The 122,368-nt window shown below is 45.8% G+C and overlaps 2 protein-coding genes across 3 annotated transcripts; one reads left to right on the forward strand and one right to left on the reverse strand.

Moving 5' to 3' along the window:
* The first annotated feature begins 17,400 nt into the window (after positions 1–17,400).
* ADAM19 (ADAM metallopeptidase domain 19) lies at positions 17,401–98,979 on the forward strand. 2 transcript variants are annotated; one of them, XM_023617322.2, is made up of 23 exons: positions 17,401–17,653; positions 20,343–20,428; positions 24,805–24,875; positions 48,379–48,457; positions 54,083–54,159; positions 62,865–63,057; positions 63,726–63,791; positions 68,325–68,396; positions 71,979–72,145; positions 74,037–74,121; positions 74,811–74,950; positions 76,886–77,063; positions 79,535–79,624; positions 82,173–82,368; positions 83,618–83,726; positions 85,048–85,252; positions 86,019–86,096; positions 86,209–86,317; positions 87,355–87,499; positions 88,296–88,380; positions 88,698–88,922; positions 94,402–94,554; positions 95,376–98,979. In XM_023617322.2, exons 1-23 carry the CDS (start codon positions 17,587–17,589, stop codon positions 95,427–95,429), a joined length of 2,730 nt encoding a protein of 909 aa, XP_023473090.1. In that variant the 5' UTR covers positions 17,401–17,586; the 3' UTR covers positions 95,430–98,979. The 2 variants fall into 2 exon arrangements, with proteins under 2 accessions (XP_023473090.1, XP_023473092.1); XM_023617324.2 differs by lacking the exons at positions 17,401–17,653; positions 20,343–20,428; positions 24,805–24,875 and adding an exon at positions 40,399–40,448.
* Positions 98,980–100,751: 1,772 nt separating this feature from the next.
* NIPAL4 (NIPA like domain containing 4) lies at positions 100,752–114,887 on the reverse strand. The gene is made up of 6 exons (XM_001503537.6): positions 114,505–114,887; positions 110,991–111,230; positions 107,699–107,755; positions 106,444–106,534; positions 103,948–104,108; positions 100,752–103,085 (listed from the first exon to the last, which is right to left on the reverse strand). Exons 1-6 carry the CDS (start codon positions 114,539–114,541, stop codon positions 102,457–102,459), a joined length of 1,215 nt encoding a protein of 404 aa, XP_001503587.4. The 5' UTR covers positions 114,542–114,887; the 3' UTR covers positions 100,752–102,456.
* Between the last annotated feature and the right edge of the window lie 7,481 nt (positions 114,888–122,368).

The raw sequence follows: 122,368 nt of genomic DNA on the forward strand, positions 1-122,368 counted from the left end.
CTTTTTTAAACCCAGGTCTCTATTCAGAGAGAAAAACTACCTTGCGCATTTGCGATGGAATCTTCCAGCCATCAAAGAAAACCCTCTCACTTCCAGTTTCTGAATCATGATTCCTGGATACCACTGAAATTATTCATGGTCTGTAAAAGAGGAATTGCAGCTGTGGGGAAGGACTCTGGCCCAGGAAGTAGTATGAATCATTCCAATGTAGTGTACTGGGCACCCACCCACCCAACTCTACTCTGCCTTCAGCATCCACTCCCACTGCCAGCTCTGGTGATTTATCTAACACACAGTCTTCATAAGTTGAAGTTGGTTGCTAACAGCAATTGTTTGCATCTGTACAACTCTTTGTAGTTTGCAAGGCATTTGAATAATTTATCGATTCATTCAGTAAATACTTACTTGTAATAATAGTAATATTATGGGCCCACCATGGGACAAGCGTTATGCCAGACATAGAAGCTATAGTGATAATCAAGAGTTGTACAGTCCGGTCACTACCGTCATGGAGTTAGTGGTCTAGGGAAGTTTGTTTGTTTGTTTTTAACACAATTCAGTGAAATTCAGTTTGAATTGTGATGTAAAAGGCATTTCTTATTGAGGATCATGGTCAAAAACAGGAAGACACACTGATTTTGTGGAGGCTATTGTACAAGATTTCTCAAACTGTCCTCCTCACAGTCACTTGAGAGTTCATGGAGTCTAATGCAGGAGACAGAAAATATTATCACCATTCTTGCTTGTAATAGTATTCACCAGGCATTGTATATTTTGGGGGAAACAAAGGTGATCAAACGCATCTGTCCTTGCCTTCAATCCTTCTGGAGCTGCCATCATCCTTAGGAGGAAGGTTCAACACCTTAGCCTGATACAAAAGCCACTTCCGGATGACCTGGTCTCCATCTGTGTCTCTGGCTCCCTTTACCACTGTTGTTTGTACCTCTCCCTCTCTCCTCTCCAGATGCCCTCCTGACCCCAGCTGTCCGGAAATGCCTCACCTTCGATGATCACTTCCTTCATGCCTTTGCCCTGCTCCTCCATGCAGTGTTGACTGCTTCTTGTTTTGTCTTTCACTGTCCCCTTTCTCATCCGCCTTCTTCTTCTGATTGTGACACCACCTTTGTTTGGAAACATTCCCCTCAACTCTCCATAGGGTGGGCTTTTTCTTTCTGTTTTAAAGATTGGTACCTGAGCTAACATCTGTTGCCAATCTTTTCCTTCTCCTCCTCCTCCTCCTCCTTCTTCCTCTTCCTGCTCCTCTTCTTCTCCTTCTTCTTCTTCTTCTTCTTCTTCTCCTCCTCCTCCTCCCCAAGGCCCTCCCCCCCCAATACATAGTTGTATATTCTAGCTGTAGGTCCTCCTGGCTGTGCAGTGTGGGACACCGCCTCAGCATGTCCTGATGAGCAGTGCCATGTCTGCACCCAGGATCCAAACCGGCGAAACCCCGGGCTGGAGAAGCAGACTGCGCAAACTTAACCACTCAGCCATGGGGCTGGCCCCAGGGTGGGCTCTTGATGCTGGCCTAGAACCCCACATTCTGGCGATTGCAACTGATGCAAGGATGGTATTAACCCCAGTGAGAAAACAATCACAGTCCACAAGACTTTTGTGTTAAGATGGTTCTGGTTGGGTCTCTGAATGGTTGTGGACACACAATCTCTAACTCTATAGTGCCCTTATTTGTCTATTGCCTGTCTCCTTCTACCACGTTGTAAATTCCTTCAAGGCAGGGACAATTCTTTGACTGAAAAAATATGTGTATGAATTTGTGTGTGTATAAAAGTAATACTTTCTCTTTGTATGAAATTTGTAGGCAGTTTCTCTGTAGAAAAATAAAAAATGCACAAAAAGGTTGCTGAATATCTGTAATCCTCCCTAGGGACTCCCAAAGACATTTTAACAGTTTTTTTGCAATGCAGATACACACAAAACTCACATCTGACACTATTAGGATATAATTGAATGTATGATTTTCTAACTCATTTTTTCATTTAGTGACATATTGCGAAAACTTTACCATGTAATTAACTACTTTTCCACATGATTTTTTTTTTAAAGATTTTATTCTTTTTTTTTTCCTTTTTCTCCCCAAAGCCCCCTGGTACATAGTTGTATCTTCTTAGTTGTGGGTCCTTCTAGTTGTGGCATGTGGGACGCTACCTCAGTGTGGTTTGATGAGCAGTGCCATGTCCGCGCCCAGGATTTGAACCAACGAAACACTGGGCCACCTGCAGCGGAGCGTGCAAACTTAACCACTCGGCCACGGAGCCAGCCCCACCACATGATTTTTATTGGCCATCTATTATCCTGTCAAGTGGATAAAATGTACCATGATCTATTCATCAAAACTCTATTAGAAATTCAGGTGGTTTCTACTTCTCATTATTATAAAAAATGCTGTCTGATTTATGTTAAAAGTGACATTGCAAAGAATGGTCTTTTCATTACATGACGCTGGTAAATGAGATATCCATATGGCGAGTGTGTTAGTTATCTATTGATGTGTAACAATATTACCACAAAATTGCGCTTAACACAATGCACACTTTATTAAAGTTTCTGTAGATAAGAGTTTGGGCATGCTTAAGAGTCTCACAAAGCTCCAATCAATATGTTGACTGGGGCTGTAGTCTCAGCAGAGGTTCAGCTGGGGAAGAGTCTCACTCATGTGATTCTTGGCAGGATTCAATTCCTTGAAGGCTGCCAAACAGGGCCTCAGTTTTTTGCTGACTGTTGGCCTGAGGCCACCCTTACCTCCTTGCTGCATGCCTTTCTCCATGGAGAAGCTCACATCATGGCAGCTTGCTTCTTCAAAGCAAGAGAAAGAGGGAGAGAGAGAGAGACTCCTCCCAAGTCAGATGGTACAATTTTACGTAACATAATCATATACATATAGTCACATACATCCTATCACCTTTGCCATAGTCTGTTGGTTAGAAGCAAGTCACACTCGCAAGGAGGGGATCACACAAGAACACACACACCAGGGTGGAATCATGGGCACTGCCCTAGACTCTGCCTCAGTGAAGTTCCCAAACTTTCTTTCATTTTGAGGAAGATTAGCCCTGAGCTACCATCTGCTGCCAATCTTCCTCTTTTTGCTGAGGAAGACTGGCCCTGAGCTAACATCCGTGCCCATCTTCCTCTACATTTTTTTTTATATGTGGGACGCCTACCACCGCATGGCCTGCTGAGCCATGCCGTGTCCGCACCCGGGATCCGAACCAGCGAACCCTGGGCCGTAGAAGCAGAATGTGTGAACTTAACTGCTGTGCCACTAGGCCGGCCCCAGTCCCGCAAACTTTCTTGATACATGGCACCTTTAATGTCTCAGTAATTTTTCTATAGCACCTCTAGGCCAAAAGAGATACCTAATAATTCTGTTTATTAAGTAGTTAGATGCAAACAACTTAGTAAATTTTTATATCCTAACAACTTGGTAATCATTTGAAAAAATAACACACGTAAATTGAAAGAAAAAATAATAATCACATGAAGAAGTGTTCAACCTCTCTAATCATTAGGGAAATGAAAATTGAAAGCACAATTTGGTACTAACACACCCACCAGATGGCTAAAATTTTTTAATAAGGGACATTATAAAGTGTTATTAAAGATGTAAAGAAAACAGAACTCTTTTACAAAGCTGATAGGGGTGTAAATTGGTGGAATCGTTTTGTTAAACTGTTTAGCAATATGTGCTAAAGTGGATCACATACCGGGACCCAGCATTCTATGACTCAGCAAAGTCATTCCTAGCTATATACCCCAAAGAAATGCAGATATACGTTAACCAAAAGACTGTTCCCAACAGCACTGTTTATAATAGTCTCAGTCTGGAAACTACCCACATGTCTATAAATAGCAGAATAGGTAAATAACTTGTGGTACATTCCAATAATGGAATACTATACAGAATAAGCAATCTATCATTACATAAACAATATAGTGGAATCTCATAACGTTAAACAGAAGAAACCAGGACATCCCAACTCCCACCGCCCCCTAACTACATAATGTGTGATTCTACTTATATAAAGTACAAAAGGAGATAAAATTAATTATACTGTTAGAAGTCAGGCTAATAGTTACCCTTGATGGAAAGGAGATTTGTGACTAGAAAGGGGGCAAAAGGGGGCTTCTGGAGTACAGGCCATGTTCTCTTTCTTGATCTGGGTACCAATCTTGTGGGTGTGTTTAGGTTGTGAAAATAGTTGAGCTGTATACTTATGATATGTGCACTCAATACAAGTATGTATGTTGTACTTCAATGCAAAGTAGAAAAAATAAATAATGCTGCAGTGAACGCCCTTGTAGCTATATCTTTGCAGACATCCTTGTGGTGTTTTTTCTTTTGACTAAATTCCTAGAAGTGGAACTGTTAAATTGAATGGTTTGAACATTTTTATGGCTTTCAATATATCTTGCCCAGTTGTCAGGGACTGTTTTTGTTTATCTTTGTATCCTGTGCCTAGCACCATGCCACGCCTAGTAGATGTTTGCTGAACAGGCAAATGGATGAATAAATCAAGGCCTTCTTTCAGTTGCTTGAACGAATCAGGCCCTCTCAAGACTAAGAGCAGCTCCTGTTTGCTCTGCTCAGAACTCTCTTCGTCTGTTCTCCATACCACTGACTCTCAGCTTAAAAGACACTCAGCTGAGGTCCTTTCCCCACCATGCTGCCTAAAGCAGTGTTCCTTTCTTAGCTCTTTTTGTTTACAAATCCCAATGTATAATGATTCTATTTTATTTATTTGTGTAGTTGCTTGCCTATTCTATCCTCCCACTGGACTCTAGGTACCACAAAGGTAGGAATGATGTGCGTCTTGTCCACTGTTGTAATACCAGCATCTTGCACAGTGCCTAGGAGGGAGAAGGGCTTTATATTAGTGAGATGTTTTCAGCCACAAGTGACAAACTCCTAACTCAGACAGGCTTAAGCAAAAAAAGAAAATTTTGGGCTCATGTAATACAGAAGTTCAAGGGGTAGATTCACTTCAGACATGGCTGGATCCGTAGGTTTAAATAATATTATTTAGCTCCTTTCTCTCTCTTTCTATCTCTTGCCACTATTTGACTTTATTTTCAGATTCTTTCCTGACATGGTGGCAAAAGGACCACCCATAGTCCCAGATTTACATTGCTCACCATCTCAGAAGAAAAGGAAGCAACTTTTTGATATGGCTGTCAAGAGTCTTGGGGAGGATGCTCATTGGTGCCACTTAGGGCTACACACTCATCACTGAGCCAAGCACAGTGGGTATGGGGATGAAGTTCTACACCCAGGCGTGGTTCCTTGACTATGTCTGGGGGGGTGGAGGGGTGAGAGAGGAGGCTTCACCCCACACAAACCACAAGCGCAGATGTGAACAGGTGCAAAGCCACCTGGGGCTGATTTATTTGCCTAACTCCTGGTCTAACTTACCACTCAACCAGCTGCAGCGACTCAGCTCTCTCACTGGGTATATGCAACCATTAACCTAAAACCAGGCAGCTGAGACCTACAAGTAATTGAGCTATTTTTCCAGCTAAGTGGGACCAGCTGAAATTAAGTGCTTCCTTGAACCTTGATTGCCATTTTTAATCGGGCACTAGATTGGCATTCCCTGAATGCCTTTGCCCTTTGCAATTTATGTGGGGTTCAGGTGGAGGTCTGCCCCTTGTAACAAACATAGAGGTGGAGTTCATATATAGCATTTTCCTCCTTCCCAACCCTAGTCCTAAACTGGGTCTGTTTATACAATTTTCTTCATCTGTTTAAAGAGCACACCCCCCAGCCTTCCGTTCTACTTACCTCCTTCTCCTGCTTCAATCAGTTCAACCCAGAATTGACTGAGCTAAGTGACAAACAGAAATTTTCTCGTTGGTATGCGGAGGTACATCACATACATAAACTCATTGGCAACCTCAGTATTGACTGCCTTGCAGACTCATCACTTTAGACTTCTAATTTGGCTCCTTTTTCAGGGTTTGTCCATGACCTTGAAGAAGTCTGTTTTTCTTTTCTGGACCTTCGTAGCTCTAGCTATAAAATGAAATAATTACCATCTGCTGACCAAGATGGTTTCTGAAGTGCCACCCAGATCTCTGATCCCAGGAGTAACTTTCCCTCCTCCTTAGCAATCTGGTGATGAAAAAGGTACCATTGAGTGTGGGGTGGCTACAGGACCAGCCACATGATTTGCGGGTCCCCATTCAAAATGAAAATGTAGGTCCACTTGTTAAAAAATTATTAAGAATTTCAAGATAGCAACAGCAGATCATTAGGCCAAGTATGGAGCCCTTCTGAGAGCGTGGTCCTATGCAACTGCCCGGGTCACACTTCTGTGAAGTCAGCCCTGAGTGCCTGAACTAATCAGATAGGATAAACCAGCTATGCTCATGCCCCTTCTCAAAATTCTGCCTTATGTCTCCACTATCTTTTGCAGTGATAGCAAAATCAAATGCCTTTAAAATAAATAAGTGATGTGAGCTGGGGGTGGTGGTGACTGTGACAAAATGGAGAACAAATGTTCTATCTAAAAGGAGCAGCTAATACTGGTCTCCAGCCAATTGTCACGATGGGAGAATCTAGGCTTACTATTGCCTGTCTTTGTAATTTTTCAAAAGAAGACAAGATCAGGATTAAAAATAAGGAAATAAATCTCCTGATTTTTTGAGGAGAACTGTTGAGAAAAATTATCCCAAATTTGGAAGTGAGGCAAAAGGATGACTGCAATTCCTTTCAATGGCATCCAGACGCAGTGGTTCTCAAAATGTGTTCCCTAATCAACAGCATCAGCATCACCTGAGAACAAAGCATCAGCCTGTGTATATGTATATTTATGCTTATATATGCTCATATGTAAGTGAAATGAATGAAGGCAATGATACAAGGCACAGGAGGAGGAATTAGGATTATTTTGTTATTACAAGGTACTCACACAACCTGTGAAGTGGTGTAGTGGTATTTGAAAGTGGACTTGGATTAGCTGTAAATGCATATTGCAAACTCTAGGGAAACCAGTAAAAAAAGTAAAAAATAGGAGTATACCTGATATGCTAAGAAAAGAGAGAAAATGGAATGACATAAGACATTCAAATAAAACCACAAAAGGTAGAAAAAGAGTGGAAGACAAAAACAGGAAGAAAGAACAAAGGCAACAAATAGAAAACAGTAACAAATATAATAGATATTAATCTAACTATACCAATAATCGCTTTGAATGTCAATGATCTAAATGCACAAATTAAAAAAAGAGATTGTCAAAGTGGATCAAAAAACAAGACCCAATTATATGTTGTGTACAAGAAACTTGCTTTAAATATATGTATTAAAAATAAATAGATGGAGAAAAATACACCATGCTAACACTATTCAAAAGAAAGCAGGAGTAGCTATATTAGTTTCAGACAGAGCAGACCTCAAAGCAAGAAAATTTATCAGGGATGAAGAAGGGTATTATATAGTGATAAAGGGGTCAATATTCCAAGAAGACATAACAATCCTTAATGTGTTTGTGCCTAACAACAGAGCATCAAACTATGTGAGGCACAAACTGATAGAACTACGAAAGGAAATAGATGAATCCACTATCAAAGCTGGAGAATTCAACACACCTCTGTCACAAACAGACAGATCCAGCAGGCAGAAAATCAGTAAGGATATAATTGATCTCAACAACACCATCAATCAACTGGACATAATTGACTTCTATAGACTACTTCATCAAACAATAGCAGAATACACATTCTCCTCAAGATCACGTGGGACATTCACCACTATAGACCACATTCAGAGGCATAAAACACATCTTAACAAATTTATTTTTAAAATTTTTAAATTATTTTATTGAGGTCATGTTGGCTTATAACATTGCCTAAATTTCAGGTGTACGTTATTATATATCAGTTTCTATGTAGATTGCATTGTGTTCACCACCAATAGTCTAGTTTTTATCTGTCACCACACACATGTGCCCCTTTACCCCTTTCGCCCTCCTCCCATTCCATTCCCCTCTGGTAACCACAAATCTGTTCTCCTTATCAGTGTGTTTTTTTATCTTCCATATATGAGTGAAATTATACCATGTTTGGCTTTCTCTGTTGCGCTTATTTCACTTAGCATTATACCTTTAAGGTCCACCCGTTGTTGTCGCAAATGGCAGGATTTTGTCTTTTTTATGGCTGAGTACTATTCCACTGTGTGTGTGTGTGTGTGTGTGTGTGTGTGTGTGTGTTTCACATCTTCTTTATCCATTCATCCATTGATGGGCACTTGGGTTGCCTATCAATAATGCTGTGATGAACATAGGGATGCATAAATCTCTTTGAATTGTTGATTTCATGTTCTTTGGGTAAATATCCAGCAGTGGGATAGCTGGATCATATGGTATTTCTATTTTTAACTTTTTAAAAACTTTGCTGGGAAAGATTCGCCCTGAGGTAACATCTGTTGCTCATCTTCCTCTCTTTTCTTTTTTTCCTTCCCAAAGCCCCAGTACATAGTTGTATATTCTAATCATAAGTCCTTTTGGTTCTTCTATGTGAGGCACCACCACAGCATGGCTACTGACAGACAAGTGGTATGGTTTTGCACGTGGGGACTGAACCTAGGCCACTGAAGCAGAGTGTGCCAAACTTTAACTTCTAGGGCATTGGGGCTGGCTCTCTATTTTTAATTTTTTTAGAAATCTTCATACAGTTTTCCAAAGTGGCTGCACCAGTTTGCATTTCCACCAGCATATGAGGGTTCCCTTTTCTCCACATCCTCTACAAGATTTGTTATTTATTCTCTTCTTAATTATCACCATTCTGACAGGTGTAAGGTGATATCTCATTGTAGTTTTTATTTGCATTTCCTTAATAATTAGTGATGTTGAAAATCTTTTCATTTGTCTGTTGGCCATCTGCATGTCTTCTTTGGAAAAATGTCTGTTCTTATCCTCTGCCTATTTTTATCAGGTTACTTGTTTTGTTGTTGAGTTATATGAGTTCTTTATATATTTTGGAAATCAACTCTTTGTCAGGTATATGGTTTGCAAATATTTTCTCCCAGTTGGTGGGTTGTCTTTTCATTTTTTTAATGGTTTCCTTTGCCTTGTAGAAGCTTTTTAGTCTGATGTAGTTCCCATTTGTTTCTTTTTTCTTTTGTTTCCTTTGTCAGAGTAGACATGGTATTTGAAAAGATACTGCTAAGACCGATGTCAAAAAGTGTACTGCCTATATTTTCTTCTAGGAGTTTTATGGTTTCAGGTGTTACATTCAAATGTTTAATCTATTTTGAGTTAATTCTTGTGTATGGTGTAAGATGATGGTCTATTTTCATTTTTTTGCATGTAGCTGTCCAGTTTTCCCAATACCATTTATTGAAGAGACTTTCCTTTCTCTATTTTATGTTCTTGGCTCCTTTATTGAAGATTAGCTGTCCGTAGACATGTGGTTTTATTTCTGGGTTTTCAATTCTGTTCCATTGATCTTACACCTTAACAAATTTAAAAGAATAGAAATCATACAATGTCAACTTTCAGACCACAGTGGAATTAAACTAGAAATCAATAACAAAAAGATAACTGGAAAATTTCAAAATTATAGATTAAATAATACACTTACAAATAACCAAATGGATCAAAGAAGAAATCTAAAGAGAAATTAAAAAAATATTTTGAACTATGTGAAAATGAAAACAACTTAAATTTGTAAATATATAATGAAAGCAGTGCATAGAGGGAATTTATAGCATTGAATGTACATGTTAGAAAAGAAGAAAGATCTAAAATTAACCTAACCTTCCACCTTAGAAAACTGGAAAAAGAAGAGCAATTTAAATTCAAAGTAAGCAGAAGAAAATAAATAATAAAAATTAGAGCAGATATCAATGACATTGAAAACAAGAAATCAATAGAGAAAATCAATTAATACAAAAGCTGCTAGGTTGGAGACAAAGCCTGAATTCACACTGAAATGGGAGGAACTTCAGAGCACTGAAGCTTTCTCATTAAGATCAAGTATAAGGCAAGGATGTCCCCTTTCACTACTGCTTTTCAACATCATACTGGAAGTTCTAGCTAATGCAATAAGACAAGAAAAGGGAACAAAATATATACAGATTGGAGAGGAAGAAATAAAACTATATTCATAGATGACATGATCATCTATGTAAAAAATTTGAACGAATTGATAAAAAAAAATCCGTGGAACTAATAAGCAATTATAGCAAGGTTGCAGGATACAAGGTTAATATACAAAAGTCAATTGCTTTCCTATATATCAGCAATGAACAAGTAGAATTTGAAATTAAAAACACAATGCCATTTGCCTTAGCATCCCCATAAATGAAATACTTAGATAGAAATCTAGCAAAATATGTACAAGATCTATATGTATTTCTCATGGATTGGGGGGATTTTCTTTTCCTGTGGATTTTGGGGAGAGGAAAAAAGCAGAACTGAAGACTAAAATCTTGAACATAACCAAGAGACTTTTGGGTAAAAAACCCTCTTTAGGCTTTAATTCCTTCTATCAAAATGAATTCAGTAATCCTAACCTGGCTGCTTCGTGGAGTATTTGAAGAGCAGGAGAGTTGCTGGGGAACTACTCATTTATTAGAATGGCTAAAATCAAAAGAACTGACAATACCAAGTCCTGATGAGGATGCAGAGCAACTGGAGTTCTCATACTTTGCTGGTGGGAGTGCAGAATCGTACAGCCACTTTGGAAAATACTTTTTGCAGTTTCTTATGAAGTTAAACATATATTTAACCACAAGACCTAACAAGTCCACTTCTCATTATTTACCCTAGAAAAATGAAAACTTATTTTCACATAAAACTTGAATATTCATAGTGACTTTATTGATAATCATCAAAAACTGGAAACACCCAAATGTTCCTCAACTGGTGGATGGATAAACTAACTGTGGTACATCCACACAAGGGAATACTACTGAACAGTAAAAAGGAAGGAACTACTGGTACATTTGACAACATGAATGAATCTTAAATGCATTATGCTGGATGAAAGAAGCCAGACTCGAAAGGCTACATTCTGTGTGGTTCCATTTATATGACATTCTGGAAAAGACAACACCATAGAGACACAAAGGTGATCAGTGATTGCCATAATTGGGAGTGACAGAACAGGAGGGTAGTTTTTGGGGGTGTTCTTGATTGTGGCAGTGGTTATTCAATTGTACACATTCATCAAAACTCATAACTGTATATACTAAAAAAATGGAGAATGTTAATGTATATAAATTACTCCCAAATAAACCAGACTTTAAAAAAAAGAGCTAGTTGCTAGGAAAATGGTTTACAGAGTAAAGTTATCACAGGGCCAACATTATTCCCATAGTAAGGACCAATGAAGACAATTCTCCCACAAGCGTCTTGGAAGTTTACGCTAAGCCAGAATAAAATTATTATTATTAATTATTTAATTTATTATTTATGTATTTATTTATTTTTTTGTGAGGAAGATTTGCTCTGGGCTAACATCTGTTGCCAGTTTTCCTCTATGGTGTATGTGAGTCGCCACCACTGCATGGCTGATGAGTGGTGTAGGTGCATGCCTGGGATCCAAACCCATGAACCCAGGCCACCAAAGCGGAGTGCACCAGACTCAATCACTACATCATGGGGCTGGCCCCTAATTTTTAGTTTATTTAATGAAACATTTATTGTCTCTTCTAAGTGCTGGGAGGATGAGAGAAGTACAAGGTCCAGCTCCTATTCACAAAGGGCTCAGAATGCAGTGGGGTTGGGATAGGAAAAAGACAATTACAGTATAACACAATCATTATCTTTGATAATAATTAAAGAATCAGTATTTAATTAGACTCTTAACTCATCACACAACTAAAAGCACAAACTAAGCATTATGAATACTCTCTCCACCCTCACATTTATTAGCAGCAGAACGAGGATAATGAAAGCAAGCGTTTATTGGCTGCTTACTACGTGAGAGGTGCAACTCTAAGCACCCATTTAAGCCTCACAAAAACCCTATGAGCTAGGAACTGTATTTATCAGCATCTTTTATAGATGAGGCAACAGTCACAGAAAACTTTATTTGCCTATGGTCACACAGCTAGTAAAGGACAGCAAAGGGATTTAAATCCTGGCAGGATGGCCACATCCAAACCACGATAGTATACTGTAGCTAGAGAAGAACAGTGAGCTGGGTCACCTGGACTCTGAAACTGGTTGCTCTAATTGGCCTTGTTTCCCTAACATCAGAAGAGAGAGTCAAGCATGTGTAGAGAGATCAAAACTCTGCATAAGACACCAGATAAACCATTATTCCTTTAGCGTTCCTTCCCTGTGTTTAACATATACCCCCCCTCCCCCCATTACTGAACTGACTCACAAGTATTGTAAAAAACAGAATCGGAAAAAAAAAAAAGACAAAAACAAAAAACCTTCATCCATCCGCAGTCTCATCAGTCACCCAGAGATCACCACTGCTAATGTTTTGGCACATTTCCTTCTATTCCTTTTTTAAATGTCTTTTATTTACATAGCTGAGATCATATTTAAATGTATCTTTGGACTCGGCTTTTTTTCACTAAATATCAGAGCATAAACTCTTTGTAAATGTTATTTTAAATGGCTGCATAATAATCCATCATATGGATATTCTATAATTTATTAACTGTTCCTTCACAGTTGGATTTTTAGGTTGTTTCTAGTATTTTCACTATTATAAATAACACCACTATGAACATTCTAGTCCATAAATCTTTGTGTGTGTTGCAGATTATTGTTTTAGGATAGTTTCCCAGAAATGTGATTACTAGGTTAAATGTCATGAATAGTTTAAAGATTATGTGGAGATGTAGTATTCTTTATAAATAACCAATACATTCTTTCCGAATAAATGGAAAGGCTTCCAGGGAATCAAAAGTGTGGATATGCTTATTCCTGTGAATAAATGTGGAGGGTGGTGAATGAGAGACAGAATTGGGAACTTCCCTACCCCTTGGTCGGTGAAGTAACCACTGGACTTTTTCTCTTGTGAGCAACTTCCCAATTTTTCCGGGGTACCTGCTGATTAAATATTGATCAGCTGAGTGTCAGCAATTGGAAGCAAATTTCAGGCATGGAGTTTATATGCCTATTGCAAGTACATTGTCCATAGAATCAGTTAGACTTGGCACTTCAGCCTTTTTTACTTGGCTCAGCTCTTTCACCACCATTATCTCAACAGCTTCTCACAGCTCCTGCGTTAGATTGGAGCAACCATTACCATTCCCAGGTCATTGTTCAGAAACTCAGGCCCAAAAAGGAGAAGGGACTTACCCAAAGTCACAGAGCTGGTTGGAAAGAACTGGGACCAAAGTTCTAGTCTCATGGCACTAGGGCTGAAGCTCCTGTTATGGACTGAATTATGTCTCCCCTCAACCCCCCAATTCATATGTTGAAGCGCTAACCCCCAATGTGACTGTATTTGGAGACGGGGCCTATAAGGAGGTAATAAAGGTCAAGTGAAGTCATAAGGGTGGGGCTCTGATCCAATAGAATTAGTGTTCCTATAGTAAGAGGAAGACTAGGGCTCTCTCTCTCTCTCTGTATGCTCACACAGAGGAGAGGCCACGCTGAGGACATAGTGAGAAGGTGGCCATCTACAAGCCAGGAAGAGACACCTCACCAGAGACCAGCCCTGCCAACACTTTGATTTTGGACTTCCAGCCTCCATAACTGTAAAAAATACATTTCTTTGTTTAAGCCACTCTGTCTATGGTATTCTGTTATGGCAGCCCTAGCTGACTAATATGGATTTTGGTACCAAGAAGTGGGGTGCTGCTGTAACAAATACCTAAAAATATAGAAGTGGCTTTGGAACTGGGTGAACGTAGAGGCTGGAAAAGCTTTGAGGCACATGCTAGAAAAAACCCTAGAATGCTTTGAAGGGACTGTTGGGAGAAATATGATGTTAAAGGCAATTCTGCTGAGGGCTCAGGAAGAAAAGAGAAGAGCTGAAAAGAAAGCTTCTATCACTTTAGAGAAGACATATATCATCGTGAACAGAATGTTGGTATGAATGTTAAAGGCGATTCTTGTGAGGTCTCAGACGGAAATGTAGAACACGTTATTGGAAACTGGAAGAAAGGTGATCCTTCTCATAAAGTGGCAAAGAACTTGGCTGAATTGCGTTCTAGTGTTTTGTGGAAAGTAGAAATTGCAAGTGATGAACTTGGATATTTGGCTGAGGAGATTTCTAAGCAAAGTGTTGAAGGTGTGGCCTGTGTTCTCCTTGCTGCTTATAGTAATATTCGAAAGGAAATAGATAAATTGAAGGAATTGCAAAGCAAAAAGGAACCAGAGCTTGAAGATTTGGAAAATTCTCAGCCCATCCATATTGCAAAAACGAGAACGCATGTTCTAGAGGTGACACCAAGGGTCTGGCTGGACAATCACTCTATAAGGAGATGACCCGTGCACTTAATCAGCCATGTCAGCAGAAACCAGGAATAGAGATGGGATCATACCAGCAGAGACAGTGCCAGTTTGGACCAAAGGGAACAGAGACAGGATGAAATAAAGGAAGGCTTTTGGAATTCTGGGATACTAAAGGACAGGACCCAGAAAGCAAGGCTATTCCATTCTTGGTTCTAGAGGATGTGGCCCCCTCTTGGTTTTAGGGAGCCAGGCTGCCCCTGCCCAATGGTTCAGGTGCCGTGCTGCAGCAAAAAGCCACAGGGGTAGGGCTGCTCCCCACAGCCAAGAGGACAGGCCTGCTGCCTCAGGCTGTGGCGGTAACACTACTGCTCAAGTGGGCCCAGAAGGCAGAGCATCTAGCCAGAGAATTATTCTAGAGCTTTAAAATTTAATAGAATTTGACTTGCTAGGTTTTGGATTTGCTCAGGACCCATCTCTCCTTTCCTCTTTCCAATCTCTCCCTTTTGGAATGGGAGCGTCTATCCTGCACCTGTGCTTTGGAAGCACATAACTTGTCTGGTTTCACAGGTTCACAGCTGGAGAGGAATTTTGCCTCAGGATGAATCACACCTTGAGTCTCACCCATGTCTGATTGAGATGCTATTTAGACGAGACTTTGGACTTGGAATTGATGCTGGAATGGGTTAAGACTTTTGGGCTGTTGAGATGGAGTGAATGTATTTTGTGTGCAAGAAGGACGTGAATTTTGGGGGGCCAAAGGACAGATTGGTATGGACTGAGCTGTGTTCCCCCGCAAATTCATATGTTGGAGCCCTGATCCCCAATGTGACTGTATTTGGAGATGGAGCCTATAAAGAGGTAATAAAGATTAAATGAGATGGTAAGGATGGGGCTCTTATCTGAGGGGATTAGCGTCCTTTCAAGAAGAGGAAGACAGCAGAGCATGCTGTCTCCACACAAGAGAAGAGGCCATGTGGGGACGCAGTGAGAAGATGGCCATCTATAACCCAGGAAGAGAGGCCTTATCAGAAAACAACTAAGCCAGCACCTTAATCTTGGACTTTTAGCCTCCAGAACTATGAAAACATAAAATTCAGTTGTTTAAGCCACCCAGTCTGGGTATTTTGTTAGGCAGCTTGAGCAGACTAATACAGCTTCTAAATACATCAATGGCAAAAAGTGTATCTTTTATTTATCCCATGGATGCCCAGTGGTTTTGACAGACCCACCTACTCATCACCTTCAGGAGTGCCTTGTCCTCCCCAGTCCACAGCATCCTGTTTACTTGTGCAACCCTGGGTTTGAAGAAAGAGGTTCAGCTGGCAGGAACAGAGGGCAGAGAGGTCTGAGGCTCAGTTTCTCGAACCAGGCTTTGCCAAAATTTGCTAACGGGTCTTAGGTAAGCCATTTCTCTCTGATTATCAGTTTATCCATCTATAAAATAAGGTGTGTTGCCTCAAGCTCTGGAGTTCTACAGATGTGGGGTTGAATTCAGACTCTGACATCAGCTGTGTGATCTTGGGCAAATTACTTAGCCTCCCAGGTTTGGTTTTCTCCTCTGTAAAACAGAACAGCATCAGTACCTACCCCAGGAGATTATTGGGTTATTGGGCTAATGAAAAGAGATGTTGTATGCAGAGTCCCTGGAACATATTAAAGGACAATAAAAAGTAGTTCTTTTCCTTGATTAACTAAGCTAATGTATGCAAAGTACTGAGGACAGTGTCTGGCACTTAGTAAGGGTGTTATCAGTCTTAGTTATATTGTTTTCTTATTCTAGCAGATAGTAAGCCCTCAGTGAGTGAATGTCACTGTTATTATTTTCAGGTCCCATCTCCGTCTATTGCCCTCTTTTGACGAAAATAATCTATAACCAATCTATAAATGAAAATTTGGGAGAGTTTATTCTGAGCTGAAATCTGAGGACCATGGCCCGGTGCCTTTCTTCCTGAAGGAAGAAAGGGCACCAAATAAGTGGGGTGCACAGAGTGGTTATATACACCCAAACAGGATGTTTCACACATGATTGAAATGTCCCTTTTACAATAGTCGCGAGACTGCTCTGTTGGCACAGCGATTGATGGAAACAGCAGGTAGGTCTGCTGTCCCGGTGAACACGGCAGGGTGGCAGGTCTGTTGTCTGGAGCTGGGTGGTCACAGGTGAGCTGGGTGGTCAAAGGTGAGCACAGCAATCAGTTCCTAGCCTAAGGAAAGATGCTTATCCCTAAGGAAATGCCAATGTGGGAGGAAGTTTCACCTTTATCTCAAGGGCCTTTGTTCTTGCCACAGGAAATGTTTTAAAGTAGATATACAATATGTGCTCAACAGCCACAGTCAGGTCCTTTTGGAAAAACAAAGTCAGGCCGAATTAGGTTTACACCAAATGGCTTCCTCATATACTCCAATATATCCTATTGCTTGCCATTTCTATTTTGTCACCTCCAAAGCCCCAAATCCTAACCATCCCAAATTCCAGTTTCCCCCCAGTGCAGCCGATGGGCTTTCTGGCCCTAGTACGGTTTGTCTAGGCCGTTTTCCCTGCCTGGTCCTCCATTTCTCCTCCTCCCCAGCTCACATGTCTTCTCCTCTGGGAATCCTCTCTTCACAACCCGCTTCCTCCCAGTCAGGAGGAATGGCTCCTTGATTTGTGTCCTGCTAAGAAAACAACTCCATATAGCACTTAGTTCTTTGTGCCTGGTGAATCACTTAACTCTTTCGGAGCCTGCCTCCAAGAGTGGCAGCTTCTGGGAGACGGTGTTGGCTGTGCAGCCTCTGAGTGTCACCCAAGGCGTCTAGCACAGTGCGACACGGAGTAAGCGGGCAGTTGTCCCAAGAGGGGTCCAGTTTAACTCCTAGAAGCCGAGCCCCCGACCCTGCCCAGGCCGCGCCCACCGTGAATCCCTGCCTCTCCTCGGGCTCCGACCCTCTCCTCTGCTCCCCATCACCTGAGCCGGCCCGGCTCCCCAGGGGTCCCGCTGGCTCCTCCCCTCGAGGTCCCTCCCGCCGTCTCCTGGCGGGCGCGTCCCCTCCTCCACCCCATGGCGGAGCCCTGCGGGGATGAGGGCGGAGCGTCGCGGCTGATGGCTGGGAGCCGGGCTGGGAGGCGCAGGGTGAGCAGTGGGTTCCAGACGCGCCGCCGCCTGGTTAGGGGGCTGGCATGGCCGCGTGCTTGTGAGAGCGGAGCGCGCGAGGGGCCGCTGCCACCATGCCCGGGGGCGTGGGCGCCGCCCGGCTCTGCCTGCTGGCGCTCGCCCTGCCAGGATGGACCAGAAGTAAGTGTCCGGGCGCCGGGGTGCTGGGGAGGGATGGAGGCGGGTGGGTTGGGTGGCCCGGAGACCTGGGGATCGCCCCCCGCAAGTCCGGGGGGCTGCGCCCCCGCCGGCCCCCAGCCTGGGAGCCCAGGCTTTGTTCCCACGTTGTGCGCCCCGGGAGGTGGTTGGAGGTCCGGGAGACCGAGGACAGGCAGAAAACAGCCGGTCCCTCCCTCGCTCGCCTTCCTCTCTCTTTCTCTTTTTCCTCTGTTTTACTGCTTTCGGCTTCTCTGTCCGCTGCTTTCCCAGTCTCCTTTTCTTTGTGTGTGTGTTCCTATAAATATATATTGATAAAATTGGAACCATACCATATGTACCGTTTTGTGGCTTGCATTTTCCACTGCACGTTATGAGCACTTCCCACTGCACATTATTTTCCCACATCATTACATTCTCCAAAAACATGATTTTAATGACTATAAATTCCATCAAGAAATCACAGAAGTATAATTTTCAAAAAGTTAAAAACATGACTCTTATACAAATACAGGATGAATGGGTGGCAAAGATTTATTTAATTCATTAATGAGGCATTGAATAGAAGGGTAAAGCTGATGGAAAGCATTAGAAGAACGGGAGTGGTACAGGCATTGGAGGAAGAATGTTGAAATCATGTGCTGGGACAGATACAAAGTGGTCTATGCCCCGTGGGCCCAAACAACCATGATTCTTGGTTATCTATTATACTGAAGTTATTTGCATCTCTAGCCCACAGAAATCTAGAGTTAACCCAGAACTTCAGAGTATAATCTTTTAATTAATAGTCAATTTACAAAGTCAAGCAAAGGTACACTCCCCTAGTTAATTCAGTGATCCATGGGAGGGCCTGTCAAACAATGCTCCAATGTGGATTGAAAGACATCCTGCTGGCTTTTTGCCTTATTTACAGATTTTGAACAATTTTTCTTAAGATGTGCTGTGTTCCTCTATTATTGAGCCTTTAAATTGCTTTCAGTATTTTGTGCAATCATAAAGATCATTTAATTCCTTTAATATTTCATTAAACATCATATAATTCCTTTTTGTTGCAAAGAATCCAGACTTCTTAGAGCCACTAGAGCAGGGTCTATGTCTCTCTGGTCCCCCCTGAATATCAAGCACCTAGCATAGTACTTGGTACATAGTTAAGTACTCACAAAACACATAATGAATAAATGAATACATTGTTTCTGATTTTTACCAATATAATGAAACTAATGCTAGTCTAAGGAGATTATTTTTTAGGATATATTTTGATTGAGAATACATTATATCAGTAATATGAAAGAAAGGTTAATCACTCATAATCCGGCCACTCCAACAGAACAACTATGGCCATCTTTTATATCGCTCATTATATTCTGTGGTTGGTTTAGAGAGAATAGATTTTGGAGTCCTCACCCCCATCTCCAGGAATCCTATGGATTTGGCCTATTCTTGTGGAGACTAGTTTACCTAGGTCTTGAGAAATTCCCACTTTATGAAGATTGTCTGCAAGCAGTGTTTGAGGTCTGCACTGCCCACAACAAGTGTCTCCTCAAACAAGTTTCAATTCACCTTTCTTGTAAGATCCTGCTACTACCTGTCAGGGTTGCCTTGAGGATGAGGGAGAACTGGGTTGGGAGAGTGATTTGGAAACTGGGAAGTGATATGCAAATGCAAACTTGCCATTAGGAAGCTCAAGTTAGTGCCATGATGCTTTGTGGATTGGGAAGCAATTTCAAAGAGACACTCCCCAGTAATGCTTTGAGATGGGCTGGCGGGTATCATTGTCTACATTTTACAGTTGAGAAAACTGAAGCTCAATGGGAATAATATCCATGGGCTTGACCTCCAGAATATACCCAGAATCCAACTGCTTCATTCCTCTCCACTGATGTCATTCTAGTCTGAGCCACCATCATCTCTCACCAGGGCTCCTGCAAGTTTTCAGCTCTGCCTTCCTGCTTCTACTCTCACTCTTCCCCCCTCCCCCACCCCAACCCCTTCTCCCCCCAGCAGGCAGAGTGATCGTTTTAAAACTGAACACAGATCGTATTGCTGTGTCTAAACCCTCCAGTGCCTTCCAAGTCTATTTATAATAAAATCCAGACACTTTCCATGGCTTCTGCGATATCAGACCCGTGGCTGCCTTGCTGAGCACATCTCCTACCAACTTCCCCCCTCATTTACTAGACTCCAGCTACCTCTGCCTTCTGCTTGTTCTTCAAACAGGCCAAGTCTGTCCCTGCTCAGGCAGGGCCATGGCACTTGCTGGGCCCTCTACCTGGGTCATTCTTCCCCCAAATCTTTGCAAGGCTGCCTTCTTCTTGTCCCTTGGCTCTCCATTCAATGCCATCTTTGCGGATCGTCCTTTCTAAAATAGGCACGGCCTCTTCGGCATCTCTTTATTCCATGACCCTGTTGTACCATTTGAGAATATTTATGTATAGTACTGTCCATCTCCCACCTCTAGAAGGTAAACTTTGTGAGGAGTACAGAGACCTTGTTAGCCCTGTTTACCGCTATGTTGCCAACACCTAGCAGAGTGCCTGACCCGCAGCAAGTACCAGGGCCCTGCAATACCGCAGGTCTTCTGGTGACCCAATATTGGGTCTTTGGCAGTGCCTGCCTGGCTTCGCTAGGCTGCTGAGGTCTGGGATTCCAATGGTTGTGCATCCTGTATTGGCAGGAGGAAGTGGGGAAGGCAGCCCCCTGCTACAGCATGAACTGACAATACCTCAGTGGAAGACTGCAGAAAGCCCCACGAAAGAAAAGGTAAGACTCAAAGTATCTCATTTTCACAGGCAGGAGTGACCACTCTATTCTGTGAGGCTTGGGGTGACCTACTCAGCTTTCCTGGAGGCCCAGTCATCACTATTAGTTCTGTTTCTGGCCCGTTCTATCGTGTGTGTTGGTTTTGGAAATCCTAGATGGGACTTTCCTTCATGTGTGACAAAGTTTTAGATCACTTCCGAATGTTATTAGTTGAGGAAATGAAAATCTGCATTAATGCTGATACAAGCTAAGTGCAAATATGTGTTACAGAAATCACTGACTCTAAATTGGAATTGATTAAATATTGTCATTATTATTTTTGTTCTGCATAATAAATGCTTTATTTTATTGATGAGATAATGTACTTGGAGAGAAAAATGATAATCCAAACTCTTTGTGTGTGTGTGTGTGTGTGTGAAGAAGACTGGCCCTGAGCTAACATCTGTACCCATCTTCTAGTTTATGTGGGATGCTGCCACAGTATGGCATGGAGAGCGGTGCTAGGTCTGTGCCTGGGATCCGAACCTGTGAACCCTAGGCTGCCGAAGTGGAGTGCATGAACTTAACCAGTACGCCATCGGGCTGGCCCTCTAAACTCTTTTATTTGTAAGAGACAGGGTAGGGACCTAGTGCTGGGAATATGTCTAAAAATCCAGTAGGGTCCTTGGGCTCTGATACCAGCAAAATGCACAGGCTTTATCATGGAGATTGGGAATAAGACAGAAAACATCATCCTGTTCTTACAGAGAGGACCTGTGCATCTAGGTTACTTTTTGTGTTTCAGGTTTTTACAGTTTAAGTGAGACATGAAAAAGCTTGAAAAGATGATGTGATTGCTGTGTGCTGGTAACCAACTGTGGGACCTTCCACTTTCTAAACTTCAGTTTCCTCATTTATAAAATAGGGCTTAGAGTGAATAAGAAGGAAGAGAGCTGGGGAGAGGGGGTAGTTCATAAGATCCCTTTGCGTTCAAACGGTCAGTGATTTATTGGGCAACGTGTAAGAGCAAGATTATAGTTGGAGAAAGGAGAGAGCTGTGTCAGGAAAGATTTCAGACTTTGTGACTCTTGAATCTGGAAAGGTAAATGGAGAGGAGAAATGCCTGGAATCGTTGAAGTTATGGCTAGAGTAATACAGACCTGTCCAAAAATGCTCCGATTTGGATTAAATAAGGGAACTTATAGTGAAAATATTAGGACAAATGAAAGCAAGTAACATTTTATCCTAAAGACGGTAAATGTGTGGAATTCATGTCATCAAAAAGTAGGAGAGGCTGAAAATAGCTTCAGGAAACGTCTAGACAAGTTAATGGATGGCCCTCATAGAGCAGGTTATTTTTAAAAGTTAAGATCTTGGATAGTCCAACCTATCCATTATTGCCTGAGGGCTGGATCTGATACTTTTTGTAGAGGCCTCTCTGTTCCCTCCAGATGTGGGATGCTGGGCATCCTCAGGAAGAGCCTGAGAAACAAAGTGGAGATCCTGTCTTTGTTTCTAGCCATTGTCTGCCCAGAATCTGGGTCACTGTATTTTGTAGAAATAGTCAGCATAGTGCCTGGCACCATAAGTATTTGTTGAATGAACAAATAAATAAATGTCAAAGAGACAGAGAGAGTAGAAGGTAGGTCCACTCAGGCCTCTTATTCTCAATTATCTAATTCATTCATCAAACGTTAATTGATCATTCACTGTATACCAAATATTGTGCTAGATCTTAAGGGGGATGCAGATATATAGGACAGATTTCCAATACCCTGTGGAGCTGAAGATCTGTTTAATCCAACCCTGAAGAGAAAGGAATTTTCACCCATCCCTGGGGGAAGTAAAAATAGCGGGTTGGCTTCCTGCACTTCCCAGGAGAGGTGATGTTGCCTCTTCCTAGCATGGAGTGGAGTTCTGAGAGAAAAGCTGAGTAAAGCTGGACAGGGAAGCTGCATAGATCTTGCAATGCTGCTTCATTGTTTTGCTTGAAATGTGCCCTGGAAACAAAGAACATCATACTTTAAATATCAGTGTCTGAGCATTTTCCAGACCAGAGAGAAATATTTTTGGCTTACCCGCTTAAAAATAAATATTCCTACTCTTGTTGCAGCTTGTAGCTCTTTGGGGGAGAGGTGACAGTGCTTTGATTTGTGTCACCTTTCCTTTTTTGTGTGGGCTGTCACGTGGCCACCTACCTCTTGGATAAGGGAGTTGCTACAGCTCTGTTGCCATGTGCTTTTCCTCAAATGCCCACTTGGTACTGTGTCCTTGATGCTTGATGTGATTGAGCAGGGAACTTGCTCCAGAACTCCCCAGAGTAAAGTGGCAAAGAACCAGAATAGGCGTTGGCAGAGCTGAATCAGGGCATCAGAAACAGAGAAGTGAATCCTTTAGTGAAAGTTATTGGGCAAACATCCTCACCTTCCTCCCCCCATGGTTTTGAAATGTCCCTTCTTAAGAGAAGTCAACAGGATAAGTTAACAAAAAATAGCAAAGGACAGGGTTGCCCAAGTGTCCTGGATCAGAATATTCAGATCTCATCAGAGCTCTTGGTGGCCCCAAAATCTCAGGGATGCTCAGGACCCTACTGGGAAGTAGAGTTTGGGGCAAATAAGAAGAGGAATATGCTCGGAAGAGGCAGGCTCCTAACTAGAGGTGGCAAAGCAGACACGCAAAAACTAAGCTTTAGGGTCAACCTTAAACGGGGAAGAAGATCCGTTGTAGCCAGAGCTTCTGTGGATTGAAAGAGACTTCAAGAGTTCACCGGTTCCTCCGTCTCAAGTTAGAAAGCGTGTATATAAAACACTCCAGAGAACTGATCCTGTTTTAAATAGTTTTAAATATGTAAAACTCCTGTTTTAAATAAATAATTTCTTCCTTTAAAAAGAAGTTAACTGCCTTAAGTTTAGTTGTTGAAGCATGGAAGTTTATTATGACTTTTATTTTTGATTTCTTTGAAATTTTCCACACGAATAAGGTAAACAGAACAGAAATAAAAAGCCCGTTTAAAAATATATAAAAGCAATTATAAAAACAAGGAAAGATGCATGAAATAAAACTAACCCATGATCCCGCTGCCAGAAGTAACCATGATAACCCTTTGATTTACTTCTCTCTTCTTTTTTCCTTTACAAAAGTATATTTAACTAAAATATACAGTGTTGTGTTTTGAACCTTTGCGCTTAATAACTGTCATGTAGATTTTCTTGATAATTTAAAAATTATTTAAAGTCGTTGTTTTTAATGTTTTATCACTGGAATGGGTCATCGTTTGTTTAACCGCTCTCCTGGTTTTGCATATTTAGGTTATATTTCATTAGTTGTTATTATAAGTAATGAGCATCCTTGTGTACAGACCTTTGCCTGTCCTTCCATTTGTTGGCTTCAGACACAGTCTTATACTACTGGGTCAGAGGGTCTCGACATATTAAAACTCTTGGTCCATACTATCGAATTATTTTCCAGTGAGTTGGTATCAATTTAAATTCTCACCGGTAGGGTGCGAGAGTGCCAATTTTACAGTGTGCTTCACTGCGTTGTGATTTTGGTTTTAAAGGAGCTTCATCACTTTGATTTTTTAAAAGCTATCTTTAAAAAAAAAAAGGAGCAGGGAGCAGTTACCAGTGATGCTGACCATGTTTTTCATGCTTCTTGGCCATTTGTATGATAACTTAAATGACCTATGCTGGGTGCATAGAAACTTTGGCCACCAGCAAATTTTCTCTTGTGTGTAAAATATATCTTCTTTTAAACCTGTAAAACCTTAGTTTGAAGTGTTCCTAGTTGTCTCTTCTGAGATGATTGGGGTCTCCAACCTGAGAGCCAAAATAAAATAAGCACCTACCATAAAGAGGCTTTCCTGGTATTTTACATAATAGTCAACATGTATGAGGGGCTTCCTGTGTTCCAGGCACTGTCATAAATTCTTTATGTTCACTATGTCACTTAATCCTCATAAGATCCCCGTAAGGTTGACTGTTGTTATCTCTACTTTATAAATGAGGAAACTGAGCTGTAGGGAGGATCAGTAATATGCTTGAGTTCATATTACTGCAGTGTCAGAGCCAGCACTTGAATCCAGATCTGGCTCCAAACGAAATTTGCTGTTGAAGATCGTGTTTTCCCAAATTTGCCTTTACCAGACCTGCAAGCACTCACACCACATTTCAGCTTGGAGTTTCCTTTCCTCTGTCTTTTAGGAGAAGGCAGATGGGGGAGGGGAATTGGGTCCTTCTGGGATTGAAGTTATTTCATGTTTGGGCTGGAAATGCAATTGACCCTTTTCATTCACTTCCTGTAGATCAATGTGAGAGCTCTGTGCTCAATCCTGTGCCCGTTCCTGGGAATCTTATTCCCTGCTTTGAGGAACTGACATTCTTTTGTTGTTCTTTTAGCATCCACTCAAAGCTGAGCTCAGGGTAATGGCTGAAGGGCGAGAACTGATCCTGGACCTGGAGAAGAATGAGTAAGTGGACTTCTCCTTTGTGTAAAATGAAACAACTCACTTCCATGTCAACGCCGGACGCAGGTGCCGCTGTTTTGGAAGGAAGCAGTTAGTGAAGTGACCTCAGCTCTCAATCCTTGGTTCCTCTGTGGGGAGTGTCTTGCAAAGACAGCATTTCCAGTTTCTTGAATCACTGTGAAATTACTGGACTGTTTGACATCTTCCTTGAATCTCTTTAGGCTGTATTTCCGGGGCTTCTTAGAGTTCACTGCAGGCACACAGGGTGTGTGTGTGTGTGTGTGCGTGTGTGTGGGAGATGAGGGAGGGATGACTGGAGGACTTCGGCAGCTGTCTTACTGGCTGCAGCACAGCGCATGGCAGGAAGCGAAGGAGATTAGAGGAAAACAGTGGAGAGGAGAGAGGCAAGGCGGAGTGTTGTGGGATTTGGCGCCTCAAACCCTGGCTGCTCCATCTGTTCTGGGTCAGCTAAATCTGAGGTTCTGCCAATAAGGGCATGGTCAGCAGTCTCCTGGCTTCCTCGAGCCAGTTCCTCCACGTTCTTAACCTCATTCATCTTGGGTGGCCACCTGGCTCAAAAATATTTCCACATTGATTTGCCATCAAGCACGGTTTTATCTTGATTCATTTTTGAGCCGATGAATAGACGTAGTGCATGGCTGCATCTGCTGCTCATTCTTTGGCCATTCTTAATCTGCTTGACTAGTGGACGGCTCTCCTTTACTTGGCTGGGGGACCCTGAAGGCCTTTGGTGTTTCCCCTCCAATGGTCCCATTTTTAATTTGCTGCACAGACCTTGCAGATAAGACTGCATGGCTCAGAGAACTGCCTGTCTCCTCTTGGCAGCCTCCGGAGTCCTCTGAGAGCAGATGAGTAATCAAACACATCACTGCCAAGAAAGGGATGGATAGGGACCTTCCCATATCCAGAAGGATGGGAATGGCTGCTAAGCTTGGGTGGAAAGTGAGAATATAAATTATTCCAAATTTGGACTTTTTGGACACTTGCAAATAGGGTGAGTGGAGTCAGAAGTGTGGTAAAAGTTCAACATAAACAGCATGTGCAGTAACGGGGCTTCGTCCGCGTCTTCCCTTTGCCTCCAGTATATGGTGGCCTTCGGGAAGCCAGAGAGATGAGCTTCTCGGTCATTTTTGCTGCTTTCCTCCTGAGAGTACAACCATCCCAGGAATGTGTTCCTTTTGTCCCTTTCCCTGGAACAGACCTGGCTGGCTGAGTGCCCAGAGGGTGCAGGCTCTGCCTACCTGGGATTTCTTCCCGCGTTTTCTTCCTTTGGTCTTGTAGGAAAAAGCCATTAGAGGGTCTGTTCCTGACAGTCTCTCTCGGGGGCCTGCTTTAGCTTCTCAGGGCCCCTGAACTCCAGGTCTAGTCTAAAGGGTCCCTATTCCCTCCTCAATCTAATCTGTCCTGTTCTGCCCCCAGGTAGAGCATTTGACCCTTCAGCTTCCTCTGGATAGTCCAAGTGATGGAGGTGATGTCGTGAGCAAATCCTTAGGAGCTGGACTGGCCAAACAGGGATCCCATCCTTCCCTCGTATTTTGGAAACTTTGCAAGAGGTCATAGGAAGTTAGAGCGGGAAGAGGCCTTAGAAAACACTGACTGTGACGGTCCTATGCATGGATGTAGAAAATTTGACTCAAGGGATAGGCACTTGTCTAAAGTGACACAGAAAGTAAATGAGAGAGAGGAGACTAGGCTCATTTGTGTTCTTGGCTTGGGTCTGGAGTCATAGAAACCCAGATTCAACTTACTAGCTGTTTAACCTGGGGCAGATTGATGCATCTTTTGGAACCTCAGTGTCCTCACTTATAAAATGAGGCTAGTACGGGCAACCTCGTAGGGTGGTTGTGAGGACTGAATGACGTGATGTGCACAGGGTACTTACAGAACACCTGGTGAGTGGTCGACTACTCTTGTGATTTTTGTTGTCCTCCACTGAGGTTCCAGAGGAGAGCCCAATGATGCGGCTCTATTGTCTGCTGCTCCCAGCAGCTCTGTGCTTTCCCAGTGACTGGCGGGGGCCTGGATGTGGTTCCTGGCCTCCCTGAGTTGGCAGGAGGCAGGAGACTTGACAAAAATGGAAGCAGCAGAGCCAACCAATATGACCTCACCAGGTATCCCTGGGGGACGGCTTCCTGCTATTTTCGTCTAAATTGGGCTTTTTGTTTTTGAACACGTGTTAGCAAGCGGAACTCCAACCGCACACGACTTCCTAGTGTGTTTATTTCCCAAAGCCTTCCCATTCATGGTGCGTGCGAGTCTGGATTCAAAACAGCTTGGCGGGGGGTGGGGGGGGGTGGTGATGCTTTTCTGGTTTTTCAAATTGCTGTGTTAGTTTTTATAATCCTGTGATATTTGAGGGGAAGCTAGGTCCTGTGCTAAGTGACTCCTCAGAATCTGGTTCTTAACTCCCTCAATGGATTCATTCATTTTTTTCATCTACTATGCATCTGTAGCATTCCAGGCACCAGTGTCGGTACTGAGGATGTAGCTGTGAATAAAACAGTTCTGCCCTTACGAAGCTTATATTCTAGTGGCAGAAACAGTAAGCAAATAAAGAAGTGAATGTGGAGTATGTCTGATGAGAAGCGCTGTGGAGGAAACAAAGGAACATAAGGACTTGAGAGCAGGGGGTGGGGAGGGAAGAGCTATATTGGAATAGTGATCAGAAAAGGCCTTGGTGATGAATTAATATGTGAGTCGAGACCTGAAGGAGGTGAGGAAGTGAGCCATGTGGATGGCTAGGAGATGACAATTGCAAGGAGAAGGAACAGCCAAGTTCAAAGGCCCTAACAGATTTATGAAGGTTTCCACTCCCCTCCCCACTTCCCCATACAGTGGAGACCCAGGCTTCCCAGGAATTGTGGGCAAAGGCTTCTGGGACTCTGAGGGGAGGGGGAGGACCTTTCTAATTTCTTTCTCATCATCCTGAGGTGTCTGGCCTTCTCCCATCAAATCAAACCCCACGTGCTAATGCATGGCCCAAAATAGCAGTGAGCAGGCCTGTAATGGCATTCACACATGGAGAGATGGCCAAGAATGGTGAGGACGGAGGAGCACGGGGGATGGGCCAGGAGGGAGGGGATGGAGCAAGCCAGCTTTTGGCTCAGGCAGCAGATACCCCAAGATGCCTTAGTTCAACAGCACAGCAGCCAGCAGCCTTTTTCTGCTGTGAAGCAAATCAGGATAAATGGATGACATCCCCATGGGAGACACACACCCTTTTCTCTGTTGAGTGCAGCTGAGAAAAAGTGACATTGTAAGGATGATTTGAATATGACTTTAGTCTCAGACCTGGGTTCAGATCCTGGGTCTGCCACTTACTAGCTGTGTGCCCTCTCTAAGCCTCAGTTTCCATATGTGGGGTATAGTGATAGTCCCACGCTGTAGAGCCTTGGGGAGGATGAAATGAGATGTGTGTAAAGGGGTCAGCATAGTGCCTGACTTTTATTCCATATTCAGTCAATGGCAACTGCTGTTTCTCGCTCGTGATTTTTTAATTGCAAAAGCAGTACATGCTCGTTGTAAAACATGTAGCAATACCAAAGATAATAAGTAAAAGAATGAGGGTCTGCCACCCACAAGGAGGACCGAGTGTTAAAAGTTTGGTGGGCATACTCTGGGCCTTTCCTACAGGTTGAGAACACACACATAGATCTCAGACACAGTCACACAGAAGCACACACACAGGCTGCTATTTTTGTTGGGGAGGGAGGAGCAGAAATGAGATTCTGTTATACATATTGTTCCACACTTGTTTTTCTAGACTCAACTGTGTGTCATGAAGGTAGTACTCTGCTCTAATAAAGTACATATTACATTGTTTTACATTTACTCATGCATGTATACATAATTTACATATGTTGGTGTGTAGCTGTTGTTAGGAGAAACTTACTTGCTATCGGGACAGTGTGGTACAGTAGGGAGAGTACTGAGCTCAGAGACAGATGATGTGGAATTGGTCATCCAGCCAGCTGGCCTTCCTGGGCCTCAGCTTTCTCATCTGTATAATGGGGATTTTGTGCCACTTGGGCTCTGAGAGCTTTTCCCGCACTACCTGTTTAAAGGATACTGTGTAAATGGACAAACGGAAAAGAATTCCCTGTCTCAGAGGTTTGCTCGCAGTTATGGAACATCCCTGGAAATAGGGCAGTAAGATAAAGGCAAATGGCCCCCAAAACCATGGACCTTGAAGTTGAGGATGAAATGCTAGCTCAGGACCCACCGTATGGCAATATAAACACGAGAACGGAAATTACAGAGAAGAAATTATAGGTTGCTATTTCCACAGCCCACAGTTTTGAGGCATAAATCCATAAGATTTTTTCTCCATGTAATTTTCCCCATGCTCTGAGGACTGCCTTGTCAACCCAGAAAGCATATTGGACAAAAACTTGTTTGCTGGAATCAAATGGAATCTTCCTTGGCCATAGGCGTCTGGGGAGATGAATGCCTCCAGGGAGATGTTGACCCTGGCTCTCTCCCTTCTCCTTTCTCTACTTTTTTTTCAAGAGGAGGGCACACTGAACTGTTGAACCAGTTTGCAGGCTGCTCATTGGGCTGCGTTACTAGAGGGCAGGATCACTACATTACAAGGTCACCGTCAAAAGCAAATGAGCAGCTCAACTAGTGGGCATTGTGCCCAGAGGACCGTTGGCTGTATGCTTCTCTCTGCTAGTCTCTTAAGCACACTCTGGAACTCTCATCTCTTCACTGTACTGTCTTCCTTGAGTGCAAATGGTGATAAGATTTAGGTTTTGGCTTGGGAAAGGGAGAGCTGTTCTTAGGTCTCTCCCCCATTTATTGTGTTCCAGCCCTAGCTAAAGAGATATCCTTTTTGTACAAGTCTAGCTAGTAAGAATGGGTATTTGTTTTCTTTTGTATGTTTATCTACCTCCTGACCTCATGGGGAACAATGATTATCAACGCAGAATTTGGGCATTTAGAGGTTTGCTGATTATAGTTCCACCGTTACTTCTGACTTTATCTCTCTTCACCTCTTTTCACGTCTCTTACTTCTTATCATTCCCTCAGAGATACCATAGGGGAGGAGACTGCTTTTGTTGTTCTGGAAATCAAGCTACAAACCTGGAAAATGAGCAATCATTTACTCAAATGGAGTGATCCAGCTCCCTCATTTTCTCCTTTTTCCCTCTCCGCTATTGAGTTGTATAACCCTGGAGGGCCTGAGGAGGGGAGAATCAGCAGCACGAAAGGAGTTTTTCGGCAGTAGACAGGATGGGTTAGTTACCACCTCTCTCTGCTGCACTTCTCTTCCGAGGAGGCCTGGGAGAAATGTGTAGCTGATCCAGAGCAAAACCCTGTGTACCACCCAGGCCATGGAGCTCTCCCCCACCCTAGCTTCGCAGCTCCCTCATGGGTCCAGAGTAGACTTTAACATCTTATCTAGGACAAAGGACAGCTCTCTTTGACTCTCTCTTGTCAGGAGCTTCATTTGTTGTTGGCAAAATGCAATTTCCTGGATCAAAGAGAAGCTTAAGAAAGGCTTAAGATGACATCCCGATGCTTTTGGTAAACTGTGCTTCACTGAGTTGCATTTAAATGAGTCACAGACATATGGATTACATTTCACTTAAAATACACATGGCTTAAGAAATTAGAGGATGTCGTTTTTTAACCAAGTATTTGGCAGATCTAAAGTATTCAAAATGTTTTTCCAAACTCAGCCCACAGCTGGGCTCCCCATTCCCCGCAGCTGAGACTATATGAGCCAAGCGGACTGGTGCCGAGGAAGCCGTTGGACGGCTGGGTGGAGACACCAGAATTTGATGAGAGCTACTTGTGAGTGTCTGAAATTTGCTTCAAACATTTTTTTTTTTAAGTATCAGGAACTGAATTAACCCTGCTGCGTTGACTCTGAGGCAGTGAATGCGTAAGCTAATTTAAGTTCCAAGCGCTGTGCTCGGCACCTTGCTCCAGAGAGATCTTGTGGTCCTGTTGGAGGTGTAGTTTCCAACTGCGGCTTTGCAGACTGAGACTGATTTCATTTACAGTTCTCATGTTTCCAGCCCCTGGAGTTGCAGGCCAAATGGATTGCCAGCCAATCTGATACAATCTTTGCACAAATTCTCAACCCCACCCCTGCATACGCAGGGTCCCCGTTATTTCTTAATCTTTGGAAACATGACATTGCTTTCTTACGGTCCATTGCGTAAACTCAGTCTAGTAATTACAAGTGGTGATATGAAGGGATGCAGCTAAACGGCTGCCCGAGGAGAGTGTCAGGGAGCATCTGGAATAGAAATAACCTAGATGTATTGATTCTGAAGGCCTTGAGCGCATAAGCCTGAAACACCATAATCCATAGAGTAGAACAGGCTTGGGCTTTGGTGCCAGAGAGACCCAGATTCAGTTCCAGGTACCGACACTTCCTGGTTAGGTGGCCTTCAACAAATCACTTGCCTTCCTAATGTTATTTCTTCATCTGTGTTCACAATAACACTCACTCCTTAGTGAACCTTTACTGAGAGCCAGTCACTGTGCAAAGGCACTTCACATGCTGTTTTGTTTAGTCTTTGTGGCAGCCCTTTGAAGAAATATTATTGTTATTTACACTTTATAAATGAGGAAACTCAACTGTGAGGAATTTAGTAACTTACCCAATGCCAGGTTGAGCCAGGAGTCGAACTCAGGTCTACCTACCTCTTATTATATTCTACTGCCTGCATGGAAAATAGACATTAATACCTTCATTGCAGGGTGAGGTAGGCTGAAAAATGTCCCCCACCTCTCGAAAATATCCACATTCTAAACTCTGGAATGTGAGACTATGCTACCTTATATGGCAAAAAATAATCTTTGTAAGTGTGACTAAGTTAAGGATCTTGAGAAGAGATTATCCTGAATTAGCTGGGTGGGCTCTAAATGCAGTCACAAGTATATTTTTAAGAGGGAGGCAGAGGGAGATTTTCTCGAGGACAGAAGAGGAGAAGGCAATGTGGCCACAGAGGGAGAGATTGGAGTGATACAGCCACAAGCCAAGGAATGCAGGCAGCCACCGGAAGCCAGAAAAGGGAAGGAATGGAATCTCTCAGAGGGAGTACAGCCTTGCTGACACCTTGCTTTTGGCTCAATAATACCGGTTTTGTTCTTCTGGCCTCCACAACTGTGGGAGGCTAACTTTCTGTTGTTTTAAACTGCCAAGTTTGTGGGAATTTGTTACACAGAAGCCACAGGGTTTCTGAGGTTTAGCAATAACGTGTCATAATGTGCTTAATACAATGCCTGGCATGTAACAAGCAAGTTTTTGATACATGCTAAGTTTCATTAGTGCAAAATCAAGAACAAGTGTTTTCTAAAGTGTCTTAGTGGTGCAAAGGGTTGCATGTGGTCACAGTGACTGTCTTCAAGTATGAAAGTGACAAGAGAAAAACATATTGAGAAATAGCGTGTGTGGTTAACGTTTATAAGCATTTCCTAAGTACCAGGTCATGTTCTCTGATGCTCAGTCTGCCTTCAGGTAACTTCTGGCTGAGGAATGGTGGTCAGATATGAATAACGATGTCAACGATCGTGGTGATAGGTACCATGTAGGAGGTGCCTATATAGCAGGCTCTGTTCTGCAATCTCTACATGGTTCATCTATTTGAATTGTCACAACAACCCTATGAGATGTAGGTAACTGTATTAGCCCTGTTGGCAGGTGGGAACCCTGAGGCATAGAGCAGTGTGACATGCCCAAGGTCACCTGGGTGGGAAGGGCAGAGCCAGGACGAGAAGCTAGATCTCTTTGACTCTAAAGCCCAGGCTCTTAGCCGTGGCGTTAAATTGCCTCTTGGATGCCCTGTCCTTGCTCAGTATGCTCTTCTTGGTTAGCACTGGCATTATTACTCTACTTTTCTGCCCTCCCTCTTCCCTTTCCTTCTGCCTTCCATGGGCCCTGGTTCGAATTTGGATTTCCATGTACTGTAGTGGTGTAATCCATGCAGGTTGGATTCAGAGCCTGGCTCTTTGTACCCACTGGTGATGTAAGCTTTGGCAAGTCACTTCACCTTTTGGAGTCTCAGTTTCCTCATTCACATGATGAGCTAATAATAGTGGCCACCTTGTCAGATGTCACGTGAATTCAGTAAGGTCATGCTCTTAAAGGACTTACATGCTGCCTGGTGCTCTGTGAAAGCCCAGTAAATAGTCGCTATTATTTGTATTTTGCAGGGTCGGAAAAACATTTAAGAATGAAGTAAGAGGGAATTCCCCTGAGTTGGTTTCCAAATGTAATTAAGAAGACTTGGCCTTGAAACCCGTTGCTCCTGGGAGGAAACTCTCTTCTGCTCTCCAGCCATGCCCAGTCTGACCTAACTGTATCTCAACAACACAGCTTTGCAGGGTTCTCCGGTCAGCCAAACTGTACCTCTTTTCTGTGCCTGCAGAATCGGTGCCCAGCCCCTCCCTTGGCAAGGCCCCGAATTGTCCGATAAGGAGGTCGGGGTTTGTTCACGAGTTCCGGCTCTATCTCCTTCCAGGGACCCACAGCCTGGGCTGCCTGTGTAGCCAGGAAGGATGTCCACAGTTTTCTTTTGTCTCAAGCTTATTTCTCCTGGCGGCCCTTCAGCAGGCGCATGGGGTAAAATGAATGGGAGGAAGCTGTCAGCTGCCCTGTTGACCTCAGATCGACCCTTGTCGGAGGGAAGGGAAGCTGTGCACTTGGAGGAAGTCAGGGTTGATTTCGTGAGTTTGAGGATCCCTTTACCAACAGGGTAAACAGGGTATCTTAAAGTAAACAGCCTTAAGACAACGATAGTTGGCATCCAGTGAGTGAGTGTTTACCATGAATGTGCTATTTTACATAGATTTTTTTTTAATCCTATGTGTACACTGTATCCTCAGCTTTGTAACTTATTTTTTTTTGCTTGGAAACATAGCTTGGGCAATCCTCAAATCATTTGAAAAAATGTGCACGAGACCTTTCAGGAATGTTTGAAAACTTTGATAATAGAATTCCAGAAAAAAATTATACAAGTAATAGTGTTTTAAAATAAATGAGATCATACTTTATATGCCATTCTACAATTTGCTTTTTCATTCTTTGTCTTGAGTATCTTTCCACACTAGTACATTTATAGACCTATTTTGTTCTTTTTAATGGTGACATAGGATTCCATTGAATGGAGGGACCAAAATGTATTAATTTCTCTGTTAATGGACAGTTAGGTTTCCAATTTCTTGCTATTACAAATAGTGCTGCAGTAATGGACTTATACATAATCTTTAAGCATATTTGCAAGTATTTCTGTAGGATTGATACCCAGAAGTAGAGTTGCAAGGTCCCATAGCACACATGTTTAAAATGTCTTAAATTTTGACAAATTATACCTCCCACTCCACAGATTACTCTCCAAAGACTGTACCATTTTACCTTCATACCGTGGAATATGAGAGTATGTTATAGATACATTTCCATGTAAATTTATTGGATCATTTTTAATGGCTGTTTGATATTACTTTGTATATGTATGCCCTAATTAACTTTTAAAATTTCTTATAATGAAAAATTATCAAATGCACACGGAAGTAGAGAGGATCATGTAATAAATCTGCATATACCCATCATCCAGTTTCGGTAATAATCAAGATGCCAAGATTAATGTGATCACCCTATATTCATGGGCATTCAAGCTATTTCCTTTTTTTTTTCATTTTTACGAACAGTGCTAGAGTGAACACCCTTGTATTCTTTGGAAGATACTTCTGGAGGATCACCTCCTAATCGTGAATCACTGGGTCAAAGGGAGTTTAGGTGAAACAAATGGATGGGTAAAGGCACATTGCCTTTGGTTTCTCTATAAGTTACATCCCACCAGCCTTGTTGAGAGTGTTGTTTTCACACACTCTCACTGATGGGTTGATTGTTGTGCTTGAGCAGACTCTTTAAACCCAAACCCTCCCACTTTTTTTTTTTAACAGCTTTATTTAGATGTATAGTTCATCCATTTAAAGCATACAGTTCAGTTTTTTTTTTAGTATACATATGAAGTTACACAACCCCACCATATTCTAATTTTGAACATTTTAATCACTCCAAAAAGAAGCCATTAACAGTGTTATGGGTTGAATGTGTCCCCAAAATTCATATGTTGAAGTTCTAACCCCCAGTACCTTAGAGTGACCTTATTTGGAAATAGAGTCATTATGGATATAACTAGTTAAGGTGAGATCATACTGGAGTAGGGTGGGCCCCTACTCCAGTATGTCTGGTGTCCTTATAAAATGGGGCATTTGGACATAGACATGCACACAGGGAGAATGCCGTGTGAAGATGCGAGCTATGCTGGCACAAGCCAAGGAACTCTCAGAGGCTAGGAGAGAGGCCTGGAAAGATCCTTCCCTAGTACCTTCAGAGGGAGCATGGCCCTGCCAACACCTTCTTCTTAGACTTCTAGCCTCCAGAACTGTGAGATAATATGTTTGTTTTCTTGCTTTCTTTCTTTTTTTTTTTTGGTGAGGAAGCCCTGAGCTAACATCCTTTGCCAATCTTCCTCTTTTTGCTTGAGGAAGATTGTCTCTGAGCTCACACATCCATGGCAGTCTTCCTTTATTTTGTATGTGGGACACCACCACAGCATGGCTTGATGAGTGATGTGTAGATCTGCACCCAGGATCCAAACCTGCAAACCCTGGGCCACTGAAGTGGAGTGTGCAAACCCAGCCACTATGTCACTGGGCCAGCCCCATAAATTTGTTTTCTAAAACACTCAGTTTGTGGTACTCTGTTAAGACAGCCCTAGCAAACTAATATAAGCAGTCACCCCCCTCCCCCGACTCCCCACCCATTCTCCCCACCCTATCAGCTCTAGGCAACCACTAATCTTCTTTCTGTCTCCATAGTTTTGCCTATTCTGGATATTTCATCTAAAAGGGATTGTACAATATGTGGTCTTTTGTAACTGGCTTCTTTCACTTAGTGTAATGTTTGTGAGTTGTTTCCACGTTGAATGGCGTGTGTCAGTACTTCATTCCTTTTTATTGCTATTTAGTGTTCCATTGTGTGGATATACCACATTTTGTTTGTCCGTTTATCAGTTGATGGATCTCCTGCCTTTTAAGCCAGAGATAACTTGTCTCCATTTTACAAGGTTGATTTCAGCAAATATTGATTGAGCACTGATGTGTAGAGTCCTATGCTAGGTGCTCTAGGGAGTAGATGCAAACACGCCATCCTTGCCCTCCGGCAGTTTACTCTGTGTGAGAGGGACAGTAAGCAAACAGCATCATCCAAGGAAGATTACAAGTTTACATAATAGAGTTGAAAGAAAAGGGTTGTGGAGGCAAGAGGGATTAGAGAATTTCTGACTGAGGGATAGAGAAAGCTTCACTAAAGGGGGTTCCTTGGAGCTCTGTCTTGCAGGAGCAAGGAGGGGAGGCTTTGGATGAGGGAGAGGAGAGGTGAGTGGAAGAATGAGGAAGGAATTCAGACTGAGAAATTAATACGTAAACAGTTCGTCTGGATCAAGGGGAGCCAAAGCTGTAGTGCTAATAGTCTCTTAGGAATTCAGTATTCCAACTAGCCAAGTCATTTTAATTCAGAAGAGTGGTATGTGGGGAAAGAGGAGGGGGTTTCTTTTCCTTCCATGGCTCAGCTATCCGAGGATTTGAATGGCTTAAAGCTCAATTTTTCATTCTCCTATTTTTGACTTTGAGTTAGGCTCTCGCTTGCCTCAGGTAAAACTATGTGGTCAGGGAGGTGGGTATGGTACTTCTAGGGAAAGATGGTTGAGATGCACTAGCTAGGCTGTATTTTCTACACCTTGGATGAGAAGAAGTTCTTCCCCCGCCCTTCCCTATTGAAAGGAAATTTGGGCCGAGCTGAGTGGACAGAGATGTGCCTGGTGGATGGAGTCATGGACTGCAAGGGGCTGAGCACAGGGCAGAGATGGCTTCTTCACAACTTGGGGAGGCAGGGGAATCCCTTGAGAAGCAGGGCGTGGTGGGTGGGGTACAGATGGATTTATGAATGTATTTGGATTTGGGAGATGCACTGGAAGTCTCATCTTCCAGACCTCTATTTCTCCCTAGCTTTAAGGATGTGCTGAAGCTCTTCATCCAGACTCCCTGGAAGTTGGAGGATGTTTCTACTCTCCAACCTTTTTGCTTGGGCAATGGAGCATGACTATCCTGGGAAAAAACATCTATGGGAGGAGGAGGCTGATACTGGGGCCTCTGGACTAGTTCTGTCCTGGAAATGAAACTGCATTTACATTGCACTTCAGAAGTATTTTGATTTTAAAAAAGTAAGCTTACTCTTTCTCTACTTAGAACTCAGTGGCATACACAGATGTTTGGCTGACACCTTGAGTACTAAATGAATAGGCTTTTGGGCACCCTGGGGCAAGTTGCAGGCCTTGCTCAAATTTAACTGGGGGTGGATATGGGGTCAGAGTGCCTGGCTTCTCTGACAAGAGTCTCTAGTGTATGGGGCTCTGGACTACTCATTGGGAATTCTTAACTTGTCTTTCCTTCCTTCTCTTCCTTCATTCAACAAATATTGTGCGTTCTAAGTACGTGGCAGGTATTGGGCTAGGTCCTGGGTGTTTCTGGGAGAGCAATGGCAAGCAAAACAGTCTCTGCCATCATGGGGCTTAGAGCTTAGTGGAGGAGACAGAGAACTAAACCATTACTGAACAATGTGGGGCATGCTGTGATGGAGGAAGCAGATGGTACCCTGGGAACATGGGGAGGGGACCCTACCCTGGATTTGGGGTCAGGGAAGGCTTCTAGGATGAAGTGAAGTAAGGAAGAAGTAGGCGGTGGTAGAGGGAGTGGTAGAGTTGACGTATACAAGGGAAGGTGGGTTCTAAGCAGCACGAACAGCAGGAACAAAGGTCCAAAGGCAAGAGTAACACTTGAAGAAGAAAAGAAGTTCTTTATGGTTAGAGCAGAATGATAGGGAGGAAGGAAGTGGTGAGAAAATAAGTTGGCCAGGTGGGCAGGAAGGGGTGAGAAGGGCCTTGTAGGCTCCCCGAAGAGGTTGGGTGTTTATCTTGAGGGCAATGGGAAGCTGATGAAGAATATTTTAAAAGCCAGATAGTGGCAGCATCCAAAATACATTTGAGAAGGACTACTTCAACTGGAGTGTAGAGGATGAAGTGGAAGGGGCAAGATTAGCAATAGTAATAAGACCTGCTCAAAAGCTTTATTGTAATCTAAGTGAGAAATTATGGTCATCTAGTTTGGGGAAGACGTAACTGATGTGGAGAGAACATGGTGGATTGCAGAGATATTTACATGGTGGAATCATGGAGATGGGGAGGTGGGTTGAATATGGGCTGAGGGAGAAAATGGATTAAGATCCAGTCTGAGGTTCCTGCTTGAGTAAGTAGTGCCAGTCCCTGGGTTTGTCCTTAGCTTGTGGTGGGACCTTGGACAAACCACTTCTTTTCTCAGCTCTTTAGTTTTCTCACTACGTGAAGGTAATAGTCTGCAGTCACCAACTTTGCAGGATCATGGTGGGGATCCACTGATAAAACCTATAAGAAAAGTAGTGTCTTGTGCTCTTTCCAGGACCCTAAAAGGCCTGGAAGAAGCAAAGTCTGTGCTTACCCTGGTTCCCTCTGTAATTTGGGCTCTTACATAGTCTTCCCTCCTTATCTACAATTCTAAGCACTTAATCTCTCAGGAACTGGTGAGACCTTTGCCCATTCTAGCAGCTGAGGCCTTACTGGGGGCCTCTTTGGGGGTTCTCAAACCGGCTTTTGTTGTAAACAATGATATCATTGAGTAGGTGGAGCTGGGCCAGGCTTTCCTCAGCCAATTTAAGGAGAAATGGGGTCTTTATGACTTCTGTACTTATGGCTCTTTTCCAGTCCCTTCCATAGCTCCCTTGTGCCCCACTGCCCCCTTTTCCTCTTTCTTTTTACCCAAGGTTATGGATTTGCAGAAAATTGGCAGCCTCCACATTTTCTTCTCTTGCATCAGTCTCCCTGGAGAGAGGTCCAGATGGGCTGAGGGGCTATAATGGCTGCATTATATCAGGCATGGTTTCTTTTTCCAAGTCCTCCCCCACCCCCACCCATTTGTGGGGAAAGGAAGGGCAAGTCATGGAAAAGGATTCCTTTGGAGGGAGACTGGAGTGCTAGGGAAGGAGGTGATGTAAGTGTTGGGAGAGATGTCAGGCTCCTTGAATTCTGGAAGCTCTTTATCTCTTGACTTCTTGATGCTAGATTTGGGGCTTGGGGAAGAATGCAAAGGTTAAACTGGCCTTTCAGTTACGTGGTGACAGGAATATGGCTGTGGAAAAGGAGATCAGCAGCATTGAGTGAGGATCCTGAGTTCTTGATCCCTAGGGTGACCTTGCTCTCTTGCCCTCAATGCACACACACACACACACGCACACACAAAGGTGCACGCACACTCATGCACATGCACCCACTCTCCATAGCTGTGTGGACAGCTTGTTAGGGGAAATTGGAAGGTGGTTGCAGCACTGGTTTGCAGCACTTCTCAGAAATTCCTCAGAAGGAAGGAAGTTGGGCTGTGAAACAGTGACTTGGCTTCCAGGGACAAGATGGTAAGTCCTGCCTTCTGTGTGGCCTGTTCGTGTTTGCAGAGTACTTTTACAAATGACCTGGTAGGAGAGAAAAAAATAATTTCCCCTCAGCTGGGAACCCTGTGACAAAAGACAGATTAACAAGAGCAAAACAAACAGAATTTTATGAACATGTATATGGGAGATACACGTATATATGGGAAAACGTGTGTAACTCAGAATTCAGACTTCTGTAGCATCTTCAACAAAGAACAATAAATTTGTAGAGAAATGACACGACAAAGGAAAGAGATTTTAGGCTTCTAAAGCGGTAAACTGTGGGCAGGTAAATATATGGGAAATGAATGACAGATAAAGGTGAATGGGTAAAGTTTGTTGTGTAGATTCCTCTAGTGCCTTCTCGGGGCTGAAAGGGTCTAAAGTTGTCTCTGGTGATTAACTTCTGTCCTTAATGGTAGAGAGGGTGGGAGGGATGCCATTGAAAACTGATGTCCTGCTTTTAGGCAAATAGGGGGAGGATAGGGAGCTTTTCTTGTGTCTGCTTCTTCTTGGTTACCTTCAGCTCAAAATGATCCTTCTGCTGAAGTGGCATATTTGGGGTGGTGTATTCTGCCCCCTTCAGCTGGCTCTAATCTTCATGAGGGGAGATGTCGGGTGAAGGGCAGGAAATGTGCTTGCCTCGTTCACATCCCCTAGCACAGTGCTTGGCACACGATTGGCCTCGATAAATATTTGTGGAATGAGTGAGTGGGCTTGCAAACACAGAGCCTGAGGTTCTGAAGAGGTGCTGCAACTTGGCCAAAGATCCAGAGCAAACAAGTGATGAATTCAAGCCAGGAGGAACTTGGTCTTCCTGATACCATGTGCCCTGCAGTTTGTACTGTATTATGTTGCTTAATAAGCAATTATTGATGAGATTGCACGAACATCCTTCCTCTCTGCCTTCTGGGAGTGTCTGGATGGCCTAACTCTTGAATTATCTACCACTGACATTTAGCTTATTCTGGTTTATTTAGACTGATGGGCTTAGAAGCGAAATATAACTGTGATACTAGGTAAGTTGCTTTTGCTCTTTTTCAGCTTCTTCACCTGTAAAAGTGGAGTGGTGGAGGCACTGGACAGAGGTTGGCGTATAAAGATTCTTTTGTTCCAGTAGACTCTGCAGTTTATATGCTAACCACCCTCCCCTCCAAAAAAACTTTATGAAAAGGATATGGGGCACCACATAGAATGAGGGAAAAGCTGAAGAACTAAGGGCTTGAAAAGGACAGGATCTAGGAATTCAGAGAGTCCCTTCAGGGGCCACCACTGGGGTGACTCTCCTCCAGCCATTTGTACCAGGTGTCACGCATCTTGAAATTCAGAGAAATGAGATCTGATTGTCCTGGCTTGTTGTGAGTGACTCCAGGTGCCCCTGGTCAGCATGCAGCAAGAGGGGACCATTTCTCTAAAGGCACATTGGGGAACTGTTATCCCAGAAGGTGGTATGGATGCTGGAGCCTGGAACAACAGATGTCCACGACGATCTAAGTGGGTTTTCCAAGTTCTAACCTTCTTGACCTGTGCTTTAGGACGCTAACATTGGGTAAGGTTTATCAAAGTTGCTGGATACTTATTCAGAGCCTAAAAGGGACCAAGCACCCACATTCTGGGCAGGTTGGTTTGTGGTCTTCATCCACGTGCTTTTTGTTTGTTTGCTTTTTTCATGGGATGGTCCACCAGGTCCCCTCTTTCTAAGCATATTCTCAAAGGTCCAGAGGTCTTAGAGGTTCCTTTTCTTCACTGCCCCTGTGTCCTATCTACAAAGTTTATCTCTGCAATATAGTCATTACTTCTTGCATTAGTTCTTCCCGTCAGGTTAATCTGATAAACCAACACTGTGGTTATTTACCAAAAACTGGTTGCTAGAGAGGCCACTGTCAGGCAATGTTTTCACTTTTTTGTTTTTCTCAGAAATAGTGAACGTGGTACCCCATTTCCCTTAACTGGTCTTATCCGGTTCCAGTAAGTACCCATTATAGGCTATTTAGGACACTGTAAAACAAACCTGTAAACTCTTCTTGGGTGAGCCATTTTGAGGGCACCCCCAAGGTCCCTGCCAGTTAAGTTCCCTGATCCCAAGAAATCGGCCCTATTTGCACAGAGAGGTTATTTATCTTTGTGGAGGCAGCCAAGAGGGAAGCATGAAGAGGATTAAATAAAGACCCTGCTGGTCAGCGCAGTAAACAGTGCTCATCCAAACATCCTTTGGTATATAACCTAAAAGCAAAACACAGGACCAGGAGCTGGTCGGAAAAGTGCCAGGTCTCGTGGGGACTGGGAGAAGATGTAATGGGAAGCAGTTGTAAAAAGGAGTGTTGATTTAATGCATTGTTTGGAAGCTTCCTTAATAGAAGGTTAAAGAAAACATGCTGAGTAGCTTTGGCTTTTTGCCAGGCTTGTGGGTGGTGCCATCTTGCTTCACAGTGTTGTTTCTGGAGCTGGTCCTCTGGCAGTAATGGTGCTTGTTCAAGTGAGTCCTTGGGTTAAGAGGAGATCCCCAGTCTTTACATTAGGAGCAACATTTAAAGTTCCTTCTTCCTTGGCTTTTCTGTTCCTTCAAAAAGGAATGCCTCTGCCTATGGGTCCCTGGACTTGTCAATCCCTTATTTGGCTTTAGAGCCATGCCTTTGGCATGTTGGTTTGTTTCCATTCCTTTGGAGTCAGAGGTGGAATGAGCACTGGTTCAGAAATCTTGGTCTGAAACAGCTCAAGCTATCTCTTCACCCTTTTTCTTTCTCTCTGTTCAAAAACAAAATGAAACAATACTTACTGAATTGGTTATTTTGTCCCAAATATGGGCATGCATTGGCCACTACGTTAGATTAGTACCCTCTGCTTTTCAAAAATCCTACCCAGTGCCTGCCTGTCCTGGGCATCACCATTTCCTTTTGATGGAAAAGGAAACTGAGGCTGAGCAGCTTGTGACTTACATAGTATCACCTAGCTAGTTAAAAAGTATTAATATCAGAATTTCCAAACTTACCCAAAAGGAGAGACATTAATATTATGAACCCTCAGAAAACCATTATCTCAATTGAACAGAAATCAAGATTTGCCACATGTGCACGTAGCTAGTCCTGGAGAAAATGATAACAATTATACCTGTAGAATACAAATACTTTATACTTTACGAAGAATTCTTTCACACTTGTTCATTTTATTTAACACATATTCATAGTCAGGCACTGTTCTAACATTTTACACCAACCCTATGAAGTAGATTCCATCATTACCCTCATTTTATAGACGAGAAAACTGAGGCACAGAGAGGTTAACCAACTTGCCCAAGCTCACAGAACTTCTAAGCATCAGAGCTGGTATTTGAATGTATTTTCTCATTTCATTGTCTCAACGATGCTGCGAGAGAGTAATTATTACCCAGTCCATTTGCAGTCTAGAAAATGGGAGGCTCAGGTGGAACAGTTCTCATACAAATACGTAGTGAGCGCTTGTCAACCAGCAAGATGATAAAACTGGTTTAAAAATTGGATAAGGGAAACATATATATATGTATTTTTTTCAACACTGAAAAAAAGGATTGCTAAATTAGATAGACAACTGTTTAATTAATATCCTAGGGGCAGGAAAACCATAACCTTGGGAGTTATGTTTTCTTCCGGATGGAAATCATTTGCATCTCTGTCATATCTTACTAGGTTTTTACCATTTAACATCTAATTGTACAGGGTTGTGCAAGAGCTGCCCTAGTTAATTGTAAATAGTCTTTAAAAGCTGCTAAGGTTCCAAAGAACCTTAGACAGGCCTCTTAGAGCCCACAATGTGACAGTGCTCTTGTACAACATTGAAAGGAACCGCGGTCGTCTTTCGCCTCATCTCCAGGGTTTGAAAGGACACTCGTCTAGAGAGTAGTGCAGCTGGTACTCAAACCAAAGCTTTCAGAGCCCTAGACTTTCCTTCCGTGCTGTGCTAATATCATCTTTAGATTTTAGGAGGGTGATTAGGAGGCTAGAAATGGGAAAACATTTTTAATGTTAAAATCAATCAAACTGACTAGGAGAATTCCCAGAGCCTGAAGAAATATCACCTGGAAGAAATATTAAAAATACAGATTTAGTCCTGCCGCTTCTCTCTCCCCAGAGGGAGATTGGAGATCCGAGGCTTGGAGAGGCGTTTGAAATTTGTCTAACAGTAAACAGTCCTTAAAGGGATAGTTCTGGATTTGAAGGCTCTGAGCCTTAGGAAAGGTTGGTCAGGGCTGTTTCAGATGGCATCGTGCTTTTGAGGTCTGGCTGGGTGTACAAACAAGTTCTAGGCCGCCTTGGGCAATTCTGTTGTCCTTCCCTGGAGAGCGACCTTATGTTTTCTGTCCGGTATTTGGGGGGCAGCTTGTTTTCCCAGGTGGGATTCAGAAGATGCAGATTTTGCTTGAGGACTTTGGGATCTGATGGACCTCATTTCACTCAGTGAGCACACCAGTGCTGGCTGCTGCTAGCAGCCATGAGAATCTCTGAGGATCTCTGCCTGCCTGTGGGCTTGTGAGCCTGGAAGGCACGGGCGGGAGGCGCTTGACAGAAACTGATTTTCCTTCAGAGCCAGAAAAAGGAGGGGGCGGGGTGGGAAATCTTGGACAGTCCTCTCTTCCTGGACACACATCACTCACAACTCGTTTCCTGAAAATCCTAATACTCTCCAGTGGTGAGAGACAGTTTCCTGTCTATCTGCTGAGCCAGCCCCTTGTCAGGGAGGAGATGAGAGCAAAATGTGGTCAGAGAAGGGGCGGGTGGGCCCAGCTGGGCTGCTCAGTGGCCCTCTGACTCCCTCTCTCAGGGGATGGCAGTGTCTTTGGTCCCAAGAGCAGTGCCAGGGCACCATCTGGGCACAAGGGCACAGAGGGGCCTCACTTGGGGCAGTGGGGAGCGTTCGAAAGCAGTTTTCGCTCATCAGTAAAATTGTACAGATGATGGTGATGAAACATGACCATTACTTTTGCTTCTAGAAGGAACGACCTTCCTGGTCAATATCTACAACCCCGTTTGGGGAAAAGGTTGTTATTTCAAAACAGCCAGCCCTGAAATTCTTGTGTGCCCATCCTCTTTTTCCTCCCCCTGACATTGCTTTCCCCCATTGCTCTTCTCCGCATATAATCACATCTGAGAGCTAATGGTCTCTATTTTAGGACCTCACATATTTCCCCAAGGGTGCTATCATCACCATCAAATCTTAGTTTGGACTACTGGTTCCTGGCAGTGCTTTAGTTTTATGTTTCTACGTTTTAAGAGAGAGCAGAAAACGACTTAAAAAGTATGGTCAGTACCAACCGACCGGGCTCTGACACTGTGCTATGAGAACCTGGACAAATTACATGTTCGAGTTCCCAGTGTTCTCAGTTACTAAATGGGAAAAGGATAGGTGTGTTGTGATTTAACAGTTAAATACATGTGCACTATTGTGATTGCAACTTTTCTGGGTTTCTGAAGCCCAGAATGTTCCAGGATGTGATGGAGGCAAGAAGGTGATGGGGGCTTGGGTAACAAGACACTTTGATATTTCTGCAGTTTGCCTGCCTTGAGGGTAGGTGGAGAACTTGTGGTCTAGGGCAGTGGTTTGCATCAGAGTCACTCAGAGAGTTATCACTGGAAATAGTTGGGCCTCCACCTCAGAGTTTCTGTCTGCTTCAGTAGATCTAGGGTGGGGCCCAACAGTCTGCAGTTTCAGCTAGTTCTTAGGTGATGCTGAAGCTGCTGGTCCCGAAAGAGCCATTAGGTAGACGAGGAAGTAGATTGTTCTGGACAAATTCAGAAGACGGAGTGAGGCCAGTTGGTGCTGGTTACAGAAAGGTAATTTTGGGTTCAATGTAAGAGCTTTCTCTAATTACTGTATGTGCTCAGAAATGGAATGAGTGGTCTCAGGAGCTCCCTGTCACTGGAGATGTCCGATGCCGAATGGCCAGCTAGCAGATTCCTACACAAAGTAGAAGGGTCTTTTCATGCATTCGTTTACTCATTTATCCACTTATTCACAGAATAAGCGTGTACTACCATGACTGGTTGGTTCTGGGACTGGAAAGATGCCTTGAACAAGGCAGCTGTTCCCCCTGCTTTTAGGGAGCCCACAGTCGAGTGAGTTTGACTAAATGAACCCTAAGGTCCCTTTCAACGCTGAGGCTCTGAGAGGCCTATGATGATGGGGGCAGATCTTCAGAATAAGAAGCTGCAGAAAGATCCTTGCCCTTCTGAGGATGTGTGACCAAGAACTGACAAGAATGTGGACACCTGAGGCTCAATCTGGATTGCTCTCTTTGGAGCATCTTTTCTTTTTGGCTTGAGGAAGATTAGCCCTGAGCTAACATCTTTCCCAGACTTCCCCTATTTTGTATGTAGGACACCTCCACAGCATGGCTAGTGAGTGGAGTATGTCCATGCCTGGGATCTGAACCTGTGAACCTGGGCCACCGAAGCAGAGCACACAGAACTTTAACCACTTGGCCATGGGGCTGGCTCTGAGCATCTTGACGTCACTGGATGAATGATTTTTTTCCCCCTAAGACTCTCTGAGAAGAGGCTGAGAGTGTATTTACTAGGAGTGCATTTCCTGCGGGAAAATTCACATCTCCCCAGTGGCACCGGGATGGACCATTAAACTCTGAACCCCTGACTAGCCGTCCATTATGCAGTCTGTGAAAGCAGACCCAGGAAATGGGCTGTAGGAATGAGCTAATTGCTTTTTCACCTCTCTCAAGTGACACACTGGAGAGTTAATGGCTGGGGGGTGGCGTTAGAGGGAAATAGGTAAATTCCATCAGTTTTTCTGGGTTCTCTCATCATAATCCCTGTTGAAGGCAATAATGATAATCACTGACCTTTGCTGAGTTTCACTGTGTGCCAGGCCTGGTGGTAAGCCATTTTCATGCATTTTGTTGTTTTACTCTTAAGACAGCCCTCTCAAGTAAGTATATTATCCTTGTTTTTGCAGAAGAGGAAACAAAGGTTCAGAGAGGGCCGTTAGGTAGAAGAGAAAGCACATTGTTCTGTTCAAGTAACTCGCTCATGGCCATAGAGACAGTGAATGTTAGAGTTGGAATTGAGACTTGAGTCTCGCAGACTCCAGACCATGCTCTAAGCTCCTAGTATACTGAACAACTCATGTATTCACTCATTCACTCATTCAATAATTAGTTAAGTCGTTTTTTCATTGAATAAATGTTCACCAGTGATATATACTGGTGAGCAAAACAGCTTGGCCTTTGTCGTCGTGGGGCTTACAGTGTATCGCCTTCAAGCAAGTGAGTGATGCCTCCCTTGGATCCTTGGCTGGTTAGATGCTAAGAAGAAAGAAAAAGGGCTGGGAGACACAAGCTGGCAAGTTAGCAAGTGACCCAAAGTTTCCATGTGAATGAGAGTTTCTCTACACAAGCTGGGTTTTGTGCTCTGCTTATTTTTACATTTCGCTGTTGGGTTTCTTTTCTTCTCGTCCAAGGCTGAATGTTGAAGGGCTTGACATAGTACAAGAGGCAGTTCTTGTGGCATTTCCTTCTGATTGCACTCTGAGAGTAGAGGGGAATCTGAGAGTCAGGAGTCCCAGAACTTAGAGCTGGGAGTGACTCTTCAGTGACTCTAGAGACCCTCTTTAGTGACTCTCTCTTGCTGGGAAATGTCGCCTCTTCCAAAACCAGGGTGGTCCCTGCAGATTCCCTTCACTTTCTGAGCTGGCCTCAGCCTATATTTTCTTCCTTTTTTAAAGCAGTTTCAAATTAGGGTTTCAGTTTTCAAAATAAATACATGATCATTATTTTAAAAAATCCACCAGTTTTCAGAAATATGCAGCTTACATTGTGAATATCTTCCACAGTCCGTTGAGATAACCACCATTAACAATGGGCATTTGCTTCTCCAGTTGTTTTCAATGCATGCACTAATGTATACTCTTGTTAGTTTTTCATTAAAAGGGATTTTTAAAATACATGCTTTCCTGAAATTTATTGTTTTTATCTACATTTTAGACATCTTTCCATCTTAGTCATATAGATCCACTTAATTGTTTTTTTGTTAGACTCAATTTCTCTTCCATTAGAAACCTTTTTTGTCCTCTGACCTTGACTTCCTATAGATGCATTCTGCTTTTAATGTGGCTGAGCTAGTTGAAGCATCCATTTGGTTCTTTCATTTTTCTTTTAACTTTTAGAGAAATTCTAGGAACCTTGTTTGGTGTCGCCTTGCCTTTGCTGAGGGATTCTTAACCTCAGCTTCAAGGGGTCTGTGGCTAGAGAGAAACCAATGTCCAATTTTAGAAAAGAAAAATAAAGAATTTATGGGAGGGATAACACACAGAACACCCAGGTCTCAGGAAATCTAAACCACTAGATCTCAGAAAGGACAGGCAAAGGCAGCTCTGGGAATTCATACAGCAGGAACAAAGGAACAAAGGAACAGATGACTAGCTCCCCTCTGTTCAGTTCTTGCAACACTACTCCATTGGCCTAGCTTGCAGTATGGGCCACCCTTGGCTAGGGCCGGGTGGGACACCTTGATTGACATCTCACCAAAACATGCAGCAGGGGAGAGGTATTCCCTTACAGAAAAATCAGTGTGCTGGTACTAAAAGTTGGTAGATGCACTGGAAAAAATCAATCAAGGTACACAGTACGGTCCACAGACCCTGGGAAGTTGTGTGTGTGTGTATTTGCATGTGTATTTTCCCAGGACCCAGAAAAAGTTAGGATCACTGCTTTAATTCTATCTACTGACTCCATCTGAACTGAACATCTGGGTCTGAACTAAATGATGATCCCAATGAATACAAAATTAATAACAAGCTTCCTCCTGGTCTTCTTTTTGTTCTTAGGCCCTTATGGCCTCCTCATTTCGTCTGCATAGAGATGCTTGGGGTGGTTCTGCCTGGTTCACTAAGAATCACTGGCTGCTGTTCCTGGGACGGTGGAGTCCGTTAACTCTAGAGATGAATGTCTGTTTTTATTCTTTGCAGGCACCTTTTTGCTCCAGCCTACACAGAAACCCATTACACTCCAAGTGGCAACCCTCAAACGACCACGCTGAAGTCTGAGGTAAGTTCCAGTCAGCAGATATCTATCAAGCAGCTGCCATATCCCAACCCCACCCCCAGGATGATGAAGTGTGTTGAAGACAGTCTGTCCTCTGAAGGGATCATTTCCCCTGACTGAGGACCAAGGGAGCGAATAGGAGAAGCAGAATGGGGATTTGCCATTTCATAAATGCACCCTCTCCTTTGCTGGCTAAAATGGTCAAACAAACAATATTTTAGTGTAATTGCGTCTGATTATCACTGGTACAAATCTTTGTGAAACATACATTTTCATTGCTTTATGTTAATTATTCACATACTAACAAAAGTTTAAGTGAAAGAAATGATGTACTGATAATTTTGTCATCTCACCCAATCAGGTATTTGTTTCTTTTTCATATGGATGTGTAAGGTTTTGTAGTCTGCCTTTTTAATATGACTTTAGGTTATGAAAATTTTCTTATTTTATTGCTATCTTCATATTGGATATATTTCCCCTCAAAGTTGTTTTTGAGTTTGGCTGTTTGCACAAAGATATATCATTTAAAAAATGGTCTTTCAGATGGATATATTTTAGTTTGCTTCACCCCACCCCACTGCTGGACACTTAAGGTAGTGAATCGTACACACTTCATGGTTTGCTAGCTTTTCCTACTGGGGAACCTGTTAGAATTTGTAAGATCAGAGCAGTGGTTCTCAACTAAGAGTGATTTTGGTTTAAATAATTTCTTTTACTTAAACTTTTGTTAATGTGTAGGTAACTAACATAAAGCAAAGTAAATATGCTTCACGATGATTTATACCAATTTCAATCAGATGCAGTTATGCTAAAATATTCCATTTGTTTGTTTGACCATTTAACTGTGTGTGCCACAGAGGGCACACTGGCAATGTCTGGAGACAATTTTGATTGTAATGTCTGGGAGGTGGATGCTACTGGCATCTAGAGGCCAGGGATGCTGCTAGATGTCCTACAATGCACAGGACAGCCCCTCCACAACAGAGAATTATCTGGCCCGAATGTCACTAGGCTCCCGTTGAGAAAGTCTGGATTAGAGTGATCCTTCTCAGACTCTGGCTGATGAGATGTGAAGGAGAAGGGAAGCTGGACTCCAGCAGGAGCAGCAGTGGCTTTTTGCCTTTGGGGTAGGACATAATGGACTTCTGTAGCATGCAGACATGGAGGGGTGGTGTGTAGGACAGCAGGACAGGCCTCTCTGCCTCAGTGATCTTCTAGCAGCTTCCCGTGGAACCTGAGATTCCCACATGGCTCGTTCTTTGAACTCTCTCTGCCACAGTACAAAAGTTTAGAAGACAATGACAGCCACTGTCAGTCACTTACAGCTCCGATTATTTTATCGGATTACCTTTGAATGGGTAAAGGGACAGAGGACAGTTAAGTTTTGATAGATCTAAGAGGTCTAGAGCATAGTAACAGTAAGGGGTTGTGTTAGATTGTTGGACATGAAGATCAGTGCTGCCTTCTTCTCCAAGACCTTCTTGGATGGGGAAGGTGTTGGCCGTGTGGCCAGTGCGCATAGCAGGCAAGTTGTGTGTGTCTTCTCATCTCTGGGGAAGCTGTCCCGCTGTGACTCCACACCTTCTTCAGTGCTTGGTTGAAACTTCTCCTTCCTTCCTTAAGACCTCGGTTCTCTGCCTCCGGGAGGGGTGTCCCCAGACAGGCATGCCTCAAAAGCCCCTACCCATTACAACCTCACAAAAGCACCCTCCTCTGAGTTTGGATCCCACACTTCTGTGCCCACAGATCAAGAATGGGTCTCAGTGCACAAGTTTGCCATGAGCTCATGCTTCCTGCCTTGAAAGCCCCCTCGGGGTGGTCCCCTCAGGCCGAGAAGCTGAGAAAGAATGCGATGACTTCATGACTGTTCATTTACTTGTTCTTTGTGCTCTCAGAGTTAGGCAGAGATGTTGTAAAGGCCTTTCAGAAACAGAGGAATGGGAGAGAACTTCCCCTCACTTTCAGAATGCCCCACCTTCCTGAAGGTCTTGTGGACCAAAATACATCCTAGCTGAAGTGTGGGACAACTCATTGTTTTCTCACCTCGCCTGCTACTCGACTCTTGTAAAGCTCCCACCCAGCCCCGTGAGGCTCCCAGTTAGCTTTCTTATTTGGGAGCTGAGGACTCAAAAAGAAATGGGAATGGAATAAAGCATTTATCTGCACTTGACCAAAATGTTGAAGGCCATACTCTACTACCAAACTTGGCCTGGGGTAGAGGGAGTTCTGGGAACCTTATCAAGCTCATCTTCCGGGCCTGTAGGCTACAGCCCTAATCTAGGTCAGGTCACTGGGGGAATGGGTCTGTGACTGTGTTCCAGTAGAAAGAGTTATAGAGCGTGGGGTCCGAAGCCAGGGTGTTAGTCTTGGCTTTAACTAGCTATGTGACCTTAAACAACCCTTTTGACTATACTAGTGTTGAGTTTCCTCATCTGAAAATTGGATATGCTAAGATCTGACTCTCAGGACTGTGGAAGGGTAAGATGAATCACTCATTTTATGGGAATTTATAAACATCTCTTCCAATGCCATATTTTACAGATGAGGAAATGGAGAGGAGAAGAGAAAAAGAAACATGCTTAAGTTCAGATAACCAGTAACTGGCGAGGTTTAGACTAGAACTTAAGGCTCTGTTAGTGCTAGAAGACTGTAGAGCTTTGACAAAGTAAGTCTTTTGCACTTTGCTGAGACTGCTTTTGCTGGGAGGGGCAGAACATGAGATCTAGAGTCAGGATCCTGCAGTTTGAATCTCCCCTTTGCTGTGTGGCCTTGACTTAAACCATGACTTATAACCTCTCCATCCTTTAGTTTCCCTTTTCAAAAAATGGGAATAATAATATCTACCTTCTAAGGCTGTGATCAGAATTAAAGGAAATCTATGTAAGTTGTTTATCCAGCAGTAAAAGCTGGATAGATGTTAGCTCTTATTGTTAACAACAGTCAATGGCAGGTATTATTATCACAGGTGATGATGTGTGAGAGCCCTTTGTAGATTGAAAGCATACTACAACAGTCGGTTGATATGCTATTTCAGAGAGCCCCCAGGCAGTGAATACTGTTAGCATGAGTCCAAAGATGGGAAGAGGTAGAGGGATTCTTCACATCCATCCCTGGATTTGAATTCTCTTTGCTTGAAGAAGTACCAGGATTTTCAAAAATATGGCAGACCCATCTTTCTGAACTTTTGCACTTTTGTCATTCCAACAACTATGAGCCCCGTTTACTCCATACGGGCCCAGTGCCCTCTTCTACCCATGCGTGATCCTGGGTTGTGTTGTTCAGGGTCCTGTTGCTGAATTCTAAAGATCAGGTTCAGAACTTGAGCTTTGATGGTGGCCCTCCAGGTCCCAGAGCCTTGGGTTAGTTGGAAAAGCCCTGTGACAGGCTGGCACTTGAAATCAGATGGAATCCTGGCTGGAAGGAGGGCTGTCCCTGCCTCACCTTCTTTCATAGCTGCTGCGGGGTGTCCTTGGCATGGTGGCTTTCCTTTGTGCTCCTGTGAAGGTTAGAATGTGACATGTATGAAGTCCAGGAGAGTTTGATACAAAGAGAGGGGCACCTGTCCCTCCTCCCGACTGCGTGAACTTGAATGGGCGGAGGAACCATACTGCCGACCCTGGGTTGAGCGCCAGCCTGGCCTGTATCCTGTGATCTGGCTACGCAGCTCGGCTGGGTAGGACGTAGAATTGATGCGGCTAAGGCTGAGGATTCAGCCCCCTGGTGGCCTTCCAGCTCCCTCAAGGCCACGTTCTGCCTTTGACAAAGGAGAATTTAGTACCGATAATATGATCACTAATGTTTATTGCCGGCTGCTGTGGGCCAGGTACCTGCACTTACTGGACACTATTCTCACAACCACCTCATGAGGTAGAGGCTCAAGATGCTGGAGGTCAGAGAGAGGTTGTGCAACTGTTTACATAGCTGGTAGGTGTGGGAGCTTGCATTTGAATCTGGCCTGGCTATGCCAAAATGCTTGAATTTAATTCTCAGGCTATACTCATGCCTAGAGCTGCGTGGGAGTTTGGAGCCAGAGAATAGAGACAAATGGGTTAGCTGGCTCCTGGGTCACATCCCTGCCTGCCGGGACCAGGGAACAACTACAAGCATGCATGGTCCTGGTGACGGATCACTTGGACTGCTATGTGGGCAAATGCCAGAGATCCCTGATTGGGGCTGCATGGGCTCAGCGTATTAGGGGGGAAAAGAGAACGCTTCTGTGTCGGCAACTGCTTAAGACCTTTTTAGAACCTAGCTCTGCCCTGAGCATCTTACCCTCTCTCTTTTCTGACCAGCTTATTTCTCTTGACCTATTTGGAAGAAGCTTATAGGAGCGTGTCCCTTGTTATCACCCCTCTGTGTGCTGGGGACAGTCCTGGTTTGTGCCCGTCTGCGTGTGTTAGCACTCTCAGCAGTGTCCTGGTTTGCCTCAGAAATGCTCTGGTTACCCTACTTGTAAAACACTCTGCTGGCACCTCAAACTTTTATTTCCAGCCTCTCTTCATGGTTTGTAATCATATCTTTGCACAGCTTTTTAATTAAGATTGGCTCTCACAAAACCCTCAGTCCTGCAAAGGCTGGAGCTGTGTGTGTGTGTGTGCTCATCGCTGTGTCTCAGGGGCCTCGCCGAGGACCTGGCACACAGCGGTGCTCAACAGCTGTTTGCAGTCATGAAGGAATCCAGCCTAGCTGGGAAGACCAGATGGCCGAGAGACACGCTGACTAGAGGGCAGCGTCAGGCCTCTATGCATCCGTGGATGCAGGTGCCAAATCAAGTCTGATCCAGGCACCCAGGGATTCAGGGGAGATGGGGAAGGGGGGGTCTCTCAGTTTCCTAGGGCTGCTGTAACAAAGTACCACAAACTTGGAGGTTTAAATCAATGGAAATGCATTCTCCCAGTTCTGGAGGCTAGAAGTCCAAAATCAAGATGTCAGCAGAGCTGTGCTCCCTCTGCAGTCTAGGGAACAATCCTTCCTTGCCTCTTCCTAGCTTCTGGTGGCCTCTGGCCATCCTTGGTGCTCGTTGGCTTGTAGTTTCATCACTTTAATATCTGCCTCCATCTTCAAATGGCCTTCTTCTGTGTGTGTGTGTCTCTCTGTGTCCTCTCTTTTTATAAGGACACCAGTCCAGTTTGACTTCATCTTAATTTAATCACGTCTGCAAAGACCCTATTCCAAATAAGATCACTGTCTGAAGTTCTGGGTAGATATGAATTTGGGGGGGGGACACTATTCAGCCCTACAGGAGGGTCACACAGGTGACTCTGATGGGGAGGCAGGCACTTCAGAAGACAGTGTTTCCTGTGGCCAACTTCATGTCGTGGAAGGAGCTCTGAACTAGATCTGTAAATCCTGGGTTCTCCAACTGTCAGGGAGACCTGTGGTAAATCTCTTTGTTCCTCTGGGCTTAGCTTCTTCATCTGTTCAATGGGGACGATGGCAGCTGCCCTGCTTCACCTCCCAGGACCATCATGAGCATCAAATAAAGTGATGGCTCCGGGAGCTCTTTGCAGGCTGTAAGGTAGGGGTAGATATGTAATAGCCATGAATCGTCCGTGACCTTCACGGGACATAAGCGTTGCCCTGCCTGTCAGTGTTCTTTGGCCTGACTACCTCCTTTCTCCCTGCTAGGATCACTGCTTTTACCACGGGACGGTGAGGAAGGCAGAACAGTCCAGTGTCACACTTAGCACCTGCCGGGGAATGAGGTAAGAGGCCCTGAAGGTGTGGGGGGGCACCTGGCACTCTCCCCAGGAATGGAATTTTCAGGACAAGCAGGGCTGGCCTTGGGCAGGGACCTCGAGAAACTGTCCATTGAGAGTATATGCAAGCCAGCTCTGAGACGGGCTGAGCTTGGAGGGACAAGGGAAATCCCAGATAATCCACAAATTCCCTGAGATTCAGCTTTCTCTTCCCTGAGGAACTGAGGCTTTATTATTATTTAGGTATGGTGAAGCCAACGGAGCAGGAGATGACTGCCATGGAAAAGACAGTTTGTTCTTCTCAAGCTCCCAAGAGGAGGGGGCATGCCTTGCCAGGGGCCACAGAGGGAAGCACAGGGGTCACCAGGAAGCAGAGAGCCATGGGGGGAAATGTGGGCGAGAGCCCTTCTGTGGTTTCTGCAGGAAGGAACAGGTGGGGCAGGGTAAGCAGGCCTAGGTTGGGCTAGTTTGAAAAACTTCAGCGGGCTCTGGGGCACAGGGGCTGTCCCTGGTGGTCTGGTACCTGGCCCTGGGGTGAACAGGGCAGAGGGTCGTGGCCCAGGTGTTGAGAGCTGCATTTGAAAGGCATGCTGACTGGTGAGTTGTTTACTATCTCTAGGAATTGGCCAACCCTGGAGGGACAAGGCCCAGATGTCAAAGCTTCAAAATATAGAAAATAGAAGGCCAGATTCAGACTCTTGAAATTGATGAGTTTGAGCCTTTATTCCCACTTGTCCTTTGCTCTTCTCTGGTAGAAGTACTTGTAGGTGGTGAAAAAGGAAATGGGCAGCTGGTGGGAAGAGAAAGGAGAAGCAAGGAGAATTTTCAAGACAGAAAATTAACTGAAAAGTTCCAACTAGGTGGCATGTTGGAAAGAGAATGACTCTTCATTCTCTGAGCGAGACTACCTGGGTTTGAGCCAATAGCAGTTTACCAGCTGGACAGTGGGCCTCCATGCTCTCCTTTGTAAAACGTGGATGAGAATATCCTTAGCACCATGAGGACTGACTGTTGTAGATACCTAATGTTTAGAACTGGCTGGCACATGGGAGCACTCAGTAACCTCCTAGACCCTTGCTTCCTGGGTGTGGCCCTTAGCGGGGTGGCATCAACATCACCTGGGAACTCGTTTAAAATGCAGCTTCTCAGGTCCCACCCAGACCTACTGGATCATAATCTGCATTTTACCAAGATCCCCAGGTGATTCGTGTGCACCTTATAGTTTGTACCTGAGAATGTGTGTTCCTTGAGGATATGAATTATATCTCAAATATCTGTTCTTCTCCTCCAGCCTACCCTAGTGCTTGGCAGGTGAGAGGATCTACACGTGTATGTTGAAGTAATAAATATTTATTTAGACTCTTCCCACTCTCCTCTCCTTTTGGGAAAGAGAGGATGATCTGAAAAACCTGTATCCTAATTGCCTGTACTAATTGCCTGGGTTTTAGTTGCCTGTGTTGTGTGGTACCTATACCCAGTGTGTCGATAAACTGGGTCCATGAAAAAGGAAAAGGAAAAAAGCACCCTGATTTGTAGCATCTTCCAATATGGTGGCAAAAATACTCCCACCATGACCAATTTAAAGCTGTCAATATGGTGTTACTGAAGGCAGAATTGAGAAAATATTCACACGAGTGGATCTCAGGAGCCAGTAGGAGGTGTTTCCACTGTGTACCTTTCTTCTGTGTCAATTGATTCATTCAATGATTGTTTCTTTCATTCAACAAATTAATACTGAGCGCCTACTCTGTACCCATGCCCTACACAGGTAGAAGAAAGATAGGCATTGAGAAGTCATTTTCTGAGCCCTCGGTTTCCTCATCTGTACAGTGGGCATCAATGATAGGTGTGGTGAGAGTGTTAAGTGCTGTGTTGACCCTACAGCACTCAACAGATGTACAGGATCAGTATCATCTTATAACAGTGAAACCACACTAAGACTTAGCCAGGCTCACATGCAAATGCAAGGCTCCTCATGCTGCAGATGCCACGTGTTTGTTTGTATACTGGGACGTGTCTCCTCTGTAAGGCTCCGTGGTGAGTTGGCCAGAGGGAATTAGGCAGGAAACAAGCTTTGGCTGGGAGGCCGTAACAGTGGCTCCAAATCTCCCGCTCAAGTGACTTGGTTGAGCCAAGCCAACTGGCCTCCCAGTGGTGTTTACAAGCCCAGCCACCACCACCTGCAGTCTGCAAGTAAACAATGTCTGTCCCAAGAAGGAGGAAAGGGAACATGCGGGTGTGACTTGCTTCTCCCTGCCTCTTCCTCTGTCCCCTTGGTCTGGAGCAGTGGGAACTCAGCGTGGCCTCTTGTAAATCATTCCCGCAGCCGTGCTGACAGGGGGAAACCGGGTGAGCTGTCCATGTGTTTCTGTTTTGCACACTTCCTTCTGGCGGCATCCACCCACCTTACTTTCCCAGCCTTCTCACTACACCTTAAGAAACCGAGGGTGTCTGTGGCCCGACTGATTTAAGAGCTGGAGATGCATGCCAGATGGCTCGATTCAGACTCTGGAGAAGGAGCAGCTGCAGCAGAAGCCTTCAAACCCCTGTAACAGTCAAGTCGCCCCCCCAAGACCCATAAAGCGATGCTGCAATGGAAAATCTCCATAGTGATTGTGCTTCTCTCCTGGAAACATGCTCCTTGTGATTGGAGAAAATAGGTAGGATTTATACCAAATGGGATCTTCAGGCTGATGATACAAATACAGAGGAATTCAGCTGAGTCTCTCGATTGTTGCTAGGCCCCTCTTCTCTCCAAAGCAATACCTTAGGCTACTTAATGGTAGAAGTAATAAGTGATCATAGTGAAAAGAAATTCAAATAGTACAAAAGAGTATACAGTGAAAGGCAAGTCTCTTTTTCCCTGTAGATTTCCAGATGCCTCTTCCCCAGAGGCAGCCATTGTTACCAGTTTCTTGTGTATCCTTTTAGAAATATTTCTTGCAAAAAAAAGAACAGAGATATGTGATATAGTGCTTGATAATCTTATTTGGGCCACTGACCCCTTTGAGAATTAAGTGGTGGCCATGGATACCTATAGAATACACCAATAAAAAGATACGGCATGCCATTTCATTAGGGATGTTGAGTGTCCATGCCCTCCAAGCCATCTCTGATTAAGGACTCAGCCTCTAAATGTCTTCATGACTTCTTGCACGCAGCAAATGCTTTGCAAACTAACACACAGTATAAATGTTAGGAGCAATGGTTATTTGTGAAGAAATCTACATAGTGCTGGGATGAAGTGTCCTTAACTGAACCTGTGGGTTCTGGGAGATGCTCTGTGTGTGTGTGTGTGTGTGTGTGTGTGTTCCTAGCTCACTGTCTATCAGCAAGAGCGGTATTGATTGATTGCAGTAAAAACCCTTTTTCTTTTTAATCTGATTGGTAGGTTGTTCATTTTTAAAGAAAATGCTTATTAAAAGTTATCATTACATAACTAATTAGTGTGTTAAACATTCAAATAATACAGGAGTGTAAAACTAAAAGAAGTGAAGGATTTATATCCTGTCCCACCCTTCCTTGGTTAGTCTATTCCAGATCTGTAATCCCTGTTGGGGTATTCGCAGTTGAAATACGTGTGTGTGTGTATGGATGTATTATATTTTATCCAAATGAGATTACCCTATACAAAACATTCTGTAGTTTTTTTCCACCTTAACGTTGTGTCTTAGGCACACATAGATCTATCTCATTCTTTGAATGGCTGTGTAGTATCTTGTGTACTAATGTCTGGCAAGTTTAATTACAGAGAAAGTCTTTCAAAGATAGACGATCAATCATCTGTAGTGATCTATTTGATGCATCACTCATATTATAGCAGCTCTGTCCTCAAAACTCAGGGGCCTACGCTCACTCCGGTTCCCTGGTCCCTGGACTTAGATTCCATGAGAGAGACGATATCAGACTGAGAACGAATGTAAGAGAATGTGTGGGAGTGTGCGCATGATGGCCTGGAAGGGGCTCAGAATTTCGAATCGAGGGACCTGAGTTTGAGATCTACCTCCACATCTCCTGGCTGTGTGGTCTCTGAGCTTTCTGCTCCTCATTTCAATTTCTCCTTATCTTTGCCTTGGTTGGGCTGGTGCCTCCCACAGGCCTTACTCTGTTCTGTAGATGGTGCTCACGGTGCAGGAGGCTGTGAGTTGAGGGTGGAGAGTAGGGGCTGGAGTCAGGGCCCCACCTTGGAGTAATGAGCCTGGACATCGGGAGACTGGGTTCTGCCCCTGGCTCTAACAGTAACTCACTGGGTGACCTTGGGCAAGTTCCTTTTCCTCTGCGCTTTGGTTCCTCTCGTCTGAAACGTTAAGGTAGATCAGACCACGAAAAGGACCCTTGAGCATCAGAAGTTCTGGGCTGCAGTGAGACCGGGCGCCCGGTGCAGGAGGAGGAGGCTCATGCACGCAGCCAGTGCATACCTGTCTGCCCCTTTGCCAAGGAGTGGCATGGCCCTTTCCTCTTTGAACACCTGGCCTTCCTTGAGCAGAATAGATAATAAATGCTACCTCTGTGTCAGGTACTTTGGGGAGTAAGCCCTCACAGGACAGTACTGTTAAGTCATGACAAGTGTAGATTCTCGAGTCAGACAGTTCCTGGTTTAAAGCCTGACAGATTACTTCAGTTCTCCAGCGTCAATTTTCTCACTTATAACATGGGGAAAACAATAGTGACGTCACTGGTGGATTTACATTAGGTGGTGAGTGCCAACTCCTTGAGAGAAGGGCTTTTTTTTTTTTTGTCATGCTGCATCCCCCTGTCTAGAACATAGTTCCTGGCACATAGCAGGTTTTCAATACATATGTGTTGAATGCCTACTGAATACAATGTTTGCACTCTGTGTAGTGTCTAATACACACTCAATGACTCTTAGCTATTCTTTTAAAATGTGACTTTGATTGTTAGTAAACATTGCCCATTACTTCAGTCGGTTATCATAGCAAACCCATGTGATGGTAGCATTCGTGACTTACACAATGCTAGTAGAAACCAGAGCCAGAATTGGAATCCAGGTGTGTCTCACCCCTGAGCCCAGACTTGCCTCTTGTGCCTTGCCACCCCATCGCAGAGGGAGCACATCACCTCTGTGCCTTCTTTCCTCCCTTCTCGGCTGCCTTTGAAGTTTCCTGTACCTCTGTCTCACTTGGATGCAGATTAGGGGGGAAGGAAAGAAGGGGAACAGGGTGGTTACCTCTTAAGATAGCTCTGGATGTGGGGATGTGGGATGTGTCCCCTTAGGTGTAGCTCTGAATGGGCAGATTCCCAGGAAGTGGTTCTTGCCTAGTTCCTTGAAGGATGCATTTGGGTGAGTCCTGCAGTTAGTCAGTCAGGGGTTAATCATGAATTGCCCCGCTGCCTGCCTGGCCTGCCCCACCAGGATTCCTCTGTACAATTTCATTTGTATCAAGCTCTTAACAATGAGAAATAGAATGCAGAGCAGAACAAAGAATAGCGTGTGAGGTCCCGGCCACCCAGCCTCCTGGGTCCTCCTCCCGTGCCCCGAGCTGAGCTCTGCCAGTGCTAATATTTAGCAAATTAGATCAACAGAGGCTGCTAGAAGGATAAATGACTGGTGGGTGCTCAGGGGAGGGCAGCTAGCAGGACTTGGGGATGGCGATGGAGGGGAGCCCAGGAACTAGATTCTCAGACATTCTCTGAGTGCTGGGGTCGGTGCCAGCCTATCCCCCATCCCGGGCAGTCTGGGAGGATTGCATCTGTGACATGGGGTGAGTTACCAAGGGCCACAGTAGGGGGAGGGAGGGGAGCTGCCACAGAATCCTGTTGCTGGAAAGACCTTCAGCGTCCTTGTGAGCCTGTGTTTCTCAAAGTATAATGTGCCCACTCCCTGAAGTGGAATTGCTTGGGGCTCTGTGAAAAGGCAGGCTCCTGCTGCAGAGCCTGGGCTCCAGGCCAAAGTTGCTGAATGTGGCTGTGCAGGGAGCTACTGTGGGACATGTTCACGATGCAGATGCTCAGGCCTACAGAATCCATAGCTCCTACATCTGTATTTTTAATATAATCGATAGAATATTCTAATAAATAGCTCTGGAAGCTCTGATCCTAGAGATCTCTGACACATGGGTTTGGAACTCACTGATGGAGGCTGATAGCATAGAGGTTAAGGGCGTGGGGTCCAGAATCTCCCAGACCTTAAATCTTTGGCTCCCGATACCCATGAGAGCTTGTTATTTAATCTTTCTGGGGCTCAGTTTCTTCATCTATACAATGGGACTCATGATGGTGCCTTCTAGTGTTGATGTGGAAATGAAATAAGAATGAGAGTTGTAAGCATAGTGCTGGGCCTGTGGTTAACTCCCAAAAAGTGGTATGTAAAAATGGAAAGGAGGCTGAATGCCTCCTTTGCCTTCTTATCTCCCAGCGGGTGTCTTACTTCAGATGGCCAGTTGGGTAACAGCCATTCACACCTCAGAGGAGAGTTGCTGGTGCCTGTCACTGGTAGCCATCTGTAGACTGAGATGTCTTTCTGACCCTCTCTACAGGGCTATTGTGACTGAGGCAGGGACCTGGGACAAGACTGCTTAGATTCTTACTGCCTGTGTGACTCTGGGTCAGTTAATTAACCTCACTGAGCCTTAGTTTTCTTGTTTGTATAGAGAGGATAATATTTGTAAGGATCATAAAAGTTGGTGTGAATAATGAAATACTCAGCATCAGTGCCTGGTTCATAGTAAAGTCCTGATAATTTATAGCCACCATGATTATTATTCACTGTGCACCAAATTTCTGTGTGGTCTCTATTTGGCCCAGAGGCTTATTCAAGTGATGTCCAGTCGACTACACTGGAACGTTCACCAATCCCTATGTGGAACTTTCCATTCACTGGGTGTTATCTCCGCAGCCACAACCTGATACACACAAACCATCAGCTGGTTTGTGGTCATCTCTCTATTCACATTTGTAGCCATTGGGGGAAATTGAAGTGACGGAAGGGAACTTGGTCAGCCCAGATGAGAAGATAGCTTGGGAACAGGATGCCCATAGCAGCTCTGCCTTCTGCCCTTTCCTGTCTGGACTTGGGAGCAGATGTGACCCTTGCTCTTTGCCCTACTCCCACCCCTAGCCGTTCAGGGAGCACCTTGGTTGTCCCGCTGAAGGGCTGACCCGGGATTGCTGCGTCAGCCTGGGCGAGGCAGCCAGGAAGTCGTCAGGCTCCATGGCACTGGAATGAGGTCAGCCAGGGATGGATTCCAGGAAGGGCTGCTGCTGATCAGAGCCTGGCACTGTCTCTCCTGAGAGCATCACAGGCGCTTCCCAAAGGGCAAAACCTGGGCAGGGATCCCGAGGGGTGAAGGGAGAGGATGGAAGCCGAGAAGCCACAAGAGACATCTTGCTAATTTGGAGTGGCAAAGACTGGCTTGGAGATACTTTTGCTTTTGAAATCTTGGGATGGATGAGGGCCTGAGGTTTTGGAGCACACATACTGCTGCTGGGCTTCTTCCTCACCCAGAGCCCTGAGGACTTTCCCTCACTGTAGTGTTCATCTCACTGTATCACGGATGGCAGATACCTGCTACACGGGCCCCTACTCACCCTTCCATTGATATTTGTGATAGTGATTGACGGTAAGTCGTGGCACTCTTTCTCCCCATCCAGACGAAGCTCTCAGAAGCCTCGTTGATGCACTGCTCCAGGCAGCTGCTCCAATCCCTCTGTGTTAGTGGTGATGAAACCTTTTTGCTGCCTCTGTTATACACCCTAGTGATTTACTTCCATGTTTGGACTTTAAGCTCCATGAGGGCAGGCACTGTGTCTATCTTGTTCACTACTCCATCCTTATAGATGTCATCCAATAGCATGATGCCTGGCACATAGCAGGAGCTCAGGAAATATTTGTGGAATGAATGACTGTCTGTCCTCCAGTGGGCTGACTTACTCGAGGACAAGGATTATGTCTAGATCACATCTAGTGCAGAGTCAGGGCTCAATGAGTGAAAGAATATAGTGAACGAACACATATTCTGAGTTCAACGCTAGCATCTATAACTGAGAGAAAAGTGGCCCCACATGCTTGGTTGTGGCTGTCACTTCACCAAAAGGCTGTCTTGCTCACCTAGGGAAGTTGGGGCTGGTAGGAAGGCCATTAGTGATGCCTCTAGGTTTGGTTTTAAAGCACAAAGGCACTTGTCTTCCCATTTAATTATCTCAAGAATCCCGTTAAGTTAGTAAATTATCATTTGCATTTACACATGGGAAAACTGAGGCTCAAAGTGATTTAAGAGGTTTGTTGAAGAGCATTTGACAATTCAATGTTGGTGCTAAGACCAGAACTTGGGTCTCTTCAACCCCAGGCCAGTGTTCTTTCTCCAGTCACCATACTGTTTTTTTCTGAGTCCATAAAGTTTCGACCTGTTATTTGTCATATGCCATGTTTGGATTGGGGAGGCTTTTTGGAATCCTGGTCCTACTGTCCTTTATGAGTGTTAACTGTCCCTAGTCTGGCCTTTTTAGAACCTTTTGAGCTTCTCTACGACAAGCTTTTAGTACCCTGAAATTGTGCACCACATTTCATATACATATTTATTTCTCTGACTTTGCATCAGATTCTCACCAAAGGGTGCATGACCCCATAATAAGGTTAAGAACCAATATTCAAAATCATCTGTGTCATTTTGCATATGGGGAAACAGGCCTGAGCAAGGGACTTTTCCAGGACCATGATCTTTGACCCGAGGTTCTATTTCTCCTGTCGACAGAGGACTGATTATGGTGAGCAGTAACCTCAGCTACATCATCGAGCCCCTCCCTGACAGCGAGGGCCACCACCTAATTTACAGATCTGAACATCTCAAGCTGCCCCCGGGGAACTGTGGGTTCGAGCACTCCAAGCCCACCGCCAGGGACTGGGTCCTTCCGTTTACAAACCAGACCAAGAAACGACCTCACAGGGTGAGTTCCTCACCGCAGGAGTCAGCCTGGGGATAGCCTTGTCCCCTCTGAGGACCTTTGCATCCAGGAGTATTTCTAAATCAAACGGATGTGGCCAAGAAAGAGGAAATCACTTTCTTCTTTTACTTTAAGTCACTATCGAGTGTGAGATACCCTTGTATTCGATAGAATAACTGTTTTGGGGAAAAACACTACTACATTTAAAATATTCTGAGATGCTGAGTTCAGAAACTTTAAAATGTGAGAAAAAAGTATATGCCTCCCTTTTTGGAATAGCCACTTAACCATATGCACAAAATGCTTGTATTTATTTATACCACAAATAGAGGTGTGTGGTTTAAATGTTTTTTGGGAACTTCCTTGTCAGCATGTTCTCTCACAGTATGTTGGCCTCTGTTCTGCCTGTACTAACCATCCTAGCTCATTATTTTTTGAGAATAAAGGACAGGACCCAGTGTCCCAGACCAGCCTCCAGTGATAACCGAGATGGCGGGCGGAAGGTGTAGTGAGGGTGATGACGACCACAGCCGGGCCTATCTCTAGTGCCAAGTACAAAATTAGTAAGGAGGTCCACTGCTTATCAACTATTACCATTTCTTAGCAGTTTTTTGAAATGAGGCCAAGTCCACCATTTCTACATCTCTGATCTGCTTATATCTCTTTCTTAGATAAAAAGGGAAGATTTACACTCCATGAAGTATGTGGAGCTTTACCTCGTGGCTGATTATGCAGAGGTAAGGGGAAGGCAATGAGTTTTAGCAGAACAACTATTCTCTTGATAGCTTCCATTCCAGGCTTCAAACTGCTTTGGGGAAATGCTGAAGCATTCATCTTTTTCCGGTTTGTCCTGTGATTTTGACCTTAAATCCGACCAAGGGCTGTTTTTGCTATTTTAAACATAGTTGGGGAAAAAACAAGAAAAAGTCTCTTCTAGCTTGATACATTAATCAGATAGAAAATGAAGACAATTAATGTTATTTGGATTAACATTTCTTAGACTGGGTCTGAAGACTTTTAGATTTTGATGCTTGTTCTTAAGGAGTCTATGAATTCTCTACAGAACTTTAGAAAATATTTTTTTACACTACTAGTGTGTTCTCAATCATCTGACTGAATGCAATTTTCTTGCCCATGTATGAGTCCATTTTTGTAATCATATTGGTGCCAAATGAGAGCCTAAATCTTTGGTTCCCAAAATGTGGTCCCTAGACGAGCAGCTTCAGCAGCATTCCAGAACCTGAGAAAATACAAATTCTTGGGCCACACCTCAGATGCACTGAATCCTAAAGTGTGGGGCTGGGGTTCAGCAATCCACATTTTAACAAGCCCTGTAGGGGATTCTGATACACAGGCATGTTTGCGAACTATTGACCTAAAGGAATAGCTATTTGGCCTTTATTTCCATATTCCTCAAATTAAACAGGTTCTCACAGGCCTTGGCTTCTAAGATTTGATGAAACTCATCTCTCTCATTCTATTATTTCATTTATTCATCCATGATTTCTTGATTCTATTGTTATGTGCCAAGCACAGACCCACCCCTGGCATCACAGAGTTTACAATAGCAGTGCAAAAATGCCCTAGTTGCAGGTGTGATAACTGCTAAGGTGGTTTATTATAGAGGATTAGAGTGCAGACAATGAGGGATCCAACGTGGTTTTGGGAATTGGGGAAAGCTTCTTTGAGGCGGTCATGTTGAAGCTGACACCTGAAGAGTGGGTTCAGGCCCTAGAGCCCATATTTGCACAAATTAGCTGTATTTTACCTCCAATTCTCACTTTACATAGTGACTCAACCACATAACTAAACACATCTTCAGGCCATGGAAAGTCATCATGAACTGAGCACTCGCCGTGTTCTAAGACTGCACGCTCACCTGAAGCTTCCCTTAGGACAAAATTCATCACAGCTCCGGGTTCTTTCGTACCCCATCCAGATGGTTTAGTTGCCAGCTCCTCCAAAAGGCCTCATTGTGAAGCGGATCTACCTAGTGCACAGTCCCAAAGCACAGATCCTGGAGGCAGTGCGGGATAGTGGAAAGAACACTAGACTTCGGGCCAGTGGCAGGAGGAGGTGTCCCTTGAGTTGTCTTAGAGACAAAGAGTTGTTAACTGCACAGCAAGTGGAGGTAAAGGGCATTCCAGGCCTAGGGGACATCATGTTCTGCTTGAAAAGAGGTTTGCTTTTAATTGGCATTGATATTGATTTCTCCAGCAGCCTTTTCTTTTTTTCTTTTTTTTGCTAAAGACTGGTGTGTGTGTAGGATGGGGGAGCAGTGTGAGGGGCAAAATATGAAGCTAATTTAAAAGCCAAGGAGGCTGTATGGTCATGGGAGGAGGTAATTGACACTGGCCCCTGCTGGGCAGGACCACCTGTGCTGGGAGGGCTGCTGGAAGAAAGCTGAGCTCCTCTGACTCCAGGACATTTTTCCTTTTAAGCTTTGCATCTAAGATCGTCTAATACAGTGGTCTTGAGCCATTTTTTTTCCAGCCACAGAATCCTTTGTTCAGATGAAAGCTCCTGGGACGCTGATAGCTAAGCATATAGAAACGCAGCTGCTCTAATGTGAAGGTGCGGGGACCCTCCCCTTCCACCCTGCACCCTCCCCGGTGGAATCTTGGTGCAGGGTTTTAACACCCATTGGGTGTGAGTCTCTGGAAGCTGGAGTAGTGGGGGCAGGGTAGGGATTGGGCATCTTCAGTCTCCTGACCTCCAGGGTCACAAACCCCCAAGAGAAAAGTGTCTGCCCAAGGTGCCTCCAGGACTGTGGTGTCACCTAGAGCCATCTTCTTGTTCCAGAGGAGAGTGCCCTCAGCACACCCTCACAGGCGTTCCCGGCAGGGCATGATTCATGCAGCATGGTGGCTAGGGAACGTGCTCATTTCTCAGGGTCCTGGACTTTGAATGGTTCCCGGAGCGGAGCGGGAGGGACATCATAGGCCAGGCTGGGTTCACAGGTTCACAAATCCCCGCCCTCCTCAGCACCCCTCCCCGCTCCCTCTTCCAGCGGCCTCTCATCCTCTGCAGGCAGAAATGTATTCCTGACAATTAATTAATCTGAGAGGATGGGAAGACAGGGAAGAGGAGGGCTGCCTTATCTGTGATTTACAGCCTGGTGCTGAGACAGGCCAGGCTCCTCCTCTGGGCTCTGAGCTCAATACGGGGAGCAGAGGCACGGGTAGTGTTGCTGCCTAGAGAGAAAGGTGTCAGCAGTCAATATGCCCAAGCAGCTGCTCACTCCCTGGGCGTGGGTGGGAGAGCCTGGGGTGGTTCTCAGCTTGTTCAGTCCTCAGCAGAAACAGGAAATGCAGGTGGGGGAAGAGCAAGGTTAGATGTTGTAGGGGACAGGATAGCTGTAAAAACAGAGATGCAGAGGACTTTCATGATACGGACAGAACGTGGGGTAGTTGGGAAAGGCCAGATGACACACCAGGTTTTACTTCCTGTGTCACCCTAGAAAGTATAAGGTTGAAATGTTCCTTTCTATAGATCAGGGGTCTGCAGACTACAGCCCATGGCCAAATCCAGACCACCACATGTTTTTGTCAATAAAGTTTTACTGAACACATCCATGCCTACTGCCATATATGTTGTCCGTGGCTGCTTTTGAGCTACAGTGGCAGAGTTGACTAGTTGTCATAGAGAAAATAAGCCTGCAAAGTCCAAAATATTTACAATATTTGTAAATAATTACAAATATTTGTAATTTATAATTACAGATCTATAAATTTATAATTTACAAAATATTTACAATAAAACCATTTACAGATAAAGTTTTCTGACTCCTACTTGAGATTCTTCTGGCCAAGATGATACGTTCCTTAAACTACAGGGGGATTATCAGGCAGTCATTGGAAGACAGAATTAATGTCTTTGAAAGACAAGGAAATCTGAATGTGTTCAATAATATTCACTAAATGCTGCAACACTTTCTGTGCAATGAGACCAATTTAGAAATGAGGTGACTCTATAGTGAGAAATTTCGGGATTAGCACCTTGGAAAACTGTAAGTCACAGGGCCTTACATTGAATTTAACTCTGTAGAAAGCGACGGTGAAAGTGAGATAATTGACAGTTCTTATGAGTGGCAGTTCCGAGGAAGCCCAGGAAAGTCCAAAAGCAGTGGGAGAATAGGAAACAGTGGGTTTCTTCCCTATGTCATGGCTGGAACACACCCCCATCCCAACAAATATCTTAGAGTGTTTTATTTGTTTTTTGTTTCTTGCTTGGATATTCTTGTGGGATGTGGTGGAGAATGGACGTGAAAGTTTAGAATTGAAATGACATATGTAGCGTGTAACAAAGGTAAATCAGATAGCTACCCAGATTCCTTCTAAGAATAGCAGTGGCAGGAAATGCTCATCATTTGCAAATTTAGGTTGCAGTTGTAGCAAATTTTATCTTTACACTGTGAAGCTTTCTTTCATTGTTGGAGCTGAAAGAGATCTACCCTTCTGAAGCAGGAATGATAAATGTGAGGCTACATACTGAATGTCCTCCTCCTGGTACCCGTGCCACACATTTCTAATCAAGCCCAGCACTCTTTGCTGCCGAGCCCCATTCAGTCTCAGAATTCTTCTCACTGTAGAAGGCACTGCCAATCGATCTGAGTTATTAATTGCAGTTATTTCTGTGCACGTTTTCTCAGCTCATTTCAATGGTATACTCCTTAAATACGGAATCTGCCATTATTGTTATTTCTGGCCCTCTCTCTATTTTGATTGAAGCTCCCCTAGGCTAGTACCAGGATTTCACACTCTGTGTCCTCCCTAGTGCCAAGAACAATGCCTTGCACATAAGCAGGCATTCAACAGCAATTTGACCAATGTTGACTGATCACATGTAGGGAGGCCTCATGAGATCCCTGTGATGGTAGCTTCATGTTGGGGTGATGACCAAGGCAAGGATTGGATTGGTCCCTCTTCTAAGTCCCAGTGGGAGTTTGCAAGAGGCCATGTAATTTGAAGGACAGATGAACAAGGTTGACTTCAAGGGCTGGAGAAAGAGAATTCAGTTCACTACACAACTATTGCATGCCCAACCTGTGCCCGGCATTGAGCGAGTAGTTGGGGATACCAGGATGGATGTGACCCAGGTTCTGCCCTTGCTGAGCTGATACTCTGTGTGTAGGGGAGACAGTTGTATAAAAACGATTGCTCATAGAAGATGGAAGAAGACAAAAGCTAATTCAAAGACAAGTAATGGGGCACAGGAGGGGTCCTGCAAGGGGTTTTGGAGTCTCACCCAGTTCTGCTTGCTCCGTTTAGTTTCAGAAGAATCGACGAGACCAGGATGCCACCAAATACAAGCTCATGGAGATCGCCAATTACGTTGATAAGGTGAGACCAGGTGTGTACTTTGTGGGAAAGGTGCCAGCACCTTTCAGGGGCCGAAGGATAGGAGATCACGTGGCACCTGAGTTGCCTTTCAATGGAATGGCTGCCGCAACCAGTTTCTGAGACAATAATAATGCCATAGAGGCTCAGAGTGGTCATGACAAAGCCCTCACTTTGACCTTAGCCAAGTAACTTATCTTCTTTGGGTTGCAGTTTTGTTTTGTTAATTTACAAAATAGAGGGGTTGGTCTGAATCAATGGCTTTCGATTATTTTTGTTTTTCTGGTGGAATCCTTCTTTTAAATGAAATCTTATGCCAGTGTCTAATATAAAAGCCAGATGAAAACAGATTGCTCTAACCTGAAGCAGGGGTGAGGACCCAGAGTACTGTCCTCTGACCCCTTCCCCTCACCCCTGCAGTGCCTCCTGGGGAACCTAGGACATGGAGGAGCCCAGTTTAAGAATGCTTTAAGGTTCTTTAAGGTTCTTTAAGGTTCCTTCCAAGTATAAAACCCAGGAATTCTGTGACTTAGGAGGGGATGAGGTAGTTCAGCATGGGAAAGGTAGAGAGCCTTAAAAGTTTAGGGGTGGGTTATTTTGGGCTAATCAGAGTAGTCTTCATCTGTAAAACGGTTCTGAAATTATTTCTTTTCTCTTAGAAAGACGGTGCGGATGGTTAACTTTCCTAGGTCAGACCCTTTTAAACATGTTCTTAGGAAATACCCAAATTCATGAATTTTACTAGAACAGGCTGGTCCGGGACTTGAGAGTACTTTATTTATATATTGTTTATATGAAAGAGGGTATTTATAGTGCAAAATGCAGTAGAATAGGTAACATAGAACGACAGTAGCCTCTTGATAGGCTAGTGTAAATAGTTTTAAAAAGTAGATGTTAACATCTTTGGGGTCACAGGTCTCTGAGAATCTGGTAACATTTATTGTACAATTTCAGGGCACTCGGAACTTCTGAAGCTTGACTCTGAGTCTGTTAGGGATTCTTGCATCACAGGTCTAAAGGGGAAGTCATTTTTTTCTAAACACTAGAAGATAAAGAAGAGAACTTAAGTATTTTTTAGGGATTTACAAGCAAATGGTGGTGTTCTGAAGTCATCAGGTGGGAGAATCTATGCCATATGGTTCTTTTCTGCCCTAGATGGCTCTGGAAACACCAGTCAGTGGTCAGTGACAGGTGAAAGTCAAACACTAGCATTTCCTGGAAGGAAGGACTCCAGGGACACAGTTTAGTACTCTCTCTAGCTCTCAGCTCAATCAACAATAACATCTAAATTATCCCACATCCCAAACACTCAACATCTGGGAAAACAAGAAAAGCTTTTTTCCCTAGGGCGTCTACAGGAGGCAGACACTGTTGTCACCCACGTGACATCTATTGTTCTGGAGACGCAGCAGGTGGGAGACTTGGCTAGGTCTCTCCTTTGTGAACTGTCCAGCTGGTCTGGGTGATAGAACCAAGGGTGTGATGAGAAGTGGAAGGAGAAGAGAGCATCAGCAAACGCCAGTCCTCACGTGAAGCCCCAGCCTTGCTGGCTGGTCCATTCTCTGATGCAGTCATGGTTCTCTTCTCAGCGGCTAATGTTAGTCCCTCCCAGCTGGGGCGCAGGAAGGCGAATCCACTTCTCTGAGGCTTGCTGACCCAGCTACTCAAACTGAACTGTTGTTGAACTAAAACTGGAATGAACTGCACTAATTTGCTGAATCCTGAACCCAATCCAAAGTGTTTTTTCTTAACTGTGAAAAAGCCAAGTTTAAGTCCTTAAAAAGATTCCTAGTCAAGCCAGTTCAAATTGGAATCCAAACCATTTATTTTCTGTAATGATTGACCTGGCACAAAAGAGGAAAATCAAAATTTCCATTGAAATCAACTGATATTTCACTGCACGTGGAGCCCATCTCATACCACAGTTTCTTGGAGGCAAGTTGATTCTCTGGATGTATAACTATGCCAAGTCTTAAGCAGTGTAGGATCATGTGTAGGCCCTGAGGTCTCACAATCTGGGCCTTAACCCTGGCTCCACATTCTTCCTGCTGAGACTTCAGGCAAGTTCCTGACCTTCTCTAAGCCTCAGTGCTTAATACATAGCAAGTGCTTGATAAACATTGGCGTTACCATTGTTATTTTTAGCTAGGGCAGTACGTGTCACTGATGGATTAAGGTGGTGTCTCCTGCTCAGGTGACCTAGGTTTACATGTGACTTTTGTTTTTTCAAAGTCACTGGCTCAGTAATCTCTAGGCTAGGCCAGTCAAAGAGTTTCTTGAACCTAGGCCTTCCAGTACTTAGCTTTAAAGAGAACCCTCTTCCTGCTTATTTGTGTATGAGATGAAAGATCCCATGTCATCAAGGTCAGATGTAGTTCTGGCCTTAAGGAGCCCAAGAGTCAGGTCTCATTTATAGAATTTCAGGATCTCCAGGTTGGACAGAATCCTGAAGGTTATTTGGGACCTTGCAGTCTAATGCTTGCAACCTGTTTATGGTATCTTTGCCAAAGCCTGAACACCTCCAGTGATGGAGAAGGAAACTTCTGAGAGTAAGCATATCTATCTACTTGTATATCATTTATACCCATCTACTTCCAAAATGAGTAGGAGACGTCTTACAATAATGTATCCATATATAATTTGGTGTATCCATACAATAGAAGACTATTCAGCAACATAAAAAGGAATGACAAGCTCATATGGGCTACAAGATGGATGAATCTCAAAAACGTGCTAAATGAAAGAAGCCAGACACAAAAGACCATATATTGTATAATTCTGTTTATAGGAAATGTCCAGAAAAGGTAAGTCTATAGAGACAGAAACTAGATTAGTGATTGCCAGAATCTGGCAGTGAAAATGGGAAATAAATATAAATGGACATAAAGGATCTTACTGGTGTGATGAAAATATTCTAAAATTTGATTATGGTCATCTCTTTACCGTAATACCAAATTTACCATCTTGGTAAATTTACTAAAAAATATTGAGCTGTACATCTAAAATGAGTGGATTTTATGTAAATTATACCTCAATAAAATTGCTTTTAAAAATTAATATATGAGAGAACATTGTAGACAAGTATGAAAAAGATAAGGACCAGGAAAGGAATTGGGAGGGATAATCATCCCTGACAGTCAGACCAAGGGTACTTATTACAGACGATGGCAAGGCTTGTCTCTGAGCTTACTTACAACCAGCTTGACTTGAAAGTGTTTTTCCTATTTTAAAATGGAATGTGTCTTTTTGTCTGTTTTACCTATTGACTGAACCTTACTTCAGGGCCATGTGGAACAACAGTGAGCCGTTTTCCCCATGAGAGCTCTGTACATATTTGAAAGCAACTCTATGTCCTATCTCAGTCTTTTCTCTAAGCTAAGTCATGCCAGCTCTGCCACTAGAATGCTGTGCATCTCTCTCAGGATGTCAGTTCCCATTTCTGAAAAAGGTAAATAACACCTATTGTCTCCTTCCCTTGGCAGCACGTGCAGCAGAGCAATCTGGTGTCTGCTCTGAGCACTTAGGGCCTTGTAAATCTCAGGTGATGTTGACAGATGACGCTGTGGCTCTTCTGTGTGCTTTCAGTTTTACCGATCGTTGAACATCCGGATTGCCCTCGTGGGCTTGGAAGTGTGGACTCATGGGAACATGTGTGAAGTTTCGGAGAACCCGTACTCTACTCTCTGGTCATTTCTCAGTTGGAGGCGCAAACTACTCACCCAGAAGAACCATGACAATGCACAATTAATCACGTAAATAGCCTTTTTCCATGTGTGTTGGCTTGGCCTTGGCTGCAAAGCCCCTGCCCCCAGTGCGTGTGCTGTCTGCCCCTTTCTTTCCCCAGTGTCGAGTGTTGGTTGTCCTAGGCCATGCTGCCTCTCTGGTCCAGGTAATCAAGGAATTCTCAGACTTGTGCTCTGTACCCAGCACACCCCGGAAAATGTTAAAAGGCCTACAAGTCGTAACAGTCCCAAGAAATGTTTACAACCTAGATGGGAAAATAGACTTAGATGTTGAATGTCTGAAATGTTTGGGGGTGTGTTTGGGAAGTGACTGGCTCTCGCTCATGGGCCTCTTTGAAACAGACTTTCTAAGGGGCGCATCGTGATCTTCTCGGCGCTTTTTTCTAGTGTGTGAGCTAAGCTCTCAAAGCAGGTGCAGGAGAGGGGCTTCCTTGGGTGGTCCTTCACTGCATTTCCAGGGGCTCAGGGATGAGAGCCGAGATAGTCAAAGTGGCAGGTAGTGCAGGAACCATGTGTTCAGTGGAAGGAGACATTGGGGGTGGGTGGGAGTTTCTTTAATCCTGGAGAGAAAAGAATAGACACTGTTGGGGGTCATGGTGGCTCCTGAAAGTCCCCCTAGGGTGATTATCTGGTATTTATTATTTTGAGGCAGTTACAACCAAGGGCATATAGGTAATAAAATCATTTTCCTTCTGTTCCCTAAACATCTCTCTGAATCAGCAATCATTTAAACCTTTGTTTACTCTTTAAAAGAAACCAGGGAAGTAGCCTGGAAGTACCCCAAATCTGGGCTGTGCGTAGTTACTTCATGGCACTACATTCACTCAGGAAGAGGTTTTGGTTACCTAAACTCTGGAAGCCTGTTGTCCTGCTTTGGGAAGGACTTCCTCAGAGCCATGTCTCAGTTGATGAAATAACCTGTAGGGCTTCATCTAGATTTGAATGTATTTTACATATTCCTTTGCAGATTGTTTCCCTAAAGAAGAGTCTGCCTTGAATTCAGCAAACATTAAGCACCTACTATGTGTCAGATTCTATGCTAAGTTCTGGTGACCCCAAATAAATAAGAGAGTCTTGGCTCTCAAAGGTATCGTGGTTCAGATGAGAAGACAAACATGGAGGAAATATAAAAGTACCACGTAATGAATTTCCATGTAGATCTTTCCAGTGAAGTACATGTTTGTGGCATGCATGGGAACACTGGTATTTTATTCTTTCCTTCTCCCCTGCCCTGGGTGTATACAGCTCAGAGAGGGATGTGTTAAACTGGGGGAATGTAGGTCTGGCTGTTGGCAGATTAGGATCACAATTGCAAAACAAAGGCAGAAACAGCTCATCCTTGTACCCAGCTGCACTTTGTGAGGCTCCTGATGGGACACATCTGTTTCCTTGGCCCCCGAATGATGTGGGAATGAAGCATCAGCCCCTACAGCTGCTGCCCAATCCCCCCACCCGACTCCAATACACATACCAGAGAGCCAGGGATGTGGCATGGGAACCCAGCAGCTGGCGGAAGTGGGCGTGATTCACTTCAGCACCAGAACCTGTGCCACCCATCCCTCTACCCCTCCCTCTGACCTTTTCCTCTGCAGCAGGAATGGGATGCAGCTTTGCAAGCCCTGCCCATTTCCTTCCAGGGAATGGGGCTATGGGCATATTGTGGGAAAAAGTGACCTTTTGCTCTCTCTTTCTGTTTCTTTGGAGCAGTAAGAGAATAGGTGAGAGGAAGTGAGAGGTGTGGTGACCTGGAAGTTGTCCAGTTAGGCTAGAATACCAGGGCCTCTCTCCTTGGGAATGTCTGTGGGGCCTGGGAACACCATAATGACCACCTGCTCCTGGGCACATTGGAACAGCCCGTGTAGCCCCCATCCGAATCACCCTCTCTCCCTCCCTCCTGCAGGGGCATGTCCTTCCATGGCACCACCATCGGCCTGGCCCCCCTCATGGCCATGTGCTCTGTGTACCAGTCTGGAGGCGTCAACATGGTGAGTCTCAGCCAGTATGTTGATGCTGCAGAAAGCGGAAAGCTGCCTCACAAGACAGGATATCATCTTGTAAAAAATAATTTCATATTTATTGTTGCAGAAAAAAATAAAGCTTGACATCAAAAAGGGCAATTGTTTAAAATGAAGTCATAAAGTTCTAAGAGATGGAGGTAGCCAGGGGTGAATTTTCATTTATTTGTAATTAATCCCCGATGTTCAAGCTCAGGAGAACCCTGAAACGATTACGTTAATACATCACTAGATCTCTCATATATTCCAAACCAGGGGCTGGGGAGTAGTAAGATAACAGAGATAAAAAATGTTTTTTATTCTAGGTCTTGTGTTGTTATGTATATCATTATGAAACAAGAGCCTGTCTCAAAGTCATGATTGGGAAATTACTACCTTCCTTTGAAATTCTCTCTGACTTTGTGAGAGTGTTTTGACTATTCAATTCTAGCCTGAGAATTAGGTATCAAGGAGGCTGCTGTGATCGGTTTGTCCACCTCTCTGTATCCATCCTGTGTATCAGCAGTCGCAGCATGGTACTTAAAAGCATAGGCTTTTATCACAGCCTGTGTGCACGGTGATCATGGAATCAGTGCAGAGCTGCAAGGCTTGGCTAAAGAAAAGGCAGGGTTGGGGGTAGGGAGAGCTGTCGTCTTGACCTAAACTCTCTCTCTGAGCAGGACCATTCCGAGAATGCCATTGGTGTGGCTGCCACCATGGCCCACGAAATGGGCCACAACTTTGGCATGAGCCATGATTCTGCAGATTGCTGCTCAGCCAGCGCAGCCGACGGTGGGTGCATCATGGCAGCTGCCACTGGGTGAGTCAGATAGGAAGGTGCAGAAGGCAGAGCATATGAGGCCGGTGCAACCCATGTGCTCCTCCCAGCCGGCCCCAGGGAGCCTCTGCTATACCTCTGCTGGGGGCCTTGGAGGGAAATGCAGCTTTGACAACAAAGACACTGGAAGGGGACCAAGAAAGGAAATGTATGGAAGGAGCACTAGGTTTCTAGCAAGAGGTTTGGTGCTGGTGGAACCCTGGATATACTTAATTTCTGTCTTAAGATCTTCAGCTGTAAAATTGGCCTGACCACCTGTATCTTTTTCTCTGCATGAATTTTTTATTTGTTTGTTTGTTTTTTTGAGGAAGCTTAGCCCTGAGCTAACTACTGCCAATCCTCCTCTTTTTGCTGAGGAAGACTGGCCCTGAGCTAACATCTGTGCCCATCTTCCTCTACTTTATATGTGGGACGCCTACCGCAGCATGGTGTTTTGCCAAGTGGTGCCACATCCGCACCCGGGATCCGAACCAGCGAACCCCGGGCCGCCGAGAAGCGGAACGTGCACACTTAACCGCTGCGCCACTGGGCCAGCCCCTCTCTGCGTGAATTTTTGATAAGGACCATTTTGATAACAGCCAAAACCCTTAATCTCTCCTTGTCAAGGGAGTTTGATGAGTGCTGTTATGTCCCAGCCTTGATTGAAAGTGCTGATGTAGCATCCAGAACAAGGAAAAGGAAGGGGAGCATCCACACACCCCAGGGTGACTCCTCAGGGAATTCACAGGCTGCGTTTACCATAAGGAACAAGGACAAGGCAGCAGCATCTGCCTGTAGTTGTGAGGGGTTTTTAAACTAGAGCCTTTGAAAGAGAATTCTGGAGTTTATTCAGAGGACTTATGTTTAGTGTCTGGACTCAGACAGCAGAGAGCATTGAGTTCTTCCAGGACCTGAGTCACTCTTTGGAAAGCGTCATGGTGGGAGCCCACCCCAGACTATTAGGACCTGCTTCTACTTCTTAGAGAAAATGCAGCTTTCTTGGAGCTCCAGTGTCCAGTGTTTTTCTGTCACCTGTCAGCTGTGATATGTAAAAGATGGTTCATGGGTCATGCTCAGATCCCTATGAGCCCACTGTTAAGTCTACCCCTTTCTCTCCCAATCTAAAAAGCATATTTGTAGACAAATGGTTGAGAGTTAATTACTACTCCAGTTTGCTTTTAAACTATTCACACATTTTAGTAGTTTAACAATTGTTAGTAAAAAATTCCTTGTGACACACGTGACAACTGAAGGAAACCCCCTGTGTGTAAGCTTTAGTTGGTTTAGAGAATTGGGATCAGGATAATTCTCCCTTTATGGACCCAAATGGTGGTACTATCTTACCACCAGGGAATGTATGACTTTTGATTCTTTTTCCCAACAGCGGGACCCAGGACCATTCATACCCTTGTGATAAAGACCATGCATTTGTGAGTTGGCTGGTCGAATTTGGAGTGCTGCCTCCATCCTTAGAACAGAGATCAAATCACTGGTCCAATGAAGAAGTTAAACCCATGATCTTGGCCTTTTTTGGCCTGGTCCTCTGTTCCAAGAAATTCTCCATCTAATATCAGCTTCAGGAAAAGTTTGGGTTGGCTGGTATTTAATTCAGCTCTAAGGCTCAAGAAACCTGTTGTATCATACTCATAACCCTTTATTTATTGCAACTCCTTCATGCAAATGGCAGAAAGTGCTACTTCTGATTTTCAAATACTTCCTCCATGCAGAAGGTGGGAAAGAAACCCAAACATTATGGGGTGGTTAGAAAGGATTGTAAGGTAATGTATCAGTGATGTTCTAAGGGAGCAGAATGTATGTGCATTTGACTGTGGGAGTCTGAGTCCAGGTGGAATCAGCCTAATGGGCAGCAGGATTGATGGCTCTTCTGGCTGCTTGATGCTCAGACGCCCAACTAACTCTGACCTTATTGTCTGCCAGGCATCCCTTCCCCCGAGTATTCAATGGATGCAACAGGAAGGAGCTAGACAGGTATCTGCAATCAGGTGGTGGGATGTGTCTCTCCAACATGCCAGATACCAGGACGCTGTATGGTGGCCGGAGATGTGGGAACGGGTACCTGGAAGAAGGGGAAGAGTGTGACTGTGGGGAGGAAGAGGTAAGGTGTCACAGCAATGCTATTGGGAGGGGAAGAATATGCATTGGTTTACAATCTCAATGTCAAAAAGAATGCAATTGAAAATTTCTTAGTCGTAGGCATTTCCTTCATACACATGGCTATCAAAGACCCCATCATAAATCAGATGTGGAGAGTAGGCCTTAAACATGGACCATTTCTGCCGACTCTCCCAGTTTGAGGTTGGCACTATTCAGGTCCAAGTCAAGGTGGCGTTCTCTTTGGGAGCATCTGTTCTAACCAGAAACCACAGTCTCTTCCCCATTTGGCCTGCTTGGCCCTCCAGCTGCACCGAATTTATTCTGGAGGCCACAGAGCCGGATATATGAACTTGAACCTGGGCCTTAGGAGGATGCTTAAAATAACAAGCTCATGCTGTTTAGCCTGGAGAAGAGATGATTGAAAGGGGATGTAGGAAGTACTGTCAGGCCTGGAAAGGGCTGCGAGGAGGAAGAAGGAGCAGAACTGTTTGTGTGGGAGCTGTTCCCTTCCTTCTGTCTTCAGAATGAGTGTGGCCAGCACGCAGCGGAGCTCTGTCGTTTGTAACAGATGTGTGTTGTTCTGCAAAAAGCAGAACTGGATAGTTTCATCTCTATTTTTTGAAGAATGAAAATATGTGGGCTAACATATGCAAAACAATCTGGGGGGAATACATGAGTAACAGTAAAGGATGGGGGGAGATTGAGGGTCTGTGTATGTGGAAAAGGCTATTTGTATAACCTTCTCTGTGGTTTGATTTTTTTTTTAATGCCAGCATAGAACTTTCATAATAAAACAAGAACTGTTTAAAGACTCCACCACCCCCACCACCAGGAGTTCAGAGGGATAAGCCCAGACCCTTCAGAAAGGAGGGAGTGGTGTTATCATGGAGAGCCCAGTGGGGATGAGGAGCAGCCCATGAGTGGGCTCAGCAAGTTGGCTTATATTTGGAGCAGTTGCTTATTCAACACATGTGCAAGGAGTGTGGGGTGCTATGTTGCATGCTAGGTATAGAATGGATAGCAAAAATGGATGTGGTCCCTGTCCTTGTGGAGTGTATAGTCTAGTGGAGGAAACACACACTGACCAGATTAATTGCAAAGTATATAAATGCAACCTGTGATGTAGGGCTATGAGTGAGTATATGTGGTGTGAAGGGAGCCACCCTACTGGATGAGAGTATGACCTCTGACCCCATATCCAAAGACAAAGTTAGGAGTTAGGGAGGAACACAAGGAGAGAAGGCACATTTCAGGTCGGGGAGGAACTGTGCCTTGAGATGGGAAGAAACATGGTATGTTAGAAGGGAAGGAACATGTCTGCCTGGAGCCCAGGGTGGTGGGAGATTAGTGGAAGGAAAGTGTTCTTGTTCCTTCTCTTAGCGGAGACAGGCGGATGGGTATCTGTGGTTGGCCAGTGCCATGCTAGACCCCTGGACGTGGTTATGCTTATGATATGGTTAATAAGCATGGGGTGGGCTCCAGGCAAAAATGGCTTGAATTCGGCTCCAACATTTGTGAGGCGTGTGCTTCGACCAGGCACTGGACTTGTCTGAGCCTTGATTTCCCTATCTGTGAATTGGAATAATCCCGCCTCACCAGGCTGTGATGGATCTGTGCATGGAGCTCAAACCATTGTCATGAAATGGTTTATGGGTAGGCCTGTGAACAGAGTAGGAGTGTGATAAGGACATTCAGAGTCATTAGGGTGTCTCATCATCTTTGTAAATCTCACGTATGTTAACAAATCAGGACCTATAGGGCAGGAAGGAAGAGAGGAGAGCGTGGAACTCCGTAGAGACTTTCTATTCAGAAAAGATCCAGGCCAGTGAGGGTTGAGGAAGAGCAGCAGGTAGTGAAAGAAGTCTGAGGAAGCAGGCCAGGAAGCTGACATAAACTGTGTTTGGAGGGAGGTGGTTCCAGCATGCCCTTACTCCTGATGGCCACTTTTTACGGGGCAGCAAGGCCTGGGAGTGTCGGGCGAGGGAGGGCAGCTGTAGAACACAGAGTCTCTGGATGTTCTGTTGGGGACAAGACAGACAGAATTTCCATATGGTGTGATACTATGCCAAAAATCATATTTTAGAAGAATACATGGTTACAAGGGGAAATGTACATACCATGTTAAGTTAAAAAGCAATGAGGATATTGTGATTTTGTAAAACAAGTATATGTCTGTATATGTGGAGAGGAAAACACCTGGAAAAATATCCACACTCAAATCATAGCTGTTTGAACGTTGTGGTGTTACTGACGATTATGCGTTTGTCCATTTTCTATGATAAATACACATTACCTAACAATAATGCCATGCAGTGATTTTTTTGGTAAAGACTTCCAGGGGACTTGGGATCCAGGGGCATGTAGGGCAGGAACGGGGAAATGCAGGCGACAGGGAAGGCCCTCACCCTGCCCAGACTCCTGTCGCCCTGCCCTGCTGCCCCAGAGGCTCACGTCGTGCCCCTGCTTCCCCAGGAATGTAGTAACCCGTGCTGCAATGCCTCCAACTGCACCCTGAGAGAAGGGGCGGAGTGTGCCCATGGATCCTGCTGCCACCACTGCAAGGTAAGGGGCCCTCTTCCCCCTGCCCGGGGTCTGACCTGGAACCCAAAGCTCAGCTGGGGGTGACGGCTGGGATGCAGGCTCCATCCTGGGGAAGTGACGGCATCAAAGTTGGAAAGGCCCTGTGAACAAAGTTTACTCTTTCTTCCACTGGGCCTTGCTGAGTTGACATCATCCCAGGGGGCTGTGACTCCTGGGAGATGGGAGATTTCTTTTTAAAAGAAGAAGTGTCCTGAGAGAGTAGGTTTGGTTTTATTTGGAGCTTATAATAATAATCATCATAAATTTGATCAAGATTAGTGGACCTCTTATTAGATGCCAAGCACTGTGTGGAAAATTTTATATATGTCTTCTCATTCAGTCTTCACAAAAGTCCATGAGATGTATATTATTATCCTCCATTTAAGATGAGGAAGCTGGAGCTCAGAGGGGATAAGTGACCTTTCCAGGATCACACAGCCGGAAAGGGGCTAACCCAGGTCTCCCTGACTCTGGAGCCCATGCTCTTAATATTGATGTGGAAGATATGACCACAGGTTTTACTATTAGCCTACAGTCTCTTATCCACGATTTGGAAATTCAGAAAGTTCTAAAAACTGAAAAAAAAATTTTTTTTAACTCATTTGGCTACAAAATTTGACCTGAATTGCCATGAGACTAATTATAGACTTTAAAAAAAACCATACACACACACAGACTTAAAGTGAACATTTATATTTCTTTGCAGAAATATTAATGTGTTTGATTATAAAGTGTAATCCCAGGCCTTGCTGGGGGCTTATGTAATATACATGTGTGATGTACATGTGTATATACACATATGTGCACACATATGTATACTGTCTGCCTTCTGAAATCTGAAAAGTCCGAAGCCCATCTGGCCCCAAGGTTTTGAATAGGAACTGTGGACCTGTGCTCCACCTGCCACTTGCTGAGTGCTCATTATGTGCCAGATATTGTTCACATGTTTTATTCAAACTCATGCCTTCTAGCAACCCCACGAGAGGGTTGTTATCCCCATTTATGGGTGCGTGAATACAGAGAGGTTAAGAAGCTGCCCCAGACCCCGCTGCTGGTTAAGGAGCTGGGATTTGAACCCAGGCAGGCTGGCTCCAGGGTGAGTCCTCTTCCCCCATCCTGCTCCTGGATGGAGAGATGCATCTGGCGGCTTCCACCTCTACACATTGCCCATGCCCACCCTTGCAACAAGGCTCTGTGCTTTCAGCAAGCTGCTCAGATGGCCCCTTCTCAGCTTGTCTTCTGGGGGGACGTATTGTGGGTGGCGTGAAGTCACTCAGAAGCAAGGGTGAGTGCTATACTCAGACGTAGCTCTCCTTGCCTGGCTCAGGCGAACTAGAACGCCATCTGGTTTGACTCAAGGGCAGACCCGGCGTCCCCCCTGGGAGGCTGTGCTGGGTCGGGTCCTTCAAGTCTCAGACCAAGGCCTGAGAATAAGCATGCAGAGCAGAGTACTCGTCTCGTTCCATCCCAGGATTTCAGTTTGAGTTTCAGAAGGGATTCCCTAGAGAGAAGTGTGTGGGGAAAGATGAGGCTTGGAGTCTGAGGCCTTCAGTGCAAGCCTCGGCTGTGTGATTTGGAGCAGCCTCTTAACCATCATACCCTAGGTTCTTCAACGGTAAAATGGGAAGAGTACTGATAACACTGACCACCCAGAGTGACTGAAAGACTCGAGTGGAAGCTCAGTCTACCATTTGCCCAAGGTGTGCTGTTGATAGGTTACTGCATCTGCAGAATGAGGCAGATAGCAGTGTCTATCTCATGGATGCTGTGAGGATCGCGTGAGACAAATATGTGTAACGTATTCAGCCTGGTGCCTGGCTCAATAATGGAGATGTATTATTGCTAAAGTGCTTTGTAAGTTCAAAGATGTTGTGTGAATGCTAGTTTAGTGTGTGTGTGTATCCACACATGGGTATACATGTAGATGTTTAGGGGTGAATGTGTACTTATATTTGTATTGTATTTGCAGATGTATATTTGCAAATGGATCTGTATGTTTGCATATGTGAGTTTGTGTATGCCTCTGTGTGTGTGTATGTCTGTATCTGTGTGTATGTATTAGTGGGGCTGACTCTTCTGCTATTTACTAACCATGAGACTTTGGGTACATTGCTTAACCTCTTTGAGCCTCAGGTCTCATCATCTATAAAACAGAGATAATTACGCTACATAGGACTATCATGAAACTAACTGAATTAATATTTGTACTGGGCACTTAAATGGGAGCTCCATAAAAATAGCTGTAATTATTAAAGGACTTAGTAAACTGTAAATAGTTGCATAAATATTATTTCTAACCTACTTCTTAAGACTGCTATGAAGAGGAAGTGAGTTAGTATTTTGAAAACACCTTGAAAACTCATAAGTCACTATTCATATTAGAAGGTTGACGATGGTTTGAGCGAATGAGGTCATGTAAAAAGTGCTGTGAAATAATGGTAATGGGAAATGCTGTTCCACGAGAGTGACGCTCATGAGGATTGAGGGCAGATAGGAGGTTGACTGTTTTTCCTTGCCTTCCTCGGTTCAGCTGCTGGCCCCAGGCACCCTGTGCCGGGAGCAGGCGCGGCAGTGTGACCTCCCAGAGTTCTGCACGGGCGAGTCTCCCCATTGCCCCACCAACTTCTACCAGATGGACGGCACCCCCTGCGAGGGTGGCCAGGCCTACTGCTACAACGGCATGTGCCTCACCTACCAAGAGCAGTGCCAGCAGCTGTGGGGTCCTGGTAAGTGCTCTGCTGGTCCCCCCCGCCCCCCGCCCCCCTATGGCCGAGCCAGCCTCCCCTTTCAGGCACTCGGGGTAGCTTAGAATCTTGGCTTCAAAACAGCATCTCCAGGTACTCCCCTTGACTCAGGGTAGACTTTCAGAGAGAGGCAGTGGACAGTGTTCTTCCCAGTCCCTTGATGCTTTAAGTTCTCAGAGTGGGTAGGTGGACAAGAGTAATGCAAAAGAAAAATGGGCAGAGGATGGAGCCAGAAAAGGGAATGCAAGTGGCCCTTAAGCTATGAAAAGATGTTTACCCTCACTCGTATTAAGTGAAAGCAAATTATAACTACTATGAGATGGGATTTTTCATATATTGGATTGGCAAAGACTGAAGAGTTAATATAATAATGATACTATAATTGCAATAACAAGAACAATAATATAGTGTTTTTGGAAAGTGTGGGGAAGAAATAGATACAACCCCTATAGTAAGCAATTTGGAGATATCAAAATTTTAAATGCCGTTAAATTGGACCCATCCATTCCACTACTTAGGAATGTATCTTACCTGTATTTGCACAATAATGTAAAGATAGATTTGCAAGGATATTCACTGCAGCATTGTTAGTTATAGCAATAACAACCCTATATGTCCTTCAGTAGGGGCTGCTTAAATTAATTCTAGTATATCTGTACGGTGGAACATAATGCAGCTGAATGAAAGAAGGAGGCAACTCTGTGTGTACTGAATAAAATCATTCCTACAATAAATTAGGTGAAAAAATACAAGATGCAGAACAGTGAATAGGATATGCTGCCATTCTTTATTAGATTCTCTCTGGAAGATACATTGTTAATTATGATTGCTTCTCTAGGGGGTAGGGAAGTAGGAACTGGAACGGCTAGTTGGAAAAATTTCCAAGACAGACTTTATTTCTTTAAAATTTTGTACACGTATTGCCTATTTTTAAAATTCCTGAAGTAGGACAGGGCTCCTTCATTAGAGAGAAGGCTCAGCACACAGACCTCCCACAGATATGAAACCACAATAAGATATACGGGACTGATATAAAACCTTCTATGAGTAGGTCTTGAGAAGATGGGAGTGGAATAACCTCATGGGGGTGCAGGAAGAAAAGGCTGAATGTTCCCTCCCCCGAAACTTTCTTCCCCTCGTCATTTTACCAAGGGCTAGCTTTGTCCTTTGGGGGCTTCTGACTTCTACTAAAGTTGGCTAGTGTACTGATAAATGTTTCTTACCCACCCAGGAGCCCGGCCTGCTCCTGATCTCTGCTTCGAGAAGGTGAATGTGGCAGGGGACACCTTTGGAAACTGTGGGAAGGACATGAATGGGGAACACAAGAAGTGCAACATGAGGTGATGACCATAGGGAAGACCCCGTGAGATGAGGGGTGAGCTCTGTCCTCACTTCTCCCTAGCCCCACAGCTTGGCTGGCCCCAGAGCTGGGCCTTTCAATAATTTGGTTGTAGTCAGTGATCTATTCCAGGCCCGTTGTTGGACAATGCATCATTCAGCCCCAAAGAAGTCAGAGGGAGGGTGTGGATGGGAATGCTTCCCGGAAACCTGGTCAGACTTCCTTTTGGGACCTTCTTACAGTAGGGCAGGGAATCAGCCCCCTTGGGTCATTTCTGCAGGGTGCTAATTATACCTTCATCTGAATAGCCCATCATTGATTCACTCATCCACTCATTCGTTCGTTCATTTCAGCCAACCATTCATCCATCCATCCATCCACCTACCCACCCATCCACTTAGTTTATCTATTGAGTATTTACGACATGCCAGAAACCATGCTGAGTACATGGAACTTTTAATTAACAATACGGTGTAGTGTGATAATGGAGATGTGGAGAGAGCCACCCAACTCAATCTTAGTGAGTTGAGGTGGTTTCCCAAAGGAAGTCATGCCTAAGCTGAGATCTGGAGAAATTATCTAGTTGAACAGGGTGGGGAAAGGTGCTGGTACATGGGAGAGTGTCCAAGGCAGAAAGATCAGCAGAGAAAAGCTGGTGGTCAGAAGAACTGATAACAATTTGATATAATGTATAGTGCTGGGGAACAATGCAGAGGGAGCTGCTGAAAAATGAGCCTGGATAGTTAAGCAGGGACCAGATCATGAAAAGTCTTGAATGCATGGTTAGGGGAGTTTGGAATGTGGCTTGAGAGCAGTTTGGAAATTAGATTCCAAAGGGGCAAGACTGGACACAGGGAGATCGGTTTCCCGGTGTCCAGGTGAGAGAGGATGGTGGGGTGAATTAGGGTAGATATATAGGAGGGAAGATTGACAGAGCTTGAAAATTCCTTGAACCCAAGAGTGAGGGAGAATGGGGAGTTGGGGGTGATACCAGGCTTCTGGCTGGAGCACCTTGGTGCATGACGGTGCAAGGATCATTAGGGGACACGTTGCTCAGTTTGGGTCATTGTCCTTACAAGTGAAGAGGACTTCCCAAGGCCAACTCTCTGGCCTAGATCTGCTTAGGGACAACAATCCTATTTCCTTCCCATGATCTAAGGCCACATGAGGTCTCTCCTGGTGGGTCCCTAGAGGAAATTTGTTGCCCCCTCACCCCTTCCCCATCCAAGCCTGCTGTCCTGGTCAAGAGAAACTGAAGCTCTTCCCCCCAGCTCTTCCTCTGCCTCTGATTCCACCTCCTTCTCTCCCTCTCCTGGGCCCAGAGATGCCAAATGTGGGAAGATCCAGTGTCAGAGTAACGAGGCCAGGCCCTTGGAGTCCAACGCAGTGCCCATTGAAACCACCATCACCATGAACGGGAGGCAGATCCGATGCCGGGGCACCCACGTCTACCGAGGTCCTGAGGAGGAGGGTGACATGCTGGACCCAGGCCTGGTGATGACTGGGACCAAGTGTGGCTACAACCATGTGAGTCTCTTCCTCCAGCCTCCCTCAGGGGCTGGGCTGTAGAGGGCAGTGATTGGGAATTGTGAGCTCAGGAGGGAGGAGGCCTGGGCTCGAATCCTACCTTCCCCAACCTCTCTGTGCCTCAGTGGCTTCCTTTATAAAGTGTGTTGGTAATAGCAAGCAGCCACCCCATAGAATTGTTATAAGGATTAAATGAGATAATCCCTGTAAACCGTTTAGACTGGCTAGCTATTATCACAATCATCCTCATCATTAATTATCATATGAATTAAGAAATGGACTCCTCTAGGAATCAGGAAAGCCCAGGGGAAAATAGTGGTACCTATCTCAGAGTGAACTATGAGGATGAAATTATAAAAAATATATGAAGCACTTGGTATGGTACTTGGCACAGAGTAGACTGCTGTCATCATCATCATTATTTTTAAGTATAATATTAAAATTAGTGCATGTCAATATACAATTAAATAATTAACATATAACCAACAGCAGTAATGTAGAATGTAATAACACATATATATTATATTATTAAGTATAATGTTTTAACAATATAATATTTGTTGTTTTCTCCCTAGTCACAAAAATAATAGCAGAATTTAGTTAACTACTGTCCTGCCCTTGGCTTTTTAGGTTCTCACTGTAATAAATAACCTGAAGGGGGCTGCCTTTTTGAGTCCCATATGTTCTAAGTGCAAAACCCCAGTCTCCTGATTGCCAACAGTGTTCCTTCCATTGTACTGACGGTTCGGTTTCTTCCCCACTGCAGATTTGCTTCGAGGGGCAGTGCAGGAACACCTCCTTCTTTGAAACGGAAGGCTGCAGCAAGAAGTGCAATGGACAAGGGGTACGTGTGCCCAGGGTCCGGGGCCCCACCTTGCTGGTGTCGATGGGAGCAGGCCCCGTGGGAGGCCAGAGCTCTCCAGGGTGCTGATGCCTCCGCCCTTCCCTCGTTCCAGGTCTGCAACAACAACCAGAACTGCCACTGCTTCCGGGGCTGGGCCCCGCCCTTCTGCAACACGCCCGGCTTGGGGGGCAGCATCGACAGCGGGCCCATGCCCCCTGAGAGTGAGTTCTTGGCCTGCTCTGGGCCTCTGCCCACATTTGTGAGGAGAGTTGGGTGCTGTGGGGGCAAGTGGCATGTTGGAGAGAGATGAGTCAGCTCCGTGATCCTGATTTTGTAGATAAGAGAATAAGAAAAAGAGGGGCTGAGTGGGAGGAGTGGCTGAGGCTAGCAGCCTGGCGTGGGGGCTCAGCTCAGTAGCTATTTCTCTGTCCTTTCTACTGAGGAGGGTGAACCTGCTTAGAAAGAGAAAGATTAAGAGAGTCTGTAGGTTATTGAATAATTGCATCCTTTTTTGGGGGGTAGGTTGGCGATTAGTCCTTCTCGGCCACTTAAAAATAATCATGAACCTGGGGCAAATTATAGTGGTTCAGATTCCCTTGAATGAACAAAGCTTAAAATGGGGAACCAGACACTAAGAAAATTTTAGTTTTTTAGTGGAAATCTCAGGAATTCTAACGCTTTGCTTTCTAAGCTTTTTAAAAAAATAGTAGCAAAGTATTTTTTTTAACAAAATCCTTCAAGGAAGAAACCCCAATATATAAAAGTGTGTCACTGGTATATATATATTTTGTATGTTAGATTGATAATTCATGAGAACATTGGGGCAGCTTTGATGAAACCAAATGTGAAATTGTAGATTATGTGTGACAGTTCTAGTCTTAGGTCAGTCTAAGTCCCTCAGTGTTTTGTGTTGGTTTCTTTGTGTCTAGGAAAACTATGATTTAGGCTGAAAAGTAGTGATAAATAATAATAGAGCTGGAACTCTTTGCCCTGAAAGGGACTCTCTTCAATTAAACAGAAGTGGCTGGAGAAATTTTATTATGTGGTGTGCACAAAGCAAATTGACCTAGCTATTTAAGCTAATATTAGTGGTTTCTCAGTGGTACATAATATGTGTTTTTTATTATAATTTTAAGTTAAAATAAGTAATACAAATTAAGTGCAAATCAAATATCTGAAGAAGAATTAGGAGTATGTGGTTTGAAATCCACAGCCCAGACCGCTTCTAAATCTCTCACTTCGGTTCTGTTTCTGGAAGGTGTTGGTGCTGTGGTAGCTGGAGTGTTCACAGCTATCTTTGTGCTGGTGGCCCTTATGCTGATGTACTACTGCTGTAGACAGAACAACAAACTGGGCCAACTCAAGCCCTTGGCCCTCCCTTCCAAGTTGAGGCAACAGTTCAGGTATGATGGGGTACCATGAAGGACTTGGGGTCCTCTATGGATCATAAAGCTTTCTGTAAGCAATACCTGGTAAAAAAGTTGTGTTGGTGGATCTAATTCAAGGAAGGCAAATGCAAGGTACACACTCCCCTCCCCCATCTGCTATGCTCCATGACCATGGCAGACCTTGCTGGATGGTTTTATTATAAGTTCGCCCTACTGAGCCTGGTCATCTCTTCAGAGTCCTTCTCAGCAGAATGTTCCCAACCAATTCAAGTTGGAGTATGAAATGAAATCGATTTGCCATCCTTTATCGAATTTATTTGCTCCCCATCCAGGATACTGAGGCAACAGAGAATGACTGAGTAGCCCAAGTCAATCACAGGGGTCGCTGGACATCAGCTCAAGACAAAGACTAACTTTTTTTTAAGCAGTTCATTGCTTTGAATGTTGATGATGTGTAGGCCCTGAGTCCTCTATTAAATTACACTTGTTGTGGAGAGGGGAATTGGTTGATGGCTGGTGACATCCTTATGTCTCCGTGGGGGAGAAAGTTCTTAAAGGGGCAAAGAGAAGGTGCTGAGGAAAACTCTGCTGCGTAAAGGCCAACTCCCTTTCCTTGAGAGCTCTCCATTGGCCATGCACTGTCTCCATACCTAGGGAGCTGGGGTTTAGGAGGACCCATCCCGCTTCCTCCAGAGCAGACCTGGGGAAGATTTAGCTGCTTCTTGGCTGTGCTTGGGTCAGAGGGAACTCAAGACACTGACCCTCGATGAAAATGCCCCCTTCCTCCTCTTCCCCCATTCCTTGTTCCCAGTTGTCCCTTCAGGGTGTCTCACAACAGTGGAACTGGCCATGCCAACCCAACATTCAAGTTACAGACCCCTCAGGGCAAGCGAAAGGTAAGGATTTGCACTGTTGAACTTTACTGTTTTTCTTTTATCCCTCAGGACCCTTCTGGATTTTTCTAAGAGCCCCTGTGGCCTGTGGGATTGGTAATAAAAGCCACTTTCTTAGCTTGAGAGACATTCTGTTGGTTCTGACATCCCCTAATAACTTTAAAGGTTGCATTGACCTCTGGGGTCCTGGGGATCTAGGAGGCCAGCTTGTCCTCCTCTTGGCCTCTGGTCATCTCAGTGAGACACACAAGGGCCCCCCTGAGGTTTTAAGTGCATCGAGGGTTCCTGTGTCTCAGTCATTCCTTGTCTTATGCATCCAGGTGACCAACACCCCTGAAACCCCACGGAAGCCCTCACAGCCTCCTCCCCGGCCCCCTCCGGACTATCTGCATGGCGGGACCCTACCTGCACCATTGTCAGCGCACCTCAGCAGGGCTGCCAGGAACTCCCTCGGGGCTGGGTCCCAAGTCGAGAGGAGCGAGTCATCCAGGAGGCCTCCTCCGAGCCGGCCAGTGCCCCCTGCACCAAACTGCATTCTCTCCCAGGTAAGTGGACTCTTGGAAACCCTAGGCCGGGGGTGTTGCTTTTAAGGCCACTGCAGCGGAGAATGACAGATCACTTACTGAGTCATGAGCTGACTGCCTTTCCTGCATTCTGGTAAATGTGGGGGTCACACAGAAGGTAAGGGTGATGAGCATGGGGAGATACATGCCCTGGGCAGCCCCTAAACCACAGAGGATTTCCTCCCTGGTTGGCCTATTATGCATCCTTAGGTCTCCTCTTAGATGCCACCCCCCCTGAGGAGCCTTCTCTGATCCCTAAGCCTGAGTTTGGTGCCCCTGTGCTTCTCTCATCATAGTACTTATCCCACCGAATTGTACCTATTAGTGTCTTCCACTAGTCGGGAAGTCTGACTGAGGAGGGTACTGTGATGCCATGCTCATTCGAGGAGCAGGGGCCTCTGGGAGGTGTGAATGGGGTCTGGCTGTACACCCTCGCGGTGACTGGTGTTCGTTGGAAGCAGAACCGCGCTGCTCAGCAGCCTGTTCACCTGGCATGTCTGTGCTCTGACGGCTCCAACTGTACCTTGTGGCAGAAATTCCCACACCGCAGACACAGATGTTTCCAGGGTGGCAGTGGGGTCCAGGGCAGTGATCAGGTGTGGTGCCTTCCGGAGCTGGCCTGCGTGTTTTGGGTGTGACCCCTCAAGTGGGAGAGGGGACTTGCTCATTTTCCTGCTGTGACTGCTTTTCTTGGGTATGGTCCAGAGGGCTCCACTGGGGCCCAGGCTGACCCTAAAGACTATAGAGTTGGCACCAGCTCTGGAAGGTCCCTCGGACATGGAGCATTGTCACAGTTCAGCAGAGTTGAGAGCATCAGGTTCGGTTCTCTGATGATGTGAAACCTCCACTCTCCCATTTTTCTCATCTGGGGCAAGAGTGGGATAGAAAAATCCATGCAGAAAGGGAGGGCAAAGACTAACAGGGAGAGTGGAGATGGAGGGAGAAAGGGAAAAGAGCAAGAGGAGTAGAGAGAAGAGAAGAGGAGATGGAGAGTGTGTTAGTCTGCTCGGGGGGCCGTAACAAAGTACAGATCTTGACTTATGATGCGGTTATGTCCTGATAAACCCATCATAAATTGAAAATATTGTAAATCGAAAATTCACGTAATACACCTAACCTACTGAACATCATAGCTTAGCCCAGCCGACCTTAAATGTGCTCAGAACACTTACATTAGCCTACAGTTGAGCAAAATCGTCTAACACAAAGCCTATTTTATAATAAAGTGTTGAATATCTCATGTAGTTTGTTGAATCCTGTACTGAAAGTGAAAACCAGAATGGTTGTCTGGGGACAGAATGGGACCAGTGTATCGGTTGTTCACCCTTGGGGTTGCGCGGCTACCTGGGAGCTGTGGCTCACTGCCTCGCCCCGGCATCACGAGGGAGTATCCTATCACATATCTCTAGCCTGGGAAAAGATCAAAATTCAAAATTTGAAGTATAGGTTCTAATGAATGCATATTGCTTTCCCCCATTGTAAAGGCGAAAAATCCTAAGTCGAACCATCATAAGTCAGGGATCATCTGTACCAGACTGTGAGGCTTAAACAACAGAAACGTACTTTCCCATGGTTCTGGAGGCTAGAAATCCAAGAGCAAGATGTCAGTAGGTTTGGTTTCTTCTGCGGCCTCCGTCCTTGGCTTGCATACGACCATCTTCTCCCATGTCCTCATATGGTCCTTCTTTGGTGCATGTGTGCCACAGTGTCTCTCTGTGTGTCCACATTTCCTCTTCTTAGAAGGACACCAATGAGATTGGATTAGGGCCACTCTAATGGCCTCATTTTAACTTAATCAGCTCTTTAAGGGCCCTGTCTCCAAATGCAGTCGCCTTCTGAGCTACTGGGGGTCAGGGCTGCAACATATGAATTGCGGTGGAGGGATATAGTTCAGCCCGTACTGGAGGGAAAGAAGAGGAAGGGAGTAAGAGAGGAGAAAGCCACCATGTAGAGGCAAGGGTGTAAGGGGAGAGCAGAGGTGCAGGGGGAGGAAGGGCGGGAGGAGCAGCCTTTTTAGACCTTTATTCCTGAAAAACCCACTCTGGAGACTTGTTCACCAAAGATGGTGTCAGTGTCACCCCAAGAAGCCAAGCAGTAGCCAGGGGGGCACCGGGGGTAGTGGAATCCAGCTGTGGGGAGAAATTCTGATGCTCCATGTCCTGCCCTGACTCCTGCTCTCCCTGGTGGCTGCTGGCTGGAACCAGAGCACAGAAGGCTTCCAACCAGTGGCAGGCATCCCAAAACACAGATCCCAAGCACAGTTTCTCCTGGGCCCCGGGGCCCGGACAGGGGTTTCTCTGAGGACAGGCTGCAGGGATTAGATCTGGGCAGCTGCCTTCTTCCTCAGAACCATTCCAAGAAGCAAGTTATTGCTACCCTCATTTTCTCGCCGGGGTAGCTGAGTCTCACAGGGTTGGAGGGACTAACCCATGATTGCAGTTTGTAAGTGAGGAGTCAGGACTTGAACCCAGGTCTGACTCCAAACCCTTCACCACCTGCCTGCCGGGTCCTGGCTCAGACCCTGGGATCTCGAGCTGAGTGAGATGCCATCTTGCCGTGGGGTCCTGCACCCTCTCTGGAGCTCAGCTCCCCCACCTCCTGGTTGAGTGACATGCACCACCCTGCAGAGGTGGTGGGTGAAGCTTTGTAACCTCTTCTGTTCTCTATAAATGTGTATGAGCATCTCCTCTGTACCAGGCAGCACTAAGCAAAACAGATGCCATCGCCGCCTCGCGGAGCTCACTTTCTGCTGGGGAAGAGACTCAGATACATGTGGTTACCATAGTGATCAGTGCTATGAAGGAGAGCTTCAGAAAGAAAATTACAGGGGGACTTTACCTAGTCTGGGAAATTCAGGAAGGCATCCCTGAGGAGGTGATGTTTGTGCTGAGACATGAGGGATGAGCAAGAGTTAGCAGGAAAGAGCTTTCTTGGTCCAGGGACCTGCTGGTGTGGAGGTTTAGTGATGGGAGAGAGGCCCACACGTGGAAGGAACTTCAAGGCCCAGGTGCCTGGGGGCCGAGGAGCTTTGAGCTAAGGCTGGAGAGCCCAGGGGCCAGGCTGTGCCACAGGCCTTGGTCAGGGCTTCGGTCTCATTCCATGGGAAGGGGATAGTGGTGGGGCATGGGTGATGTGATCAGATTTACCATTTACAAGGATCGTGCTTTGGGCTGCCTGTTAGGCAGCAGGGAGGCACAGTGCCTGGGAGGGGCCCATAGATGTGTCTAGGGCTGTGAGCTTTCTATGTTTTGACCTGGGTGGCGATTACATAGATATATTTACTCTGGGGTAATTTATCCAGTTGTTTGTTTATGATTCGTGTTTTTATATGTACATTACACTTCAATTAAAAAATAGTTTTGAAAAAGGAACAGCTCACTCTAGCAGCAGTGCAAATTACTGATCGGAGGGGCATGAGACTGGGTGATCGGACATACTGGTTAGAAGGTTTAAAGGGTGTCCAGAGGAGAGCTGATGGTAGCTTGGAGCCGGAGGGGGCAGGGGTGATGGGGCGAAGCTGGTGAGAGATGTGTAGAAGAGAAAATAGACGAGACTTGGGGAACAGTTGCTGATGGGGATTGGCAGGAGAAGACCCTGCCCCCGTCCCCACCACAGTGACTGGCTTGTGCAGCCTGTGTGATGAAGGTGCGGTCCCCTGAGGAAGGAGCAATGGGCTGGGGGGGTTCAGAGACTGTTCCTCCCTCTGGAAAACAGTGCTGGGTGAGGCCCCTGGTCCAGCAGAGCTGGGTCATAGCAGGTGTGGCCTGCGGCAGGGTGCTGCTCCCGGAGGCCCAGTGTTGCCATGTTGCTAAGGCTCCTGTCTGGATACACCTCCCCCACCCAGTAGCTCACTTTGCACAGCAAGCAGCTGAGGGAGCACAGCATTTCCCAACTGTAGCCTGACATCTGCACCCAGCTGTTTCTTCCCTCGGAAGGTCTCTGTCCTGGCCTCTAGAGACCACCGCCATTTGGCCATTTGGCTGTTGTCTGGGCTGGAAGGGTGGGGGATCCCATTGTCCTCTGGGGAAGGGATGGAGCTGGAGAATATGTCTTTTGGTGACAAGAATCTGCTGCTCTTCTCTTCTCTGAGCTTTAGTTTCTGCTTTCAGCTTACTGATGGCCGAGAAGCTTCTTGCAGAAAATCCCAGTTCTTTGATTTGCTCCCGCCCTCTCCACATGCTTGCCTTTTGGTCATTTTTGTGCTTGTTAGTGACCCACTCAAGAAGGGGAACAATCAAGGACAGCAGGCGGAGCTCCCACCTATCGAACTGGCTTCTCTTACACCCCACCAGCTTGGGGATCTGCGAGTAGTGGCACAGTCCACTCTTCCCCCCTTCAATATGTTTTTTGATCACAGAAGAAATACGTATTTTAAAAATTTTGACTAGCACAGAAACTTATTTATTCAACTAATATGTGTTGAGTGTTTGCCTATATACCAGGCACTGTTCTAGAAGCTTGAGCTGTATCAGTGAGCCAAAGAGACAAGGACCCCAGCCCCTGCTTCTGGTCTAGTGTGGGATGGAGAGGCAGAAAATACGAAATAAGTAAATTGTATAGTATGTGGAAGAGGATGAGTGATTTATTAAAAAAAAAAAAAGTAGATTAGGATACAGGGGTCTGGGAATGCTGAGTGCCAGGGTTGGGGTGTTGTAATTTTAAATAAGGTGGTCAGGGAAGGTCGTATTGAGAAGGTGACAGGACATGAAGGGGATATAAAAATCTAAAGGGAAGAATCCCCATTAATTGTGCCACCCATAGACAAGCAGTGTGAAAAAACGCATTTTCTTCTTTTCTAAATTTTATTTGTGCACGTAATACACATTTATGCTCTCCTTAAAAAACTTGAATGTTCACCTGGGCAGCGCCCCCATGCCCACTCCCTAGCCTCTGTTAGCACTTTGGTCTGTGTCCTTCCCGGCGTCCTTCTGTAGTTTACGTTTACGTGGGGTGGGGGTGCATGGTGACTTATTTTACCTAAACCTCAACCATTTGAGCTTCAGCTTACAGTGAGGCTGGCTCCTCTTTCCACATCAGCACATATCAGCCTACTTCATTCTTTTTAAATGCTGCATCATACATCACTGTATAATTTTAGTAATTTGTCTATTGATGCAAATGTTGGTTATTTATCATTTCTTTTGCTGTCACAAATAGTACTGCAAGGGACATCCTTGCAGTTTCATTTTCATGCCCTTGTGCAAATAGTTCTTTAGCATGGGTAATAGGAAGTGGAATTATTAGATAGAGAATGATCGTTTCTAATTTTAATAGATACTGCCAACTTGCTCTCCAAAACGGCTTTTTCTTGAGCATGTGCACACACACACAATTTCTTTTTAAATGGGACCCTGTAGTAAATCCCTTTTCTCATCTCATTTTGACCCATAATATATTGGGAACATTTTCTTGTGAACAGGCCCCTCTGGCCTTTGAGTCAGGCTTGTGGCTTTCTCCGCAGGATTTCTCCAGGCCTCGGCCACCCCAGAAGGCGCTCCCAGCTAACCCAGTGCCAGGCCGCAAGAGTCTGCCCCGGCCGGGTGGCACCTCCATACTGCGGCCCACTGCCGCTGACCCTCAGCAGTCCCGGCCTCTGGTAGCACCTGCTCCAAAGGTGAGTCTGTGGAAGCCCTCGGGGTAAAAGCTGGGGCCGGAGAGCTCCATGGGGCAAGAATGTGGTTGAGCAAACAAACCAATTCATGCTTCTTGTTGTAGGTAGGGCTGAGCTTCCAGAACAAAAGCCAAGGACAAGCAAACATTTAGCGTTCCTTGGTTCCTGCCTGACTGTCTTAAATTGGCAATAGGGTTTTTGGTTTTGTGTGAAAAGTGACACTTAGGGGCCTGAGCTACAGTGGCTTCAAACTTGGATCTTCAACTGTGCAGCTGAGTGGCCCTGAGCAAGTCACTTTCTTGAGTCTCAGTTTCCTTATCTATAAGGAGGCAATAAGAAGCAGCCATAACCAGCTCCATCAGGTTGCTGTGAAGTCAAAGCAGTCGATTATATATGAACTGCTGGCCTATGCTAGGCTGCACACAAATGGCCCCTCTTATTACCTCTTCTGTGGGGCTGACATATTCTCAGGCTGCCAGTCCTGGGAATTGGGGCAGAGGGGAGGGGGTGAGGAAGTGTGGCTAACTGCCCTATGTTCCCACAAGGCCCTAGGAAATCTGTGGACTAAGCTGCAGCTTTGGGGCGGGGGGGAAGGGGGGAATGGCTCATCAGCTCGGGGTAGGGGCACCACCATGCCTCTCACTGTAGGGTTGATGATCTGGACAAGCAGACACGTCGACAAACTTCTACGGGAAACCATTCTTCTCAGCTGATGGTCTGTCTATCCTTCCGACCTGTCAAAAGCAAGAGGACAGCTCTCCGTTGATGCCACTGATCAGCATTTGGCTGATGTGTCTCTCTCTCCCTTCTCTTTCTTTCCACAGTTTCCTGATTACAGATCACAGAGGTCTGGGATGATGACTAGCTCGAAAATCTAGACCCATCTGAAAGGGCTTCTCCCTTTCCTTGAGGTTGCTGAACACCATGGAAGATCTGTGACCTCGGAATCTGGAAGAAGCACGTCTGGCCGCCTCCGAGCTCCTCCTCCCCTCCTCCCGGAACCACTGCATCTCCAAATCTCCTTCTTGACTCAGTGCCCCCTTGGCCTCCTTGGAGGCCCAGGAGGACTGCTATCCGATGGTATCTGAGTGTTGTTTTGTGCAATAGACAGCCCCAGGTAGGGAAGGGAGAGCACGGAGGAGGATGAATGGCAGCTTCTCCTCCCACCTCCCTTCAACGGGCCCCTCACCTTAGAGGTGCCAATGGAGATGGTCCAGGCTGTCTGAGCTGGCGAGTCCAGCTGGGAAAAGTCTCTTTTAGTCTTTCAGTCCAGGACTTAGCTTAGAGAAGCCATCCATCCACATCCTACGGTGGAGGGTACGCATGAGAGCTTTCCATTGCTTCTGTCATCCTCGAAGGTCCCAGGCTAGATAGAGGCTGGGCACTTACCCATCCTTTTTAGCTCTGAGATTGAGAGGAGTCAAAGCAGCCACTGCTGTGGCCCTGCCCAGGGTTTGGGTGAGGTGACAGCTCCCGGCTCTTTGGCTACATGTGAACAAATCAAGTCCCTCCCCCCCAACACCCTCCCAAATCCCTGCATCTCCTTATTCACACGGGTCACTCTGACTCACACAGGTACTATTTGTAGGCCGTGTAGACAGCAGGGGGAGCACCAGGCTTGGGCCTCCTCTGAGCCGTAATGCCAAAGGTGCCACTGTCCACTCTCACCATTCTTGGTTGCCTTCTGTTTTCTCTTCTGCACTTTCCAAGTGCCCTGTGCTTTCGATTTCTCCTTCCCTGCTCGGACCCACCTGATGTGCGATGCTCTGAGAGTGGACCCTCAGCAGTCCTGACTTCCTGGGGACCTGGTGCTTGTGACCCACACGTCAGGGTCCTGCCTCAAGGGTTGGCCACTGGATTTCCTGCTGTGGTTCCCAAGAGTGTTGTCTGGAGTAGACTTGGGCTGTGGGGGCCGTAGCTTTATTTTCCATTGTGTTCGTGACCTCAGCAGGGTGAGAGTCTTCTCCCCTCCTCCCCCACCTAAGTCTGAGTAAGGTCCCCAGGGATGGCCACAGGTGCCATGAAGGAAGCAGATGCCCCAGCCTGTCCCTAGGTCTGGTCAGTGACTTGAGGCAGGATTGTTGCCCTCTGAGCAGAGAGCAGACCTGTCTCTGGAGATCTCTGGAGAAGCAGCAATCCACAGCCCTGATGGGGTGGTCTGAGCTGGGGCCAACCAGGCTTTTTGATTGTCCACGTCCTGGTGTCCTCTCCTCTGGCCACGGCCCTCCTCTGACCCTCACTGAAAGAGAACTTGGAGCAGCCAGGGGATGCCATCCCACGGGCCCCGGCCTCCTGCGGCAGAGAAGGAGGCTGCGTGGTGCTCTGCTAGACAGGATGATTTTCACCGAGTCCCCGGAGACGTTCCCTGGGACTGTCTCCCACCCCCAGAAGGGTGCTGGGCGGCTGGCCCCGCTCCTGCATGAGCAGTCGTTTACTCTTGAAACCTCAAAGCAAAGAAGAGGCTTGAGCTTTTCACTCCCCAGCCACCCCCAGGACGCCCTTACAGTGCTCTGCACACAACAGGTGCTCAATAGATGTTCTGGGGTTTGTAGCCAAGTGGGATATTAGGGATGTGCACCTGGGTACACATGTGGGGTGGATTTAGAACGCTCTCAGGAAACGAGGTTCTTTTCCCTCAGGTAGTGGTGATATTTGCGTCCCTGGGTCTCCCTGACATGGCCCCCGTTGCTCCCCGTAGCCGATCTCCACTCTCTTTGCTGCCTGATTAAGTCAGGGGACAGCCTTCCATCTAAGCGTGCTGCTCCAGATGCCTCAGGCCTCAAGGCCGGGTCCCAGAAAAGTAAAGGTGAAAACACCCCCTTAAAAAATCACCCTTAAACCCAGGCCCTGCCTCACAGAGTTCCTATGGCTTATCCAGCTTTTCTCCCTCACATCAGGAGGCAGGAGGCTCTGAAGTGAAAATGCCACAGCCACCGTGGCTGCATGAGTCTTTTGAATCTGATATCCACCCTCCCTGGAACCACATGGGAAAGAGACCTAGGTTGTTGCTGTTTTCTGTCTTTGTTTTTGTTTTCCATCATTTTTAATACCACCTCCACCCCATAAAATTGTACTGTGAACTGGAAGACGATCGAATTTTTAAAATTTGATAGAGAGTTTTGGCAGCCGGTTCTATTTACTGTTTCACTCCTGGTTCTGTTCAGGAGCCAGAAGTCGCCATTTCGGCAGACCAAGGAGGCTGCCGGGGAGCAAGACCGGCCATTACAAAGCTCTGTTTCCCTCCTGTGCCCATGTGCTGCTTTGAGGTGACAAATAAAAACAGAGACAGACTTCAGGAAGGAGGGACTTTCTTGGAAAGGATTACTGCAAGACCAGGAGAGGTACTATTACAAGAGGAGCAGGGGGCCATTGCGACAGTGCTCAGGGGAGCTGTTGCAAGGTCTGTGAGCATCTCAAAGCTCAGAAGAAAGAGGCCTCTTTTATGGGAAGGAGTGACCTCAGCTAGAAGGAGCCGCATTCAGAGAAGGGAACGTCTTTGTCCTCAGCCTTTCTGAGGAGGGGCTGTATCCTGGCTCAGGGTCGAGTGGGGAGGAGAGACTTAACCACGGCTTGGTGAGTTAACCCGCCCTTTGTTCAGCTGGAGATGTACGTAAATCTTTTTAAAAGTTAACTTAGCCTCCTGCCAGTTTTACAACCCTGGAAATGTTTTTCTTAAGAGCCTGGGAGCCATCTCTGAAATGTAAACCTCAAGGGACCTCAAGGGAGATGGCGCCCCTGTCTTCTGTCTCAGTGGGAGTTTTAGCTAGGGCACCTCCCCCAGGCTGTGGCTACCTGCTTGCCATAGGTTCTTTTTAGCCTTGTTTACTTCTCCCTGTAAAGGAAAAGCCTCTTCTGCCCCCGCTCAGAGATGCTTGCAGATCTTCTGGTCTCTCGTTACAGATCTTAGGGTATTGCAATAGCTGTTCCCTCATCTCTTGCAATAATCCTTTTGAATAAAGACTCCCCTTACCTATGTCCAAATTTGTTCTTATTTAGCAGAGGGTCTGGAAGACTTGCATATTTTACATCGGGGACCAGTTCTAAAGTCAGGGATTGCGTTAAATGTGTGTATAACAGCTCTACTGGACACTCGAGAAAGCCGTGGGACTGCCAACTGGAAAGGCGCCCCATCCCTAGGGAAGCTCGCTAAGGAGAGGTTCTGCAGAATCCAAGCCAAGCGCCCCCAAAGTCGCCCTTCCGCGCATCCTCTCAAACCATCCACTGTGTGTACGTATGTGTCTGGGATCCAGGGCAATGTGAATTTTCTTTTTATTTGGGAGATTGTTCATGGAAAACAGATCCTCTTCTCTCTCGTCCACCTATTAATTGTTTACAATATTTGTACATCTATGCAAAATACTTGAATGGGCCATGGTGCCTTTTTTCCTTGTTTGTATTTAATTAAAATAAATTGTCATTTGAGATGTTGCCTGCTTTGGCAATTCGTTTTGTTTCTTTATTTTAAGATCCCACTGCTCAGACTGGGTAGGATCCATCACATGAGGACTCTTCCGAAGAGTTCCCACAGAGACCATCCGTCCAGCCTATCAGGCCATAATGCGAGACCTCGAGCTGATAGAAAAGCCCTGGGTTTTCCCATGACCAGTCGAGGGGGCTCTTTCCCTTTGCACCTGGACACAGGCTGGTCTGGTTTAATTAGGTCTCAGGTCACGAAAGACATGAAAGACCGTGGGATTTTTGAGACATTTCTCATCCTACACTATGGCGTTTAGGAGACAGCCGAAACCCTCTGTTGGCCTCCTCATCTTGTTCCTGGGGATCTTGTACTTCAACGAGGGGAGGGACTTGCCCAAGGTCCGTTGGGCTGGGTGGGCAGGTGCCGAGCGTGTGCTTTCTGCTTCTAGAGCCGTGTGTGACAACACAGCTCACATCCTTTAGTACTTCCCAGTCTGCAAAAGGATCCCACCCTCAATTTTGAGGTTAAGACAGATGGAATCATAATAATCATAATAAGAGGTAACATTTCCTGAGCTCCTAACACATGCTAGGCATAGCATGCGGCTTTAGCTCATCCGATCTTCACCAAGCCCTGGGTCTCTGAGAGCTGATGATACTTTTCTAACTTCTCACCATTATGAGATTGCCTAAGGACCTCAAAAGCATCGAAACACAAATGCTTTAACTACTAAAATGCCTGCTCATGAAATGAGCCGCCACCCAAACACCCCTGCCCACTTAACACCCCCATCTAAACCAGCCGCTGTACCCACTCTGCCGGCCAGTCTCTGGGTTGATAGTCATGGACTGGTCTGCAGCATAAGACAGAGCCTGGCTACACAGACCTGGGTTCAAATCCTGGCTCTGCTGCTTCCTAGATGTGTGACAGTGGATAAATTCCAGAACTCTGAGTCGCTCTGCTGTACAGTGGGAATAACACCCACCTCAAAAGTGTCGTGATCACCAGGGAAGTGCCCCATGTGAAAGCACCCACCCATACCTGGTGCAGGCTATGTGCTCAGAAACTGCTGCCTAAGTCTGTTTTAGAGTTGCTCTGCTTGACATGCTGGGCTTCTACTAGGATCTGTTCTGGGATGGGAACTGGCCCCCAAGAGAGTTTGGGCAAAGAAGGACTATTTGGAATGGTATTGTTCCTTCATTCAATATATGTTTTTATGAGTGCCAGCTATGTGCTAGGCACTGAGGATAAGCAGTAAATAAAGACCAACTCTCATGGGGCATACATCCAGAGGGGAGAAGCACAGATCACAAGAAGAAACAAACAGAGGAATGTCAGACTATGCAATCAGGGACAAGTTTAATCTTTTAGAGAGACACACTGCCCTTGAGACTGTGGGCTCAGAGCCACATATCAACTTTAACTCTTCCTGGCTGTGTGACCTTGAGCGATTACTTAACCTCCCTGGGACCTTTTCTCATATATACAACGGAGATAAAAATATATCTACCTTGGGGATTTGTGAGGACTTAAAGACTTCACGTGAAGCTCTTAACACTGTGCTTGGCTCCTAGTCAGGGCTCAGGCATTAACAAGGGAAGAGTGTCTTCAGCTGACTCTATTCCCAAAACAGCCTTTCCCACTGTAGTGAGGGCATGGCTGGGGAAGGCAGTGCAGGGACATCCTTGGCAGCCACAACCCTCCAGAGATGTGGGACTGGTCCCCCAGCACTAGAGGAACCAGTTTAATTGCTCCATGTCCAAGGAAGGCCAAGACGCAAGTATCAAGTAAACACACTCAGAGGTCTTTATTCCTGACCCTGCAGACCACACTCCCAGGGCCCACAGATTATGGCTCTTCTCAAGATCCAACATGTTGCATTGATTTTAGTTACAGACAGAAATCCACATTCACTTAAAACTGGAGATTTGAGGCTGGAGGCGCAGGAAGCCAGTCTGTTGGTCAGCTGAGCCTTTGGAGCTCCAAGGCCAGCAGGAGTTTGGCCTGGGGTTGCCTCTCTTAGGGCATGGGACGTAAATACAGGACACAGACGTGGAGTTAGACAGGAGAAGCTCTGCACCAGCTAGGGGGCTGAGGATCAAGTCTTCCCTCTTTACAAATACGCTGGCTCCCTCACTTCCATTTCAATGGTCCTTACACCAACTCCCACACTCTTGCAGCTAAAAAGAAGACAGGAAGGGAAGGAATAGCAATTCTATCTCTCCAGCTGCTCTTGTGTTTTGAACGCCTCTGGCCAAATGTGAGGGGACCAAAGGCAGTCCCCGAAGCAGGTGGTGTTGGAGCAGTCATGACACGCTGCTTCCCAGTGTGGCAGTTCATCAGAGAGTTGGAGACTTGGCGGCAATCTGGTCAACAGCCAGAATGCACCCCACGCCAAGCCTCTACCCCTACGTGGTCACTGAAGTTCAAAGCTGATTCCACTGGCCAAGCCTCTGAGGCTGCAGCCAGAAATTACCCAGAGCCCTTTCCACCTGGGTTCTTGGTGGGGCACCAGAGCAAATACAAAAGGTGGCCCCCTGGTTTCCAGAGAGCCTGTGGCTGCTTTCTGCCAGATCCTGACTTAGCTCCTCACTCTTCTCCCCAGGTCCCCCAATCATATTTTGGTTTACTCCTCGAGAAAAAGGAAAATGCACTCTGCCAAATTCTAGCTGGACAGCCAGGCTACTTTTAAGAGCAGTGCAACTGCTGTTCTCTCTCCAGAGGGAGGCAAATTGATGTTTTGAGTTCTACGATAACTGACTGTCTCAGTGACTGACCTCTTAGGACGTATAGAGAGAGGGAAAGGGTGGGGAGGAGGGTGGAGCTGATGGAAACTAAGATGCTGACCTCCAGGCTGGAGTGCTCGGGGAATGGGGTTGGTGGAAATGTTTCCCTGAGACATCAGGTGGCTTTCGCAGTAAGAAGGTCAGCTGAGATCTTGCTTTTGTCTCCGAAGAAGAAGTGGCGAAAGCAGGAAGACATCTTACATTAGTTGTGTCTCTATCAGCTCTGGATGAAGAGGCTTGGCGAACAGCTCTCTGGGTCCCTGGAAGCCAGCTGCACTTCATCCTTGGGCTAAGGAATGGCGATTCAGTCTCAGGAGGAGAGCTAGTGCTAAGGATTTCCTGATGACCAACATTTCAGGAAAGTTCTTGGCCTGTGCTACATTCAACGGGTCAAATTCTACCTTCTTCCCAACAACATAGAGACGGCACCGAGGAAACAAGTGAGAAGGCAGGTCCCTGGGACCTGCTGGCACCAACGTAAAGTAGGGTATTTGGTCACTGAGGCTGTGTTTCCAGGAAATTCTACCACCACCACTCACTGGGTAGGGACTTTTCTCCTGGAAACAGCGATGAGGTATAAATAAACGTGTCAGAAAAGAGAGTCCACTGGTAACAGTTGTGCTGAAAATAACCAGGTGGCTCTGAAATTGAGAAGTCAGGCTGTACCGTAGGGCTCATCTTCTTGCTCACGTATTCCAAGCTTTAGGAATGGATTATAAATACTTTGGGCTTCTCTTCTGGCGATGGGGTACTGGCGAGTTCCATATTGTCCACAAGGACATTCTTGTCTTCTAGTCTAATGACAGTGGGCTCAGGGGCAGGAGGTGGGGTTGGGTTTTTGTGCATGTGGGGCAAGCTGGTCTGGCTGATGTCCAGGTCTTTGAAAGCATGAAGCATGAACACGCCCAGGATGATGGTGATAAAGCCGGAGAGGGTGCCCACAATGTCCACAGCAGACATGCTGTACCACTCCTTAAACAGGATGACGGAGGAGGTAACCACCACTGTGGTAAAGAACACGTAGTAGATGGGGAACACCAGAGAGGTATTAAAAATGTCCAGCGCCCTGTTGAGGAAGTTGACCTGAGTGCTGAGCGAAAGTGCTAGGATCAGGGACAGGATGTAGGGGAGGGGGTGCCGCACAACTGGCATCCCCTGGAAGAAGTTCTTAATGGTGATGCCCAGACCCTTGACGGCGGACACAGAGAAGGCCCCGATCACAGAGCAGATGAGGATGTAAACGAGGATATTCCTTTGCCCGTAACGTGGGGCGATGACGAAGATGAGGATGAGGCAGAACACCAGCAGAAGCACAGCAAACACGATGTACCCTTCAGGAAGGGAGGAAGAGAGAGAACCTGAGCTCTAGAGGATGCAATTAGCACCTAGAGCCCCCTGCCCACAGCAATGGGATGTTGCATTAAGAACTTGGGCTCTGGAGTCAGACAAACATGGGTTCCAGTCCCAGCTTCACAATTTCTTTAATAACTTGGGCAAGGTATTAATTAAACCCCCAAGACCTCAGTTTCCTCATTTGTAAAATAGGGCTAATAATAGGACCTTCCTCATAGGGCTTTACTTTGGGGAGATTAAATGAGATAACGCATGCTATAGATTAAATGTGTCCCCCCCAAATTCATAGACTGAAACCCTACCCCCAGTGTGATGGGATTTGGAGGTGGGCCTTTGGGAGGTGATTAGGTCATGAGGGTGGAGCCCTCATGAAGAGATTAGTGCCCTAACAAAAGGGACCCCAGAGAGTTCCTTTGCCCCTTCCACCATGTGAGGACACGGAGAAGACGGCCATCTATGAATCAGGAAGTAAGCTCCTGCCAGACACGAATCTGCTGGCACCCTGATCTTGGACTTCCAGCCTCTAGAACTGTGAGAAATAGATTTCTGTTGTTTATAAGCCACCCAGTCTATGGTATTCTGCTATAGCAGACCTAACTGATGAAGACAATGCATATAAAGCATTTAGAACAGTGCCTGGCACATAATAAACACTTAATAGATGGCATCACTATATATCAGGTCAGGAACCTGTAAGCTAACCTTAGGACCAGCCCAACTTTCTTTCTTTAGCGTGCCTCGTCCTCCAGGTGGCAGCACCTGAGATGCTCAGAATCCAGTCAGGCTCTCCACAAGATTCATCCCCCAGTGCCTTCCTGTTCACCAGGGCTTGGAGCCTACCTGTGTCTTTCATCTTGGCAGCCATCTCAATGACAGTGGTGACCTTCTCTTCCTCAGGGGCATGTATCACCATCACTGTGCTGCCCGCCACACAGATGACACAGCCCAGCTTTCCCAGCAGATTCAGACTCTCTCTCAGGAAATATGAGGAAAGGATGGCACTGCACGTGGAAATGGGAGAAAGAGATTAGGCAGCCGTGCCTGCCTCAGGGTCCTGAAGAAAAATGGGGGCTGAGCAAGTGCTCACAGAGAACAACAGATCAGGACTCACTACTCTCTCACGAAAGCTTTTCTAGACCCCCCAAAAACATCTGAAATAGAAACTCATTTCTGGGAGGGTTACAGTGTGTGCTGGAGGAATTGACATACACATGGATTTCTTTCATTTTAGAGGCTGGGAGTGTCCCAAAACAGAAGTGCTGGAAGGGCCCTTCAAAGCACTCTTGTCTAACTTCCTACCCAAAGAGCACATCTTCTTTTAACACTGCAAACAGATGGCTCTCAGCCTTGGCTTGTATATCTCTGGTGACAAGCAGCTCACTCCTTCATGAGGCAAATGAATCTATTATATGTTCATTGTAATTATTCACCAAAAATATGGTAATTTCTACTCATTGTCCCATTCCTATTCCTTGAGCCATACAGAACAAATCTATTCCTTCTTCCATTTCCTTATAATAATTCCATATATTATAAGCCAATATAAACAACCCAAAGGACAATTATTAGCACTCTGTCTTGGGCATGTATTATGTATTAGATATTATGCTAGAAACTTCCCATTTATTATCTCACCTACATCTCACAACCCTTTGAGAAGTAAAATATGCTATCTCCATTTTTTAGATGGGAAAAGTGAGTCTTATAGAAGTCAAAATGACTTCGCAAGGTCATACGACTGCTAAGTAGCTAAGTCAGGACTTGGGCTTGTTCTGTCTAATTATAAAGCCTATGGTTTTTCCTCTACAGCTCATTGAAGAGAATTCTTGTGACTTTCCTGAGTCTTCTCTTTTCTTGGCAAAATGCCTCTGGTTCCTTGCTATCCTTGGTGGCGTGATTTTCATTCCCCTCGTATCCTTTAGATGAGCCAGCAGGAGTGAGGGAAGAAGGGAGGGAAATTGGGCAAGAGAGGCATGATCGCTGGGGCACACTTCTGTTTCTTTACAAAGGTGACATCCGTTTAGGATAAAAATCTGTTGGCTCACCCAGCACTCAACTAGCCTCCAAAGTCCTGGTTAAAGGTATCAGGAGAGAGGGAACGGATGTCCAAGTTCCTCTGCATGTCTCCCACGGCCCCTCTAAAACTACCAAAAACATTTAACCACAATGCCCACTCAAGAGAGTCTGGTGGCATCAGCACAGGCAGAGGTCACACTGGAGGATTCCCTGCCTCTTCCAACTTCCTGGGGGCGGGAATTTATAAACTAATCAGACACACAATAGTGTGCCGCAGCTACATCAGCGAATTGTGCCATGTGAGTCATGGTCCTATTTGTTTCTTGACTGAGTAAATGCTGCAAACTTGTCATCAAGACGGTAATACAAAACAGAGGAAATTACGAGAACGGGGTGTGGTTAGCTGGGATTTACCAGGGCTCCAAGGTTAAGCGGACAATCAGAGTCAGCTTCAAATGGGGCTTCAGGACCCCCCACAGAGGAACCATTTTTTGTAGCGTGGAAGAATGGGGCAATGGGAATCACATGCATTTAACATCACTTATTTGTAAAGCTATGAAACATTTGAGAGGCAACATGGCATTGTGATTAACACCTGAACTCTGAAATTAGACTGCCTGGATGGGAGTCCTGGCCTAGACTCTTGGGACCTGGGTGACCTTGGCCAAATTGCTTAGCCTCTGCCTCAGCTCTCCTACTTTCTAATTAGGAAGGATGCTGTGAGGATTAAACGAGTTGATACGTGCAAGACATTTAGAAGATTTAGCACATAGTAAGCCCTCAATAGATGTTAGCTGTGGTTATTGTTCAGTGCCAGGTCTGTACCACACACTTTCTGTGCATTATGTCATTTAGTCCTTGCAGCAATGCCTTCAGGTAGGTATTATTAGCATCCCCACTTAGCAGCTGGAGAAACTGAGCCTCAGAGTGGTTAACTGACTTGCCCATGGTAACGTAATTACTAGGTGGTAAAGCCAAGGTTAGAACTCAGGGAGTGTTAATCTGGGGAGGATGTTTTTGACTTTGATGCTTCTCCCAGTGCGGCACCAAAACATTGACTTGAGACATTCAGCTTGGCGGCAGTGGAAGCCCTTCCAACTGGTTTGGGCTTGGCCTGCCCTTCCATTGCCCAGTCAGTCAATGGGATGCTAGAGCAACTGGCAGCAAACAATCCAAGGGTCCAGAGTGCTGGACAGCACACTGCCACTTTCTGGGAGCTGGGACTGATTGCAAGTGGCAGGTGACCCTACTTGGCAGTTCCAAACCTCAACAAACTGAAAATTGGAAGGAGCCAGAGACAGCAAGAGAGGTGACAATAACCTTATGAGGACACTCAGTGCTCCCAGAGGTGTGATGACTGTTGCAGGAGCAAATGCGTAGGCCCCGAAGTTGGCAACTTCTCCAGCAGCCACTAGGAAATTAAGGGAGAAAAGAGGCTAGTATGGAGCCGATGCACCATCTCCAGCCCAAATGAATCTGGGTAGAGACGACTTCGTTCAGTATTCAACCATTCATAGAATCCCAGCCCAGCATTCCTTAAAACCCTGATCATTACGCTCTCTCCCTGGAGAATCTGATCAGGTCAGGCCCAGACTATTCTGATCGAATCTTTCCGTTTTAAAGATGAGGAAGCCAGGCCCAGAGTCCAAGGTCACATGACGTGTTTGTAGCAGACGCCTTCTTGTTCTTGATGTCTCTTGGCTTCTAGTCCAGGCACTGTTAAGTGTATCTCAGGGACTGCCAATGTTTGGTCTGTATCTTCAAGGTAAGGTCTAGAAAGTGTTAATTATCAAATAAAGAAACAACTACAGCTATTGATTCTTTAGGTACGCGTTGGCCGATGTAGCTATCTTTCCCAGAGGAACTGTAGATAGTCGAGACTGACAGGCAGGTGGTTAGAAAGTCTGATATTTCCAAAGGGCCTAATTCACCCCATTTGAGTTTTCAGTTTGCAGACTCCTGCAAGTGCTTTTTCTGTCTTTCTGCTGGTGGAGAATGATCTGGGTCTGCCCTTTGAAATCAGATGATGAATATGATAGCTCTGGCTAAGACTGACATCAAAATCTGACTTAGGAAATTATAAATGGAAAGCTGGCTAATTTTCCATCCAAAGGAATTCGGGTTTGAAAGCCAGAGAGGGTGGGTGGAAAGCAGGAGAAATGTGTAAACGTGCAAATTTGGGCAAACCTTAAGTGGTAGACCAACCATATCCTAAGTGAGCCAACAAATTGCCTGTGGAATGGGGAAACTGGCTTAGAAGTCCCAGCAAGAAGACCAGGAGACTCCAATAGGCAGTAATATCTCCCTATGTTTCAAGGGAAGTTGAGAAAAATGCCTTTTTCATTTACCCACTCTGTACAAACCTCTCTGGGGATAGATGCTTCATGGACGAAAGACTGACTTTGGGCTGAGAAAGTGATCTGAGAAACATGTAAGATGTTCTACCTGCAAAGATTGCCAAGGCTCAGGTTCATACTTTGCACAATAGAGACGGAAATGCCCCATCCACCCCTCCTTTCATCTCTGCCTCTGCCATCAATAGGTCACTGTCATTAGCAGCAAAGAACACACTTACTGGTGAGAAATCCAGCCCACCACATTGCATCCTTCAGGTAGCCATAGCCTCCATCCACTGTAGAAAGGAATGGACACAAAGTTAGAGCTTGGCCCCACTTTCTCAGGCACCTTCATTCCCCAGTCTCTAAGGGTTCAATATATGTCAGCTGCAGTTAGTCCTGGGAGCTTGCTTCCGGGCCCTCTCCTGGGTGAGCTCATCCATTCCCAAAGTTTTAAATACCGTCTATATGCTGGTGTCTCTATTTCGTATATGTACCCTGATCCTTTCTTCTGAGCCCTGATGTATATCTAATTGCTTACTTGATAACTCTTGGATCTCTCGCAGGCATCTCAAACTCCATCTTAAATGGAACTCTTGATTTTATGGGGCTTCCCACCTATCCATCAAATGAAACTCAGTAAACGGCACCTCCATGTACCTAGTTGCTTCAGCCAGAAAGCAGGGAATCCCCCTTGACTCCTCCCACTCCTCCACTTTCTGCATCTACTCCATCCTGCTGATTCTGTCTCCAAAAAGCAACACGTGTGTCCACTCCACTGCCACCACCCTACTCCAAGGCATATCAACTCTGGCCTAGGTTGAGGCAACAGCTTCCTATGGTTCCTCTGGTTCTACTCTCATCCCTTTTTAATCCATTCCTTTCTGAGCAGTCTGTGGTCTTTTAAGAACGTGAATCAGATTATGTCACTCCTCAGTTTACAGCTGGCCAATGCCTTCCAAACACTCTTAGGATAAAGACCAGAATCCTTCACAAGCCTGTTCTTAGTTTTGACCCTGCTCACCTCTCCAAAGGCATCTCCTGCCACTCTTCTTACTACAGTCTAGCTGCTCAGGCTTTCGATTAGTTCTTCAGAAATGATGAGCTCTTTTCAGCCTTAAGAGCTTTGCACATGCTTTTCCATGTCTGGAATAGAATAGTCTTCTTAACGATATTTGCGTAAATCTACACCCACTCTATAGGTCTCTGCCTGAAGGTTGCTTCCCCTATGATGCCCTCCATGACCCCCTTATCTCTACTATTTCCCTTGGGATTCTCTTTCATCACACCCAGCTCTTCTCCTTCATGACACTTCTCATTTATTATCTGCATTGATCTGTTTATTTTCTGGCATTTCTCCCTCTAAAATGGAAGCTCCATGAAGCCAGAAATGTGTCTGCTTTGTTCACATGGGGGGCTCAGAGCCTGGTACATAGTCAATACTCAATAATATTAGCGATGATGATGATGATGATGATGATGATAATGATGGAAGGATTTTAGACAGCTTTGTGAAAATCCAAAAATTGTATGTCGCTTTTTGTGAATGCCCATTTTTCTCAGAAGATTTTAGCTTTCATCAGGTTCCTAAAGGGGTCAGACTCTCCCATAAAAGCTAAGAGCTCTGAGAGCATTTTACTCTAAGGGCTAAAATCTCAGAAGATGTTGAAATAGCAGATTGGAGGAAAAAGTTGACTCCAGGGAAGGTGCCTTTCTGAATGGGCAATGATACCTCCCCTGCTCTCCCCTGAAGTCAAGCAGCTGTTTTTCTCACACTTTGGGAGGGCTCTGGCCTTTCAAACACTTATCCAGAAGTGAAGGATAGAGCAGCAATGACCAGTGCTCCAGACTTCATGCTCACACCTCACAGCTCTCCATTGGAGAGCGAGCCTGGCTTTAGACCTGGGTGTCCAACTGCCTGCTGGGCCATCCCGCTTAGCTAACTGTAATCCTAATACCAGTGCTTACCCTGTGCCAAGCATCTGTCTAAACACACTACAGGTCTTCATAACAGTCTTTGAGTCTGGAACTATCCTTATCCCCATTTCACAGATAAGGAAACTGAGGCACAGGAAAAATACTTTTCTTGCCCAGGCTCACATGACCAGGAATTGAAGAGCTGGAGCTGGAGCCCCAGGAATCGGCTTCCAAAGTTCAATGTCCCACAGAACATTAAACTGAACATGTCCAAGCTTGAACATCTTCCCATAAACCTGCTCCTCCTGCATTCTTTATCTCAGAAAATAGCACCCTCAGTTCCCCAGTTGCTCAAGTCAGAAAGCTGAGTCATTCTTGACCCTGTTTTTCACCCTCCCCTTGGAGCCAGTCAACACCAAATCCAGTAAGTTCTCTCTTCAAAGACTGTCTCTGGACTCTCATTGCTACTCCCAGGCCCAAGTTCTGTTGTCTCTCTCCTCTAATTGGTCTCCTAGCCTCCAGTCTTGTCCTCTAATCCATTCTCCACCCAGCAACCGGGGATATTCTCACATCATAAGCCAGCCTAAGTCACTCCTCTGCATAGAGCCTTTCAGTCACTGACAATTGCACTCAGACTCTGGAGCCCACTTTACAGGACCCTTCATGGTCTGGCCCTCACCCCATCTCTTAGCCCTCATGCTCCAGCCATCCTGAACCACTTTCAGTTCCTAGTGTCACTCACGCTCTCTCTCCTCGGAGCCTTTGCACATGCTGTTCTTTTTGCCTGGAACACTACATCTCCCTCTCTTCCCCTCCACCTTGCTATCTCCTCATTATTTATTTCTTGGCTTCTAGATCACCTCTTACAGAAAGCTCCCCTACCCCCTAAGCCTGAGCTTTACATGCCCCTCCAAAATATTCCATAGCATTCTGGATTTTCCCCGTGATAGCACTTAACACACTACAGAACAATTGTCTATTGTCTTGCCTGTCTCTCCCACTCAACTCAATGCCCCACAAGGCACTGCGTCCCCCTGTCTGACAAGATACCTGGCACACAGCAGGTACTCAATGAATGATTAAATGAATGAATTCTTTTACACATGATTCCTTTTCTCAAGAATCATTTCATGGATACACATCTTATTTTCCAAACAAGCAAATCTCTCTGGACAGAGACTCAGCAATTCTTTTGTGGCCTATAAGGGAACTCAGTTTGATGGTAAGCAAGGGCATACTAGTGTCTGACATTCTTCTGGGCAGAGGTATTTATATTCCCATTTTTCAGGGAAGTTGTGACTTGCCTTGCCTATGATGACACAGCTGGTAAGAAATAAAACCAGGACCAGCCTTAGGGTTTCTGATTCTTGACCCTGAGACTTTCCTCTCTCTTCACTCCAATTAGCGTATCTTGAAGTTGGCAGGAAATATTGGATTGCAAAGGAAGGTCACCTGTTGGTGGACTGAATTCCCAACGGGGTTGACAATGAGCCTTTGTGCCCAACTAGGCCAGGCTCTCAAACTGCTGCAGTGGTCCCTGTAAGGAGGTTCACGGGGCTGGCTAAGGGCTCAGCTGCCTAGCACACCATCCCCACCCGTCCTCCAGGAGCCTACCAGCCCGTGTGGCCCCCGAGGCCACCAGTCGCAGGAGGCCTTTCTTCTTGAGGATGACGCTGCTGCCGATGAGGAAGCTGGACAGGAAGGCCAGACCCAAGCCAATGTAGAAGCTGTAGTTCTGCCTAAACCTCTCCTGCCAGCTGTGAGAGGTGACATTGCTGGGCATCTCAGGGCTGAGGTCACCAACGACCTGGCACAGGACTTGTCGGGAGGAGCAGTATAGGCTGATCAAGGAACCTAGAGGGGAAGACCACAGAGAGAGAGTCATGCTGGGGACGTTTGCACACTTTAACAATTGGAATTGGCCACTGTTTCAGACCTGCTGCTTCAGCTACTGTGGGGGTCTGTCCACACACTGGGCCTCAACCTAAAAATAACAGTTAACATTCACTGAGTGCTTACTCCAGGCTAGGGGCTTTATTTGCATGAATGCATCAAATTCTTACAACCACCTGTCAGATAAGTGCTGTGTTAAATTCCCATTTCATAGATGTGGAAATGGAGGCCATGAGAGGTCAGGTATCTTGCCCAATAACACAGGTTGTCTGACTCCAGAATTCCAGCACATAACCACTAAGCTATGCTGATGCCCCATACACCAAGCATGGTCCCCCAAGCTCTCAGGCATCACTGAATATAACCTCTTGCCCTCCACAGGAATTCCCGCCTAGCCTCTGGGCACACCGGCCTCCAACAGCTCAGGATCACACAGGATTCTTTCCTTCTCCTCACTTACGTATCCCTAACTCCAGCCATAAAGGACACACCTGACAGGTAACACGAGGGAGTGAAGGTAGAGAGTCCACAGCCCATTCTAGGCCTGAAGATGAGCAAACACAAGCCTCCTGTTGGTTAGAACTGACCATTCCCAGCCCTTACTTCTAAGACCTCTGGTGTGAGTGGTCAGTGGCTGGGACCTCCCTCAGGCCTCAGAGGGATAGGTGTCCCTACCACCTCATGCAGAATCTGTCTTTAGTTTGCTTTCCAAGAGTCTGAACCAGCCCTCATGCCCCAGATCCAGTCTACCCTTGCTTGCCCTTTTGGCACAAACACCAAGGACAACAGGACAAACCTGGGCATGAGGGGCAGATCCTCAGTGAGAAGAACTAAGCTGCCCAAGTTCAATGAAACAGTACAAAGCATAGCCAATAATCCTCCAGTGCCAGTACTCACATGGCCTCTGCTCTGCGGCTTTCCATGAGCATTCCTATCATGGAGAGGGCACAATGACCAGGTCCAGGGTTTTAGCTGAAGATGCTGGGCCCTGATAAGTTCAGTAACTTGCCTAAAGCTATACTGGTTGCAAGTGGTGCAGCCAGAATTGTTCCCCAAGCCCATCTGACCCTAAAGCCCGTGCTCTTAACCATCACACACCCCTACCCCCTGTCCTCCCATGAAGCAGGCAGCAAGGAGGGTGGGGCTTCATTTGGCTTCTTGAGGGAAATTATAAAACATGAATTCAGTACCAACTTGTAGAAATCAGGAGATTTCCCATGAAAATTCAGCTTTTGAGCTGCTTTTGCTTACCTTAGTGGGCATACCTTTCCACAGGCAATGATGGGCTGCAGCCGAGCAGCGGTTGCCCCCCTAGACAGGACAAGCTCTTTGTAATTCCCCAGAGTCTGTACTGGCTCCCTGCAGGCATTTTTGCTATGTGCTCAGCCCCTGAAGCATTTGAGTTTGTGACCTCTGGTGGTAGGAGGTCTTTTTCAAACTGTGTGTCACAAAGGCCTGGGCTCCCGTGCCAAGGACATAAGCCTGGGCCAGGCACTTCTTGGACCAATTAGAACTTGAGGTTAGTACCAGAAGGGCCGCAAAGTCCAAGATCAGGCAGCCCCGGCTTTGGCATATCTGGAGTACAGAGTGGCATCTTGGTGGAACAGAGTACGGGCAATGTTGACTGTTCTTCCTTGGCACAGAGGCACAGAACAACAGAGCTGAAAGAGCCCTTAGATGGCAGCCAGTCTAACCCTCCTACTTTCAGCTGGGGAAACTGAGCCCCTGAGAAGAAGAAGGACTTGCTTGAGTCTCACAAAAACCCTGGTAGCAGAGCTGGGTCTGGAACACCCCACGGGACATCCATGTGTCTTTTGCAGTGAGAGATCTCTCTTTCTGACACCTGCGTCACAATCAAGAGAAGATGAGACAAGAAGCCATCTCGGTCTCTAATCAAACTGGTTCTGATGGCTCACTCCTGTTCCTCAGTTTGGACAAGAGTTGAGTCTGGGGAGTTCCCTGAGCTCAGGAAATGAGCCAGAGCCTGGGAGGATGTGGGCCAAGGAAGGTGACTCCCAAGAGGAAGGCCAAGCCCATTCCCACATCCTTCACCTGCCCTCCTGAAGGTGTGTCTCCAGCAGGTGGAGCCAAAGGGTGGGCTTGGCTGTTTGGGGGAGTCCTGAAGCACCCAAGGGGTGCAGCACCCTCCACTGAATTAAGTTCTCCCATGGGGTAAAAAGAAAAAGAGAGAGGGGTGGTGGCCAAAATCACCCAAATCTCAGAAGTCCATTCTGAGAAGGATGCTCAGCTGACAAATGGGCGTTGGGCCAGTTGATTCCTGCCTCTCTTCTCGAATAGGCTAGGACCGGAGAACACACTCTTCCCCAGGGGAAGATGAGGCTGGAAACGGACTGCCTTGGTCAGGACACCAAAGCCAGTGAACACCCAACAGGCTGGCTTTGAAAGTTTCACTGGAGAAGAGAAGTTAGAGAAACAGGGATATGCCACAGCTGCAGTTCCAAGAGGAAAATGGAGCTATACCAAGAAAGGAGTTGAGGATCCTAATAAGAGTGTACAGATTTTAGAATCCAAAGGCTCTAGTTTCAAATTCCATTTGCCAGCTATATTACCTTGAGCAAACTATCAGACTTTTCAGAGCCTGAGTTTCTCTGTCTCCAGAATGGAGACATTAAGGTAATAATACCCACCTGCCTTCTAGAGTTGTATTAAGGATTAATGAGATAACGCAAGTAAAGGGCCTAGTCCACTACCCGGTTCATGGTAAGAACTCAACGTAAAGCCAAGGGTCTTTCTGTATCCTTTCCTGAGGGTCTTCTTTCCTTCCTTTTTCTAAAAGGTGTGTGTGGGTTTTGGGGTGTTGAGTCTGCGCCCCTCTCTCCTGTCTTTGGTGCGCTCCAGAGAGACAGCCAGACCTGGGCAGGTACTAAAATCTGCAGCAACCACCCTGTATACGTAAAAAACCCTGCAACCCCCCACCTCTAGGTCGACCTGGCCCAACGGATAATGCCCGCCTCCGCCTCCTCCCTCCCGCATACGTCCCATTTTCTCCCATTCTCCCTCTCAGTCACCCAGCTCCACAGATGGGGGAAGTCAGCCAGAATCCTGCTCCTCCCCAAGACGGGCCTGAGAACTGAGTGGGAGACAACTCGTGCTGACCTCCCCCACTCTCCAGTTTTTGGGTCCCTGGCAGGAGAGGACGCGAAGGAAAGGAGAGGCGGGGAAGGGAAGGCGCGAAGCGCGGAGGCCCCCGTGTCCCCGCCCGGCCCGCACGCACCGTTCCCGCAGCTGGCGTTGCTGGCCGGCAGCTCCATGGGGCCCTGGGCGCGCGGACAGACGCGCGGGCGGACGGCGCCCCCGGATCCCCGGCTCCGGAGCAGGTGGCAGAGACTTGTCCCCTGCGTGGCCGGCGTGCGAGAAGCCGCCGGGGTGGGAACCCAGGGGTGGGGAGAATGACGCGCCCCAGAGGGGGAGGGTCCCTGGGGAGGAGTCAGCCGGCGTCTTGGGCAACTCCATGGGCCGGGGGCCCGGCGCTCGAGCTGCCTGCGGAGGAGCGCGCGCCGTCCCGGGGTGCAGAGGCTGCCCGTGTCGCCGCCGAGGAGTCACCGCCCGGCGCTCTCGGCAGCAGGCGAGGGAGCGGGTCCCTGGGCGCCGCCCCTCAGCGACGCCGGGAGCCGCACCCAGTTCCATCCTCAGTGACAGAGCTGATGGCCCCAGGATGGTGAGGGAGGGGGAAATTTTCAGGCCAAGGTGGAAGTTGGAACGTGGGTGTTGGAAAGGGGTACTGCTTCCAGTTGGGGCCCTTTCCGGCCAGGAGGTCCAGGACCCTGGGTTTTTTCCTTCCTTCATGCTTTCCTGGCTTCCCACCTCCCTGTCTTATTCATTCATTCAACATAGGCCTGATCTGTGCTGGGCACTAGGACACTACACAGCAGACACATCTTGGTGCCCAATAAATGGTCAATACATACATGTGGAATGAATGGGTGATAGAAGCTTGGTAAATTGAATGGAAGAGGGAAAGGAAGTGAATGGAGACCAAAATGAGCCAAATTGCCTGTCCCCCAAGAACCTTATATAGTAATAGGAGAAACAAAATGGGGTCAACTATCTAGAGACCGGTGTTTTCCAAATCACCATTAAAAAATAGTGGTGATGGAAAGAATAGTTGTTACTGTGGGTAATAGTAAAAGAAGCTAGAGAAATACTGACCTGGACCGTAAAAAAACTGTGCAGTGCCTGCTATAGGCCAGGCACAGTCGTTAGTGCTGAAAAATCCTGCTTCATTTCATCCTGATGACATCCACACGCAGTACATACTTTTATGATTTACAGAAAGGAAACTGAGGCACAGAGCCATCATGTAACTTGCTCAGACCCCAGCTAGCGAGGGGAAGAGCCAAGATCAAATGCACGGTCCCAGCACCCACACTAAACTGCCTGTCATTTTAGACTGAAATAAACTCCTGCTCTGGTGCAGTGATGATGTGGGACTGCCAAGAAAGCAGTGGTCACTTCTGACAGTGTCCGTCACTGGCCTCCTGCACGAGGCAGTTTTCAAAAATAATTCTGTACCGAGTCTTCACTACGGGACAGACACTGCACTAACCCTTGACAGGCGCTATCTCACCGAGGCCTCCTGTGAGGCAGGTACCATTCTTATTTCCGTGGCACAGATGAGAGGAAACTGTATTTTAAAACTTTTCATTATGGGGGCCAGCACAGTGGTGTAGTGGTTAAGTTTCCGGCCTCCACTTCCGACCAGGTTCGCTGGATCAGGTTCAGATCCCAGTCGTGGACCTACCTACCGCTTATCAAGCCATGCTGTGGCAGGCGTCCCACCTATAAAGTAGAGGAAGATGGGCACAGATGTTAGCTCAGGGCCAGTCTTCCTCAAAAACAAACAAAAAAACCCTTTTGATTATGAAATAATTTTAGATTTCCAGAAGAGTTGCAAAAATAGTACAGAGAGTTCCCATATAGAAAAAACATATTGTAAACACTCTGAGAAACTTGCCCCCGACGTCCCACAGCTAAAAGCAAGGGCACCCGGAGTAAATGGAGCTGCTCTGCCCCCAAGCCGGTCCTCCCAGCCACCACACTCCACCCTCTACTTGCGGCCTTCTAGCCGGGCTCTCCCAGCATATGGCTTCCCCTAATTGCTGGGTGACTTTAAACAAGTCACTTAATCTCCATGAGGATCAGTTTCCCCACCTGTCAAACAAGACAGCCCTTCCTGCTCCTTTCTGTGTGTGTGTGTGTGTTTGTGTGTGTGTGTGTGTGTGTGTGAACCACCATGGTTCACCCTCCCCCAGGGTGGGTGGGCAGGGCAGAGATTAGAAGGGAAAGGGAAGTCACAGATGTTGCCAACAGTATGTATCCAAGTTCACGGGTCTTTAAGGGCACCCAGGCCTGCCCCTGACTTTAGAGGGATGTGGGGCCACAGTTCAAATGGAGGTGAGAACCTCCAAGACCAGTATGAATTGGAACACAGAGAAGCCAGAGATGGGATGACTAGCCCCACTAGGAAGTGATACTTCATTATAGAAAAATATCTGCATCCGTGCTACCTGAGAGGGAGGATTGCACAAGAGAATTTAATTTGTCTTTTCTCTTACCTAAGCATTTCTGCTGCTCAGATCCAATTTGTGCCACAAAACAGTGTCTATCTCTGAGGCTGGCCAGGGAACAGCCTTCAAACTCTCGCAGCATTCAAACTCGATTGCTTTTGTTCCAAGGACATCAGACTAGAGATACGGAGTGTTTCCTCCTGGCCCGGGCTTTTTAAATTACAAGAGAGGACGTTTAGTTTACGGTTGCATTTGGCCGGAACTGAGCCCGGAGCTCGAGGGACGGGCGCACACACGTTCTTTAATACATTTCTGTTTGTATGTGTTTACAATTTGTGGAGCTGCTAAGTTTCAGGGTATGCGGCAGGGGCCCCTTGCCCTGAGTGAAAGGCAACACTGAGTTCACCCTGTGCTTTGAGACTGGGCTCTTCAGAGTTAGGTAAATTTCACGTTTTAGGGCAATGGGCGGAGGTGCAGGGAGCTGGGATCTACTGGAGGGCCTTCCACACGGTCTCTGGGCCTCAGGCTCCCCATTTGTTCTAGGAGGGGGCAGGCCTTGCCAGGGCTGGCATGAGCATCCCCAAAGCACCCTGGGAGTGCAGACATAAAGGGCCCCATTGAACTGCAGGCTCGTTGGCTGCTGTCCTGATAAAGCCCTTTTCTCCCTGAGCCACAATAGCCCTGTCAGGCAGGTAGCAAGGCCGGCAGCATTGTCTCCCCAGAAAAGAACAATGGGGTTCACTGTCTGTCCCAGGCTCTGACTCCCAGGGAGGGCGGGTGGCTTTAGAAGAGTCTGACCGGCCAGGGACAGATGGGCTGTGTCCTTAGCCAGCCAGGCGCTGGTGAACCAGTCACGTCTCATTTGGCCAATTATTCAGGGATGAGCAGGAAAACAAATTTACCAAAACCTAAATTCCTAAAAATGTGACTTTTCTAAGTGCATGTCTAAATGTTTCATGTTATAGAGGTGTAGTGTCCAATATGGCAGCCACCAGCCCCATGTGGCCAATGAGAACTTGGAAAGTGGCTCTTCTGAACCTTGGTATATGTGATAACAGGCACTTTTAACATTTTGGACCAGATAACCCTTGCTTGTGGCTGTCCTACGCACTGTAGGATGTTTAGTGACTTTCCTGGTCTCTGCCCTCTAGATGCCAGTGGCACACAGCCACTGCACCCCCCCGTCCCCTTCCTCCCCTGTTGTGACCACCGAAAACAACCCAGACAATTGCCAGAATCTCCCTGATTGAGTGTAAAAAGAAGTGTAAAATATCTCACTGATGATCTTTTAATATTGATTCCATGTTGAAATTACAATATCTTAGATATGTTGGGTTAAGTAAAATATATCATTAAAATCGATCTTCCCTATTTCTTTTTACTTTTTATGAAGTGGCTACTAAACAATTTAAAATCACGTATGTGGCTCACATGTATTTCTGTTGGACAGTGTTGTTATAGAAGAAGAAACTGAGGGCCAGGGAGGGAAAATGACCAGCGGAAGGTGCCAGAGCAACAGAGAGGCAGAGTCAGGGCTCCAACCACGTTTCCAGGCAGGCACCCTAGACCAACTTGACTGCTCCACACAGCTTCATGGCTGAAAGGAAATCCAAAAATCAATGCACTGGGTGTTTCCAGTGTGGTTCAGCCAAAAAGCACTGACGGAGGAATAGAGGGTAGAGACATGAATAATATCAATGGTGTTTATAGAGCCCTTGTTATATGTTATATGCACGCTCATTTAATCTTTGCAACAATCCTGGGAAGTAGGTTCTATTATTATTCCCATTTTCCAGATGAGGAAACTGAAGTCCAGTGAGGACACTCAGCCTGTACGTTGAGAAGCCAGAACCAAACGCAGCTACTCTTTTCAATACTACACAGACTTCTTATAGTCCTGGGTCTAGAACCACGCCACAAGACTCCATTGGGTCATTCTCCTCCTGGCACCCCAACCTAGGTGAAAGGGCTGGGCATGTTGTAGCTTTCAGTTCTTTCCAGCCCTGAAGAGCTGGTCTTCTGGGCAGGGTGGGGAAGGACAGATGGCTGTCACCTCCATCATGCTGACCTGGAATCATGGGAATCTGGACGGTGGACATGCAGAGGCAGGCCCACCCTTCTTCTCCAGATGGCCTCTGTCCTCACAAAGAGCTTTATTGTCATCGGAAATAATGCTTGGAATGGACACAGGTGCACTCAGACCAACTCTAAGAAGAGCACCATGCCCAGGAATGCAGTCTGCACAAAACTGGCATCAATAATGATTATTAAAACAGGATACTATTACTGAGTTCTTTCTCTGTGGGCTATGCACTTTGCAGGCATTGGTTCACATGGTCATTACAATCCCTTACTCTGGGTACCATTTTAAGTCCCATTTTACCAATGAGGGAACTAAGGCTCAGAGAAGTGAAGTGACTTTCCCAAGGTCACACACAGTAGTGGAGACAGAATTTCAAGCTGGGCTTGTGCATCCCCAGAGCCACTCTCCTAACCAAGGCATTGGTTTGAATAGGCCAGAGCCTTCTTCCCAGACCTCTTCCTGGTCCTCCTCTGTCTGGAGTAGCTAAGAAGACTAGGGCTATCCAAAAACCAAATGGGGTGGCTGTACAGCCTTCTCATCAGCTCTCCTTCAGAGTTAGAGCTGGAAGGGCTCAACTAATCCAACCACCATAGTTTTTAGATGGGGAAACTGAGGCACAGAGCGGGGCAAGGTCATGCCCAGCATCACTACTAATTTGTGGCAGAATCAGGGCTTCACTCAAAGTCACTTGAATCCGAATCAAGCACTTTTATCTCCCTCAATGCTTTCTTTCTGGGCAGAAAGGGCTGCCCTTAAGGCATATGATGAGTTATTATTTTATTGGCCACTTTTTAAGGGTGAGCCAGTGCACTAAGGATTTCACACACCTTATCCCATTTACTCCTCCCAGTGAGCCTATGAATTAGGTACCGTTACGATTCCTATTTTACAGATAAGAAAACTGAGGCTCAGGAAGGTTAAGTAACTTGTCTGCAATTAAGTAGTGGAGGCGAGATGAAACCCAGCAGACTGATTCTAGAGCCAGTTTCTTAAAGATTTTATTTTTTTCCCTTTTTCCCCCCAAAGCCCCCCGGTACATAGTTGTATGTTCTTAGTTGTGAGTCCTTCTAGTTGTGGCATGTGGGACGCCGCCTCAGCGTGGCCTGATGAGCAGTGCCATGCCCGCACCCAGGATTCGAACAGACGAAACACTGGGCCGCCTGCAGCGGAGCGCGCGAACTTAACCACTCGGCCACGGGGCCAGCCCCTAGAGCCAGTTTCTTGACCACTCTTCTCAGGCTGATCACACTGTGTTTTTGGGATCTCCCATCAGAATATCTGCTTACGGGTAGAAGAAGCTTCACGTTACTATGGAGGGCAGAGCTCATCCCGAGGAACACGTGGAAGGGCAGCATCGCTTGGCCTTGGTGTGGGTGTGCAGAGAGCCGAATGCACTTAATTTATGGAAAAGAACTTTAAATCTTATGGAAACCCAGCTATAGTTAAGATAATAATACTGAGATGAACTACTACGTGTTGCACAACTTCTGGGTAGCAGGTTTTTGCATGAATTAACCTCCAATCCTTACAGCCATCCCACGAGGCATATGAAGTTATCTTAGTTTTACAGCTGATGACACTGAGACTCTGGGAGGTCTGGTGACTTGCTCAAGGTCACACAGATAACAAGTGGCTGAGCTGGATTTGAGCGGGTCCTCGAAGCTCCTTCTGCAGTCTTTTCCATGCTCCCTGCCTTTTGCATCTCTGAGTCACTCTCAGGACAGAGACCTCAGGGTGGGGGCTCCAGGGGCCTGTGGCGATGCCTGTCCCCCGGGCTGTTTGGACCTGCAACATCTGGAATGTGGGAACAGGGAGGGTCAGGGCACCGTGAGCTTCGTGAGCTTCGCAGCCAGAGTGAAGACTCTGATACAAAGGTGGGAAGAGTCAGCTTGAAAATGAAGGACAAACATCAGCTGTTTTCTCTTTCAGATGTCGAAAAATAAACCCATCTTAGACTCTGATGCCTGAGAGGCTGGTGGAAAAAGAGGCAGGCGATGTGAGTTCTAGGCCCCATTCTGCCGCCAGCATGCTGGGACCTCTGGCAGTTGCCTCCCATTTGGGTCTCAGTTTCTGGAACATATGCAATGAAAATGAAGGTCTAGTTCGGTGGTTTTTAGAGCTTTCCCCCCTTTTTTCTGTGGGATTGGAGTAGGCAGCAAAACCTTCTTTCCAAACAGAAAGTTACATGGAAGGACAACATACAAACTCTTTAAAGAGGAGCCTCGTTTGTTGATTCCGTGTAGGAGCTTGGAACTTGTCCCCTTGGCCTCCATGTTGTCTCCCTGCTGCCCCCTCCCCCACAGCAGCTAAGACATCCCCCACTGAGGCTAGGGAAGATCCCAGGTTGATAGTCGGGGCGTCCCGGGCACACAACACTTGCATTGGCCGTTCCTCCCATGGGATGCTCCCACAGAGCTGGTTTAGGCTTCAGAAGGATGACCAGAGACTCCACTGCATGAGGAGGTTCTTAAAGGGATGCTCATAGGCTCAGGACCTCCTCAGTTCTCCAGGCCCATTTGTCAGGACCTTGGACACAAGTACCTTGTTGCCAAATGGGTCTGAACACTCCTGTGTGGGTGACACAGTCTGAATCCCAGGGGGAAATTGCCACACACTCCTGAGTGGCACGCAGTGTGAGGTGTGCGCTGAGAGAGGTGTTTCATTTGTAAGCCTCTGACTAGCTCAGCCTCCTTCGGGGCTCCTGGGGAGGAAGAGCAGGTTTCGGTCCTGTGTGGGTCTCACTTTGGCCACACACTATTGTTATGTGGCCTTAGGCAAGTTACTTACATTTCCGGGCCTCAGACGTCTTATCTGTAAAACAGGGATAATCAGGATGATAAGATAATAATAAAGTTACCTCTTCCTGAATATTGGCTATGTGCAGACTTCATGTAAATGCTTCTTGTGTATTATATAGGCAAACCCTCACAATAACCTCATGAGGTAGGTGTCGCATTATCCATTTTACAGATACGGAAGCCGAAGCACAGAGAAGTTAGGTGGCTTGTGCAAGTTCACACAGCCATAGCTAGCAAAAGGTAGAGCTAAGATGCAAACCCAAGCTTATCTGACTCCAAAGACAACATTTTCACCTGCAACATTATACCGCCTTCTGAAATGAAACCTGCCTCAAAGGGCTGTTTTGAGAATCACAAAAGATAACCTAAGGCATAATCACAGAGCTGGGATGTAATAGGTGCTCAGTAAACGGGTTCCCTTTCCTTGTCCCTATGCTAGAAGCCCCATAGGTCCTCTACAGCCCTGAAGGAGATGACAAACGTCCACAATCCCACTCTCCCAGCAAGTTAAGCTACCGAAAGGGAAGAGAATTCCATCTGATCTCAGGAAAAATTACCTTTTTCCTGCAAACAAACTTCTTGAATGAGTGTTTCCCAAACTGTGTTCCATGAAACACCACTCCACCTTGTTCTGTGTTCAATAAAGTTTGGGAAATGCTACATCCTCAGCCCTCCTCTTAGAGATGCTCA

Source organism: Equus caballus, chromosome 14, assembly GCF_041296265.1.
Source record: "Equus caballus isolate H_3958 breed thoroughbred chromosome 14, TB-T2T, whole genome shotgun sequence".
Lineage (NCBI taxonomy): Eukaryota > Metazoa > Chordata > Mammalia > Perissodactyla > Equidae > Equus > Equus caballus.

Excerpts from the sequence above, each read along its gene's own strand:
- NIPAL4 (XM_001503537.6), bottom strand. The coding sequence starts at position 114,541 with ATGGAGCTGCCGGCCAGCAACGCCAGCTGCGGGAACG. Across the intron at positions 111,231-114,504 it reads CAACGCCAGCTGCGGGAACG|GTTCCTTGATCAGCCTATAC; the intron begins GTGCGTGCGGGC and ends CTTCCCCTCTAG. Across the intron at positions 107,756-110,990 it reads CTCGGGGGCCACACGGGCTG|TGGATGGAGGCTATGGCTAC; the intron begins GTAGGCTCCTGG and ends TCCTTTCTACAG.
- ADAM19 (XM_023617322.2), top strand. The coding sequence starts at position 17,587 with ATGCCCGGGGGCGTGGGCGCCGCCCGGCTCTGCCTGCTGGCGCTCGCC. Across the intron at positions 48,458-54,082 it reads CGACCACGCTGAAGTCTGAG|GATCACTGCTTTTACCACGG; the intron begins GTAAGTTCCAGT and ends TCTCCCTGCTAG. Across the intron at positions 85,253-86,018 it reads CCAAGTGTGGCTACAACCAT|ATTTGCTTCGAGGGGCAGTG; the intron begins GTGAGTCTCTTC and ends TCCCCACTGCAG.